This window comes from Hydractinia symbiolongicarpus, chromosome 7 (genome assembly GCF_029227915.1).
Source record: "Hydractinia symbiolongicarpus strain clone_291-10 chromosome 7, HSymV2.1, whole genome shotgun sequence".
NCBI classification, from domain to species: Eukaryota; Metazoa; Cnidaria; class Hydrozoa; order Anthoathecata; family Hydractiniidae; genus Hydractinia; species Hydractinia symbiolongicarpus.
The window spans coordinates 12,928,545-13,072,723 of NC_079881.1; the positions used below are offsets into that span (position 1 = coordinate 12,928,545).

Here is a 144,179-nt window from a genome sequence, read left to right on the forward strand (position 1 = left end):
GTCACCTTCACCGGCCTCACGATGCAAATCCTGATAGAATAAAGATGTCTGATATCAGCAAACTTTACCCGAATTTGCCTCCTAGTGCGCCTGCACAAAGCCCCGATATGCAGGAGAAGAGCCAGGTATACAGGCTCAAAAAAATTGATGATATTGAAAAATACCTGCGAAATGAAATAAAGGAGCGGGACAAGCTTGCAAAGAAATTTAATATGCATGGGATCTGTGTACGATTCTGTGACCATGGTTTGCTTGGTGTGAGCGTGATTATGTCCGTACTTGGTATCGGCGCTATAGCCTCCGGTCTAGGGGTTCCCTTGGCTATTACCATGGGGGGTCTCACTATTGCAACCGGGAAAGGTCAGGCTGGTCTTAGAAACGCCTCAAAAAGGCTTGGCGTTAAGGGAAAGAAGCATGAGGGTATAAGGCTGCTTGCGGAGGCCAAATTAAACTCTATCTCATTTCAAAGGCAATGGAGAATGGTGTGATTAGTGATTATGAATATAGCCTGATTAGCCGCGAAAGGCAGAAATATATGGTGTTAAAAGAACAGATGCGGCAGCAAGTTGACCGTGCCGTTAACAGCATCAACGAGCAAGAGCGTGCCCAGTTGGTTGCCAGGGGCAGGGATGATTGGAGTAAAGAGATGCACGATGAGATTTTAAAAAACGTTCGACCTGCACAGTATGTAAGCGGTACTTAGAGTCCCCGCCCGAGTATAAGCCTTAAATATATATTTTATAGACCCAAAAGGCCTATAAAATATATGGTTCTTCTAATCCTCGCTTAGCAACCATTCTTTTTTGAAATCCTTGTAACGACATTCCGTGATGTGTGTCTGTGGGTAGTGGTTTTTTCCTTGTACATATACAGATGAAAAGGCTAAAATAGCACTCGCTTGGCAGGGCTCATCGTACGGTACGGGTATACCACAGAACTTGGTGGTAATTTTGTCCTTGTAATATTGGAGCTTGAAATTAATATAATCCTTTTTTACGGGCTCTGTCGTTAATTTTTCAAAGATCAACTTTTCGACTTTTGACCATATTTGACGATATTTTGCAACGAAATCGGGGTACTCTTCAAAATCGAGACCCATTGCCGGTGACGCATTTGCGTTGGACTTAGTCACCCCATTTGGGGACCAGATTTTTGGTGTCTTTACCCTCAAGGCCACTATAAGGTCCCGTGTATGATACCCTATCACTTATCGTTTGTCCTTACCTCCATTGGCGGTCATGGCATCCGATACCGTCAGGGATTTTATATTGATATCTTCAATGCTTGTGAAGGTAGCGGCAAAATTGTAGAATATATTAGGTTTAACAAGCTCGTTCTCAAATTTCAGCATCTTGTTTATTGTATATTTTGAATGACTGCAGAGAATTACATGTCATCGTACATGCACAACCACCCCCGTTATATGTGATACATTCATGGCAGCAGTGCCAACATAGCATTTTACCGCTTACCACAAACCTCCGACCACATCTACATTTCACATATGCATCGAGTACCCTTTCACAGTCGTCACAATATTCATTCATTTACATCACATCTACAAGGACGATCTAGGATATTAAATTGATCCAAGAGGTCTTGAATACAATACTTCTTTTTCTCCTCCTCTTGTACACATGCCAGGGTTACAAGTGGTAGGGAGAGACCAATGGCGTTAAGGAAGGTCATGAAAATCATACTTTTCAAGCTATATTGACAGTTAATACACATCTTTATTAGTAGTAGTTATCTTGCAAAGTCCGAAGATTGCCGAGATGTTACATTGATGATCAGTGGATTTTTGCTGATGATCAACGTAATTTTGTGGAATGGAGCGTGTTAAAAAGTTGTGACATCAACACTTAACCTTGATATGCATGACTAAGCACCGAATGATGGGGATTTTACCTTGATGTGCGCAGCAAAATAGGGATTTGTATTTAATGATCGGCTGTGACGTCACAAGTAAAATTGTGTATGATATTTTTTATGAGAGTTTGACCGTGTTTTTTGAAAAAGTGTGTTTATATTCCATCCCTATTCTAGCTTACAGTTGCTTCATCTTTGTTTTAAAACAAAGATGAATATATACTTATACAACCATAAGGCAAAGTATGAAAGTAACAGGGGAGAATGGGCACTTAGTGTTACAAATCTTGAGCATCAGGGCCTGTACGTGAGTACAGACTCGCATGTTGAGATAGCCTTCCCCGAGTTTACCAAGTATGCTATCAAAATCCCCACCAATCTGCTGAATGACCCTGTTAGGGTGGGCTGGACAGGGCAGGCGTTGGACTACTGGAATATCCAGGTTAATTTCGCTATCCATTGCGCATCAACAGCCCTAGGCATTTCTGCTAAGCACATGACGGGTTCCGTACCCCTTGTCAACTCCATCTTCAAACTTCATGTCTATTACGACATGCGCCGCATCCTAGCAAGGATGAAGGTACCCATGCCCTACGATGACGGTTTTTCTCAGTACAAAAACCCCTACTCAACCTCCGGATAAGCGCAGGTATGTAGGGAATACGGTGCAGATCCTAATAGCCTGTACACATTCAAGGCTGTCATGTCGTCGTTGACGAATGGCCGTTGGTGGCCGCAAGTTAATGGGGATTCGGCAAAATTTATCATCCCCACATGTCAAGGCCTAACATCGGAGGGTCTAACCAAATTGAGCGAGAGCATTCGCGTCTACGTGGTCCTATTGCTAGGGTCTCAAGCAGGGGCCAAGGCATCCCTTCTAGGTTCCGGTGCTGACAACTACACAGCAAGGCAGATCTATTGCAAAAATTTGAGGCCATGGTACAGCGTCAGGAAAATATAGGGCATGACATCACGGAGTTCCAAGAAGTGTTGCAGTATGCCAGAACGCTGATAAATTTTGCCGTCATGCCCGGTGTGTACATGCTGCTTTTTGACATGAACCTGCGTTTGGGAAAAATTGTTGGATATAACAATAACATTTTGATCGCACCTGCCAATACAAACGTGAGGGTCCAAGTTGATGTAAACAAAAAGCCTGTTGCGAGGCATATCAAACCACCTCCAAAGCATACTATCAAACCACCCATACATACTACGCAAGCATGCCATAAAAACTCCTAAGTATACTGCACCTCCTACACCTCCTAAGCATGCCACACCTCCCATACATACTCCCGATCATACCATACAGGCTAGAGTTTGACAAAATCACTCATGAAGGTCTCGCGAGCGCTATGATGTCAAGGTATAGCCGTCTCGCTTTACCCTACGAACGGATACTCCGTAGCAAAGTAGTCATGATGAAAAAAGGTGATACCAGTTACAACCTCCAGATTGACACCCCTGCTAAGATCATTTGGAACAGATTGTCAACATTTTCGGTGCCCACGACAGCAATGTCATGATTGACCAATTCTTCAACGAGATATATGCCCTATTTGTGGATTTTCGGGCCACTTCCGATGATATTTTACATGGTAGCGGAAGACGCCTACAGCGGTTATCAGATGGCATCACCCCTCATATGACTAAAAAGGCTGATGGAACCGGGGACTTTACATGCTATGTGTACTTGCTTCAAGACGCCCAAACGAACATCTTAGATGGTAGGCTCGATGATGTGGTGTATTAAATAAAAGATGGCAATGATAGCTATAATCGTCGCCGGGGCGGCCATAAACGCCATAGCATTTTCGGGTACCAATTTTCTATTTTATAAACTTGCAGGGCATGGCGAGGCGGAGCACAGGCGTTATGAGGAGGCAGTGGAAAAGCTTAATGCAGTCCAGGCGGAGTGGATACGGAAAAGGCAAGATAAGCTCGATTGGTCTGCGAAGCAAAGGGAGATGCAGCTCAAGGCAGGCAAAAGCCTGATAGAATTGGACGATAGTATGTATGAATATTATATTGCTTCGGACAAAAAAGCACCACAGTTGAAAGATTTTTACACCCCTTCAAAAACTCAACAAGATGGTGAGTTAACGTTCGTCCTTAGCTCCTTATCCCTACTAGGCTTCGTTGCCTACAAGTATCTATAAGAATGCGTTTTTAACATGTATAAATAAAGACATGTCAAAAGCATCACATATCGTTACCAATGAGGAGGCGGAGAAATTAGGCTAAATTTACTATACCGCAGAACAGAAGAAGCTATGAAGTTGCTTGCATCAAGGGTCCGAAGCGTATAGACTACCCCCATGTTACCGTTACAAGACCCAATGAGATGCATCAGTTTGATCTGTTATACATGCCGCATGATCGGTTGTATGCACCTACAAGTATATCCTGACGGAATTGATGTAGCCTCGAAATACAAGGTAGCAAAACCTCTACGGACGAAGAAAGCCAGCGAGATCGCGGAGATGATCAAAGATATCTACAAGGAAAGACCTCTTCATTACCCCAAAACCTTCCAGTGTGACAACGGTAACGAGTTTAAATCTAATGTAACTAAGCTACTAGAAGGCAAAGGTGTGGAAATTAAACGGGCTACCACCAAATATTACCATACGTTCACAGCCTTTGTAGAGTCCTACAATAAGGTACTTGCCGAAAAGCTATACAAGCCGCAGGATGCACAGGAGCTGGCTTCTGATGAGACTAGTACCATTTGGGTCAAGAATCTGTATACCATCATGAAGGGTCTCATAAATACCAAGACTACCGTGATAAACATGAAACCTAACAAAGCAATTAAGATGGATGAGATACCGCTCGCAAAAAGCGAAGAATATCCCGAAGAGAGACCCCTACCTGAGGATGGTTTATACTTGTACCTCCTGCAACCCGGAGAGGAGCATGATGATCAAAAGAGACGCGCCACCGATGCTTTCTGGAGCAGGAAAATGTATAGGTTGGATAGGGTAGTAGCAGGTAATCGCGTTTTATAATATTTGAAGGACGTCCCTGAAAGAAGCTTTGTTTCGGAAGAACTCATGCTGATCCTGGAGTACCGCCGGAGGGTGTGAAGGATTGGTAAAGAGTATCTTCAAGAGTACCTCTAGAGGTTCATCCTCCAACTCTTTACTTGGATCTTTTATATACAGCAAAGGAGGCTCGGTATAGAATGGGTACCCATAAACGATACCTTTGATGACATCAGGCTCAATATCCAAATCATTATCAACCAATCATCTATCCGATATAGGAAAATTGAGGATATTGCTTATTGTTGTCAAGTCAGCCAAATCCGACAACTTCAACGCCTTATCCTTTATAACCTCGTAGCAGAGTGCATCATAGTTGTTTCTTTTAACCGCGACGATATGGAGCCCCAGGGTTTGAATATCATCCTCGAGATCCTCGTCGATCTCACTTTTTGCAAATGTACCCTCCGCTTTCCTGCCTGACCATACCCTGTTTAAAAGATCTTCATCTGTGGGGTATTCAATTCCTTCATAGTATTTCTTATTTCGATACCTGAAATTTTTCAGGCAGGTAGGGCAATAACCGGTCACCGATCCTGCCTTTATACAACATCGCAGTACAGGTACGCGGATATTGTAATCCCTTGCAAATTGCTGTTTTTGTACATAGGCTTCCATCTTTCTTGAAATTTCAATATCTTATATCTCGAAGCTAAAACGGTCAATAGAGGAGGGGTTGGGAACCCACCACTAAATAAGGCTTTTTTCCTTTTTCTGAGGGGTGCGGTAGCCTTCGCATACCTGATCGGGGCATCTCCCCCGGACCTGGAACAATGAAGGTATCATGCCAATTTTAGTCTTCATTTAGGGTTGGTTTGAAACCAATATATGATGCGAGGATATTCATACTACCCACAAGAGTAGTATAATTAGCGTCTGTCCACCCTTGGAAACCACCTATTCCGCGAGTTCCAAGAGACGTTCATGTGTATTGCGCTCACCAAGCCTAAAATGTCTGACCCTCTCCGGTTGACTTCAATACATCCACGTTCTTGAAGACAATTGTAATGGACGATGGCATTTGGAGTCTCTGCCAGTACCACAATCTCACCCTTGGGGTAGTCAACAAGCTCATTCCTTATTTTTTGTGCTACGTACCCCTGTTGACCGCAGATGGCAAGGTATTGGAAGGGATCGTCGTTATTTTTTTGTATAATCACCATACTGTTATCTTTTCCCAGATCCTCCAGGTGGGGCACGGTACGTTGCTGTAGTTCCTCAATTTCATCCCCCAACATCACGAGCTGACTATCCCTATCCTCAATTTTATCATTGAGAAAGGCCATAGCATTCTCCTTATCCTCGAGGGCTTGACGCTGCTCCTTGAGTTCATCCTGTAATTTCTCAACACCTTTTTGAGCCAACCATTTGATTAGTTTTACTGCCTTAGGTTTCCTAAAACGGTGCGTAATTTCAAGCGCCCCGTCCAACGTGGCAAATAAATCATGCCGTTTTTTCATTCCTCCTGACATACCTGAAGAACTGTATTCGCTACAAATAGTTCCCATCATACCCTCTATTTCTCCCCTTAATATCGTCATATGGCAATCAAGACCATACTGCCTAGCATTTTGAATACATAGGAATCTCTCAAGATCAGCACGTTTGAACAGGGGCTGACTTTGTTTATCAAATAACGTCTCGATGGCTTCTGCAGGTTTTCGTTGAATAAGGCGAGTTGTGAAGACATTTTCTATATACTAATGCTTGGCCGGAGGATTTCACTTTGGTCATTCGAGAACCTTAAAAGTCCTAGGGTGTTCCAATCTCACATACAAGCATGCATGCTTGGATTTTTTCAATTCAGCCTTAATATCATTCCAATCGGAGATCAAATTCGTCTCTTCATCAGCTTGTCTCATGTCACTCCTCTCCGAGGGGTACCAGAGGAAGAGCTGTTTCTTTTGCCTCCTCAAAGTTTCATCAGCTATAACACGTTTCTTTTGCCTCCTCAAATTTTCATCAGCTATAACATCGTCGATTTCGAAGAGACTCTCCTCTCCTGCCAATAACGACAACAATTTTTGAATCCATTTGAAAAGCTCATTTCCAGGGTTGATCAGAAACACGTAGGGGTCTTTCCAGAGTGATGCCCTCTCCAAATATGTGGTATTCCACCGCACGGTGGGACATAGGATGACAATATTGTGGAAGAGCTTTTTATACTCATTTTCCAGGAAGTTCAGTACATGCTGTGTCTTGCCACAACTTGTGGGTCCTGTGAAGATAGTCGTGCATGGATCTCTTACGACATCCAACATTTTATTTCAATAATTCGATCACTTTCGATCGTGAATTTTGGGGTATATTGCGGCACATGCAGAACAAATCCATACACCCCGTGATTGTTTACCAAAGACCCCCGAAAGACAGGGCAGAGCTTGTTATTTTGGGTCCGGTATTCGAGGGGTAGCGAAGTATACATTAATTTTCCCCGCAGGCATCGCAGTACCTTGCGGTACCTTTTGACGAGTAGTACCTTCTCCGGGCTCTCTCCGATGAGTTCGGCGTACTGGGGTATAATGCTGTATGTGAATAAGGTATAGAGAAGTAGGTAATACTCATCCTGTTGAAGCCCTCTAATTTGCCTGTCAATAGCAGGGGGGTCTACCTTGTGTTCAATAACATGGTCCTTGCATTTGACACCCCGCCTTGTCTTTGCTTTATCGAGGCAGCTTATACAAGTCTTTGTTCGGACATTACCCCTAATCTTGAACCTGTCTGGGGGAAGAAGTTTTTTGCATCCTCTACAACGTTCGCTCTCCATTTAATATTGAGGTGTACGCCCTATGTGCTTTAGCAACATCAGCAATCGTTGGAGACCGGTAGGTCTCCTGGTATCTGAAGGGTGTCTTGTGGTGCACGTGTAACTCGAAGTTTTCCCGTATAACCTTCGGAGAACTGGGCCTTTATATGGTCCTGAAGTATAATTATCACTCATCTTTGTTATCTTTAGTCTCCTCCGCATCCTCTTTCTTCTTGCTCATATGCCTCACAGTATGGCCCGCTACAAGTAGTGGGGCTAAGAACCTCCCAATGGTACAGTACACGAGTATTCCCAAATCCGTCATGGAGTCCCAGATTATGGGGTCCTCTTCGTAACTTAATTCGTAATACGATACGTATACGTAATTCATCTACATTGTCAATATCTACGATATTCCCAATCAAATTTGCATACAGGTTAATCACATGGGTAGTCAACGCTTTTGCTGTTTTCTCGCCTTTCTCATGAAGCTCCCGTTGTACATACTCGGTATGGACTTTATCGATCGCCTCGTCTGGAGCCTTGTCAACAGAGCCTTCTGTACACTTCTTCGGCAGGAGGTGCCCTTTGCCCTTACGTAGGGCCTCTTTCAAAGCCTGACGCTTATCGATGGGTTTCTCTATCTGCTCGTAGGTTTCCGCGGAGGTGGCTTCATCGAATACTCGTGCGATATCAGACATCTTTATTAGTAGTCGTTTATAACGAAAAAGTACGTAGGCGATCATGGCATAGGGTATAAGTATAGCGATTAGTAGGCATATGTCCATTTTATTCCCCTGTAGACGTTAGGCGGTAATGCCCACAGGCAAGCGTCGTAATTTGATTGTGTTGCACGATCCGTTTGTCATCTGCCCGTGAGTGCTAGCTTGTTCACCTCTTGCGTGTATACCTTTTGACCCTTGTTTTGAATTAATACCTGGCTATTGTATACGTCAACGCCCTCTTCCAGACACCGCTGATAGTCGTCGAAGGTGATGGATTTTTTCGTGACACACCTCTTCACGCCCTTTGCTTTGCGATCACCGCCCTCTTTCGTGAGACTCTCATAGGCATAGAGTTTTGCCCTGAGGGTGATGAACTTGGTCATGATTTTTCCCGCTAATTTATCCTTCATAAGGCCTACCACCTTCTTGTTTTTCCCTATAGGAAGAGGCCTTCCATCATCTGCATCATAGGCACTTGTGTCAAAGCGTGTTTCAACATCCTGCGCGATATCCCTATAAAAGTGCTCTGTTCGTATATGGTAAACGAAGCTGTCTGTGTCCATGTGACATAGCTGTATTTTAGAACCATATTTTAGCTGCATATAGTCGTAGTGGAACTCGTACATGACTAGCTTTGACATGTCCAGAATGGCCTGGCCAATGTATACCGGCTTATTCATACTTATCCTCGTTTGTGACCAGCTGTATGTTGCGGTGATTGCGTATATTTTCCATGGTCTTCACGAACACGCTTAACTTCATGAGTTTGTAGAAGTCCTTTTCAAACTCGTTTTTGGCAGCCGTTTTCAGCCTCGTGTTGTGATCGATGTACCCCTTCAACCACGCCTTCTGGTTAACCGATTTTTAATTCAAGCCCATGTTTTATAGCCTCAATTAATGCCTTGATATGCACCACATATCTACGCTTGTCCTCAAAATTTGGTACCAATTTCTCGACCTTATGGACTCGTATGCTTGTCGTCTAGTCCCTCCAGGTAATCGATATCAACCTCCAGGATATACCCATGCCTATTGTCCTCAACGAGCTTCCCGATCCGCCGTTCGGTAAAGGCCTCAACGTTTGACACCCATTTGAAGCCGTCCGTTGGCAGGTCTTGACGCATCGCCCATTCGTATAGGTTGTTGGCATCCAGATACTGCAGGTAGGATGATTCAACCTCTGGATCGTACTGGTCTCCCATGTACCTATTGTTTGCATTGGAATACTGGTGTACAGCTTGGGTTATACCTCCTCCGATACCTTTTTCATACATCAATAGCATGTCGAGGTCTGTAAGGAGCTGTAGCCTTATACCCGTAAATTTGAGTGCTGCCTTCCTGGCGAGACCGTGTGCGCTGTAAAAGTGTGCAGGATCAAGCTTGTAGTTCGTCAACCACACATCCCGAAATGTTTCGAAGACGTCGGCTAATAGCAGTACGTCCGTGCTGAGGTACACATTCTGGTAGTCTCCCATGGTGACGTTATCACCCTCTGGGGTAATGATATTCCCTACCTTTTTAGCATATTTCTTATCTTCATCGCTGATACCATTCATAATCAACTTGCTGTAGAACACTTCCTTGGGGGGGGGGGGAGCTCCGACTCTTCGAATCTCTGCCATCCATCCATATACTCATATGGGTACACGCCCTTACTTCGCATGAGTTGAAACGTGTCATCCTCATTGAAAAACCAACGGAGATTTTTACACTGTTTATCATCGAGGTTGCTTGCTAATTTGTCTAACGAGGATGCCATAAATCGACAGGAATCTATGAACCTCATTTCGATCTTCTTATACGTTTCACCATCACCATATCCCATACCTCCAGGGGGTACCTTGATTTTCACGTTGAAACTGATATATTTTTCAACATTTTCCGCTATACAGCCGATGTCTTGGGTGTCGTACTTCTCGCCTAATTCCTGTATGAAGAGATGAGCATCATACCCCGATAAGTTGTGGAAGATGACAAGGATGTGTCCGGGTATCTTGTATTTGAGGTTACAGCTGTTATGGGTCGCGCCTCGATACAGTCCCGTGTAGTGGCAATGGTCCAGAACTGTGCGGTTATTCTCACAGTCATCGAAAGGTTTTAGGCAGATATGGCATTCCGTGGCCTCGTTGTACTCCATTTCCAGTACCTCTGTTAGAGGCAGCCTGTCCTGCTGCGGGTAGGTATAGTAGAGACGTCTCACCTCATCCTCCAGGTTATTAACAAAGCGGGCTACACAGTTCTCACCCCTGTAGACTTTTAGGGGATGGTACATCGCCATAGGCAAAGGTACTATAGGTGCACCAGCCGGATGGTACATGCTTGCATAGCTTTTTAGTCGTTTTGCCTCTTGCATCCTCTCCCGGGATGAGTAGACTCTCGAAATCGGCATAGATGACAAAGGGTACCTTGAATTGCTGTTGTCCATCTCTATAATATAGCCATTTTTTAGCCTCTGCTGGCATCGTAACAGCCTCGTGATCCTCGCAATATATTTAGTGCTTGTCCCTCGATTCAACTGCGGGAAAGCCCTGTAGGCAGTTTAGACAAAAATATATTGCATTCCTATTTTTCGAGGTCTCCTTGCCCAGGAGCCTCGATAAACTTTTGACGGCCGTATAATGACTCTTTTTATCATCCTTGATAAGCAATAGAGTCACCACCTTAGTACGTCCGTTGTGCACTGATCGGCGTAGGATGTTGATCTTCTTTCCCGCTATATACAAGACGTTCACCGCAATGTCAGGGTTATTCGCCTCAAATTTATATATGCTCTTGGTGCTTGTACGGAACTCTATACCCTCCCAGTTATAAAGGTCTACGTAGGCATTCAGCTTGCCGATCATTTGTGGGTCTTTCAATCTCCTCATGATGTAACGATGCTATTATACTCCACTTGAAGCACTCCTCGTCCTCATTTTTTGGGTTAATAATGGCTTTCTTTGAGGCTATCCACTTGGGTAGTTCGATGTACGATGAACCTCTTGTTAGTCTCAATTTGTGGAGGTCTACGTCGAGGTGTAGGATTTGAGAGATTGTAAAGCCACTCTGGCGGTAGTGCTGGATTTTCCACATGTGTTTTAATCTGGGCGAACGTACCATCCAGCACGTCGTCTACGTTGCTACCCTGGAAGACTGAGATCATATTACTTTTTAAGACCTTCTCTACCTCAATATACCTATCGTTGCCCCCTCTATATTTGACGGCTTCTTCCACATAATACAGAGGGACAACTGTACCTTCGCCGACCCCATATCTTCTACCTGCAGCTCAACCAAGATTTTCACGTTGAGTCCCTTTCCTATATACCGGTCAACGTCTGCTCCTCCTATTCCGGGAATTCGGAAACTTCGAAACGTCCTGCGGATGGCATGTTTATGTTCCTGGGGTGTAAAATCTTGCCCCGGCTGTTCATATAGATAGTCTTCCTCGGCCTCCTGTTCGACTTCGTCGGCCTTGTGTTGGCTGCCCCATTATAGATACCCATAACCTTACGGTTGAGGGCCGCATAGGTTCTCTTGACTCCCTCTTTTATAGGCTTTGGAATAGCGTCCACAAGCCAATTATAAAAGCCTTCATACCATCCCTTACAACAGAACGATTTTTCGACATCTCCTGTTTCTCGAATAGGTCCATCTCAGATGGGGGCAATACCCAGTTATGCCATTCCCTGATTTTACCCCCGATAGTTGGACGGACCTTCGCCATCTCCTGTTTCTGAAATATATCCATATCCGCTGGTACCATAGGCTTAGCTTAGGTGGCCTCCAAGCATACTGCGGTACATCCCCCGATGTTGGTTTAACGGGAACCCTTTCGGGTGCTCTCCGGGTGTATTTTTGTACATCCAATAAAGAAATCAATTCAGCCTTGCGTAGCCTATAATACCCCGTAAGTCTACGGCTTTTAGCTTCATCACGTAATTGTTTCACAGTATATGTGTTCATTTCTTTGTTGTATGGATTTTTACTTTGTCGGAGGATTTCATTCTGCTCGACCTGGCGTGTCTTTACTGCGCATGCGTTGATTTTTGATGATGTCAGCACTCACTAGGGAATCCCCCCCGCGCTAGAATTTTAACTCACTTTTGTATGATTTATGACATCATAACTCATTAGGGAATTACCCCTATTCAGCACCGCCTTTACCCTTTGAATTCCATAGCTATACATAGTATGGTACCGCAGGGTACTGGATGATCGGGATTTGTTGTGACGTCACTGCGTACGCGCACGCGACTACGCCAGAAGGAACATTTCCCTATCTCTACATTTGTCTCATTGAAGTAAATTTATAGCTCATGATCTACAATTTTTGTAACCCTACCCCAGGTAGCTATAGCTATTTTAGCTAGCTACGTATAACTAGCTAACTACACAGAAATTTGATAAGCTGTTAGCATAAGTAGTAGTAGTAGTAGTATTTATTTGCTGCTATATGGATTGTACAGTATATAATATATAAATATATAAATGTATATAAAGTTGTATATTAATAATAATACAAAACAAGCTAAGCAGTCAGAAGACCGACCACTAGCAAAAGCAATTCTAAAGAGGCCACCTTTAGGTACAGTTTTAAAACTATTTTTGTTTATGTGCAATATGCAAAAAAATTAATCTTAAGTAAGGGTTGTGATTTTTTTGGAGAAATGCACGGGTAAATAATTTAAGTCTAGAAGGACTAAGTGAGGTAAGATCAATAAAATTGAAATGCTTTTGGAGAGAGTTCCAGCTTTTTATTGCTTGATAGTGATAGAATCGGTACCATATGTTAAAGTCCTAATAGATGGTATAGAAAGAAGTTTGTAGGAGCATCTTCTAGTTGCAGAAGTATTTGGCAGATAAGTCAGATTGAAAAAAATTGTATATACGTAGGAGATAAGTTGTTAAGAGTTTTATACACTAAAACATTTAATGTGAAAATTATATCATCAAGGGGAGGTATATTTAGAGTATCAAAGAGTGGCTGAGAGTGGGTATAGTAATCAGAAAAAGTTATGAGGCGAACTGCAAATTTTTGTAGTTTAAAAATACAAGAGTTGAGTGGAAGATTTTGACCCCAGACTTGAGTTGCATATGATAGATGAGAGTGAAAAAGGGCAAAATATACAGTGCGTAGGGTTTTCCGAGATAAGTAATAACGTAATTCTGAGAGAATATCATTGGCTCTACGAGGTTTAAGAGCAAGGGTATAACACCCTTGCTCTTAAACTTCGATGATAGAACCAGCTTAAATTTTCATTCAAGTAAACCTCCAGGTATTTGATTGATGATGAGAGTGAGAGACGTTTACGACCTAGTTTCAACTTGATGTCATAGTTAATTTTTTCCTGATATTTCTGAAAAGGATAACTTCTGTTTTCGTCACGTTAAGAGCTATCTTATTAGCCAGCCATTGTAGTAAGATTTTTAGATCAAGGTTAACCTTCTTTTTTATAATGCTGAGATCTTTATGAGAAAATAGGAGACAAGTGTCATCAGCAAATAGGAAAGTTTCCGATTTAACTACTGCATCAAAGATGTCATAAAAGCTAAATGTAGCTGAGAAATATTCAAACGCACACACTAGGATTTCGTCTTGACCCAATGTACTGTTGTCTGCAAAGAGCTTGCACTAAAGGGGCTACGAACCGACTTCACATTCCGTATATCCCGCGCACAAATTAAAAATCCGGCAATCGCGTTTTGCGCAATGAACAGACCAGCGTGCTTTGCTCGCTGGTTTAATATTGTAGTATATTACAAACAAATATTTCAGCAAGACTCATTCTGGATGAAAACATGACCTGTTTGAGTCTGTAAATTACATACATGCCGGAAAAATAACCATTTTTGTTTCTAGCCGCTCGACTTTCGTGTAAGTCACTAAAGTCGAAAACCAACAGCCGTTCCGTAGCCCCTTTAAGCTTGTCGCAGTTAGGGATGCCATCTTTTTATCACACGCTTCAGCCAATCATATTGTTTTATTACATGATCGGGACGCCGATGTGTATTTACTGTATGCTAAGGTTGCGCTATAAAATTCTTCATTACCCCTTGACCAATGGCTGATAAAAATCAAAAGACTGAAAAACCCTGCCGTGCTTGTAGTGATTTTAAAAGTTGGACCAAGAGAATGACGGGTGCGAAAAAATCAAATGTGAGAATATGTAGCTATTCTTCTTCTTTCTTTTTGTTTTTTAAGGAGTGTTTATTTTCCATGTTATTAAGGGTAGCTAGCTAGCTAAGCTAGCTATGTAATTCTGATCTGTTATACTCCACACTTCTATTCCACAGGTCAGTGTCTTTTTGTATATAGCTAACTGTTTTGAAAGATTTTTTCTAATTACCTTTGTTTAAAAGTTGTTGCCGATAAACCAATGTTAACCTTGCACCTTATCCCAAGTTTAGTAGACGTTTCCATGTGACCCACCTCAGATTATCTTCAAATTCCACTGACTGGTGGCCTTTTTGTAGACCGTCTAGACAGTGCAAAAGATCTTGGGCTCAAACTTCATTGAGTCATGCCAGAGACTATAAAAGTGTTAATCAATCCTTTCTGCTTAATGTTCAGCATGAGAATAGGATTGATATCATAGCCGGTTGTTCAGTTGAGTGGCTGTTGTGCTTGCATGCCTTCCGTAGCTCAAATGGGAGCTTTAAATGCACTAGGACCCCCTTGGCAGGACCCTCATTGATAATAGGAACTGAAGGGACTATCCTGGATAAATATAGTAATAATAATAATAATAAAGTACACTCACCCCATTCCGAAATGTAAAACAAACCTAAAAAGTTCAGGTAAACTGCTTAAGGTGATTCTAAAGTTACAGCACCTTAACAATTGACAAAATTAACCCATTTTGAATGGCAGAAGCACAAAGCACTAATTTTCAATAAGGCTGAAAATTGATACTCATGTAGTTTTCCACTCATTAGTTGTCTGAGTTTCTCAGTAATAACACATAATCATAAACAGATAAACACATCAAATGCTTGCCCAAGGCAAAGACAGTAACGCCCTTGAATGTTATGACACGCTCACAATGCCATGTACATTCATGGCCAATTATAGCGCCGTTGATTAGTGGTTATAACTTGCACTTTGTGCTTAAGACAAAGGTTTTATTTCCCTTGGTGGTAATTCAATATCGGTGAGTGAATGTTACCAGCCCTTGGTTAATCCTAGGCCATGTGAGGGAAATTAAAGAGATGGCACACTCACTGCTGTTTCAGGGGGCAATATTTCGGAAACTCAGACTGCGCTTGCCTAAACTTTTTTTTGAATTAAAACTGGGGTGAGATGCTTTAAATTGTACACATATTTTAGGCTAGCTAACCTTTATTTGGATACAGCTTTATACCCATTAAACACACTGAAACTTTAAAACTGAGATTTGATAACAAAAATTTTATTATTTATCAATAAAATTTTTAAAAATTTTTAAAAAAAAAAATTTAAAAAAAAGTGTTTTTTTAAATCATCATTTCTATGGAAAACCTTCTACAGATATACAGTTTTCAATATTGAAATGACTTCCACCTTGATCTGTTCCAAAAATCAATATATTGTTACTCTAGTCCCGCCAGGTAGTAATATTTTGTCCCATACATAACAGCTCTTACTTTGTAAGTTTATCATGCATAATAAATGTTTTCATTCCAAAACTTCATTGAAAACACTTTCAGGGATCCTAGGGCACATTTTGTAAAAGAAATTTTGTTTGCAAGAAAACCTAAGATAAAGAAACACACAGTTTTGTGTTACGTATAGGACAATTTTTACCACAAGATGCTCCTGCTGATGCACTTAAAATCCAAAACGGAAGCCCTACAGAACATATAAACTCTCTATTTGAATATCACACATCTGAGATACTTTATGACTGATAGACTTACATATTTGTCAAGTCAAGGTTTTGTTATCTCAGTTAAAAATAAGTTAATTTATTGAACCAAAATTGTCCCATACGTAACATTTTAAATATATTTTGCTTTCAAGTGCTTTTTTCAATCTAATATTGAGAGAAAATCTAACTAGTCATGATAAAAATAAATGGCTTAGAAAAGTGCCGAACAAAGTACTGTATGTTGAGGGCTAAATCAAATTAGTTTAATCTTTCAAAATTTGAAGAATTTTTAAGGTTATTTGTCAGACAAATAGCATTTTTTATTAGTTTAGATATAAGCAATTATAACAGTCACTGAAAAAGCATGAAAAAGAACTAACTTTTTGTCTTCTTTTAAAAAAAGCGTTACGTATGGGACATTTTGTAAGGTATGGGACATCAGTCTTTAGGAAAGGGTGACAAAATACAGGCAAAATAATTTTTGACAGTAATAGGTTCTCATTGTTTGATACCATGGGGCCAATAAATAACACATGCAATTTTACGCTTTCTGGCTTTCACCTTTAAAAAAAATACAAGTATAGGTGTTACGTATGGTGGTTAAATTCCAATTCCATAGCTTAATGCTCTGATATTTCTTACATAGTGTAAAAGAAAAATCTTGATATTAGTAGTTATAGACATGGGGGTACAAGGCCAGTTTTTGCATTGCTATAACTTGCCTCGCACACCCATGTCTATGACACTTGTACACCTTATGGATACAAATAATTTCTATTAATTTATGGTTTATGATGATGGTAAGGAGCCGAGCAGGCTCGGGAAGTCCTCATAGGGCATCAGAGCGCAACATGATTCCTCATCTGGTTTCTCATCTAATATAATTATTTAGGAACGCATGATGCAATGGTTCCATATGTTAGATCCACATGCTAGGACCATAGAAGCTGGTTCCATATGTTAGATCCACATCCTAGAACCAGCATTGGACCCACATAATGGATCCAAAGAATGTAAATGGGGATCCAAAGAATGGAAACAGGGTTGGCAAAATACGATTATTTAAACAATACCAATTCCCACATATGTTACCATTTACGTCAATCCCACAAATTCAACTATTGGAACACCTGCTGCCTCATCTTTCATTTTACTAATAATTTTCTTATTCGATGTATTATAGAATCGTGATGTTTCAGGGTAATCACTGTTGTCAAATTTTCAACCATGGGCTCTGATCAAATTCTAATACACGATGCACTTTTTAATTTTCAATCCTACATCCATATATAATTGTAAATTTCGATAGTGTAATACGCATTTCTCTTTTTTACCTAATGTTGGTATTAATTTATTTACATCATCATCATCATCATCATCATCATCATCATCATCATCATCATCATCATCATCATCATCATCATCATCATCATCATCATCATCATCATCATCATCATCATCATCATCATCATCATCATCATCATCATCATCATCATCATCATCATCATCATCATCATCATCATCATCATCATCATCATCATCATCATCATCATCATCATCATCATCATCATCATCATCATCATCATCATCATCATCATCATCATCATCATCATCATCATCATCATCATCATCATCATCATCATCATCATCATCATCATCATCATCATCATCATCATCATCATCATCATCATCATTCTCGGCTTAACGTCCGTTTTCCATGGTAGCATGGGTTGTACGGGGTATATTAATGACCCTCTTCCAATCTGATCCAGACTGTGTTAGATCTAAACTCAACTTCCTCTGTATCAAGTCTGTCCTTATAACCTCCTGCCAAGTCTTTCTCGGTCTGCCTCTGGGCTTTGCCCCATGAACTATCAAGTCTCTACACTTTCTTACCCAATTATCCCCTCCATTCTTTCCAAGTGCCCCAGCCAATTCAATCTTCTTATCTGGATAACATCTTTAATTCTACGGATACTTACCCTGCTTCTTAGCTCATCTGAACTTTTTCTGTCTCTCAGACTGGCGTTACACATCCACCTAACCATTCTCATATCATTCCTTTCTAAACGGTCAAGATCTTCCTGCTTCACTGCCCATGTCTCACTACCGTACAACATAACACTTCTTACACAGGCCTCATACAACCTACCTTTTAACTCAATTGACAAGACTCTGCTAGTCAACAAAGAAAGTAACTCTTTGAACTTTTTCCAAGCAGAACCTATTCTGCAAGTTACATCACCTACTGATATATTATATTGTTCTTGGATTTTTTTACAATAGTCTGATAACATATCTCTGGAGCTAATGGATAATCATTATGTAGATTATGTAGTTCCTTTTGATATTCTAAATCAACTTCTAATATTAGTCCTTTACCACTTTCTGGTTTATAATCAGCTAGATTACATTTTTTTATTTCCTTTTCTTTTTACCATCTAAATCCACCAGTTGGTAGATATTGTGACATTCCATAACAGTATAGATTGTTAGCATCTAAATACATTAGATACTTCGATAGCATATCCTTATCATAATTGTTAATGTACGTATATTATTGGCTTTCCCATATCTGTTGGCAATATATGATACACCACCTCTTAATCCCTTTTCAATAAATAAAAACATGTCAACATCTGTCATCAATTCAAGTTCTACTTTCGTCATTTTCAGCATTGAATTTTTATAGAAATGTTTTTTAATGATTTTACTAATCTGTTGCATAATAAAATGGCTATCATATCCTCTTAGATTTAGAAAACTACTGGTACTTTGTCTGTTAACCTATAACTTAAATTACATTCACTATGTGCTGATTCTCTATATCTACCTGTTACATGGCAATGATGTCTGACTATAGTATCTGTATCAATTTTTTTTTTATTACATATGCGGCAACTATTAGCTTTTTTAAAATTTTTGATATCATCTCTTGACATTATCATATCCTGTTTAAAATGTTTATTTTTAATGTATTTACAATATTTAGCATTTAGCTTCCTTTATCATTTCTTCCATAAATTTGTATACAGCATCTGGACCCCTATATATTTTTAATGGTCTGCTACAGTACAGTCTGAATGTAATCTATTGCGGACGCGAAACTCGCATGAATAGTTACACAGAACAATAACATTGGGATAGCTTTTGTTTTTTTTAAGAAAATAATTGCCTCACTCTCACTGATAAACAATGACTCCACACGATCGATTGTTTAATCACAATATGTTTCAAGATCAATTTTAGCAATCTATTTTGCGCGAACTCTTTTAAAAAATTTAATTGCAGTAATTAAGCGTTCTTTTTAGATCGCATTTTAAAAGTTTAAAAATGAAAAGCAGCGATAGAAATGTTTTTTTAGATCGCATTTTAAAAAAAATCGAAAAGCAGCATTTAATAGTTGTGAACAATGCTTCTCGTAGGTTTCTTAGATTAAATGCGCTGGAATCTTTTTAAGTAATTAAATCAACAATACATTCTCGCGCAATGTATTAGAAAACTTCGCGAAAGATTTTTATTAGTTAATTACTTCACGCTATTACTTAAGGGAATAGCTATCAATACATTTACACAATGCGTCTCGGTATTAGAAGAAATATAATTGCTCCGATATTTCTTCGCGAGCGCATTGTTTTTTAACGTGCAAATATAAACTCGCAAAATGCTCAAGGGATTCAATACTCCTTTTCATAAATTATTGCGCAATATCCAGCCTCATCTTGAAACTGAGGCACTTGTTGTGTATTTTCCTCACATTTTTTCTGCTTTGGGGCGGGGGATTTTATAATAACAACTCATCATCAGTATTATAGAGATAATCATTCTCAATAATAGGTTTCGCTAATTAATTATCAAGTTCCCATACAAAAAGAATTATCTCCATTATTTTTTGCTGCGTTTCAGTGATAAACATTAGAAATAATCATTCGTTGGCAAGAAGGTGTCTAAGAAGGTTTATCTGGTATTCACAAAACAAACTACAGCTATTTTTCAAACTAAAATCATCAAAAACTGCTATTTTAATAGCAACAATACATCACACAAGGCTCACGCTTCGAAGTACTTTATTATATATGTTTTATACAACAAAAATGGACAAGGAAGATCAACATGAAATTGAACTGGAGGTTGAAGATTTTCAAGAGCTCTTTAATGATATCTCAGTAGGTAAGTGATAGCAGATAGATACATGGACCTTAAAAAGTTAGACAGGGAAAACACAAAAATTATTATTCACTATACATTGGCTAAAAAATTGTTTATAATTGTATTAAGACAGACATATTTTCTTATATTTTCAGATCCAGCCAGCATTATTCTAACTGAGGATGATATATCTGACCCTCATGTCAAAATTGATATTGAAAAGCTGCCAAAGTACAAAGTCGAACACCTGAAAAGCTGGCTAATATTTCGTGGCGATACATTACATGGGATTGACACACTCAAGGATGCACAAGTACGAGTTTTGCACTATATTGAAAGTAAAACCAGCAGTAGGATTGTAGATCCAACTCCAGAAAAAGTTTGGCTTAGGATAAAAGCAGAAAAAATGGGGATATTACTGAAACCTTTGTGGAAAGAAGGAACTATGCCAGCTGTGCCTGTTGAACTGAAGGCAAATATATCAAATCTATTAGACTTAACAGGATGGTCAAAATCGTTGACAGAAATGCCCAGCTTCACTGTAGAAAATATAAACATTTACAATAAAAAAGTCAACCAGACATATTGTAAAAATTCTACTGCAATAAAAAAACATTTCATACGTGGTGATCAATTTATTGAAGAAAATTTTCTTGATTCGACCAACATGTATGCGAAACAAAGTGACTCATTATTTTTTTTGAAAGGTGTGGCAGCTGCTAGTTTAAAGAAAGCAAACAGATGGGTATTTTTAGCTTTAAACAAAATCACAAGTGAAATTCGATATGCCTATTGTCAATGCCCAGCTGGAAGTGTTGGAACATGCTCCCATGCTTAAGCTCTCATGAAAACTTTAGCTAAATGGGTGGTAGATAGACTATCAATGATTCCCGATGCAAAAGCTTGTACCTCGAAACCTTGTGTTTGGAATGTACCACAGTCTAGAGACAAAATTGAGAAAATACCTGTGATGGAATTGACAATAAAGTCACCTAATGCAAAAAAAATTAAAATAGAGAAAAATAATGATACTAACTGTACACCGAAAGAAAAAAAAAGGAATTGTTTCGTCCTTATACGAGTCACATGTTTCTTCACATACTGCTGATGAGGATTTGACGTTCCTATTATCGCACATGCAAAATACAAAAACCAACATTTGTGCCACAAAACTGATTAACCTAAATCCTGTTCACTTTAAACAAACTCAGTTTGGAAATGTACCATCAGGTTCATTGCTAAGCTACCAATGCCCTATTATGCCTCCTGATTTTAAAGTTTATTGTTCTATTCCTAATTCATCATCAGTATGTCAAGATGGTTTTAGTTTTCAACAATATCCACCGTTTCCATTTCAGCAAGTACAAAATAATATTGTAGAATATATACAAAAAATTCACATTGTTGAAATAAAAAAAATGCAAAATGTCGAAACTATGAAGGGTCATGCAAACAATATTGAAAAAATCGAATCAAGTACAAAAAACCAAGCTGCTGATCCAAACTGGTTTGCGTATCGTAAAAATAGATTCACCGCCTCGTTATGCAACAAACTTGGAAAAACTGCACCAAAAACAGAAAGAGGGTCAAAAACTTTAGCTCGTAATATTGTAGCTGGTGACCCAGCAAAGCTCAATAAGATTGTAAAAATGAAAATGGCGTATGGGCGGTTTTATGAACCAATAGCAATTCAACATTATGAAAGATACATGACACTTCAAAACTTCAATATAACCATTGAACAATGTGGCTTGGTCATTGACAGAGTTAATTACGTGTTAGGTGCTACACCTGATGGCAAAGTAACCTGTGATGGTTCATTTGGCATATTAGAAGTAAAGTGTAGCGAACAGTATAAGGATATTGATCCCAAGACAATTTGTCACATATCACCCAATCCCTGTGTTGTTCTTGATAAAGATAGTGGTTTAATCAATATTAACAAAAAGCATTCATACTAACGGCAGGTGCAAATGCAGTTAGCTATCACTTGTCGAACTTGGTGTGATTTTGTATTTTACACATCAAAAGGTTTAGTGATCGATAGAGTATTGTTTGATGAGAAATTTTGGGAACAATTGCAGAAAAATATTCTAGATTTCTATTTCAAGTACATGCTTCCAGAAATTGTTGAATGTGACAAAGATTGAGTTAGAATCAAGACACAATATGTCATGTATATACTATATGTGAACAATATATATTTTATATTACTTTTTTATTTAATATATATAGGTTTGTGAAAAGCATTTGAAAAGCTAAAGTTTCTTTTTTTAAAGTTATTCTCTCTTCAAGGTCTAACAGTCACATTGTTAATATATAAACATTAAAGTTTGTATCTTATTTTAAAATAGGCTGTTGAAAGTTAGTCAAGTTAGTTAGATATTATTTGATTCAGTGACCCTAGCATATTTACTGGAATCACTCTATCAAAATTATGAAAACACTTTAGTCTTTGGATCATAAGTTCGACATGAATTCTTTCTGCGGCTATTTGTTGACTACGAACAACTTCACTTTCTGTAAACTGATCACGCCCTTTTAGGAAAGATGGTATAATGAGTTCCACACCCAATGGATGGACATAATCGGCTATTAAGAATCCACGGTCTGCCATTATTGCATCTCCAGGTTCCCATAATTCTGGATACAAAAAAACCACTTTTGATAACAATGTTTTTGTCTGAAATACTTCCGGGATAAGCTGAAGATACAAATGTGAAGCCACCACCAGGTGCAATTCCAACTAAAACTTTAACAGTTGTGTGGCTTTTGTAATCAGAATACATGAGCTTATGTATCACTAGTGAGGATGGTACTGCTATTTTGATTTCGACACAGTTTATGATGCAGGGTACATTAGGGAATTTGTCCTTCATTGATACAGGCATGGCTGCTTTTACGTGTTCCCTTGTAGGCCATATGCAAACAGATCCAAATTTTATATACATAAAATTTATCCAAGTTAATATCGTATTAGTTATCGTACCTTTTGATGCTTGAAAAAGATATGATAGGTGAAAAATATCAAAGTTTCGTCTTAGTCTCACCAATGTCATTAAGAAACTTTCTGATGGTGATAAAGTACGAGGTCTACCTCTTGATGAATCCCCCTTGATTTGTTGGTTGTTATATAATACAATGTTCTCGCCATTCTCACCAGCATTTAAAAATATTAATATTCCCCGGAAAATATCAACCGATGGCAAACCAGTGTAGTGATTGCATCCTTGATCTGATAACAGCACTTATTCAACAAATTTACATTTAACTGTACTTGTATTTGCTTTCAAGGTCTTATTTTCTTCTATTAACATAGAAATTTGCTTTTGTAAATCTGCTGATTTTTCTGTTTGAGTAGAAGAATCTATGGTAAAAAAATTATCTTCAAATACATCCATTTCAGGTTCATGTTGTGCAATTTCTGACACCAAATTTCTGAATTTTTTTCGTGGAGATGGTCGGTCAACTGGTGGCTTTCTCCTACTCGAATCATCTTTTACCATTGTCTCCAAAAGTACAGGTCTTGCACCCTTCTTTAGACGTCTCAAAGTACCGCCGGGAGGTCGAATAATGTCCGTTTTAGAAAAGTGTTTTTCACACAGAACAGTGTGGTTAGTTACACGAAAATTGTCCTTTCCATCAACACGTTTAATTCTACTACACCACACTTTTCTCTCACCAACATCTTTTGAAAACGTGAAAAAACTTGTTGCTGTTGAAATACGTTCACCTTCAAACTCTACTAAACCAGTATTGTCACAACCCCAGGCTGCACATTGCTTTCCAAGACTTTTTGTTCTTTGTTTACGTTTTTTTTGACACACTATCCGCCATTACGATTTTTATTATGAAGAAAGTACACAACGGCTACCTCGTTTTCGTGTTAACGCGATTACGTCATCGCGAATTTATGAAAAGGAGTATTATAACAAAAGACAAACGACTGCCGTCCTCCACGCAAAGGTCTGATATTAGCGTGTGCGCAGTAGATTACATTCAGACTGTACTGTATATTTGTCATCATATCTACATACCACCTTATAACCATATCCAAAATCCACATGTTTCTGGTATGCTTCTGTGTATGATTTACTGTTTTTAGGTGCACATCCATGTACTTTCTCATTGATGGCTTTAAAATCTGCATATATTACAAATGGTGCCTCTAATTGTTTATGGTAGTTTTGGAATTTTTTTTCACCCTCGTTTGGCATATTTATGACTTGTTTACCATTTATCACCATACAAATTTCAATATGATTGTCCAATATTTTTTTAGTAGAGAAACATACAAAAGTGTTTTCTTTCCCTATGTTTTGTTTTATTGTACATGAAGCTGTTGAAATCATCAATTAGTACATAATGTTTGTGTTCATCCTCTGTTATTAATAGTAGTGACATACTATCATCATACTATCATCATATTTCTCTTTTGATACATATATTGGATATAGTTGCTTATCCTCATAGCTGAATACATTTTTTCTGATGTTGTTCTGTTTTTCAATTTTATTATACTGTTAGTGATTACAGGAAATTCAATACCATCACAGTTCAATTCATCTACATATCTTCTATCGGATTTTTTAATTCTTTCTGGATGTGATCCCTTATATTTGTTCAAATGCCTGATATGGCACTATTTAAAACATTCACTATCTGTATTTTGCATATTGATTAGTCCCTTTGAACTATTTCTTAATTCTTCTGGTAGTTCTATGTAACTTGATCTGTTTAGTGGATCATATAATGTTAAATTCAAAAAGTGTGAATCTACTTATTCAATAGTCCACCCAAATCCTTCAGAAATCAATTGGTTGATAAGATTTATTATTTGCTGAGATGATAGATTTATAGCATAATGGCAGGCTTCTCATTTTGTAAATATGTACTTACGTGATCAATGCCAGTTGACCGCGTTACGCGATTGCATGGCGTACGTAATTTGCCCTAGGTACGCAATTTTTAAAATGGCTATTTGTTTAACAACGCACGTGCAAAGGATGTTACGCGTGCGATACGGGCTCCAAGGTTAATCTTTGTTGTGCATTCATTTTGCAGTAGAAAAGTGGGGGACGTTTTGAATCGTGAACCCCAAACATGATGATTGAGCGTCTACTGGTATAGCGACTCTCTCAATCTTAACTTCCTTTTCTACATGTCCGAAATAGTATGCATGACTATGCTGTCATTTAATAAATGGTTTCCAATTGTTTTGTCAAATGAAGAAATTATCTACAATTAAATCCATTATAAAATGTCTGTTCCGCCTGTAAGTGCAGTTTTGCAGACTTGAATCATCCGTGCTCCGTCGATGTTCACGTCCGCATTAGTTAAGAACCGCATGGCTGGATTTCTTGTGTAAGACCTGGTTACCAAACGACGAAGAGTCCAGGCAAAAGAGATTTATGTCTATGTATTTCTTTTAACTAAGTCAGGAGTCGGTGAATTAGCTAGGATGGTCAGGTTGGCTATAAATAGGCTTGCTCGTGGATTAAAAGGAGCAGGATGGATATCATTTTCATTTGTGACAGTGTATACTCTATTTTTAAAGTATGCAGTTTTAAGCACCATATCATTTGCATCAAGTGGTTTTACAAATATCATTTTTAATGTTTCCACATATTTGAAACCTTTTAATTTCTCCAATTCTCTATTTAAAATGCCTGATATATTATTTCTTGTGGATTCCAATTGTTTTAATGGATCCATTTTGTTTTTAATTCTAACCACAAATGATTTAGTTGCCATCTGAAATGCACTATCAAGTTGTATTATTGAGGTTGAAACAGGTTTTCTTGGTGCTGGTACTGGTTTTATGGGTCTGGGTGCTGGTAAAGGTTTAGTGGGTCTGGGTGCTGGTACTGGATTTACGGGCTGGGTGCTTACATTGGCTTATAGGGTTCTATATTACCCTGCTTCAAAAGTTTTTTATACCTTGGACCATCTATCTTGATCCATTTCTTGGTCTCTGGATTTTTAATATATCCAGGTTTCTCATCAGTGGTTTTATTACCACGTATTAAATTAATTAGCTCAGCCTTGCTTAGTTTTTTGAGATCTCTTTCACTCACCATTATTAGGCTTGGAAATTGTTTTATTCATTTTATATTTCAAAGAAGTGGTATCTCTTTAAGTCAAAAACGTTAATAAACTATATATAAATGATAGTATAATCCATATTACCATTTTATGATAACAAATATTTTATGCATTCGTCTTTTTAATATTCTTTACTCTTTTGATGTTGATTTTAAACATTCCACAATAACAATCCATTATAATAATAAAGTGATATCTTTTTAAGTGGTTTGCGTCATTGTAAATAACTGAAATATGATACCAGTCTTTCATATAATGTACTATAGTTTTATTTACTTAAGTATTTTATTTATATGCTTTATGTTGTCCAATGTTATTTGTGATTTGAATGTTCTATGACAATATTTACATTTGATTCTAACTTCATAGAAATAATGGATGATTTCAGTTAGAATTTCATCATAATTATTGCTTACCAGTATCTTGTATCCATTAGCCTCATACTTCTGTAGCATTATTCTTTGATTATCAGATAATTGACCATTACCCTTTGGTGTCTTAAACTCAATTACAAATCCTGGATATACCAAATGAAAATTTTGTATTACCATATCTAGTGCACCATTTTGATAGCCCATATTGTATGATCTTATTCTCATGTTACTATTTATTTGGTTTTCACCCAATGATACAGCCATAATTGCCTCAGTGTAATGGTTTCTAATATAATTGATAACCTTAGAGTGTAGATCATATTCTGATTCAATAGTATAGCGGGCCAACATCTTGAATTTCTTTTTCTCATACTGTCCGGTTAATGGTTAACATCTTTTGTAACCCATGTTTTGAATTCTTTTGCTTTCCCCATCTTTGATCTAATAATAAGGCTATATATAATCCTGATTCATTTATGTCATATCTCCATTTTTTAGGGGTAGCACCACAGCCCTCCTAGATTTGAGGTCTTTTAGTGTGGTTTTATCTTCTGGTTCAACATGATCAAGAATAGCCTTACGAGTATTTGTATATTCCAATATATTGGCAATTGCTTTTGCTTTAAATCAAACAGTATCACCATCATTAACAATATCTAATTTCACATCTTCATAAATAAAGACTTCTATTATAATAACTACAGATAATGTTATTTTCCTAAATACCTTCCATTATATCCTATCAAAAATATCACACATCCGCACTTACTGCATGTTACTATATGTAATCACCATTAATTTGTTTATAATAAGGGTTTGCATCATTCAATAACCCATTACATTGTCTACAATAACTGTAAATACAATAGTCTTCCATATAACTATTATCTTTTCTTATCTCATACCAATAAATACCACCACCAACCATACTCATACTGGCAACAATAAATCCTAATTCCCTATATTTCTGTGATTCTGATGGTTTATAGAAGTCTAATAGTTTAGGCCCTGGTGATAGTTCTGGAAGTTTGGTACCAGTAAGAACATAATATCTCTTCATTGCAATATTTAAATCATTAAACCTTTTTTCTGATAAGTTTTCCAGTCTTATTTCATTATTTATGTAATCAATTCGTTAAGTCATGTCTTTTTCTTTCTTCATCACTTCCCCTTAATGTACTAAAAAGGAAATTACTACCTGAGAAAGCAAGAGCGTTCACAATAGCACAAATACCCAACATTGCTAAGCTTATATATATCTTGTATATTATCAGGAATTATTTTCTGCTTCACTAGTATTTTCCGGTATACGAGTTTCACCGTTGGTGCGGGTTATTATATTGTGGTGCGGGTTATGTGATAAGTTTTATATTTTCTGTCATTTATTGCGAAATTTAAAGTTTACATTCAATACTTCAACTACGTGATTTAATTTTTTTTACACAGTGAAATTGCTTTCTTTAACTTTCTATTGCTTGACATTGCTAATATTACGAGCTCTCTCTGAAACACAATTCTGGAGATCATTTTTCTTTGTGTTGAATGTAATTCTAATCTATTTATATCTTTGCAATCACATTGAGCACATTGAAATGATTTGCTTTTGGTAATAGAGCAATATAGCAGGTATCATTTTTAGGTTTAATTGACACGTATTTCACAACCTAGTGCCCAGGACTTAATTATTAATTCCTGTTAAAAATTTTGAAAAATGTTAAAATTAAAGTAATTTTCTTTTTTTTATCTAAAATATCAAATATAAATATAAAATATCAAAAATAAATATAAAATACAATAAGACACCTGCAACTATCTCCTCATTGCCTCCATTCATTTTATTATGCACACTGTGATTGCTGAGATATAAATAGATAACAAAATTCTATAAACATTAGAAAAGAACGTTTCGTACATTTTTATTTTTATGCCAAAAAAACTTAAATATACATAAAAAGCGGAGATTTTACTTTAGGTTTATAACCTGATGAAATGGTTTTTTATTTGTTTGTTTGTTTAATCGCAGGAAGCAAGAGTTATTATTTGCTGAAACTAATGTCTACAAATAAAAAGAAAACAGCATTGTCTGATTTAGTACTGTTGGCATAAGCAGAAGATCGACTTGTCAAATTAATTTTAATTCATTATTATTTCGGCAATCGGAGACAAGGAAGTTAAGACTAAAAGATTCGCTAGTTCAGACACTCGGTTCTCGTGTTTGGGATTCACGAGTTTTAACGTCCCCCACTTGTCTCCAGCATGAAAAAATCAGAACACACGCACATGTTTATAAAATGATTAGGGTAAGTAAAAATACGCTGAATTTTTTTCTTAACATGATGCAGGTTATGCAAAGGTGCAGGTTAGTAAAACACATTGATTGAAATTTTATGCGGGTTATACGAAGGTGCGGGCTATCTGATAGCATCTAGTTTATAACTCCCTAAAAAAGCTGAGCTGCGGTTTATACGATGTGCTGGTTATATACCGGAAAATACGGTAGTCCTTGGTCATATCAGCAGCAGCAACAACAACTACCAATTTAAAAGTATCCTCTATATCAAATTTACTAAGAGATGGTGGTGTCATTTTAAACAGTGATTTTCCTAGCATTGTGTATCCAACGGCTAGTCCAGAAACGACAGCTCCATGATAAAGGCTTTCTATTAAATCTTTAGTGTAATCTGTAGTACTCATTATATATTATGGCATAGAAAAAGTTATTCCATGGTAAAGATATCTTTACTAGGTTTTTTGATAACTACCTTTGGCTCTTCTGGTTCTTCAATTGACTGTGGTTTGTGTTGTAATACTGGTATTTTCTTTTTTATTTGGCTATACGCAATATATGATGCACCCAGTAACAATATGCCTGCACCAACAACCACATACTGGTAATTATTTCTTTTGTTTTGTTTTTTAAAGGGATCCCGAGGTGTCTACACAAGTTTGGTTTATATGAAAATGTACATGATTTTATTCATACCTTTGTTATTTATTTTGTTCAAACTCATCGATTCAACAAATAACGTTAATCAAAAGTTTGTGCTTCGCTCGCTTACTTCCTTCCCGCTCTGTCCGCCATTGCTTCTTGTCCAACTTCTTTTCGAAATAGTGAAGAACTTATTTTCATTACTCAAAACCACAAATTAGTTATTATGACGTCACAGTTGCGTAGCGTGAAAAAATTGCTGTTAGCCTATAAACAATCCCTCTGGCTTCACTGCATTCGTCTTCCTATTTTATAAGTTGATGCAACATTCTCTGTATAAAATGTCTTTTATGATCATGTGTACGACCACGAAACTCATTCTGAAAAATATGCTCATCTCAGATTTGTTTCGCGGTCTTTTTCACGTGGTGCGCATGCTGTGAGGACGTGTAAACATGCCGCACTGTTGTGCTTATAAATGTCACAATCAATCTAATTTAAATGATAATGTATCGTATCATAAATTTCCAAAGGATCCAGAATTAAATAAAACATGGATTGCCAAAGTCAAACGGACCTCACTGCCAAAATATCGGTACTTGTGTTCAACCCATTTCACCGAAGACTGTTTCGACAAATCTTTTGATATGCAACAAAAGTATACAGCAAATAAAAATAAAAAAATGATTCGGAAGCTGGTGCCAGGGGCAATACCCACCTTATTCCCTCATATTGAGCCAACACCTGAGAGAGCATCATCCACAAAAAGATTGAAAGTCAAAGAACAAGCTGAGGTATTGTGATTTGCAATAACAACTTGGTGACCAGTCTTCAGCTTATAATTACGAGATATCAAATATGAAACTTCTTGAGAAAAATGATAAATATAGATACGTAAATTTATTTATCTTCCTTCCAATCATATACATTTTGTGTTATAAAAAGGTGTGACATATATAATATAATATACCTTAGTACCCAGGCCTTATCATTTGATTTTCTTTTAATTTCAGATTGTCTCAGACTTATTAGAAAAACAAGACTCTTATACAATTCCAGTTGATGATTTTGACAGTCTTGGAAGCCTCTCGCCTGCTGATTCTGATGTTCAAGGTTCTAGAAATATGTCAACTCAAACAGACATCACTTACAACACAGTCAGTGTGCAAACAGAACCGACGTATTATCGAGATGCGTCTACCCTCACGAGGATGAGACACTTCAGAAGTATTAGGTGCCAAACAAAAACGTTCAAAAAGAACAATCCATCGAAAGGTGTACAATTTCCAATACCCAAGAAAGGTATTTTAGAAAGTGATGGCGTAAAAATTGTTTGTCAGAATCGTGAGAGTGTGTCGACTGACGTGTTAGAGACTGTGGTGGCTGACAATTTTTGTAACAATTTGGGTGTTCAGAGTAGTGGTTTAGATGAAGCGGAGGATGTCATTAGTGCTGCTGTTGAAATTGTAAATAATAAATTGAATGGTGTAAATAATAAATTGGATGGTGTAAATAATGAATTGGATGGTGTAAATAATGAATTGGAGGTTGTAAATAATGAATTGGAGGTTGTAAATAATGAATTGGAATTGGATGATAAATCAGAAAGTTCGAGTGACGAATGTGGTGAAGACGCTGCTGATAGTGATTATGTTCCTTCACAGAATGAGAATGCAACAGAATCTGATCTTTCGCAGAATGAGTGTGTCAGTTGGAAGGAGAAAATTAGAAATGAACGTGTATTTCTAGTTTACGAGAGTAAGTTATTTGAATTGCTCGGTCGGTGTCCAAGGTGTGGTGGGCCTGTTGATCAATCTGAAATCAGAGAAGTTATGAATACCGGTTCCCAATTGCATTTAAAAATTAATTGCTTCAATGAATGCAATATCGAATGGAAAAGTCAACCAATGGTCGGCTCACTAAACGGATTGGGAAATTTATTTATTTCAACATCAATCGCTTTTTCAGGGGTACCGTTTGCAAAAATTTCGAGGTTTGCATGGTTGATTAATTTGAAATTCATATCTGACAGTGTGTATTATCAGATTCGACGTGATTTCATCCTTCCCGTAGTTAGACAAAAGTGGAATGTCGAACGTAAACGTATGGTGGAATTGTTGAAATCGCGTGATGTCGTTGTTCTCGTTGGTGACGGAAGATGCGATAGCCCTGGTCATTCTGCAAAGTACTGCAATTATACGTTCATGGAAACACTTACCGGGAAAGTTATTAACACTGTTGTGGTACCTGTAACAGAAGTAAAGAATTCAAACGCCATGGAAAAAGAAGGGTTTGTTCGTATTTTACGACAGCTGCAAAATAATGATGTTCACGTGGATGTTGTGGCCACAGATAAACACACACAAATACGCAAACTAATGCGAGTGAACCCTGAGTTCAACACAATCAAACATCAATTTGATCCATGGCACGTTGCCAAAAATATAAATAAAAAAATCAATAAAATTGCAAAAAAGAAAAGTCATGAAAGTTTGTTAGAGTGGGTACCTTCAATAGTGAACCACTTCTGGTGGAGCGTTACAACTGCCAATGGCGATGCTGACCTTATCTATGAAAAATTTCAGTCAATCATCTATCACACTATCAACAAACATGAATGGCCGGGATGTAAAAAATTTAAAAGGTGTGAACATGAACCACTTACGAAAGAAGAACAAAAAAGTAAGAACTGGTTGTTAGAGGGTTCACCAGCTCATCAATATTTAGTTTCAATGGTCAGAGACAAGTCCTTCAAAAATGACTTGAAGTATTTAACGGATGTCGTGCACACAACGAATGTGGAAGTTTTTAACAACCTTTTGTTGAAGTATATTCCTAAGCAGTACCATTTTCAGCACGATCATATGGTCATGGGTGCTTATCTGGCTGCTTTGGATAATAACTTCAACTGCCAGCGAACTCAAGCAATTATTCAATCTGGTGAACAGCTTGGGAAACCACGCTTCAAAATTGCTTGGCGCAAACCAACGAAGAAGTTAATCGCTAGAACAGTATTTGAGAAAAAAAATTATGAATACTTGAAGGTCATAATGATAGGTGCATACAAACGAGCGGCGAAACGTGAAAAACACAGGTCGAGAAAGCGAATCATGGCACCAAAAGAAAGAGCAAGCCGAGATGAAATAATTGAGAAGAAAACGAAAATGGCGAGATTTAAAACATGATATATACATGTAATTTAGAAAAGGTTTTGGGGGAAGCGATTTAATTCTATCAAATTTGAAAAACGTCCTGGGTTCTAAGTTCACAAATTCAGTCGAATAGGCGTTTGTGTTAAGGGCTCTATCTGTTCTGTTCTTCGCTCGTCATGTACTCCCACGCCTGGATAATTTCAGACATCCCGTCTGCTCCCTCATCGTCGCCATCGAAATTCACATAAATTCCATTTTCTTCTGGAAATTTTTTTCTAATTTTTGAAACCACACAAGCGGGAATGATTCTACGAACATGTCTTCCAAGTTTTGTATAAACAAACCAAGAAAACTGTCGATACGCTGCGTAGCGATAAGTCCTAAAACGAGAAAAAGGCCTGGGGATGAGGTTCATTAAATGTATATTTTTGCATGTACATAAGTTGAGTATATTTTTTTGAGATATAAATAGAGTTATTTTGTTGTTTTGTGTTTTGTTGAGCGTGTTGAGAAACATTTTGTATGAGATCTATGTTTGAGAATAATATATGTTTTTACCGATTCGGTATATTGTCTATGCAAGGTAGCCATGCACCTTCCCTGTCATTCAAACTAACCATAGCGGTCCATAAAACATGTGGATTTAAACACACAGCATCGAAACTTTCATGCTGAGTTACGCATGTATAATCTAGAAAAAAAACAAATTGGGAAAATTTACAAACTAGATCTAGAGGCCTGTCTCATACAGGTCCTGGGATCGAGCATATAAAAATTTCTTAGTTATTCATTCAACAAAATATGCACACTAATCAATTATACAGAATCATACCACCAGAAATATATCTCAACTTTATTTCGTCGATTTCTGTGCAGCGTAAACATTCACGACTCACAGGCATCGTACAGCAAAACGAACATTTACACCATGAGGATGGTTCGACGTCTAGGCGATTGATACGAGGCTCTTGCTCTCTAACTTCTTCTGGACAGTCGGGAACATCTTCCCAACTATCATCGCTATCATTGTTGGAATTGTTAACAACCTTTTTTTGTGGTTCAAACTGGTAAGGATTTACAGACATTTTGCTGCATTAACGAAACGATTTTCTTGTGTATTATGTATTTCGCGCGCTTTTGATACTGAACTGGCGCGTCACAACTTTGACCCATGGAAAAAAGACTGGACGCTAGAGTTGAATTTTACTGAAATATAATCACAACAAAATGGAGGCGAGCGCTGCTGTTTTTACGAGGTAAACATGGATATATCTTCTACATAATATTGATTTGGCTAAAAAGACTTTCTCTACTATATTTCTTTGAATGTTTTGAGTTGCATAAGCATTACTTGTGTAGACACCTCGGGATCCCTTTAACATGGTGTTCTTTTTTAGTTATACTATCATTGAGTCTTTTCATTTCTTCTTTTTTACGACGATTATGTCCAACAAGCTTTTTACCCTGTTCAACTCTTAGGGGTTCTTCTGTTTTGTTACTTTCTGCTCCTCCAATACTGTTGCTACTGCTGTTGTTGGTTTCACTATTTGCTGCTCTTCCATTACTACTACTATTAACGCTAGAATTTTTTACATAATGTCTACCTGTAATCATGGCTACACTAACTAGCGCTAACATTGCATCAAATTAATAGTACATATCACATGTGAATCTCTGTAAAGCAGTATTAAGAAATGGATCATTCTCTAGATCATCATTTAGTTCCTTTTTATTTTCCATACATAAAGCTCCACATGCTATATTAGAATATAAACCAATTAATGATTTTCCTAATGATTTGGTCATCTGGCCGCTTAATTTGCTCTCATATCTTGTTGACATATTATTGATCTCATCGGCGTTCATCTCCATTATTTTTTGGTCAGTGTATTCTTTACCTAGATGTTGTTTAGAATTGCGTAATAGCACACAATTAATCAGGATCTACTTCTTCAATTAGTTCTTCAATTAATGACTGCTCTATCTTTTTCTTTCTTCTGCCATTGCTTTTAGGTTTTGATTCTTTGCTAACATTCTGCTCTAAATTAATTAGTTGATCAAGTACTTTGGAATCCATTACTATATTTATAAGAAAGAAAATCTTACGCAACTTATAACATGGATATATTTAAAAAAAAATTGTTAATAACAAAATTAAGCTAGCGTATTCAATCATTATATCATTAATTAACAAAATTTTAACAGTGTATCAACAAATTTTAGCAGGATTTTAAAAAATAATAACTAGTTGGTTGGTAACACTTCAGTATAAGTGTAGAGTATGGCAGATGTTGCAGGAGTGTTTTCAATCTATCTCGTTCATTCTTATCTGGCACAACATCATTCTTCCTTAAACAATCTTCAAAACTGTCCCTATCTTTGGTGAAGAACAAGCAAAGCCATTTAACTTGTTCTCTAACATCTTTTGAAACCGAATTATACTTTTGTTTTAATACCCATATGGAGTGATTTCTATGTCTACCAGAGAATACAAGCTCTGATAATGCATCACGTTTTTTATTTATTTCATCTTCAGCAGAAAAATCATCAATTATAAATAGTGTTTCGTGGCCCTTAAAAGTATTGGTAAATAGTCTAATCCATTCATTTAATTTACATTCTACATCAGAAACAATAAATACACTGTCATCATCCAGTAACTATTTTCTTGATAGGTACGTCTTATTATCTAAAACTGTTGGACATAGAATAATTATGTATTCAAAATGGTGTTTATAGTCAGTTTCAAGTAGCTTTAATAAGTATTCAGTTTTACCGCATGCGGTTGCACCAACAAACATTGCACTATGAGGAAATTTTGGAAAGTTATTTACATAAAATTAACAAATGCGCCATTTAAAATGTTTTTTGGGCATCCATAAATAGATAGATAAACACTGCAGATTACCATCGGCTCCAGCCGTCTTTGCAATAGCAAGAGTAATACCTTTTGAAGCATTACCTGTTCCATGTAGTGTGTTATCATCGAATAATCTGAAATCCAACCAATCCAAATTGTAATAATCTACCATTCTCATATCAAATACATTTAACTCATGTTGTGCTAAGCCATGTTGTTTCCATCTGCCAGCACCAAAGTGTTGCTTTATTTCATCCCATTGTTGATAGTTTTTCATCCCCTTTGCGAATAATTGATTAGATTTTCCTTCAACAGCTATCTCAACATTAGTAATTTTAGGGTTGTAGAATTGTCTCTTGCCCAATCAGACTCTTTTGTAAACAGCATTAGAATACCTTTTAGACTCTTGGCTGGTGTGTTAAAATTCATATTCCATACCGTATCACCATCTTTAAGAACAACATGTCTGTATCTTAAAATGAGGTCATACAAAATGCTCGTCTTCATAATATTCAGTTTTGTCATCAGATGCCAAACTTGAATTAGAAATTACATCAAACTCCAATGAGATGTTGCTAATTGTGTATGTAGCGTCTGTTTTATCACTCTTAATCACTTTATTGTATTCATTAAACGTTAGTTCATATGAAAGCCTACCCGCTAGTCCAGACTGATAGAAGGACATAGAACTTTCCAGCATTTCAAAGTCTAGTGGAATATAAAACTTTTTACCAAATGCAGTAGATATTGCTTCATCTCCAGTATTGGCCGCTTTGTCTCCTGCACCAATTCGATATTTAATGGCATTTTCAGTTTGTCAATTTCCTTTGGTAACGATACCTTGAAATATAGCATTACGTCTTTCAGCATATGCCATCCATAGGTCATAATATGTGTCAAGTGTGTCGCTATCATCAATACTAAGTATCTCATTGCCCTCATTTTTTATAACTTTATTCTTAATAATATAGCCCTTCCAACATTTTAAACCAATGTTCTGTTCACATCATCGGTTGAATTAAGAGTAATATCAAATGTCAACTTGGTTGTTCCTGGAACAATGGCATCTTTAGCTTCCAAATTTGGAAACCGTACATTTAACATCTTATTTACTCCAAAAGTAGTTGGATTATTAGTGACGACAATTTTTTGTCTATTCCCTTTAATTCCAAAAGCATTTCAAGTGATCTATTAGGTTTTAGTTTTTCTCCTGTGGTTGTCATTATATATTTATACGATAGAAAAAGTTAAACAATATGAAGAACAATTGATGTAGGTAAATTACTGTTCATAATATTTCTGTCATTATCTCGTAGCTCAACTTTAATATAATCTATTATACCATTTCAATATTATTGTATCACCAAATGAGACATCTTTTGGTGTGTATCCAGTATGAAGGGTATTGGATGGAATCCCATTATGGAGGTTATCTGTTGCAGAGAGAGCATCAGTAGAGAAAGTAAATGATTTTTTAGATAGCAGCAGATCAACGTAATTATTATTATTTACTCCTAATCTGTTGCCAAGATAGTGATCAAACTTTTTTATTCCACTTCCAGTTATAGATTTTCCAGTTAATGTACTATAATTTATTCTACTGCTGATATATCTTAAAATATCATTAATACTATAGAACCCTTTTTTAACAATAATGTGTGTATAATTTGTTAGATACATCTTCTCGTCTTCTTCAATGTTGTAAAACGTGTAAACCAAACGCGCTCTAACTAAACCAATTCTTTTACTATTATTTCTATTGTCGATAGGTTTTTGCAAATCAATACCTTTTGAAATGTCATCTATTACAATATACATTTTCTGAGTTATATAATACAATGAATAGAATTTATAAATACGATCCTAAAATATCCGGGTTTTATGAACTAAAAAGGTTGGAAATACCTACAACAAATCAAAGCAAAGGACCTATGCATACAGAATATAGTGGTTTCGGAGAATGTAGGTGATATTGAGAGTTTCCAGAGTAAGTTTCCAAACATATTTACCACCTATGAGGTAGGAGCAGTTAGAGCAGGAGATCCAACATTTAAATTAAACTCAATTAAGAACAACACGCCTGGCGATTAATATTATGATTCCAACAGTTTTGCTAGATGGATTATAAAACATTCGAGGGGTTAAGAACAATTGGCGTACAGAAGCTTAGTGAATCCGTTAGAACCTATTCATACCTACTACTAACGTCCCAAACTTCAACAAGATCTAGTATTCTGAGTAATTCAGGTCCAGCAGTAGAGTGCTAACAAGTGTTTCTGAATAACTTTGTAAACATAATTAATAGACATGTGGATATAGCAGAGGACATTAAAAGATTTCAGGATACACTACAATATGCTAGAAGTAAAGTTGATTATGTTGTTGGTGAAAACGTGTATATGTTACCAAGTGATATGAACCTTAGAATAGGTAAAGTTAATAATTATAATAATGAAATCCTAGTATCGAAATCAGACTTTGGCTTGGGTACTAATCTTAAAGTTAATACAGAAAAGAAACCGGATCCAAAACCTATACCAAAACAAAAGAAACCAGATCCAACTACACCAAAGAAAAAGAAACCAGATCCTATACCACCAAAGAAGACAGATCCTACAATTCCAAAGCGAAAGACTACTGATAATACAAAACCAGAAGTACCGACAGGTGAAATAACTCATGAGGACGAGAAAATAGCTCTAATTTTTAATATAACTACTGTGTTTTCAATATGGTAGTATCTTTTTTAGATAGATTATCCTCTTTTTCTTGACATAAAGTATGTATAGATTAACACACCTATACCTGTAATATGTGCCCATACATTTTGGGATAGTCATCCAATGGCATCCTTTGCTCTATTTAGTATCCATGCGACCACGGATCCTATTATACCTGGTAGTGCTGCTGCTGCTTTTCCTGCTACTTTACCAAATAGGCCAGTGAGTGCTTTCAACTTGTTCTTTATCCATTCCTTGGCACCTCCTTTACCACTAGGTTTATCACCTCCACCACTGGCTGCTGCTGCTGCTGATCCACTACCTGGTAATAATGGTTCAACTAGGACACCAATAGCCATACCAAGGGGTGTTAGAATTGATACTATTGTTACACCCTGTTCACGGAAGAGGTTTTTAATCCTTTCGCCTAGTGTACCGGTTTCCTTATCTAAAAATCGTGTAAGTGAATCTTTAATATTGTTTATTTGGTTTAAAATTTTGTTCTTTAATATGCTAATCTGTTTATTTCTTCCATCTAATTACATCTCTAAATCATCAATCCTTTTATTAATAATTATTCAATTCTATCTCTTCTTCATCCTCCGTATAGTCCTCACTATTTGAAATTTCCGATTTCTTTTCTTGTTCTAATTTATGTGATTTTCTGATTTAATCTGTTCAGCCATAGCTTTTCTAAAAGCCCCATTAAATGTTTACATTGCTTTATCATGACCCTTCAGCTCTCGCTCTGTGAATCCAATAATTAGTGGCGTATTTTCATCACCCCCGAATGATGTTTCTTCAAAATCTTCATTAAAAGTACTAAGTTCCTCTGAGGCTTGACTAGGCATTTCCATGACTTACTGGTTTGATGATAATGATTGTATACCACTAGCCGCATTGGTTAAGTTTTTATTTAGATTGGTTGTCTTTTTGCTTAATTCTTCTTTTGCTAATTTAGATGAATGTGGATTAAAAATTTTGCGCCTAATATTCTCTTATACTCTTTTGCAGTTGTAAATCTTCCCCCAATTAATAATTCTTTATATAAACCCTGTACACTATGGAATGAAATCCTTTTATCTTTTTTGATTCTGCATCTTTTATTTTAACATTTCCATTTTCTTTTATTTTAACATATTCTTTGTGCAGATTCGAAGCTATCGTTTTAGCCATCCTAACTTTTTGTTTTTCCACTCAGTTATGTTATTAATCTCTTCCGTCAATTCGTCTTTTTCAGCAATTTACTCTTCTAACATTTTACCTTCATCTATATTAGAAGCTCTGCAAGGGGGGGGGGGGTGAAATTTCTCTTTCATGTCTTCGTGGTTTTACGCCCACGCGTATCACCCCAGTAACTTCAGGCTGGTCCTGACCAAGGCTGGTCCTAAGCATCAATCACCTGTGTAAGGCTGAGTGTTGGGATCCCGTAACACGTGTAAAGCTACAGCCAGGTTCACAAGTCCTGGCGCATAGGTAGTTGTTTACCCCCTTTTTATAGTTTTATTTATTTGTATACACGCTTTATGTCAATATATGTTGTTGTTTTTTTGTTTTGTTGTTGCAATACTTGTATTGTCCAGAGGGTTGCTTTTTCAATTAACTTGGTTGTACAGACCATCCTTGTAAAAGGGAGATCTTGCTTTGCATAGAGATCTTTAGAGGGTTTAACCTCTACCACTTAAAATAAGAGTCATTAGACTAGTCGAATCACTACAGCTTGCTGTTTTGTTATCTCATAATTTTAACCTTGTTTGTAATTCATTTTGCTGACGATATTCTTCATCAAAATTTAATACACTATCACCATTATAATCTTTAGATTCATCGAAAGTTTTATTAAATTCATCGTTATCTAATGGTTCAAATCCATCTGCCATTGTATAATATATAACTAGAATAATTTATTTTGTATATAATATAATGAAACAAATCATATGCTTTGGATATAGTGGTGAAGATTGTTCAGACGCTGAATTAACTAAACTATTGAATTGGTATAAATATTACCATAAGTTGTACATATGCTAAAAATGGAAATAAAAACGTACTAAAAAACTAAAATTGGTTCTAAATATGGTTAGTACAACATTAATTGTTGTTGGTGGGATTGCTGGAACAATAACTGCAAATGCCATCATATTCGGCTCTATAAGCAGCGTTGGTGTCATTATACAGGGATACATCACAAAAACAAATATTGTTAACAAGGTTGAGATGTATAAATTTGCATACACATCATACAATAAGGTTCTTACCCAAATACAGTCATTTCTTAATTGAATAAAATATGAGGATACTACATTTCTATTAGATATGGTGATATTAGATGGTATTATTACTGACCTATGTCCACCAATTAATGGGAATGAGAAGATTTATGGTTCTGAACATAATTTGACCAGCCCTTTTCCATAGATATTATACTCCATATATTATAAGAATAGATAAGATTTGCTACTCTGATACTGGCTACTGGAGAGGTAGAAGTGAAATAAGTTGTCTAAAAAAGCCGGTACAACTAACGAAGAAGCAGAAAAATGGCTACTGAAACAACCACTGTATCAAATATATCTACCAGCACCAAAGTATGTTCCAAGACCCAATTCCTCATATTGTATTATGCTACACCCAATGATATTCACCAGGTAGATGTCTTGTATCTTCCAAATGATAAGTACAAAAAAACAACATAAGTATGCCTCTGTGTTGTTGATGTTGCTAGTAGGTATAAATCAGCATATCAACTAACTAGTAAAAGCGCAAAAGAAACTGCTGAAGCCTTTAATTGGTTATATGTTAATACTGAACTAAAATTCCCCAAAACATTGATTTGTGTTGCTGGCAAAGAATTTTATGGTGATGTTACAAAACTTATGAACAAACATAATGTCATAATACAACGTGGTAATCCAAGCCAACATAGAAGTCAAGGTATTGTTGAACGATTTAATAAAACATTAGCAGATAGACTATTTAGTTATCAATACCCTAAGGAGTTTGTGGTTCCATCAAAAAGTAACAGAGAATGGGTTGGTAGATTGCAAACGTTAGTTAGTGCCTTGAATAACGAAAAAAACCAGACTAATTGATATGAAACCAGTAGACGCCATAAAACATACTTTAATAAAACAGGGATTTTCACAGCCCATCAAAAGTGATGATAAAACATTGCTAGATGTTGGTACCAACGTTAGATATCTATATGAGCCATTTGGAACCCTTAGATATTAAACCCCATATTCTTTCAATTTCCTTTTGCCTAGATTGTGTTTTTAATTGTGGAATTTTTTTTGCATAATCATTCATACCCAGTGCTTGGAATATCTTTTTTAGTGTAAATTAGTAGTTTATAAAGCTCTTTTTCTTACTTAGTTTGTACTTACTGTGTAAGCGACTTATGACAGTAAATAGATGTTGTACTCGATTACATTCCTCTATTGTTAGATGTGGAAACGGTTGATTCATTAATGTGAAATAAATGTAGAGTATACTATTTTTATAGGACATCAGCTTGTTCTTCATTAATAGGGATTCTAGTATGGGGATACTGAGTGGTATAACATAATTGCATACTAAATTGTCTGTATTATTAATCTAGTCCCACAAAGTTTTTATCACATCATCAGATACCACTTTATCTTGCATACGTAGGAACTGTTTTGGGATCACAGTGAAATTCCCATCCCTCTTGTATATGCATTTCTTCCGAAATGTACAACGTACAAGGTATATAAACTGAAATATTACTAACTACACCACATTTTGGACAAATTAGTGTCGATGCTGTTGTACTCTTAATCTTATCCACACCACAAGCACAATCTATGACGTCATCACTATCTCATCATCATAGTACCTGATATAATCAAGTAGGCTATCATCATCTAATTTAGACATTTCTATATATGTAAGTCTATTCATTTATACTATACATACAGGTTATTTCTTTATATATATATACAATCAAACTATGACGTCATAACTACCATTATTCCATCAAATAGCTCCCCCAATGGTATAAACAGGCTGAAAAAATATACTCTTGCCGACCCTTTACAACACCATAAACATGCTCACACAGACCCTTCCAAACAACAAAAAACAGCACTTTTCACGTAAATGGTAACATGTGGGGATTTTTTTATTATCCAGGTATTGTTTATGTGATGTACTTTATAAACGCAGTTATTTATTACAATATTAATAATTTATATATAGTTTACATCGTATTTTGGCAAACCCGTTTCCATTATTTAGATCCATTATGTAGGTCCAATGCTGGTTCTAGGATGTGGATCTAACATATGGAACCAGCTTCTATGGTCCTAGGATGTGGATATAACATATGGAACCATCGCATCACGCGCTCCTAACTAATTATACCAGATGAGGAATGTTGTGGTGCTCTGATGCCCTACGAGACTTCGTCTCTACCCACAGCGCGCTGGAAGGAAGCCTCACTTGTCACTAAAGTGACGACTTCCCGAGCCTGCTCGGCTCCTTACCATCATCATAAACCATAAAATAATGGAAATTATTTGGATCCATAGGGTGTACAAGTAGTCATAGACATGTGAGGCAAGTTTTAGCAATGCTAAAACTGGCCTTGTACCCCCATGTCTATAACTACTATATTGTCAAATTAGCAGGGATGTAGAGGAAGATTTAAATGGCTAATTTGATATGAAATTCATGTTGTGACATTTTTTATTGACATTTTAAAAAAATGTTAGTATGGGACACGAAAGTCTGACCACGCAGTCTAGAAGCTATTATAGCTGACTAGTTAAAAAAATGTTTCTTAAAAAATTAAGAAATCTTTCTTAACAACTAATACAACTAGAAACACTGACTTTTCATTTATTCAAAATACTTGAAAAGAAAAAGTAAGAAATGTTTTAACTTTGACCGTAATATTCTGTACTCACCATCAATTTAGTTAGATGGGCAGTTTTTAGACATTTTATTTTAGAGGGCAATTTTATTATTATTACTTTGGAAGACAAAAAGGACCAAGTTTTGTGGTTTTACTTTTGCTAAAGAAAAATCACATTGTGAGGCATAAACTGTTATAAAAAATTCTCGGGCACCAACTTAGTTTGAAGAGATTGAAAACCGTGAATGCCTAATTAAACAACCAATCTATATTTATGCCTGTCTTCAATAAACACCCCCTTCCTCAACGTTGAGACTCTAATAAACAGTAATTTCTTCATTCAAAAAGATGCGTTTAAATTTATTTTATGTAAACTTATGATATAAATATAGGTTTGTGTCAAAAAGGATTTGTAACGCCTATATTTATATTAATGTAACGCCTGTCTCCAGCAAACGCTGCCTAAAAATTCTGAAAATTAAATAAACGCCCCATGCATTTATTAGAGAATTTTATAGTTATATATTATAACATTTGTCAAGAAACGCAAATGACCCTTGGACTTACATAGAAAAAACCCGCCTGTTGTTGAAATATTGTCATCTTAGCGAAATTTTGAATGTAAAATATATTACAAAACATTTAGAGAATGAGGATTTCTAAAAGCTTAAACCTGTGACAAACCAAGAGCAATTAAAATAGTTTACACCATATATTACATAACAGCCTCAAACTGCAATAATGTGTGGCAAATACATGTTTAAGTCTTGATTTGCAATGTCTCAAAAGCATCCTTTCATTCACAAAAATCTATGTTACAGCAATCATTTTTTTCTGCAACATATTATGGCTATAAAATCAAACTAATGGGAGGCATTTATTGCACTTTTTTGCTAAAATGGCTTGCTTTTTTGCAGCCGAGCCAGACCACCTTGCACATAATTTTTTGGGGCACTAAAATTTTAAATCAACAAAAGAATTTAATTGCCAGGCAAAAAATAGTTTTGTAAACGAGGTGCCAGCTTGCAAGAATTTCTGACATTATTGAGTACCCAGGAAACAATTGTTTTACATGAAAAATACATTTATATACTTATGAATATTTACTTGTAATATTTATAAATAAATATTCAAAACTGATGATCGCATAGCGTGAAACTTGAAGTTTTGTAAATATTTTATCCATGTATATATATATTTAAAAATATCTAATATGCTTTGCAAACACACGTATATAATCTTTAAATATACTACAAATACAATATAGGGGACTCTTCATTAAGGCATTTACGAGAACTGAAAAACAAAAGAAAACTGCTATTTGCTAAACATGCAAGTATTATGTAATAAAAGATAATTTATATTATATACATATTTTCACAAGAACTATCAAAAGTCCACAGCAACAGGGTGTTCCATCTTGTATGAAAATAATCTAACCTATTGGAAAAGCAAGTGAAATAAAAGGATAAAAATCTAACAAAAATGCCCAAACAAATTTAATAATGTAATGCAACACACAGTGTGACAGAAAGGCAAGAATTGATTACTTTAAATATTTTAATATAAACAATATCAATTGTATATATATTTTTTCTCGAAAAAAAATTTCACAAGACTTTTACACCTAGTTATACTACATTTTAAATTTATTCTGGGAACTTTCTTTAGCCAGACATGGTGGTCCCAATTTCAGCATCTAGTTAGCAAGCTAAAGAGCTAGTTAAAGGTTTGTACAAAATCGCAAAAAGAATAAAGAACCTATGATTGTGGCTCAAAATTTTTTTGAACTCTGCGTATGAATACTACCGAGTTTGGGAATGTTGGATCAATAGGTTGTCCTACTCACTAGGTATATATTAAGGTATCTATTCCATCCATGTTTGTCTATTTTTGCACTTTTGTGTATATTGCCCATTCAGCCCAGCAGCTACGCACATGATTATCTAAAAGAGGCATTGCGTACGGTATTACAAACAAATATTTTGCAGAAAAATGTAAGCTAAAAACGAGCAATTTTTTACATTAAAAATGAAGTTATATCATTATGGTGCCTTTAGGTTCAAATATCTAGCATATTTGACCCCACCGTAGTAAATAACAATACTAATAAATTAGGAATTAAGTACATTACATGCCAAAAAAGAAAACAATTTTTTACACTTTCAGCACATTTTTTACCAAGTACTGATACAAACTTGATTTTTTCTTTACCTGTCAGATTGTTTTTTTAGCTTTCTAAAAAGGTATGCTGCACTAGCTACATAACTCCACACTGCCCACAAATTCAAAATGATTTAGTGTAACTTTCATTTTCCCAATTTCGATCAAAAATGTGTAGCTAAATTAGACCAATTTTGCACAACCTTTCTTCAGCTCGTCCCTGTTGTGATGCACACCATCGCTTGCCAACGGCTTCAACGATTTTGAAAAACTAAAGCAAATCCGCTGAAATTGATTTAATGTGTGCAAAAACGATATGGAAAGTGTATCTACTTATTTATCTAAATTGTTAATTTTGCGCCCGCAACGTGCTTAAGCAGCCAGCGCATGAGCAGTCTTACCTTCCGCGCTGAAACAGCCGTGCACTGTGTGAGCTTTTGGATGTTGCAGGAAGTTGTCTGGTAGAGCGCAGACCCTAATTGGGTCTGTGTAGCTCAAAATGAGTATTAAATACTCTTGGATTCCTCGTCTAAGCCGTGGCCTGGAAATAATAGACAGTATATCTCTCAATGTTTGTGAGGCTGGCCATGTATATCTATGACAGGTAAATCTTGGCTGCACTCCAATGTGAGTGTCTTCCAAGGCATATCTATCTCATCATTCTCTTTATCATAATGCACTTGAATGGTATGACACACTCATAATGACATGTACATCTTGATTGCACTCCATTGTGAGTGTCTCCTATGAAGGTCACTAAACTTCCTGGAACTCATTATTCTTTTTCTATTCTTCAATATAAATAAAAATATCATAAACTAATAATAGCATGCAATAATAATATTGAGTAATGATATAATAAACAGGCCATATACATGTACCTGTCCAATATTTTTTGGCTGACTTAGGAAGCCCGACATCTCCATCAGTAAAACGCGCAAGTGGTAATTGAAGTTGACATTCCTCCTTTCACATGTAAATAATACCTAAATTCCATATATATAAGTGGGTGAAGGATTATGGCTTATACATGTTCTAAACCACTATAATCAATATTATTATACTATGTATTATTATACTATATTATGTTTTAAATTGTTACTGTTTTTATTATATTTGCTCATTCCATGTATAACTGGTAGTTACGCATATTTTTATTTTAACGCAAGTATAAGTCAGTGCTGTACATACTATATTTTGGGTGAAAATATTGGGTTTACAGCATGAAGCATACTGCCTTAGTCTATAAATTTTTATTATGTCTATATTAGTGGAAGTCAATCAATTTTTCTAATAAACTATCGCTTGCTTTTATTTGGTATCCTTAATAAACAAAATATAGATCCAGGTGAAAAAAATTAGTCTTATGGAGCTGGTGATACGTTTTACATAATAGTAAGCTTGTCTTGTGAAGCCAGATAGTTATTAAGTGAATTTCATGACCGTTTACCTGGAATTTTTACTTGTTATAAGATGCTTGTTTTTTGTTTTAAACTTGTTTATAGTTAACTCCCTGGATGTATGTTATCTGTGAAAATTTCTGGCTTACGCAACAGTATTTTCAGTTTTATTTTGTCGTAAGCCCGTTTTTTCACTTCATCGTATTGTTTATTACTCCACTAATAATATACACTGATCTTGACATTCTCTCAAATTTTTGAAATTGCTTCAAGTAAATACACAACTTTCCGGTTTCGGAAAATAAAAAAAAATCATAATGGTAGCTTCTTGGAAGGTAAACACGAAAAACGGTGAATTTTACATAACTATGAAAATCTCAAAAAAAGAGTTAAACTTGTCAACAACTATATAAAACCTATACAAATATCGACAAAGGAAAGATTGAACTTGGTATTTCAATAAAAAAACACTAAGAAACATTATTTTTGTGCGTTTTTGAAGGAAAAATCTTGATTGTAACCGCTAAAAATTATGTTTACATGTGATATTTATCCATTTTTTTATTTTCTCACTCATATAAATCTTGTTCTACTTAATTATAACGTGAAAGGAACTAATGGTGCTTTAATTTTTTTTTGTTAAAGACCAATGCAAGTATCAAAAATCTCTCTTACTTTACACTGGCGTATCAATGATTTTTAACCTTTGCGGCTGTCGCTTTTCAAAACAAAATAAGATTTCGATTGCGCATTTTACATAACCAAAATTATGCCGAAGAGCGAAATGAAAATTTTCAAAACAAACTTTACGTGTGACTCTTTTGAGAATTCACGTGTTAGCTATAAACACTTGCGACATGACTGATGATATAAATTTGGATATGTCCCTAGATAAATTTAAACTGTGGAGTACAAACGCCTTAAAATCTTTTCTACATGTAAGAAACAAAATCACTGATGGATCCTTTGAAGAACTAACTGCCAGGTAATTTTCTGCCAGGTATTTTTTCGTCTATTTACAAACTCAGTAAAAAATTTTCTTTCACTTTCTTATCAGCGTATTTTAAACGATTTCAGAGCTTATGCAGCTTGGTGTGATAACATTGATGTTGACCCTGAACTTGAACAGAGAGAGAGAGACGTTTTGGAGGAGTATCGTAGTAAACTGACGTTGAAAGATACCGTATTTGACGACCCCCTTGTTTTAAAAGACGGGTGGATTGGAGAGCACAGTAAAAGTGGCATTAACTCGTGGCCTTCGTTAAATTATCTTGACATAGCAAACTACATCGGCTTGAAACAGCCTGATTTTCTAAGGTGTATGCAAAGTGATTACAAGCAAGGGAAATCGTTCACATATTTCGCATGTCAGTTTGTTCGTGAGATATTTATAAATACAATAAGCGAAGACTCAAAATATTGTATGTTGAAATGTCGCGTAGTTCCTTCGCAAAGAGTCAACAACAAACCCTACTTTGTTTGGGCAATAATTGTAAAAGATACTCCAAGTCGACCTGGTGGACAAATCATAAGTGCTTATTGCTCGTGTACCGCTGGACTTTATGGTGCATGCAATCATATAACAGCTATGTGTTTCTGCATTGAATACGCAGTAAAAGCGGGCATGACTAATCCTAGCAGGACCAGTACATTATGTACATGGAACGTCCCTTCAGGAACGAAAGTAAATACAAAAGCTGAAGAGATTAGTGAAATACATTTCGATAAACCACACTACATGAAAGATCACGAGGCTAGTCAAAAAATTATCGAAACTAAAGCAAAGTTTAAGTTATTTTCACCATCTGATCCCAGTCGTCTAAAAAAGCTTCAAAATAAAGATAACATCAGAACAGAACTATTCGCAGTTATTAAAGACGACATCAAGGGCAGTACCTTGTGGGAATGTATGGAAGGCATTAGCATATCTAGAGAGGCAGAGAAAATGAACTCAAACAAAACAACTTTGTTAACTTTACCCGCCGAAGCAGAAACGTTTTTAGAAAATAGGAAAATAGACAGCGACCAAAATATTACTTCATTCAAAAAAAGCCTTGTTTATACTGATGAACATATTAGATATCTCAATGAGGCAACAAAAAATCAAAATCAAAGTTCAGAATGGCACAGTCATAGAAAGGGTCGAATCACTGCATCGAATTTCCACAGAGTATTTACAAAAACTACCACACTTCAATCAACAAAAAAAACAGTTTCCGCTGATGCTTTAATTTCGGACCTCATGGGGTATAAAGACAATCCTACAACACATGCATTAAAACATGGAACATCTTTAGAGCCACATGCAAAAAGAAAATATCAACTTTTAAATAAAAAAAAACATAAAAAATTTAAAACACAAGACTCTGGTCTTGTTGTATTGAAGCAATATCCTTATATAGGTGCATCTCCTGATTTGCTTGTAGAATGTGAATGCTGTGGAGCAGGGTTAGTAGAAATAAAATGCCCGTTTTCAATCAAAGATCAAATTCCCACTAGCAATAATCTCTCTTATTTACATGAAGTTACAGACGAATTAGGAGCTAGGGTGACATTAAAAAAGAACACCAGTTACTATTTTCAAATTGAAGGGCAAATGGGTATAACAGGCCGGAGCTACTGTGACTTTTTTGTTTATACCCACCATGGATATTTTCAAGAGAGAATTCCATTTGTTGAAGACTTTTGGACTGCTTTATTAGAAAAACTAGATTTTTTCTGGACGCACTACATAGCACCTGAATTATTACATAAAAATATTATCAATAAAGGTTCAACTATATGTTCTACTTCGAAAAATAGTGAAGATAACGAAAACCAAAAGAAAAATGAGTACACCACTTCCATAAATAATGTAAATATCATTCCTATAGCATCTTCAACATCTAACTTAATTATTGGAGAAACTCCAAAAAGAAAAATGAAAAAATCAGAGCCTACATTTCAAACGCATGTTAACAATAAAATAACAGTGGATTGCAATAAAATAAAAGTAGAACCTCCTAATTCAAAAGTAAAAACTAATACAATGTTAACATCACCAGTGGATTTTGTTATTGCAGCAAAAGAAACAATATCAACTAATACAAGTGTCATAAATGTAAACAACAAAAAAACGATTAAAAAGAATCTCACTAAACTATTACCAACAAAAATTGTAAATGTAACAGATGAGCAGTGCACAAAGAAAAGAAAGAACAAAGATAACTGTGACAACAAAATCACCAGCAAGGCACCTAAAGTGGAAAATAAATATTACTGTGGATTGTGCAAAAAAGAACTCCCATATGCACCTAAATCATTTGACGAAAACAGTATTGGTTGTGATAAATGTCCACTATGGTATCACTTTTTCTGTGTTCAAATAAAATCAGAGAATGTTCCACCTAAAGATGAAGAGTGGTTTTGTCCAAATTGTAAATAAATTCTAAAACAATGTGTATATATATACGTTATATAGCTAGGTTATTTATTATATATATTTACTTTCCATATATCGGCTTTTTGAGGTTACATAAGGCTGCACAAATTATAATGATGTCACATAAGTGACATAAAAGAGTTATAGGAACTTCTTTTGCAATGAGGTGAAACTTTTTCAAACGAGAAATAACTTGTTCAACCAGAATTCGCAACTTTGCAATTTTAGTGGTTTTTCTAACATCTGCTTGTGACATTTGGCTCTGACCTCTTTTACCTGGTGGAACAATTATATTGATACAGCGAGCTGCACATTCATCAGCAATATTGAATCCTTTATCAACCATTACATCTGTATATGGTTCAACAAAGTCTAAGTATCCAGATTGTATTGTTAATTCTTTGTCAGAAATGCAACCACTATATGCTTTGGATATAAATGCTATATGAGAATTAGGTAAAACTACAACCAATATTTTAGCAGTGTTATGGTGCTTGTAACTAGACCAGGTTTGCCGTTGTGCTATATGATTTTTGGGGGTCTGAATGAATATTTCAGTACCATCAGCTATTGAATGAAGATTTTGAACATCTCTGAATCTTGGAGGTCTTGTAGCAGCAATATGTTCATAATCAGGAAAGTAAACAAATGATTTCAATACACTTGCTGTTGCTTTTACCCAAGTTGCAAATATGCGACTAGATATAGTAGCAGAAATACCAAATCTTTGAGCTAAATCTTGCCCTAATAATCCAAGCCTAATTTTCATTAGCATTAACAGGAACTCATCTTTGACACATAACTTTGATTTAGGACCAGATTTATTTGGTGTCCTTTTATATTTTCTAACTAGGGTAATATTGGTTTCTTTAAGTCCTCTCCATTTACGTTTGACATATGGTGTAATATACGAACATAGTTTATCGAATAATATTCTGGAAGTAATTTCAGTATAAAACATAACATCTTCATCAGAATTTAATAGCAGCTCATTAACAGGTTTCTTGCATGTACAGTTTTTTACTTTCTCTTCCAGCTGTTTATTCATCCTGTTGAGAATGTTGACCTTGTTAAGAAGAGCTTTAATAGTCAGCTGCAACAGTAACTTTTCCTGTTTATGTTGTGACGGGGCATTTTCAACAGTGCGACATTTTGCAAAAATACAGAAAAATGGTAAATAACTACTCAAAAACAGGAACATTTTGAACAGGTAGAAATAACTATGTGAAATAATTGGAAGACTATAAACAGAATTTATTAAATGTGCTTCCTTCTTGGTGAATTCTATTAGTGATGCAATCTGTAACTCTGTAACATATTTCTCCTTTGCATTTTTTAATGTGGAAACAGCAACTTGTAAAGGGGATTCCATTTTATGTGAAGATTTTATCTGACGCATAACTGTCTCAGCTTTTTGCTTACAATTGTAACCCATATGCAATGATGGAAATGGGTGACTATCAGTAGGACTTTGTGAAACAAAGTGTTTGGAACATACTCTAGAAGACTTTCCTGGAGACCACAACTTGTTCCTTTTTACTGCATCCATACGATTTATCATCTGTAGCCAGATTTTCCTCATCATACAATCCTTCTTCTCAGTTGGAAATGGAAACAATCTATTAAAAATAAAAGTTTATATGCATTATGGCTATGCAGCTTTAGTAGCTCTAGCTAGCTGCTATACATTAGCTGTAGCTAGAATAGAAATAAAACACTCCTTTTCCTTCAACTTCAATCAGTTTCTTTCAATAAAATACTAAAAATGTATGTAAAAAATGCTTACGTAAAAGGTGGTTCGCAAGAACATTGACTTTCACTATGACATACTTTATGAACGTTGCATATTGATTTACGCCATTTTGTTAATAAATAATCGCCATTATTACATCCTGTTACGGCACAGTGTCGAGACATTACAGCTAATTTGATGAACTTTCGATTAGAGTATCAATTTTCCAATATTGCTAAATGTTTTTGACAGGGTTTTAAAGTTTGGTCTTCTGGTGAAATGCAGTGTTTACCTACCAAAATTCTACCATTATGAATTTCGTCATTTATGAAGATGCGCGCGCATGATTTTTTGAAACCGGAAAGTTGTGTATTAGATATATCTATATATTCAATATTATGTATAAAAAACTAAATCTATATGGAAATACAAGGCTATAAATTTCACTGTTAACAATACAAGAGCAACTTATAAAGATACAAATTTTAATTTTCATTAATTTTTTAAATTTAAACTTAGGCATGAAAGTGAGCCTAATTCATGCACTTTAATGTTAAAAAACTGTGAAAAAAAAATTAAAATGTCGCACAATTTTTAAACACGTTCAAAGAAAAGCTGCACGTTCCAGAAAGTAACCATTACAAACCAGATTTAAACTCCACATGAACTGTTCAGTTGGGCAAAAGAGAACATAAAAGGTCTCAAAGGTTATGTCATCTAGATATTTCAGTGTTGCTATGATCCTGGCTTTCGAAGTACAGGTTCGAAGTGACATCTTCAAGCCTATCAATAAGGGATGAGCGATCGCTCTGGTGCATTCTGAGAAAGGGGATAATAGCTGAGCTATTAACTGTTCCCTGGTTTACAAAATGTATGGCTAGCTAAGCGATCTTGATTTCCAAACTTAGCAGTCTAATTTTTTTTCTAATTCGTTTTTTCATTAAGATTAACATGGAACATACAGTTGACTCTCTCTATCTCGAACTCGCAAGGGACCAGAAAATTTGTTCGAGATAGAGAAAGTTCGAGATAGAGAAAAATTGACAAAAATTGGATTTTTTCGTAAATTTGTCCAGCCAACCATCGGAAGCCTTGAAACTTGAACAATCAAAGTTTTTAGCAAAACTGAGTGCCTTTTCTTTTATCAAATTGCCATCGATCGGAATGTTTTGGCTTCTTTGAACAGTAAACCATTTGAAAACAGCCTTGTCTATCTGCTCATAATCACAGCCTCGAACCTTTTTCGAACCAGACGCGGTTTTTTGTTCTTCCAAGCTTTGTAGGATCTTATGTTTTTTTTTCATCCAAGTTGAAATTGTATTTTTGGGGATCCCGTATTTTTCTGCTGCCTCCTTGTTTGACATTCCTTTCTCGATTTCCCGAATTATTTGACATTTTTGAATTAAAGAAACGTTATTGAGTTTTCTTTTTAAAGCCGACATCTTCACCTCAAGAAGGTTTCTGGTTCAAAACACTGTAAACAATGTTTTGTGAGTGACTTTAGAATTCGAACGTCAAACATTTTCGTTCGAAAATGGAACATTTTAATTCGATTTTTAGTGTAAATAGGTTCTTAAATCCGGAAAAGTTCGAGATAGAGAGAGAAACAGTCAGACGGGACCGAGATTTTGGTTCGAGATAGAGAGGTATTCGAGATAGAGAGGTTCGAGATAAAGAGAGGAAAATAGCTTAGAGCCTACACAAATGTCCAAGGGACCGAGACTTTGGTTCGAGATAGAGAGATGTTCGAGATAGAGGGTAGTCGAGATAGAGAGAGTCAACTGTACCTAAGTAAAGAAAAGTTTGCGCAAGAAAAGATTGCGGAAATAAAGATTGGGAATTCATGGTTGAAAAAATCGTAAATTGCGAAACTAAAGATTGCGAATTGGTGATACAAGCATCAAATGCGGAATTAAAGATTGCGAACTGGTATTGTGTCATTGCGAATTGAAGCAATGATCTATGAATCTTTCCACGAAATCGCTTAATAAATTTTTTCATCTTGGTCATTAAGATTTACTTTAAAAATTTCTTTTGATGCAACTAAATAACAGGAATTCCCCTGTAAACCTTCATATAGCAATACAGCAACAGAAGTAACTCGTCTTTTTCTTGGAAATGGACAAAATTAGATTGCAATTTTTTTTTCTTTTAATGGCGGAGGAAAAGATTGTGAATTGCTACATCTGGTTAGAAATTGCAGAAGAAAAGTTTGCTAATTTTAGCGAAATTTCCAATCTTTTTGTCCGCAATATTTTCTTGCGCAAAAATTTCTTCCCTCAAGGTATATTAGTTTCGAAATTAAAAAATAAATTTAAATGCAATAATGCCAACGATGTAAATAAATTGTTTCATCCCTGTCTTTCATCCCTGTCCGTGTTCATCTCCGCACCAGTAAAGGGTTGCATGGCTAGGTATCAGCTGCAATCCGCTGTTACATAAAACGAAAGGGCCGTGTTGATGATATATCTTGTCTACGTAATTCTTATGAGTCTAGAGTCGGTAGATTAGCTAGGATGTACAGGTTGGTTTTAAAAAGGCTTTTGTTTGTTAATTTATTCACAATAGAACAAAAATTATTGTTTTTTCCAGGGTGCGTGATCATTACGTTTCTTAGGAGAGTATAATCGTTGGGATTTTGATTGTTACTTACTTCAGGTTTGAAAACATTTGAAGCGCTGGTATGCGTTCGTGTTATGGAGAAAAATAAAATAACCCTGTCAATTCATGTCAGCATACAGATTGCTCCAGAATGTTTGTTTTCGCTGCCCTAATAGCAAGAGGCTTTAAAAACGGTCTACTGATTCTTCCTCTGGGAGTAGAGACTAAGACATGATCTTTGTATTTCCTGTTAGCTAAAAGCAACCCCCCCCCCCCACTTTTTTACTAAGTAATAATTTTTTGTTTTCTGCCATTAATCACTGCATGAAAATTGATGTTATCCAACCAGAGAATCTGCAAGCTATCTCGCTATTTATAGCCGTTTTACGTGTTTTTTGACTCTAAGTATGCGTTGGCTTCCGGGGCCTTCGCCCCTGGACCCCACCAGGGGGCTTACAGCGCCCCCTGGAACCCAGCTGTTTCGGCAACTCGCTTTGCTCGTTGATTGTCACTAAAATCTCAAAATCTACCACTATGCCTAAGCCCCCCCCCCCACTTTGGAAATTGTGGCGCCGCCCCTGATTATAATGATATTTTAATTTTAATCCCCAGATTAAAGAATATAACGTGCCGACCCCTGAAGTGCCTCTAAATTGGCTTCACCAACCTCATTTTCGTTGTAGATCGGAAAATTTTGCCAGCCTTCTATGGAAGCAGAAAGTCACATGATATACCAAGTTTATCCAATGATATTACTAAGTTTATCAAATGGTAAACCCGGTATATTAAATGATATACTAGCTATACCATACGATAAACCCAGATTATCATTAGAATCAGCTGGAAACTAGGCACATCACCACCATATTTTTCTCAGGTTTAAAGCAAATGCGATATCTTTGTTTATTGTCTTGCTGTCACAGTCACGTCAGACCATAGAGATATAATAAACATCTCTATTTATGGTCAGACCATACATTGCATAGCCGCAATGGCAAACGTTACGAAGAAGTATAATAAGCATTTTGCCGCAAAAATTATTCTTACGATAACTTTTCTCGTAACATTAAATGTCCAGCACGTGTTTACTTCACTTTCTAACATAGCTGTGCGTTCAAATAGTGGCAGTATTTCTAATAAAAAGAGGGGTGCAAAGAATTGCGAACATTTGCTAGGGAACTTCATTACTAGGGAATGTCATTTTTGTATACTTTGAACATTTGCAGTCTGTGGTTTATGCCACTGATTTTGAAAATGATCGCAAATCGCTAAAAGCTGCATCCAATACAATTCACCATACACGAAGCTGAACGACTCAGCCTTAATTAGATATAATTAGATATATTACAGAGTTAAATCGAGAATTTCCTAATTCTGGTGCTGGAGAGGTAGTTTCTCATTTATCCAATAATCCAAATGGACCGATAATTGTCCAAAGGGACTGATGTGCAAGGTTGCTTAGTCACATAGACCCAGTTGGAACAGCAAGGAAATGGACTCAAGCAATTCACAGAAGACAATTCAGTGTACCAACACCCAATTCATTATAGCATGTTGATTCCAATCATTGGTCAGGTAGAAATATATTATTAATAGCGTTTTGTCTATATATAAATATATATAGCATATAAACATACAATTACGCACACGTACAATTACGGACACTTGTGTAAAGTTTTCCATCAGAACCTCGTATTTCCAACATCATTTCGTCTCTCTTCTCGAACTTAAGGCCATATCAGAACATGATTTTCATTGGATTTGCCTTGCTGTTTCATTACACAACAATGGATTTAAAAAACTCACTTTTTTCGCTGATTTTTAATCGTGCTCAACAAACTCAATAACAAATCTTTTTATCTCTTTTTAATCGAAGTAATTATTTTAATTTTTATTGTTTGTTTATTGTATAATAGCTATACTAACATAATAAATGTACATGATAGACTTTTAGTGACCATGCGTATGTTTTTCAACCTCTGTGTTCGTAATTGAACGCATATGTCCATAATTGAACTCAACCAGTTCTCTGCAAAGAATGAGTTATTGTGACTGGTAAGGGTCTAGCAATGTTCGGAAAAATAATTTCAACGTATAGCCAATAGATAAATCTCCTATTTCCAGCCATTGGTTCATTATTTCGATGGATTTTGTGATTGTAAGACGTCAGCGACTATAAAAGTGTCCGCTAGCTAGCTTGAATAGTGAATATACAAACTTGCATGGGCACAAACATTTGCAATTTTGTGAAATTTTTAGTCTTTTTACAAATGTTTTTGCTTTTTGAAAATTTATTCATTATATATATAGTTTGACATTCTCTATAAATGAAAGTTTTATGCCCTAAATTCAGACTTCCAGACATCATTTTCACTATTTTCATACCATTTTCCAAATTTCAAATCATTCTAATTTGCTTGTGGCAATTCTATCCCATTTCTTGTTTTTACAGAAAGGGACAAAACAGAGAATTACCAGTTTTTTTTCATTGATTTTTTTTATCTGAATAATGTAACCATACTTTAGAATCTTTTTTACTTCCATTTATAATATCATTTTTTTATTTTCGTCTTATACCTGCTCTAACATGTTTCTATGCTTCAAGAGATTTACAATCATTTGTTACGGCAATTCTTGGATTTGGCTTCCACAGTCGTGTTAGAGCTGATGGTGGATCAAGATTCAACCATTTGTCGACATAGATGAATATGATAAATGGGGAAAATCGTGTCAGTTTAATGCATGGTAGATCAGTGCATAACTAGCGCATTGGACGTTTGTGGAGAGATGTATATTGTACATGCCTGGATCGGTATTACAAACTTATTCATCACATGGAACATCATAAAGTGCTCGATATCCAGAATAGTGTTCATATGTTTGCTTTACAAAATGTTTATGCACCATTTAAACAGCAAAGCCTTTAATCGTGGACAAAGACCCATAACTCACATGGTATACGAATAGAGCGTTACCAGACACCCTGTCAACTGTAGTATGCAGGGAGTGTCCAGCATCATGATCAAAACAATACTGCCATGAATAATATGTTTCGAAGAAATCTAGCTAGTGTTGATGTTGTAAATCAATTTATTGAGGAAAACGTTTCGGAAGAACCCGATATTAGCTATTAAAATATTGTTGCTGCGATATCCTACACCATTAAAATATGCAAGACTTAACAACAACCGTTAATGTTACCAGACAGTTATCCCAAGGAGGAATTGACATTTATGTTGGGGTTTAGTTGCAGTTGCAGTTTACTTAGAGTAGAGGTAGTGTCATGTGTAAATTTTGGCCAAATTACGAAAGTTAACGTTGCAAAATTTTCCAAGAGCATCGATTAGAAGAAAATAATGTTTGCAAAATTTTCCAAAAGCATCCAATAGCAAAAGTTTATGTTTTCGAATTCTTTTGATGTGGCTCATTTACAAAAGGTAATGTTTGCTAAAAGGCAGCCGTTGCTCCAGTTCTTCATAAATAAAAAAATCGCTATGGCGGACAGTGTATCAAAAAAAGGTAAACATAAAAAAACAAGTCTTGCAAAGCAATGTGCTGCCTGGGGATGTGATAGTAGAGGTTTAGTTGAATTCGAGGGTGAACGTATCACAAGTGCTTTAAGTTTCTTCCAGTTTCCGAAAGATCCTGGTCTTAGAAAAGTGTGGTGTAATCGTATAAAAAGAGTTGATGGAAAAGACAAATTTAAAGGTACTAATTATACTGTTTTATGCGAGAAACATTTTGAAAAATCTGATATAATTCGTCCACCTACCTGGTGGCACATTAAGAAAATTAAAAAAAAGGGAGAAAAACCTATGCTGTTTGAAGCCATGGTAAAACAGCAGGGATGTAAACGGAAACCTGTCAACAGACCCTCTCCCCGCAAGAAATTTAGAAACTCGCAAAGCAAAATCGAAGCATTGCAGAAGGAAAATGAATAACTTAAAAATGATTTGTTGCACAGAACTGTATCAACAAAATATGAATTTGTTGAACATGTGCTTTTGTCAGACGGAGCATGTAACCACTACACTGGTTTACCAAATGTTAAAGTTTTCAAAAGCATACTAATATTTTTGAACGCTGGTGGATGGAGAAAATGTAGTATTATACAACAACCAACAGGTCAAAGGTGATTCACAGAGAGGGAGACCCCGAATGCTATCCACTTTAGAAAGTTTTTTGTTGACCCTGGTACGCATTAGAAGCATTATTAGACCCTGGTACGCATTTTCATGTGCATTATAGACTGTGTCGAATTCAAAATTGCAGTGCCTGCTTCACTTGTTGCCCATAAATTGATGTAAAAAATTACAAAAGTCACACTACAGTAAAAGTTCTGGTTGGAATTGCAGTCGCTTCACTTTTATATCCTCAGCCTTTACTGGGAGCATCTATTCTATCTCTGGACTGCAAAACATTCCACACGCAGGGCTTTGGAGGGCAAGCGTTAATTGCCGGTACCATAGATAGGCCATCTACTACCCTCTTGGCTAAAAGTTTCATCATGGCATATGCATGAGAACATGTCCCACAACGTCCAGCTGGACACTGACAGTTCGCAAACTCAATATTGGAGGATTTTTTCTCTATGGCTGAAAAAACCCATCTATTTGCTTTTTTCAAACTAGCTACAGCTACACCCTTCAAACAAAACATTGTTTCATCTTCTTTAACATATATTGTATCAGTATCTAAAAATTCTCTTTGAGGAATTGTTCGCCACGTATAAAATGTTTCTTTATTTTTGTTGAATTTTTACAAAATGTTTAATTGACATATTCATGATAATTTTGAATATGTTCAACTGTAAAATTTGGCATTCCTTTCAAGGATTTCGACCAACCTGTTAAGTCAGTTGGGTTTGACATGTCAGCTTTGAGTTTCAAAGGGACTAATAGAAGCATTCCCTCTTTCCAGAGCGATTTCAAAATAACTCCCATTTTTTCTGCTTTTTTACGTAGCTAGATTTGGTGTAGGATCTACAATTTTGGTTTCAGTTTATTTTCAAAATAGCTCATAACACGAGCTTGAGCTTCTTTTAAAGTTGTAATACCTTCTAGTGTGTCTCATAGGAATATCATCTTTTTAAATGTTTGACTTTGTGAGTCAAAATCTATATGAATATGTGGGTGACTAATGTCATCTCCTGTTAATGTGATACTTTCATGACTTAAATAAAATCAAGAGAAAATTAAGTAGAAGAAACTATAATATTATGGTGTGCTGTGGCAGTTTTAAATTTTGTACAAAATTTGATGTATATTAATCAGCTGCTAAAAAAATATATAATATCAGTGTGCACTGTTTGGTGAATCTCCCCTTTCTTATACACCATTAAATTTTTAATATTAACATGTTTACCTACTGACTTTTCTTCAAATAGTTCGTTGAAGTCTTCCACAATTATTTCATATTCTCCGTCGTTGTTTTCCATTATAATAAACTGTGCTTGAGTTTTTACAAAAACTACTAAGTCTGTGTAGAGAGTTGTTGCTATTAAAATAGCAGTTTTATTAAAATTTTAAGTTTTAAAAGTAATAAAGTTTGATAGTAGCTACGTCTCCTCTCTTGAAAAAAGTTCGTAAAATGGTAATTAGCAGTGTTTCTCATAAAGTACGGTCATACAATTATGGAGGTAATGAAATTGTCATCACAAAATACGGAGAATTACGAGAAATTATTATTGAGATGATTAATTCTTCATTATTCGTTGCGCGTGATTTTTTAATGTCCCCGTATCGTTGGCGATAATAAAGTATAAAAGATTTGGAGCAACGGCTGCCTCTTTTTCTTGATGAGGCTGAATATTGTGCAATAATTTATGAAAAGGAGTATTCACACATTTAACGCAAAGTTTGACGGCTATATACCATCGCAATCAATTCAGCTCCACTCTCTCATTAAAATTACTGACATACGACACAGTGTAGTTTCAAAAAGGGTCTAACAATAGCTAAAGGAACGAAAGAAGCCGGACGTGTGCAAGCTGAAACACCTACTGGCCAAGGTGGTATGAGTCAGTGTGGCCTCGGGCCTGGTCTTATGTTAAAAATTACGCAAGCGCGCACTTATGCAGGGCCAAATGCTCAAACAGAAAGACCAGGTAGACTGAGATTCAAAATTGCCAAAGACTTTTTGCCAGTAAATACCAGGGGAATTCTAAATTCACTAGAGGTGAATTTGCATGATGTTTACAATAACATGATAGATGTCACTCAATACAATTATATAAAGTGAATTATTTCGTGCGGTATCTTTTAGTTTTCGATTAACTGTGCTTAGCTGCCCACCTCTGAGCTTTCATAATTCTTTCAGGGAGAGCGTGTTCTAGTATTTGATGAGTTTTTATCAGGTGTGTATCCAAGGGGTTGAGATAACTGCAATAAGAAAGAAAATTAATACCCCTTGACCAATCGAGACAAACTACATCGCGAAAACAAGCCACGGTAAACCGGTCTCTCCCGTAAGCAGCTTTTTCAAAGAAAATATTGATATGATATGATATTCTTAGTTGTTATACCTTAAACTGATTGAAATCTAAAAAAAAGTAGTTTTGTAAGTTTATTTATTTGATAAGCATAGTTTTTTTTTTTGATAAAATAAGTTTTGATTTGATATGCAGTAGTTCGATATTCTGAGTTTAATTACCTTAAACCGCGATTTCCATCCCTGGGAAAAAAGGTGATGATAGAAAAAAAATAAAATTTCTTTCAAATAGTTACACTTTTTTTAATCTATTACAAGCTTTGTTTCTCAATCTATTATAATTGTTGTATTTTTTCTGGAATTATTACGCAGGCTTCGAAATATGTTAGTATCTTTCTACATGACCACCACAAAGGGACAAGAAATTATTTCAAATGGATGGCAGAGATTATAGGCATTTTTGACACAATTACTCTAGGGTCAAGTAAACTTCCTTTTTCTGATATATACCGCTTATGGAAGTCTCAAAGGTGATAGAAACATTGAGTATCACTTCCTTATTTCCCTAAGAGCTCAATTCATACTGATAGAGGGAAGAGGGTGGAAGTTCAGACGAATCGTCTGAATGAATGGAAAATGGCGAATCAACAAATGGTGATAACGACGGAAACGCATTTGATGTATTTAGTGATTAGTTTGTATAATTTTAGTAGCCATTTTTAGTAAAAACAACTTAGGCCCCTTTCGTATCCTTTTTCTTTGATTCTGAAAACTTTGCAACATGTTTAAAAAAAGTAAATAATATTACCAATCCGTTAGAATTAATACCCGCGAAAATGTCTTTTAATGCATATCTGCAAAAATAATTACCCGCGAAATGCATTTTTTTTCCAAAAATTAAAAAAAGCGAAAATTAATACCCGCAAAAATTAGTACCATTAAGGTATATGATAAGCAAGGTTTCTTATTTAATAGTATAAGTTTTGATATGCTTAGTTTATCGTATGATATACATAGTATATTATTTGATATACCAAGTTTATTATTTGATATACTTAATATATCATGCATATGTGAATTTTGGCTTTCATAGCCTTCAGCCGACTTGGTAATTTGGATTCATGGGGCTGCAAAAAAAAGTATAAGATAAAAAAACGGACAATAATGTTAACAATTACAATTATTTTAAAGGGAAACAGTTTTAACAAATTTATTTAATTTTTTCGTTCAGAAAGAACAGCAGTAGTACTGTAAAGGAAGAATCTTTCGCTGGAAGAAAGTTTCGCGGTTTTCGGAGCCTTTCCGCGAAAGTTTCTTCCGCGATATTGTCTAAAACGTGTAGTCCGCGAAAGTTTCTTCCGCGATATTGTCTAAAACGTGTAGTCCGCGAAAGTTTTTCCCGCGAATTTTTCTAAAACGTGTTATTTGCGAAAGTTTTTTCCCGCGAAGTTTTTGTAAATTTAGTTCCCAGTGGAGGCTTTTTATGTTAATTGTATTTAACTACTCATTAAAAGCAAAAAACAAGTATCGCTGTCTTAATTGTTTTTTTTTTAATCAGCTGAGTTTATATTGTTTTTTTTTTAATCAGCTGAGTTTATAGAAATGACGTTGAGAAGAAAGGCCTAGAAACTATAACAAAGGTGATAAAGAAGTAGAACAATAATTTTTGTAATTTTTGTCAACGAAAAAATAATTTTCATTCAAAAGGCTGATAAAATTTCGGAATATTGCGAAGACATTATAATCATAGACTAAGAATATTATATAGTATTTTTTTTTTGTGATAAAATAATAACAACATTCATATCCTTTGTTTTGTATTGTTTTTTAATATTTTATTATCGGTCCGCGAAAGTTTTTTCCCGTAAAAAGCTTCCAAATTGCTCGTCCGCGAAAGTTTTTTCCCGCGAAATGCAAAATTTTCGCGGTTCTTCCGAACCGCGAAACTTTCTTCCACCGAAATTTTCTTCCTTTAAAGTATTCATATAAAAAGATTTTTCAAAAAGGTAATACATTTAAAAATTTCCATTTTTTGAGTACAAAGTTCGTTTTTTTGACTTAGTAGATTCGTAATGGTAATGTGGTTTTAATGAAATCACATATCATAAGGACGCTATTATTAATTTATTATTGTCAGCAGTGGAGATACAAAAGTAATTATGGCAAAATTTAGTTTATTCACTGCATGTAAAGAGTGGAGGTTAAGACGCTGATCAAAATAATGTATAGGATCATATTTCTTCAACGAACGCCTGATGATCTCCTGAGGTGTTCGTTGAAGAAATATGATAGAAATATGTAAGGGTTTAAAAATTTTGTTGACATCAGCAAAGAGTTGTAAAAACACAAAAATTTTTTTAGAAATTTGTATACCTGTTGGCTTCATCGTGTAGATCTTGAAACGCTGATCAAGAAAATGTATAGGATCTTGTACTATTGACAAACAATTGTAAAGATATTAGGGTCTGAAGGTTTCTGATGACTACATTAACCCGTCCATTCCGAAACGGACTTGGGGACCCAGGTTTGGGAAAATTACCTAAATTATTCCTAGTTGGTCCCTAGTTACCCACGCGGTGAAAAATCATTGACGTCGCCACCTCGTTTCCAAGTTATTTAGCCTAAAACTTTTGAGTGCACTGAAATGGCTATATTAATTTAGGGTAAGGTATTGACATTAAAAAAGTGTTATTGACATCGCGCCATAACGTCAGAAAATTTAACATATTAGACATGCACTTTTCGGCAACATCAAAGGGAAATGAACACATCCACTTTGTCTGTTACAGACAGATGGACAGACACACACTCTCCGTATTATTATAGAGACTAGACGGTAAGGCCCGTGGAAAAATCCACTTAGGCAGAAGGAAGGACAATGGGAAATATCTGTCATATAATTTTATTGATGTCAGCAAATTTAGTATATTACACACTGCCCTTTATCAAAAAAATAAATCTGAAAATGTCAAAAAATACGTGTGCAAGGTGTAATTCCTAATTTTGCAAAAAATGTTATTAAAATCTTAACAAAATGTCAAATCGCGTTAAATCCCACACACAAAACTTACACAAAATGTAAAAAAACAACAGCTTGCAAGTTGTAAAATCTAGTTGATAGAAATTTACAACAACGACACTTACAAAACTGACAGTAACAACACTTACAGTTACAATACCGACAGTCACAGCATCTTATGTGATTATGTTGAAAACCTTCAATATTTTAATCTGAAGTGTCAAAAAGAAAGGCTTGCAAGGAAAGGCACAAATCTATGAAAATAAGCTCTTTACACATTATAAACATTGTCTTTTCCCTAAATGCTTATACAACAATATCAAAAAGCCATAGTTGGGAAAACATCAAATTTAAATCTCGAAAAATCATTTATTCGGTTGCATACCATCCTAACCGGTTAATTTATGTCTGATGATCCGTACTGCCCTTTACAAAGCATTTTAAACTGAAGTGTTTAAAAAGCAATGAGCAAGGAGTAAATTTGAAATAAACAAAGATCATTTGGAAAACATTGCATACAGTCAATTCTCACAAAAGTTTACAAAAAATGTAAAATAAATCGGTTAAAGAAACAAAAAATCAACAAAAACCAGTTCATTCAGCATGTTGTATATTGCTATTACCCATAAATTTTCCACAATGTTATGAAACACATCAAATTATAGAAAAATCCGTCATTTCAGTGCATACAGTCCTTACAAAATATAAAAAACAGAAATAGTTTTAGTGGGAACATTTAGTATTTTTTTCATCATTACCAAACAATTATTACTACAAAATTTTGTAAAATTCTCAACAAAAACGAAAACGTGAAACCATGAAATTTTCTTCCAGCAAAAATGACATTACATACTTTTACCCAACAAAAGTTTATAATACGAAATAAAAGAAGCCATCAGCTTACACAACAGTTTACAATACAGTGTAATTCTACAAAATCGATTCTTTTAGTATATTGCATGTCTGGTCTATTTCTATAAAATTTAAGAAAAATTCAAATAACAGCACTTTGCAATACAAACAATATAAACGGAAAACCATACCATCCTCTCATAAATTTTTTTAACCCAAAGTCATAAACCTACGTAAATTTCCAATCTAATGGCAATAACCCCTGTAAAAATAACTTTTCACACGTAGGCTGACAAAAGTTTACGGGATGTCAGAAACAAAATAATAAAAAATAACTTTATACACACACTTTAAATTCTACAAAATTTGTTCTACTTGTCATATTGCATGTGATCTCCTTGTAAAAATTGTAGGTAATGTGAAAAAAGAGTCGCACTATCCTAAAAGTTCAAGAAAGATTTTGTAGCTAGCTTGTTACATCATAATTTGTGTTCAAAAAAGAAGAGCAGTTTGACTACTAAGGTAGCTATAAATACCTAAATAAAGAGGAATAGCAACATAACTCATAGGTTAGATCTAACTATGGGATGGAGCCTTGAAGCTAACATTAGCTAAATAACAGTGCTAGAGTACACCCAGATAAATATACTTAAGCTGGGGAGACTTAGCTTCGTCTATAGTTAGCTATTTATGCTTAGTAAAACACATATAAAGGAAAACAAAAGCAATGTAAAATTTATGACATTTGCAGTTAGTTCAACAAACCAAAATTTTCTATTTCGCTAGCTTATTTGTTTGGTAGCTAGCTAACAGCTTTATGTAGCATTTCGAGTTTAAGGACAAAACATTAGTTACGCGGTAAAATATATAGCTCTGATGGATTTTTTTTAAGAACACGATTCTCCTTGACAAATTTAAGTGTGCTACATAAAAACGGAACGTCTAAAAAAAATCAAAGTTCTTACTTTTCTGAATTCCAAGTCACTTGAACTTGAAACTCTAGCATTTATTTTCTACTTCTAGCTTTACTTTACTACTTCTCGCTCCACTCTTCACTTCCGAAGTAACTTATTGTGGTTTCCAACTTCACTTTTTTACTTCTACTTCTACTTTTTCACTTGGACTTTTCTTTCTTTTTCATATACTCTTTTTTTAACACTTTACCTTTTAACTTTTTGCACTTTTTTCAAGACAAAGGGACCGTTATTTTGTTGTTTATGTGTGTCGATGGTAACCCTGTTCCAAATTATATGTTTATTTAATCCACTCTACTTCTCCACTTTGACTTTTCTTGCTTCTAATATCTGCACTTTTTTACGACTAAAATATCGTCTTTGCAAAAGTGACAGACAGACACATGGAACTGGCGTATTATTATATGGATAAATATGCCTCAGGGTCAACATGTCAAAGTTTTTGATAACCTGCTACCTTAGTATAATATGGATAGTCTAACGCAACTATGACGTCGTCATGACCATTGGAATTTTAAATTGCTCTTATTAAACATTAAAGTAAAAATTGAAAAAACACGTTTCTGTTATCTCATAATTCTCGTGCTTTTCAACCGAAAAAAACAATAAAATTTTGACCTCTGTTCTGTCTGTTGATTTTGATGATCCATCATCAGTATTATCATTGTTGGTCGCCCTTCAACTTTCCGTAATTCCGTACATATTATAATTTCTTGTTCTACAAGTAGTCACAAAGTTTAATTAATGACTTGACTTGCAACTTTTGATATTACGTTAAATTTCCCGGCTGTGATCATTGTTAGAACTGGTGCTAAGTTTGTTCACCAGGCAAAAACAGCAACTCTGGTGCAGTGTACAGTAAAGTAACAACATTTCTTAGCCCTTAGAAGCCCTTAGAAGCTTGGGGCACGCGATTTATCGCGCGGATGTTTTTTCTTATTAATAAGCCTGCATCGTCTTGGACCATTTATACTTTGTTAATAGCACTTGAAGTCTTGTTATTATTGTTTAAAACAAACCTATATGGCTGAAAAAATATGTAAAGATTAACTTTAAAAACAGACTTGTTTGTCTGTAATCATTGTCCGAAAAGTCAGCATAACCCCCTAAAATAACACATTTTACAGTTTTCCTAGCTTTGTAGCTCCTTAACTGTTTAAAATGGAGAGAAACAGACAGCGAAAATGGTTAAAATGGGTGCAAAACTACATGGGTACCTACTTTGAGCATTCCTACATAATCAAAACTAAAATTGTAAGGCTGTGAACTTTAAAAAATAGTGCTTCATGCTATTTTTGTTTAATTTTGAAAGTGCTGTAACTTTAGAACCACTTGGGCAGTAAAGTTTAAAATTCAGGTTTGTTTTAGATCCATGAATAGAGCAAGTGTACCAAATTTGAAGAAAATTGTTGATTTAGAATGACCGGTTGTAGATATTAAAATGTATGGTTGCTTCATATAAAATTGATGATTTTTTATAAATATCAAACTGTTTTCAAAAACCTTGTGTTGTTGCGTCACCAAGTTGAAAAGCTGTTTGCAAATAAATCTTCTTTGCCTATTTAATGTAAAATTTTCTACTGGACAGGTCCAAAGCAATTTCTATCTATTACTTTGTTCTGGTTACATATTGATGACTTTCGTGTTGTTGTTGATATTTATACGCTTTCATGTTTTTGTGCAGCTGTAAGAACTTACCTTGTTTTAATTAAGAGCCATTAACTGACTGGTAGCCTTGTTGTAGAGCGTTCGCTTCCAGTGCGGAAGGTCTTGGGTTTAGACCCTCTCCAAGTCATGCCAGAAACTATAAAAGTGTGAATCTGTCCTTCCTGCTTGGCGCTCAGCATGAGAATAGGATTGATATCTTAGGCGGTTGTCCAGTTGAGCCATTGCTGTGCTTGCATGACTTTCAATTGGGAGCTTTAAATGTGTTAGGACCCCCTTTGCAGGACCCTCTTGGAAAGCAGTACCAATAGGAACTGAGGAGACTATACTGGGTAAATAATTTCAAAAATAATTAATTTGTAACAACACCTAGGACAAAAAAATTTCAAAATTTTGAAGTTTAAAATTTAATAATGGCAGGGTAATGGGTAATTGTCAAATCACCTAAAATTTTGTGAAAAATTGAAACCATTTTTCTAATTTTTTCAAATCTGGAATCGGGTGAAAATAACTAACTTCATCTCCTGCATGGGTAACTAGAAACTACCCAGCCGTTTCGATACAGGCAGGTTAATGACGTCATCAAAAAACCTTTAAATCCCCATATCCCTTCAATCGTTTGTCAAAAGCACACCATCCTATGCATTTTCTTAATCAAAATTTCCAGCTCCACAATGGAGGTAACAAATTTCTATAAAAAGCGTTTTGTACCTTGGTGAGACGTTGCTGACATCAGCAAAATTTTTAAACTCTTATACTCCTTAACCCCTGACCAAAACCGCGCTATCTTATACAATTATTTAATCAGCGTTTTAAGCTCCACAAAATACAGGCAATAGCTAAAAAAACATTGTGAAAAAAATGTTTGTGCGTCGACAGGTTATTGCTGACGTCATTAAAATTCAAATGACGTACTTATTCGGAGAAACTTTCGCGAGAGAAACTTTCGCGAGTCCAAAAACTCACGAAATTTTTTGGATAAATTTTCGCGAATCTACAAATTAAAAAATTTTCGCGAGATAAAATTTCGCGAAATCTGAAATTGGAAAGTTTTGGCAAGATAAACTTTCGCGATTTGTAATTTTTTATGTTCTTATAAAAAAACTGGCTTATATTTTTTATGATAGAAAAGTGTTTTTTATTTTCTTTCTAATGGTATGTAAAAACTTCTATTTACAAAATGGGTTCATCGTCAAAATCACAAAAAAGATCAAACAAATTTCTAGGCTCGTATTCTTTCGGCTCCCACGCATCTTTGTCATCGTCTTCTTCGCCAGTAACTCGGTTATAAGCCATACATACATTTATAACATCATCGCTTTTGTTTATTTCTAAGTTTATTCCATTCTCGTTCCCATCGCTAGTTGTCTCTTTTTTTATCGGGAGGGCGAGAAAAGTGGGGGCAAGTCAAGAAATAACTTTTAAAACCAGCAATTTTTTTTAAATATTAGTGGATAAACTTTCGCGAATCACAATTTAGAAAGTTTTTACTGAATAAACTTCGCGAATGGCCATTTTTGAAAGTTTCGCGAGACAAAGTTTCGCAAAAAAGGCCAAAAAAACGTGAAGTTCGCGAAAGTTTCTGTCGCGTAAGTTTCTCCGAATAAAGTATCTATTTCTTTTTTTTTTACGGGTCTTATTGACTACAGTTTTTACATATTCCGAATGTAATAAACTAATATTCTTTCCAGGATCAACAAGAAAATATAAACCTTGACGCAGAAAAAGAGGATAAAAAGATTGAATGTCCTGTGGATAAAGATGCTCTTGGACACTCAACATGGAATTTTCTTCATACTATGGCTGCGTATTATCCAAATGAGCCAACAAATAAACAACAGCACGAAATGAAGCAGTTTATCAAACTGTTTTCAAAATTTTACCCATGTGATCACTGTGCTATACACTTGCAACAGCGGTAAGCGTATTTCCAAGAAATCTTGTTGAAATAATTGTAAGTTTGTTTAATAAAACTTTGAAACAGCAATAGCTTCTGAGGGCAATGATCACTTTTCTATATATTATTATTATTTATTAGTTAATATTTACACAGGATGGCCTAACCAGTTACAAATTGGTACTGTTATCTAATAGGGTCCTCGGTTAAGGCGTAAACAATCTTTTTGGCAACACAAATTAGACTCATTCCAACCTAATGGGCTTAATGAGCGTGAGGTTACTTATAACATACACAACAAACCAATGCTACTCCTCAAGCCTCAAACCACCAAGGTACTACTAGACATATGTTCTAGTTGACAAACAGACAGCGAAGTATCTTCGCCACTGTCACTGCGGTTAGACAGTGTAGTAGTAATCCGCTAAGTGGGGTCAACGGATTTTCATCCAGTGTCCAAAGTACATCCAAAATCACTGCACAAAACAAAAAAACAAAAAATAATAACCTATATATATGTAATAACTTGAAAATCACCATTTTAAAGCTTGAAGGTTGAAAGTGTTTACTGATTAACGAAATACAAACAAACTAGAAGCAGCTGCAAAGGGGTTGCAATACGATTTATTCAGTGATGTGTCGGGCATCCTTTTGTGAAGTTTTATGCTTGAAGCTTTAAAATTTCGTCAGATATTAATAGTTTGGTAGCATGAAAAATTCAAACTTTTTTGCATAATTAATGAAAATGAAATTTAAAAGGAACATAGGGCGTGTAAAATCACTTCTTTTAACTACAAATGTTATGTGATATGGCCACAGAAGTTTGTTTTTGAAAGAAGCTAGCCATGTGAAATTCCAAAATGTCTTCGGATTTTCAAGATATTAGAATATTAACAACATTTGGGAATATTAACAACATAACTTGTTATGTTGTTAATATTCCCAAACATACAGGAACTAATGTTATGGTAGCTAGCTAGCAAGCCAGCCCAGCAAAGTGCAAAAGTTGATAAACAAAATGTAATTTATATAATTTGTCACATGTTGCTGTACTCAAAGATACTCTGTGGTCAGGGTGATTGAAAAGTGGTATAGCTAGCTACATTTAAAGTTTGTGAATAAAGTGACACAGAAATTTTCAAGAGTTGTTTAGTACAAAACAAGTCTAGAAGAGTTTTGTACTAAAATTTTATTTCTCTGGACCATGGAATACTCCATTAGACATTAATGTTTTGCAGAAAAACCCTGAAATCCGTGTTTTGTAAATTGTGGACGACAGAAAAGTGACAGTAGATGTGAGGAAAATTCAAATCGTCAGTACAAAAGCCAAGAACTTTAAAAAAATTGTCAGAAACTAGCTCTTCACGACAAACAAAGAGAAATCACAGTATAAAACACAAATACTCTCTCTTTTTATATTTAATGTTTATGCATTATATTAGTTCTCTGACATAACACTTCTTCATTCTTACATAATGTATGTTGTGTATTTTGCGTGAAATCAAATTTTCATCGCAAGATAACTAGCTAGAGTGTTTGCATTTTTTTAAAAGATATACTTCACAATGTCAAGCCTTCTCTTGACATTTTGATTCTTTGGGGTATATTTTTTTTTTTTTTTTCTATTACCGCGCATTTGTTCATTATATTAAGTCAAATTTATGACACTTGTCTCTTTCCTTACAATGTATAAACAAGCGAAATAAATATCAAATATTGAGAGAATATGCACAAAGTGTTATGTTAGCTTCCTTATTTTGTTAACAAAGAGAGAGGACCTCCTATGAAGAAGATGGTGCCAACAGACCAAACACTGATTGCAAATATAATGAAAAGCCCTTGCAGGCTAAAAGATTTTGAGATTCTTGTTCGTGTGTAATTTTGTTCCCTATACCTTTCGAGTTCGCCAGTAACCCGTTTTGTACAGAACTTCTACAATGTTGTTCCGTCATTTCAAATAAATAGGTGTACAATCAATGTTCCTGAGAATGTGCGTTTTGTTCTTCGAGGTTGGTGAAATAGTTTGCAAGTTGGGAGTCAATACTGTCCAGTTAGGCGGCAGCAAACTAATGTAGATTATTCAAGTTTTCTGTGTGACAAATGGCTGCAAAACAATCATTCGTAATACATTTTAATAGGCTCCACACTATACCGCTGTGTTATCGGTCTTGAGTAACGAGAAAGTGTTTTTATAATACGATGGTATTTAAATTATACCGGTCGAAGTTATATGCGGATTCAACAGTTGTAGAATACTAATGGTACGTAAAGCGAGCAGGGATATATGCTCCATGTTTTTCTTCTCCGACTGATAAACGGAATACAATATGGAAGAATTCTTCTTGTTTAGCATCGTGTTAAACTTTACAAGATGGCTAAATAATTTTGTCATGGTGCTTTTTGTTATCGTAAAGTTAGCGTCTTCTTGCTAATGGGATCTCCCCAAAAGTGCACGTGCACGAAAATACGAAGAAAATTGTTCAGTGAATGGTACTAATTTGATATTGTATTATGGAAATCAAACCGTAAAGATGAAATCATTTTATTGTTTATCACATCTTGTGGTATGCACATTTCTTTTAGCCATCATATTAATCACCATATCCAGTTAAGCAGGCAGTTCCGCGCAGTTTTCAACAGAAGTTTTTTCACCACCTAAGGCACATCTACAAATTTTACAACATTGCACTATGTTACAAAATACAAAAAATCGTAAAGAAATAAACATAAAATGTTCAATAAATTGGGAAAATGCATACATTTTCAAAGTATTTACAATAACTAACCATGCAGTCCTAGTCGAAAACCTTGCCGCATCAATTTCATAAAAAGGCGCACATATTAAATGCAAAGTGCATGATTCAATTTTAAGATACACTGGGTAGTTTTGAAAATGTGTGCACGTTAAATGAGGTAAAAATTATTCTAACATAAAAATGCAGTAGAGTTGAGGAAAAAAACAAATATTCTCCACAATAGCTGGTCCAGGTTTCCTTTGATATAACGCTTTGATTTCACAGAGAATATTTGTTGTTGAGAGGAGAAAATTAAATATCCGGAACTATTAGTTTATGTATCCAATAGTGTATGTACACGGTTCATTCATCATTAATAACATTGCACTTGCGCTACACAGCAGCATAGGGTTTGAAGGAAATACCATATCACAAAATCAATTTCTCAGTTGATTCTTCATTCTGTTACATGGTATAACCTGCAGCTCAACTCTACTTTCAATCCATAATTTTTAACGACTGCTCTTAAAATAGACTTAAAATAAATAAAATAACAAACAAAAAGTGCATTAAATTAATTTAGAAGGAAAGGAATAAGTCGCAATAAAACTGTCTCGAGTTAAAAGTTTTAGAACTATACAAAAAATGGAAGGTCATAAAATGCAAGATGTATTTGTATATGCAATAACTTTAAAAAAAAATGTGAAATCATTTTAATGAAAAAATATTTTTCTATTATGTAAATATATACAAAAATAAAAAAAATACAGATAGGATACAAAATAATAAATAATTCAAAATATTGAACAAGTACATGTTTTGCATAAGAAATTCAAACTCTCTTTTGCTCTTTTGTAAACAATTAATATTATTTTGTTTTATTACTGTAAACAACACACTCTAAATGTTCCCATGAAAACATGCACATGCAAACAAAAAAAGAACCCCCTCCCCCCTCCCGCTGCTGTCATTGGGACTATCTACATACATATATATTGCAGTTACTTTTAAATTATACCATTTTCTTCGCTAATTGCTAATTTCATTTCTTGCTGATAGATACACATGGTCATTTCATAATTTGCTTCTCTTTGTTATATTTATTTACAGGTCAGCCTGATCTTCACAGCATCAAGATCTGGAAAGCAAACATATTTTACTACAGTTTCAATTTTTGCATGGTTAAATACATTATTATTAATATAAACATGATCAAGAAGAGAACCGTCAATATGAGTTGGCCAAAACCAAGTCGATGTGAGCCTGGATTGAAATAATCAACATTAAAATCTAACAAAATATGAAAATCCTGTGAATTCAAAGGCTCACATAGGTGATCACAAAAAGATAATAAAGATGAAGAATTTGACCGGTACAAAACTCCTATAGAAATAAGTTCCTCTGAAACCAGGAGTATCATTCTGGTAAATAAAAGGAAAACAATCTCTATAACACACTGCAATACATTAGAATTAGGATTAACATCAAACATAGGAAGTTGACCTGTTATTTCTGTCATGTCGTGGCCAGGTTAACAATTGGGTTTCAGTTAGACATAATATATCCGATTCTTTCAATTCTTCATCATGCTGAATGTCAATAGCATGTCTCGATAAAGATCTGACATTCAACAAAGTGATCACCAAGGAGCTTTTCTCTAAAGGCCAAAATACTAACGGTGGTAATTACTTTTCAACCTGAACGTTTCATATTCATCAGATGCATATTTATCTGCCTTGATTGCCTTTTGCTTAAATTCACCTGTTAAATACAATCCAGCTAAAGATGTGACACGACTCATAGCAACATACATTTGGCCTGGATTGAATTGAGTTTGTCTGAATAAATCAAAAATAATAACAGCCTTGGGTAAACTTAAACATTGAACTTTATGGACAGTGCAAGCCCAAGAAAGCATCAGTGGAAATTGAGTTCTTTTGATAACCGATGATGAGAGGTTTCTTTTTACCACATGAATATCAGTATTAGTCCTTCCAATTGGTACAACTTGGTGCAACCTTGCATAGTGTGCCTTTGATTCTCAAAACACCAGTTTGAGCATTGTCAAATTTTACATATATTTTTTGAACATAATTATCATGATACAGTATGTGAAAAACAGTCCCTATACACCCGTTGATTAATCCATCATCAATATCTAGATTTGTAGTTAGCATGACCCGGGCACCAATTTTAAGAACCAAATGTCTCACAAGACCACAAGTATCAGTTTCTTTTCTATTCAAAGCTTTATCAATAATATAAGATGGTACATCATTTGGTATTTCATCAATAGCATTTATTTTACACAAAGTACCATTTACACGTTGTAACATATACTGATACTGATAAACCTTGATTTCAAAAGGTTCTTATATTTTTTAACAAATCAATAAAAACATCATCACCTTTCTGTAGCATGAATTTCGTAAGTTCAGCTAATTTGAAGTTATAACTTTAATATGCTTATATGCTTGTGCTTGCCATATGTTGCCATATGCTATGCTTGCCATAACTTTAATATGCTTACAAGAAATCCATTATTTGAGTAAACAGGCTTTCCCATGACAGGGGGAAGTTGATAAAGATCACCGCATACTATCATGATTTTTCCAGCAAAAGGAATCCAACTTGGTCCTCCAAATATTTCTATTAGTTTTTGGTGGATATTGACACGAAGAGTATTTGAAACCATTGAGATTTCATCAATTATGATAATACACACCTTTGCTAACTTGTTTCCTAAAGGAGTTCGCATTTTAATACTAAGGGGGACATAATTATTCCCATGAATTCCAAAACATAAATGTACTGTTGCACCTCCAATGTTTACAGCAGCTACACCTGTTGCAGCTACAAAGACACACTCTTTGCTTTTCTGCATTTTCAGCTTTGTAAATTAATAATTTTGTGACAGATTTGTAAATAGTTTTGATCAAATATGACTTTCCACGTCCGACGCCACCAGTTAAAAATATAGACAGAGGTTTAACATCAGTAGGTGAAATCCAGTTATGATTTTCTATAAATTTTCTTGGCCAAGTGAACACTGTTTCAAATACTTCACGTTGCTTAGCATTAAGGGATCTGATATCTCTATTAATCTCCTGGTCTGAGGTCACAACAGTACTGTTTCTAGGTAGAGACGAAAAGTTGGAACAAGTTGATTCAGTTTCATTTTCTGTGTCATCTTGCTCCCTTGATGCTAAGAAGTCAACTTCTTCATTTCCCCGTTGTGCAAATGGATCTTGATTAGTGTCCATGTCAGCTCTAAAGGTTGCAAAAGCTTCATCAACAATTTCACTATATGCTTCCAGCTTTTGTTTGTTTGCATTAACAATATTTAAAACTCCTGTGTGGTTAAGCTTCTCCGTGTAAATACCATCAAGTAAATCAGATTCAAAACGAAAAGGATAATATAAAAACAAAAGTGATGACCATAATTTTCTGGATGCGTATGTCGGTTGGGTGTAAATGATCGAACACAAGCACGAATCTTACGACACCTAAGTTTTTGTTTAGAATTCATGAGGTATCGGTGATGGATACGTAGGAATGTGATTAATTTTGTGGTGTCTAAATAATAAAATACTAAAAATTTTGCACAGCACATTTTATCCAAAGCAGCATATTTACCACTTTTGAAAGTAGTATCAGGTCTGATTAAATAACGATTAAGCATGTTTGTTTTAATTATATCAACACTGTCATCAGGTAGCTCTTCAAGTTCTGTTTTACTTTTGCACATTCTAAACCGGTTTTCTGGTAAATTACTATTTGCAAAGATTACTTTAGGAAATGTTTTTCGAAGTCACAATTTAGGCATTAAATGATATACTGCTTCTTGAACAGAGCATTCCCTATGATTTGAAAATGCATTCACAGTTTTAATCATTTGTTCATATTTGTTGTCGCATTTTCACGTGCCTCTGACAATGCTTGCTCCATTGCACGCGAACATTCATCTTCTGATTTGGAAAGATACTTACACATGTATGTTATTGTTTTATAGTGATTAAAAACCGGCTGCAAGTCAATGTTTGCTTGCCATGCAAGAATTCCCTTTTGAAAAATAGTTATATACAAAACACAATTTGGGAGGGCGCCGTAAATGAACTTGGAAATCTCAGTCTGATGATATAGAAAGGGCGTTATTATTCACTCTCTGAAGTATCTAAACTTTTCAATATAAAAGGTATCCTTTGTGAAGATTCAAAATTCTCACTTTGAGGAAAAAGGTTGCAATTTATATAATCCTTGACTTTGCTCAATATTTCTTCTCTCTTTGATAATATATCTTCCCTGTACGCAGAAGGCATTTTATAACTAAGAGGTTCAGCTACTATTGTTCGATCTGTGAAAAAATGTCCAAAATTAAACATTGTTCGATCTGTGAAAAAATGTCCAAAATTTAACACTATTCTTATACACTATTCTTGTACTTTCGACAAGTTTTAGAATGGGAATGAATCTAGAACATTTTTACAGCACTAAATAATTCTCGTTCTGTCTCAGGGTCTGGAAGATCTGCTCTTATAATGTTATCAAAAGAACTTATATACTCTTCTTTATTCTCTCTTATCAACACTGGTGCACCAATTGTCCATAAAAGTACATGGACATGGGGACTAACCCTAACCTGAAATTCAAGGCGAATCACATGATATTTAACCTTTCCAAAGGGACAATCTAGAACAATTTCTTTGAAAAACACTTCTATTCTGTATTGAAAATTGCGTGCTAACAACACAGGGTTCATGTTCAAAATTCTACAGCATTCCATGTAATCCATTTCCTTCAAATCCTTTTCAGTAAGATTAAAGCCATTCATTTTTAATATTATTGAAACTGCTTCATTCCAACGAAGGTCAGCGCAGGACAATGTTAAAAAAAATGTAGGCGTTCCAAATTGTTTTATCATAGCTAATACCTCGTGCAGAAATGTCATCCAATATGCTGGAATACCTTTGATGGTATTCATGAAATTAGAAGCCTCGTCGTTAGCAACAAAAGATTTAACAGTTTCCTTAAAATTGTTACTGAACATACCAGCTGTTATATTGTTACGACAAAATTTTTTCATTGCAATATTTATTATACTTTTCAAATTGATTTGTTGAATAACATGATGGGCATAAAATATGTAATCTGCATCTGATGCAAATTTTTGTGAATAATTGAGTAAACGAAATATTTAATTGGACTTAGCTTTATACTGCGTTCAACATTGTACCCAATTGATCAGTTGGAAATAGATGAGGATGGGCCGGGTCTTCACAATTCTCGTCACTAATAATGGATAAAGGTTTTTTTTCCTTCCCCAGGAGCAACAAGTAGTGTGTCGTTATCTATTGCATGTGGGATTTTAGAGGTCATCACAGTTTCATTTGCAGCTATTCTGAACAAATCTAATGGGTGTTCTTCTTCCTCTTCATTAGAATCTATAACATTTTCTGACCCTTTATTAACAATTACTTCCAGTTGTGTATATTATTCATATCAATGACAGTATTTTGATAAAAAGGGTTATTCATTTCCAAATATTCTAAAATTTGTGGTCGTACAGGTTTAAAGTACACATGGTCTTATGCATTAGTTTACGTTTCAATTTTATTAACACTAACCCACTGCAGTCAGCCTATCTTGGAAGAACATCATATATATCCGTATTTTCTACAGGTACATTGCATATTGGCCCCTTTAGTTTTGGAGATTGTCCTTTTGGCATTATTGCAACTTTTTTAAACAATAACAAAACTCGTTCAAGTTTTCTTAATAGTGGATACACAGGGGGAAAGTCAAAAATCTCTAACTTATTTGAAACAGCCTGACATGGTATTCGGGGGTTCTTAGACTTTTTTATGGTAAGTTTGACAGACATAACAGTTACCATTTTAGCTTGAAACTAGGAAAAATTGGAAACTTTTCAGATCTGTGATACTAAACTTTGCTTCATTAAACTTCGAAACAGATCGTTTGTACAAGCACCTATAGCATACCACAAAAATATAATATGGTCCTTCCTTAATCACATTGTGAAATTTAGTATTCGTCTTTCCTGAATCTCACTTTTCTTATGATAAAATGCTTTACTGGATCGTTCTTTGAATTTCTCACTAATAATTGCATAAATTTTTTTTCGACAACACATTGTCACGCTCACTCTCGTAATACTCTTTTTGTTTTAATTTTATGTTTTCAGAGTTTAGAATGTAGTGCTTTTTTCTGCTCATTTTAATTATTTCACATTCATCTGCATAGTGCTCTTTCCTTTTTAATTTTATTTGCTCCTGTCCCACTGAATAATATTCTTTCCTTTTTAGTTTTATTTGCTCCTGTTCCGCAGCATAGTATTCCTTACTCTGTTTTCGTTTTCTAAATTTAATGCTTTCGTTAGTAGCATATTGCTCTCTTAACCTTGTGTAACTCGCTCCTTTGAATTTTGGTATTTTTCTCTCCTCTTTTTTCTTTTAATAGAAGCGGAAATCTGAGTCAATTGTTTTTCACTTATATGAACCTTAACAGGCTGTAACTCATATTAAAGAGAAAACTTATTTTGCTTCATCAAATAAGAGTCCTTGATGTAGCTTTTCACATCAGTAATATTTTTAAACTTTATCAACACAGAATAACCATCTGCAGTAAATGAACCATCATTTCCCCGACTATGGGAGTCAAATAAAAAAAAGCAGGACTTGTTATATAAACTCGATGTTGTAAAACCACTTATCATAAACATCATCCCACTACATTCTGCCAATTTCAAAAAATTATTGTGGAACGAAGTTAGTTCACCATGTAAATTATCTAAAACGGTTATAGATAATTGAGTGCCCTCTATAGAAATTGAGTTTGGGAGTTGATCAAAAAAATAGCGCCAGTTGTAAGAAGTGACTTATATAAACAATCACCGTTATCCAAAATATGGTCTAAATCCCAATCAGTCCAGAGTGAAGCTTTGCGAATAGTTGACCAAATGATAGCATGCATGGCATTTGCTACACATTGAGTACCAGCACTTTTCTGCAAAGTTTTCATCGCCTTGATAAAAAGTTGAACAGATTTGACAAGACAATACTGTAAGCAACGCCTGGGTTACTCTTTGCACGAGACTTTGGGAGTGTTCATAACCAAATTGTGACAATATAAAACGAGAGGGTAGCTAGCTAACTAATAATGTAGCCTATGCTGATGTACTAAAAAATATATGCAGCTATATATACTGTAGCCTATGCTGACAGAAACCTGCTGAAATAACACAATGGTATAAGCTACGTAAGCTTATGCTAATTAAGTGTTTAAATAATTCTTTATCAAGTTTCGGTTATATAGTTTCAATATGTATTTTCATTCAATATGTATTTTCATTCAATATGTTTTTCATTCAATATGTTATTTGAAAAGACCTTGTGCCCCACCTGAAACACAACGAAATTCGATAGACTCCTGGCAAAAGAAGGGTGTTCAAGAAAGCCGCTTGGCAAAACTAGACACAATGAAGAGAATATCTTTAATGTTGACAGAACTGAAATTTAAGCAGTCGAATACACGTTTTTGTTTTTATAAGCAACTGGTTGCTACAAAACTGAGGCTGAAATATGGTCAAAAATTAAGCAACTGCTAAGCAACTGCTAAGCAACTGCCTAGGCTGAGTTTTGGCAGAGTGGTAAGCAACTTAGGCTGAATTCTACTAAACACTTAGCAACCACTTAGATCAGTCTTCCACAAGAAGGGGACAGAAAGAATATTTTCAACAAAAAACATCTTTTCCTACAAATATATAACAAAATAATAAAGCCCTAAAATACAAAGTTAGTCATCTAGTCCTTCAAAGATATTGAACACCCAACCGTCTTCAACAAGTTCGCCTTCCTTCAAGCAACCCGTTAGCAACTAAGGCTGAAATATGAAACACAATAAGCAACTCGTAAGCAACTAAGGCTGAAATTTGTACAGATGAAGCAACCATTAAGCAACTTTGCGGCTGAAATTGCAAAAAGACCTTAGCAACCCCAGGCTGAACCCAAAAATGCAGTTGCTTATAAAAAAAACGTGTAATACTAACCCAACCGAATATTTTTCTTCACTTCAAAAAAATAACTTTGCTTGGCAGCGTGGTGAATAAGCTGGAGTATAATCAATATGGTGCGCTTGAACACGGTCACTTGAAAACAACGACTGACCCCTGGAGCTCGGTTAAGTTGAGTATATTTTGTCTCGTTACAAAACATAACTTAAAATAAAAAATTTGAAGGAGTATCTAGCATAGCTCATCAAATAATATTAAATATCACATTTGTAACGCAGTTTTCATTCTTTCCCAATTTTACGAATATTTAGATATGCACACAACGGCGTAGAGCTAGCACGCGGAGTCAGGCCGGACTTGAAAAGTCGTGACGTTACGGCAATCGGTTAAATAATCGGTCGAAGAAGAAGAGGAAGAAGAAGAAGAACGCCCGTTTTAATAAGATCTCGGATTTAATCCGAAATCTTAAAAATAAACATTAACAAATAATTCCGAATAAATACAAACAAATACATACACATAAACAAATAACTACAATCCCGGACTTAATTTATTGGAAAAGAGGGCCGAATTTCATAGTTCGTCCCACAAGCAGTTATAAACACTGTTTCTACAAAAGACAAAGGCATTACGAACTTGTCAATGATCGCAAACGGGCTTAGGACTTCAGGTTATTTGGTTAGTTTCAAATTGTTAACCCATACTAATTTTTGCTGGCGTCAGCACACCCCGTTTCCCCGAATTTTAGCACCTTAGCGGGCCGTCGTGTGCATTGTTCCGAAATGCAGACATGGCAGAAACTGCCAGTACCGCATTTTCAACGCTATTTACCTGGCCTACACATCTGCCAAAGCCAAGCTTTTGCAGCCTGCCGGCTGCAGAGTTTTGACAACGCGATTCCATTTGGCCAGTTCAAGAAATAGCCAAAAATCGGCCTTTTCCAATAATATTATGTCCAGGATTGTAACTACAGTACACTCCCTATAACTCGAACCTCCAAGGGACCAAAAAAATAGTTCGAGTTATCGAATGTCCGACTTACCGGGGCATTCAATAACTCGAACTTTGGTCGATAAGTGAAAATAGTTTGAGTTATTAAAAGTTCTTTTTCTTTGAATTTCCGGGCCCGAAGGCGTAGGAAATTCTTTAAAACCGTCGTTTTTTTCTTTTGGAGCATTTTTTGAGAAAAAATCGACCCTGGGATTACACGTTCCTCCGTCACAGATGTAAACTTCGTACCCAAGCTCCCTAACTAATGGGAACTCATCTAAATGAAGTTTCAGGATAAAATTAGTATTTGTTTTCGACAAAATTTGGCACAGTTAACAAAAAAAGTATGCTGAACATAATGGTGACATAATAATTTTGATTTTTTGCCACCTTAAATGTCATTTTAAGACAAAATTGGTCCAAAAATTAAAACTACTTTATTTTCAACGAAAACTGGCAAAGTTAACAAAAAAAGTATGCTGAACATAATGGTGACATCGAAATATTGATTTTTGTCACCTAAATGCCATTTTAGGTCAAAATTGATCCCAAAATTAAAACCACTTCATTTTCGGCTAAATCTGGCACAGTTAACAAATAAAGTATGCTGAAAATGATGATGGTACAAAAGTTTGAATTTTTGTCACCTAAATGTCATTTTAGGCCAAAATTTAACCAAAAATTAAAACTGCTTTATTTTTGACAAAAATTGGCACAGTTAATAAAAAAAGTATGCTGAAAATGATGGTCACAGCAAAATTTTGATTTTTTGTCAACTAAATGCCGTTTAAGACCATAAACGTTTCAATCGCAAGACTTTCAACCATGAATGATAGGCTGTATTTTTTGTTAGCAATTTATTTTTAAAATGTGAGTTTATTATGACACGTTTCGTTTTCATATAGGTGAATATTTATCATACCACATCCGTATTTCATTCTCAACAGAGAATGCTTCACCCCGATCAGACCTCTGGTCATGACGGGCGAGTATAATGCGTGTAAGTCATATTGAAGAAGAAATGAAAATGAAATACGGATGTGGTATGATAAATATTCACCTATATGTATACACACCATCCGGATAAACTATCTGAGTTCATCACTAACATAATGCCGCACGTAGTGTAGTGGGTTCGTCTGCGGCTCCCAGTTCTGGGGACCGCGGATCGAATCCCGCTCACTGCTTGGCAGTATGTTAGTGATGAACAAAGTAGTTCTTCTTCAATACGTTTCGTTTTGTTTGCGTTTGTTGTAAGATATAATGTCACTTGTGTGTTTTACCTTCAGAGCTTCATGCACCAAACCTCTTCGAATGTTTGGCACAACAGCACAACGAATTAGTAGGTTTTCATCAAATATTTTAGTACCGAGTGGAAATTCTTAGAGCCCCCAGGGCTTCTTGTTTTTATTATAACAAGAAAGTTTCTGTCAACTTTGGGAGAACAATTTATATTATTGAAAGAAAAGTAGTCACTTGTTACTGAGATTGTTTTCATTTTTCCTCTGAAGTTCGAGTTATCGGGAGTTATCGGGGGAATTTCTGTCCAGGGGACAGGAAAATGGTTCGACTTTTAACGAATGTTCAAGTTATCGGGGGTTCGAGTTATCGAGTGATTTTTGTGAGAAAGTATTAGTAAAGGTTCAACGGGAATTCAAAAACAGTTCGAGTTACTGGGGGTTCGACTTATCGGGAGTGTACTGTAGCTACTAGTGCTTCAGTAACTTCAAATATTGGCAGTTATTTGAATTAAACCTTCGTTCACAAATCGAATTGTTAGCCTTCGCTAACACTACTTTGCGTTTTTTTAGATGTCTAAGGTTATCTGTGCACAAAACACTAAAAAACTACTATATATAACAAATATATATATTACACATGGAACATACAATGGCACGTTACAACGCGTAAATCGTCACAGTTACGCACATTATAAATTAACTATTCTAATAATAATACATTATACTTTAAAAAAATATATATATTAAAAAATTTCCTAATGTTACAGCTCGACGTCAATATCACTATTTTAACGTTAATACTTTGCCCTAATTTCTCAAAAAATATTTGGGGGTTTTGACGGGCCATTGCTGACGTCAGCAAAATTTTTAAATTCTTATATCTCATTAACCGCTCATCAAAAGCACATGATCATATACATTTTCTTGATCAGCAGTTTAAGCTCTACACAATAGAGGTAACGTGAAAATAAGGCTCTATTTTTTTGTGGATGGGTTGCTGACGTCATCAAAATTCAAATAACGCCTTTTTTTCATTTTTATCCTGGCTCAGTTGATTTTTCCACGGGCTTTATCGACTAGTCTCAAATAATAATGCGCGGGAACTGACAAACTTTAAAATTATAATAACAAAAAAGGTCACATAAGAAGAGCCTAGTGCAATCTCCCCTATTTCTATCCTCGTAGCTGTGGTCAAAGTTGGAACATGTTGAAGATTCATATACTTGCTATGTACATATTGAACTAGCTATGGGAGAAGAATTGAGATAGTAATTTTTCTTCGAGTAAAAGTAATTGCAGGTAAATTTAGGCAAATATTTTTCCTATGCGAATAATATTTTCTTTTCGAAATCCGCCATTCCTTAAATCATTTCTTAGTTGGACTTGTGGCTTTGTGATGTACATGTTTTTTTTTAAGCAAGTAAAAATATAAAATTAGGCTGACATATGCTTGTTCGAAAAACACAATCAGGCTTAGATTATGCTTACGTTATGCTTATTGGGGAAAAAAACTTAAACCTTATACGTTGCCTTATAAGAAAGGATGACATAGGGGACCATTTTACCTTTAAAAAACAGGAACAAAACTGAAGTTATAATTATACATGGCAAGTGCAGACAATATGTTTGTGTTAATTAAGTTATTGTGTATAAAGAATTATAAAATTTCTGTCTAGTCAAAAGACCCATCACAGAAAAAAAACATGCATGAGAAGAATTCACCGAGGCTGGGCAATATGCTTAAAAAATTAAACATTGTATGCAACTCATTCAAGTTAGGGACCATCTCAAAATGTTTGTTCACTTTTTTCGTATCATACACGAACGCTACTATACTTCGTTTCGTTAAACAAAACCATGCAAAGTGCATCGTTTTAAATAAATATTTTAAAAGAAGTTCGTACGAACTTCTTAAAAAAATGATGCAAACTTGAACGAAGTTTTCCATAATAGAAAAAAATTATTGATATGAAAAAATAAGCGAAGTAAATTACTATACAATGTTCCTAAATATGAAACCAACTTCAGAAGCACCAGCGTACTTATACATAATTAATTAATTATTGTTAAAGTTCCATACGATAGCTTTTTGGTGATTTGAGAACAAAATACAACGCTGTTTAAAATTCATACGATCGCTTTTTGATGGTTTTAGAACAAAATACGACCTTTATTTAAGGTCCATACGATCGCCTTTTGATGCTATTAGAACAAAATACGGCGTTGTTTAAACTTCATACGATCAGGTTTCGATGCTTGTAGAACAGTATGCCGCGTTGTTTAAAACTTTATACGATCGCGTTTCGGTGGTTTTAGAAGAATCTACGGCGTTGTTTAAACGGCATAAGATCGGGTTTTGATGCTTGTAGAAAAAAATACTGCGTTGTTTAAACTTCCTACTATCGGGTTTTAATGGATTTAGAATAAAACAAGGCATTGTTAAGTTCAATACGATCGCTTCTTGATGATTTTAGAACTAAATAAGACGTTTAAAATTCATACGATCGCGTTTTGATGCTATTAGAACAAACTACGGCGTTCTTTAAACGTCATACGATCAGGTTTCGATGCTTGTAAAACAAAATGCAGTGTTGTTTAAACAGCATACGATCGCGTTTCGGTGGTTTTAGATCAAAATACGGTATTGTTTAAGTTTTATACGGATCGCTTCTTGATGATTTCAGAACAAAATACGACGTTAAAATTCATACGATCGCTTTTTGATCGTTTTAGAACAAAATACGACCTTTATTTATCCATGCGGTAGTGTTTTCTAGATTTCAATGAAATACCACGATAAGTTCCATACGATCACACTATATATAATGTAGCGAAACAAACTTTGTTATTCTTATTTTAGAGTAAAGGTATGATAATCGTTGCATTTCGTTCTAAAATGACAAAACAATCCTATGAAGCTTAAAACTTGCTATAGTGTGCTTCAAAATAATGACAAAACGAACCTAGAAAGCTTACATACTTTTAAAATGACGAGAACACGTCCTTTCAAAGCTTAAATATGGCCGCACGTTTTCTAAAATGACGAGTAAACGTTCTTTTAAAGCTTTAAATTGGCCTTGCTTCTTTTAAAATGAAGTGAAAACGCCCCCACAAACATAAAAAACGCCGTGTTTTGTTATAAAAATAGAGCAATCAAAACGGATTAAAAAATTATCAAAAGTAATTGGTGTAAAATTAGGATTGTCCCTTCATTTAAAAATATATATCAAATTTCAATGGCTTTTGCGATCGTTAGCGCTTTGAAACAATAGCATGCACGTTACATGTGACAACAAAATGTTCAATTATAGCGTCGTTACACGACATAGTAAAACTCTCGTACATGTAAAAATTGTTGTATATTTTGCAATATTAAGTAAAATTTATGCGCAGTATATATCTTTGAAGTATTAAGTTTCGATCTGCAAATTTTATGCACAGTAGGTAAATTTAATATCGAAGAAAAGGAAATGACCTACGAATCGCTATTCGCGAATTGTTATTTAAACGCTGGAACCAACTGTGTATATCTCCGTATCCGTGAGGGGTTATGACCTAAAATTTGCTACTAATAATCTTATAGGACCTAAAATTTGTTACTAATGATTGTACAATATAAAATAGCCTCTGTACTAACTTTCACCAAATTCAGGGGCGGATCCAGCATTTGTAACATGTCAGTCACTTTTTTTGCGAAGCAAAAAACAGCGCAGCAATTTGCTGCGCCCAGAACAGCTGGGGGGCGCTGTAAGCCCCCCATGGGGGGTCCGGCGCGCAGCCCCGGAAACTCTCGCTATTTTGAGCCTCTCCGCACTATAAACGGCCTAATTAATGTCCAAATTATTAGCTCTGTTAGAGACGTTTTTTGTTTCGAATGGACAGCAAAATAACAAACAATCTTGTAAAGGGTTGCAAAAAAGTGTAGGAAAAATAAAAACAACGGTTTAAATTCATATATTTTAAGACTGTTTCGCCCAATATCAGGGCTCGTCAGCATGCCTAGGAAACAGCTAATAACGTAATATTAGCTATTCCAGACATGGACAGTCTGCTCCAATCAACCGAGTGCTATCAGCTGGAGCAAGCCGAACTCGGAAAAGGGGGGCGGGTTAAAGAAAAGGAATTGATATAAAAATAGAAAGTTATTAAAGCCCCTGACAGGGGGCTCCTAGAACAGGTACTATCAGCCGGAGCAAGCTGAACCTGCAGAAAGATAACGACACAACGTAAACAAGAGGAAAGGGAATTTATTTTATATAAATGGTTACTATTTTTTTCAATTAGGAGTGGGTAAGATTTAATTATTTATTTATTTATTCATTAATTTGTTCTAGATTGTATAGTGGAAAAATTTATATTAATTCAAGTCTTCTTTTATCTTTAGCAAATTTATTTAAAACTTTATCAACATCTGGCACTATTTCTTTGTGAATATACATAAGCGCTAGCCCGTTGAGGCGTTCAGATACCATAGTAGTGCGAGTATAATTTTTAAGTTTTCTCATAGCAGAGAAAGAGCGTTCACATTCACATGTGGTGACAGGAATAGTGGCTAAAATTCTTAGGGCCACATGCAAATTAACAAAGACATTTAGATTAATAGACTTTAACGTTTGAGCAATAGTTTGGGGTCTATTTCCTTTAAAATCAATCCAATACTTCTCCCAAATTTCTAATTCAGCATTAAGCCCAAGTATATTTGGAAGGTCATCTTCATAGAAAGAGACAAAAGACTTGAATTTCTCCTTCCAGTTTGTTTTACCTCCAGAAATCAAAGAAACCATTTTTGCTGGAACAATGCATAGGCCATTATAAGCATTTAGAGAAAACGGTTAAAAACGATTCTTCATTTCACTATTTAAATGGTCTAAAAGAGGATTAGTAACTGATTTTTTATAGTAATCAGAAGTTGAAAAAGAAGGATGATTATCTCTTGTGGTTTGCCTTCCAACAGTCCTCTTCTTCTCCTCCACAATTCCTACTTTTTCACAAAGAGAAAGAGCCTCCTCATACCACCTATCATGAAAATGTTCCACATTATTTCTGGTTTGAAGGAGAACATTTTTTAATGTTTGAATAAGCTCTATGCTGTCCATAACATCAATTGTTCTATTTTGTAGCAATTGAGTAACTGGAAGTGTTATGTCAAATACGTTCCTTGTGATCACCAGAGTGACAAGAAATTCAAAATTAGCTATTTGGTGAAAAAAACCAACAGCTTGTTTTGATGTGTCATAATTGAACTGTCGATTTAAGTTTAGTTTCATCTCTTCCAAAGTAATATAAATAGGCACATATAACTCTTGAAAGAGATCTAAACCAGTAATTCGTTCAACCCACCGAGTACGGCAAACATCCTTTAATTTAGTTTTTTTAGAAGTCGGACTATATTTATCTATGTTAATCATAAGGGATTGCTGTCTTTTTTGAGAATAGTTAAAGAAATAGGAAATGTGTTTTATTTTAGCCATCACATGGGCAACTAAGCTGATTGTACAAGATTTTCCAACTGCTAAATTTAAACGATGACTGTTGCAATGAACATATATAGCCTTTTTATTTAAATTAAGAATATGGGCAGAAAGTCCATTCTTATACCCAGCAACAGCACCTGCACCATCATATGCTTGACCCCGACAGTCCTTAATATTTAAAGTCAGGTTATGAAGTGACTTTAAGAGAACAGACTTCAAGTCTTTACCTGCCAGCCCCTCATCACAATGAATATATTGAACAAACTCCTCACGTATATTCAAATTACTGTCAACAAAACGTAAAACTAAGGACATTTGCTCTTTATTAGATAAATCAGCAGCTTCATCTGCCAGAATAGAAAAGAAAGTGTTTGATTTTACTTCTTGGATTATTTCATCCAAAATTACAGATCCACAACAGTTGATTAATTCATTCTGGGTAGTTTTAGAAATGTATGTAGCATTTTTGGGACAAGTTTTAAGATGGTCAGCAAGAGCTGTATCTCCACCTTGTACTCTAAAATTCAAAAGTTCAACAAAATTTCCTACCCGACCACCAGAAAATTCTCCTAATTCACCATGATATTGTGAGTCATCACGGTGACCTCTTAAAGCATGCCCTTGTCTACCAGAGTAAATAATGGCCTGAACAATTGGTATCAATTTCTTTCTGTTCTCAGTAATTTTCTTCTGATGGTTAGTATCAAGAAGCACATCAATCGGCTGAGAATTACCAAAATAGTTAGCCATAAAACTAGTAAACGTAGCAGATGTGTAAGCATGAAGGCCAGTACTTGACTCATGTTTCACAAAGTTGGCACAAGCATCAGGCCAGTACTTAAAAGGTTCAGAAAACAGTTTTTTAATTTTACTTAATTTGGAAGAAAACTTGTGTCCAAACAAAACACATGGCAGACAATAAGCTCCATCAACCTTAGGTGAATAACATAACCAGGAAAACTTTGTTAACCACTCAAAACGAAAAGACCTATTTGTTTTCGGAAATTTATAAGAATGATCAGGTTTATAAACATTTTGGATAAGTTCATGAACTTTTAATGGATCATCCTTTATTTGAAAAACTTTATCTGTGTAATCTGAGACATCAAAATAAGTTTGAGGATAGTTTAAAGATGAACACAGAGGATGACTAGTAGTTGTGTCTGGTGCATTGGACAATGCACTATCACAAACAACAGTATCTGAATTAACTTTACTACTACCAGCAAAAGGAGGCATGGAAGAAACATCAACAACAGTTTTTTGCTCCTCTTTTATTTGGGGTAAGTCTTTTTTCTTACAAGTAGGCAAAATAAGTTTGTCGCTGCACTGGTCTGTCCAAAACGACAACTTTGATTGTACCTTCCCATCTTTTGGGAACAAACAGGGTTTTTTAGACTGCGGCAAGATTTTTTTGGAATGTTGAATTAGTTTCCTTTTGGTACCATTAGGAAGAAATAATACTGGCACAAAATGGTTGGCTTTAAAAGTCTGACCACATTCTGCATGAACACCTTGCAGACAAAACAAAATATGAGCATCAGTAACTTTATCGTTTAATGATGTAAACATGGGTTCAATTTTGCAGTTAAATAAAAGTTTATCTCTCTCATCACCACAGTCAGGGAAATAGGAAAAGATGTTTTTTGATGTTACCGTAGACAAAGCAAACATGCACAGCAAACTACACCAAGTCTGGTTAGTACAGTTCAAAACAGCTTCATTTCTCACAAAGTCTATTGGTGTTACACCAGTTTCAGTTGCAGAAAAAGACATGCTCATATGTAAAATACAATTAAAAGATTTAAGTGACTTACCTTGATGTTTTTCATAGCAAGAAACTAAAACAGGATGCTTACTATATACCTCAGGGTGAAGAAAAAGTTCTAACGAAGTTAAATGTCGCAGCTCGTCAACCAGTGTGTTGTCGCCAACAAGAAGCAGGGACATGGAGCTGTACAAACAATTCCCAGTGGCTTCAGAACTAAAACAAGATAGTAAACTACATGCATGATTAACCAGTATGTTACAACCATTTACAAACTTATTTTATTCAACGAAAAAGTAAATTGTCAAAACTAACTTGACATTCATGCAAATATTAATTTAAAAGCTAATCTAGATAAAGAATACATAGCCACACTTCAAAATGACACTCTAAATGTTCTTAAAAGCCTGTGGTTTATTTACTATATATATATATATTTACTTCATTGGTTCAACTTTTTTACAGTTTAGCTACCTAGCTAGGCTATAGTTATTAAATCAAATTTAAAAATATATTTAAATATTATATGTTATTATTGCAATATTATAACAAAAAATCTTGTACATAACAGCATGAACATGATCCTTTTAATCTCTAGCTAGCTACTTTGTTTTGCCGAAATTCTTTTGAATCAAAGCTATTAAAACAATTATGCAAAAGATCATTTGGCAGATGGCCAAAGAAAACAACTTTGAATGGCCTATTAAATAATTTATTCAATATATAAGTGTTTAAGATAACAAAAGAATATTATTTATCTCACCACAAAGCAATTGCAAAACTCCCTGGGTCTTTCCTCCACAATAACTTTGGAAAATAAACCTCTGCATTAAAATTTCGAGATATTGTTCCATCGTTTAAGCTTTGGTAAAGATCTTTGTGACACAAAGATTTGATTTTTTTTAATGATTTCTCATAGATTTTTTGCATATACAAAAAATTATTACTTCTCATTTCAGCACGTATTCGGTCAAACATGTCGTAAGTCGCCATGCTTTCTCGAAAAGAGAAACAATACGCCCTGATCACCCATTATAAAGTCCTGCATGCTTTCATTTGGTCCGAAAAGCCTTTGATTGCTTTCATTTGGTCCGAAAAGCCTTTGATTGCTTTCATTTGGTCCGAAAAAGCTCACCTAATTGCTTTCGTTTGGTCCGAAATTTTAATTACACGGTATCGGTTTATGAAAGCTTTAATTATTATAAGAAAATACAGGCTGAATCACACTTCGAATACCGTAAATATGGGTCAAAGTCGTCAGTTTTTTGTAAACCAATCAGAATACGTTATTTCGGCCGGCAAGCCAATCAATTTGCATGAAAATTCTTCGGATGTCAGTCGCTTTTTGCCGTATCCATCAACTCAGTCACGGAAGAGGAAGGTCCGTAAAATAAAGCTCAACGGACGCAGGGCCTGCGGGATCACAGTACCCTATTATTTTTTACGATTCTTAGTAAAAATTATGTCAGTCGCGTGACGGCGCTGACGTACACTGGATCCGCCCCTGAAATTTAGAAAAGTTGGGTCCCTAAAAATGGTTTAGCCGTACGTAACACTTATATTCATCTCCTAGGAAGCCTTGTATATATATATAACCCATCAATGAAAGTTTCTATTTTGTTTATATGTGTATACCACCACCAATTATTTTTCAAAGCACTGATTTAATACATTGGACAAAAAATAGTCAGTGTCGCATGTTTTTTTAAACAAAAGCACATGGTCAAATTGTTCTTATTTAGATCTCTATCACTTATTCAAATGTTGTAGTATTAAAAAATTACTATTCGATAAGCCCAAGGAAAAACCCACTCAGGCGGAATAACATTTGAATTTTGACGTCCTCAGCATTGACTATAAGGAGGGATTGGAAAAATTTAGCCAGTTGAGTGGAAAATTTTTATGCCTCTTAAACATTAAGATTCACAAAGTGAGTAAGTAGGTGACGGATAGTGGAGAGCTGCGGCCGGGAAATCAAAGTTTAATAGCTGTGGTGGGTTAGAATTAGAATGTCCAAGGTAGAAAAAATTGAACATTTCGCAGGGACGTGTCTTACCACAGGGTAAACTGCTAGTATGATAGAATTAACTATTTTTACAGTTGCTCAGTGAGATTTACATGACTGAAAAAAACAACCTACTGTGCTTATGTGAGTAAATCTTGTATTTAGACATCATTCAGAATAGCGCATATACCAAAAAGTTTAAAAAAAATCTCCGAAATTAACATACAGGGATAGTATAGGGGCGAATTTAGGATTTTTTGTGATTGGTGTAAAATAGCATCGAAGAGGCTTAGGGAGTTTGGGGGCATTGTGAGGCCCCTAACATGTCTAGGACAGCGCCCTGGAAGCCACCGCCCTTAAAACCCTCTAATGGCCAAAACAACCCCTGAATTCGCCGTTAATAGGCTGCGTAACTTGTTATTTTTACTTCAAGTAACAAAGTAAACAAAGAGGTTAATTGTTATTAATATGCCTGGAGATAAGTGTTCAATATTTGGCTGCCTAAAGGAATAACTACTTTTGAAGTTCCAACTGGTGATAGTACTTTCGATTCCTAGTGGAGAAAAAAAAATGATAGCCATTGCCACCAAAGATTGTGTGGTTAATGAAGCACTTCGTGAAAGAATAGCAATTAAAAAGAAGAAAGAATAACAAATAAAAAGATCTTCATTTGTCAACGGCACTTGTCGTCATGACAGCAGAGTTTCGTAGAATCCTGGTAAATTACCTTACCTTAATTTACCCATCAAAGGTATCCCTTCTTCTTGGACACTACTGGATATTTTGAATGTTATCAATCATTTTCTAAATTTCAGTAGTAACTGGCAATATAATTTTTCAGAGAAGAGTGTCCAATTTTATTGCAATGATGATGTTCATATGGTACCAAAGTATGAGATTTATGTTGATGCAAGTCTGCAGTTTAATTTTCGTGTGCTATTATGGAGTCATCCTAAGCACCATGAAATTTATAATATCTATGACCAATCGGTTAAAAACATTTCCAATTTGACCAGATACATTTCAGAATTTGTTTTTCCTGGTTTGTCAAGCTCATTTTATGGTAGTTGCATTGAACATATTGCATTGAAAAATTTAACCCAACAATAGACTTATTACCAAATCCTCCTTTACAAACTAAATATCATCCACGAGGAATAATTTGTCAGATTGAAATTTAGCTTAGCTCCGATTTGTGAGTCGTTCTTAGGTATATCTTATTCGTACTGAATATTTATGTAGCGAGAAAATCTATTTCGCGCATATTAATTGTTGCGCAGTAGCAACACGAATCTATTTTGCGCGTATTATTTTTCGCTCTATTTTATATTCTCCCACAAATAACAAGGAAGAAAAAAATAAAAATTTATGCTTTCCTTTGTAAACTATAGAATATACTGTTCAGCTGTTTTTGTTCTAAATTATGGAAAAAGAATAAAATAAAAAAGATATTTTGATGCTTAAAAGCTTTTTGCACTCTATTCTGGATCTTGAAAAGAAAATTATATTTTAATTTCTGTAATAAGACAGAAATGTACTTTTTTGTGCGAATGCATGAAAATTGATACGCTCAAAAATTAGTAAGAATAATTTAATACTGATGTTGGATATCTATTTTATATAATTATAATTATAGTTGGACATCTATTTTTATCTCTATCTCTATATTAATAATACCCGTATTGTCTGTCTCTACGCAAAATAGTACCACAGTAGCGAATTTATAGCTGCGCTACGGCCGCACGAAATGCGATATATTAAGGCCGAGCAAGCCCTAATTATATGAACACTGAACAGAGAAATCCAACAAATATCTTCAATATGAAAAATGATTGTTCCTGACAAGAGGGCTGTTTTTGAGTGGTTTTTACGTCCTGTAGGGATCTTCTGAACAATTTTAGTTTTTTACTAATTTTGTCTGTGTAAGGTTTTTTCTGTTTAACGACTGAACTAGATATAAATTTTCATTTCGATTTTTAGACTTAAAACTGAGAGTCCAAACACATCCAATAACACAGCGCTGTCGAAATGGTTTTGTGATGTGCACAATGAAGTTAACTTGAGGCTTGGAAAAAATACATTTGATTGCAGTAAAGTGATGGACCGTTGGAAAGATGGATGGCCTGATGGTTCGTGTGATTAATATTATATTCCTGGTACGTGTACAACAAGGAACACCAGAAGATATGCATGTGGAGGAAACCAAATTTAAACAGTACCATCGACTAAATTATCGGATTACGATATAAATCAACAGGAGAAGAAAGATACTTTTGTTGTTTATTGGCTCACTAACCATGAAACGATAAGAATGAGTTATTTAAATATATTTTTTTATAAATCAAAAAATGAAATGCATGATTAAATTTACATTTGAATTTTTATACAAGACAGCTTATACCGTTATGCGTCTTGCACAAAACAAAATTAGTTATAATTTATCGTTCGAGAATCGGCAAGTTAACAATCTCACACTGATGAGTCATGCAATTCATTGTTATCACTAAATATTGTGTTTCTTCGTTTGATTGCGTCCGTGATTTTCTTGCGAGGGCCTAATGGCAGTCCAATTTCTCGTAAGTCATTTTCATCACATAACAAACAAGCTCTTAGGTCGATTTTTTCTTTTGAAAACGTTTCTCTATATTCGTCCAGTTTCAACGCGTGTAAAAATGTGTATAAGGGTGCCATGCGTATTTCTTTTTTACTTACTGACATGTCAGTTATTGTTACATTGGCATTCTGACCATGCCTATTCGTATTCGAATAAAGTAATTGTCCTTTAGTAAGGATTCCTTTCGAAGTAGGGGTAATATTTACTATTTGTCCATTTCTTAATGTAACCATGGGCCCAAGATGGCCCTGGACGTCAATTCTATTTTGAGTAAAACTATTACTAAAGTGCAGTGATCGCAGAGACGAAGCCAGTATTTTTGATGTCGACCTGGAGTTTTGGGAAAGCGATGTCAACTCCGTTCGGTCAGTTGTATCTGAGAGTTTATCATTACCCATACTACCATTTTGGCATTCAATTAGATCATCCGCAATTAACGACCTTATCTTTAAAAATTCGTCGATACGGCGAGACGACTCTGTACTGTTTGAATCGTCATCGATGTTACTAATTGGACTTTCGTCGCTAAAGCTTTCTCCTTTAAAACGAGGCAATTCAGAAAGTTGCGAATATGTTAACTTGTTATACAAGTTATCTGACTTATCAAAATCATACCTCTGCGCGTGAACATTGACTTGTTGGCCATTATAATGAGTAACACTTGCGCCAATTTTTCTATGCTTTGACCTCTTTTTTTCATAATCACGGTCCAGTTTTTGTAAGAGTTTTGCTTTTTCTTTTATACGCCTCTCTGCATCATGTTTGGCTTTTTGTTGCATTTTATCAACTTTGTATCTGTCTTGTTCCACTTGGTGTGTAATTAACGCTTCAAGGTGGCGGACACATTCAAAAAAACCCTTGCCTGATGCCTCCTGGATTGGTGTTGTTCCGTTATCGCTAACTGCGTATACATTTCCACCAAAATTGGTCAAGAAAACGAGACAGTGCAATTGACCAGAAGCAGCAGCTAGATGTAACGAAGTATAACCTTCGTTGTTTGGTTTATCAGGATTGCCTCTAAAGAAACAAGACAAAGAAAGTTTATGCATCAAACGTTACACAAAAATTATTTCGAAAGAAAATGCACGCCATATTGATAGATTAAATCTTTTCACTAAGTTAGCTAAGTTGAAGTGTGAACCAAAGAGTCGCGCATAAAGAAAATACAAAACGAAGATTGTAAAGTTTGACGATTATAACTTTAAGTCCTTAATAAAACGTTGTTTTAGGTGACAAAGAACCAGCATACCCAAATATAAAGGGGCATGCGGGACACTGAACATTAAAAATAAAGAGAGGCTGTTGTTTAATTCCAGGTTTAACCCTGGTCTTCGCAACTTTCGCGCATTCTAGTTTTATTTTGTGGGGGTTTTTTTTCGCAAATAAAACTTTCGCAGTTGAAAAACTTAGCGTTTTTGACGAAAAAAATGTTACCAGGAAAATAGTTGAAGAAAAGTCACCAAGACATTGTTCACCTGGGTAAGGTCATATAGGGAACTATTTACTTTATTTATATTTTTGACCCTAGTATAATGATTTATCAATTTTTAAGGCGATTGTACTAATTTGGCAACCTCGTCCCCAAGGCTCTTTTTGACATCTCAGGTGGTGAGGAAAAATAGCACTGGCAACAGCCGCTGACAATCCTAGGTAACTTTCCTCAGTTAATCGCAATATTACTAAAGTCATTACTAGGACACCGAAGCCATATAAACCCTTGCGCTAATAAGAAGTGTTTTGTGTTTTTTTGTCTGTATTGTTTAAATTTTGACGGGAGTTCAAGCGAAGTTGCGTATAGCTATTATGCAAATCATGGTGAAACGGATATGTAAGACTAGTTAGCTAAATTACTGTAGCTAAATTAAAATGTCTTTTGCTATCTAGCAAGGTGTTGAATAACAGGTAATTATTATTTTATGTCTTGCTCACTGCGAAGGTTTATATTAGCTAGATTTTGATGACTTAGGCAGTGCATACACAAGTATGTTTTTTTGAGAAATTTGTTTACGCGTTCCCCCCAAAAAAATGGTTGAGATAAAAATTGTGCTGACGTCAGCACGACCTGCCAAACTTTTGTTAACCCGTTGCCTATGGTGTGTAGAGCTTCATATGCTGATTAAGAAATTGTATAGGATCATGTGCTTTTAACGAACGGATGTTGAGATATTGGGATTTAAATGTTTTTTTGATGTGATAAGACCGTTGGTTCCGAAACGGGTGGATTGACCAAGCTCAGGATTTCTTTTCAGGTGATCCCTAATTACCTTCGCAGTAGATAATATGAGTTGTTTCCTTTTGTGTACAAGTTATTTAGCGGTAATTTAACCGCGAAAAAACCTGCAATCTTCCTCTTACCAGCCTATGATTAAGCCTGGTAAGAACAATATCTTTCAATACCAAGAAAGATGCTAAAATGAACTTCCAGAAAATTTTGAAAATAATTAGAACTTCAATAAATTTATATGTTTATACTTTTTAATATGCTTTATGCTACTAATTGTAAGTATGTTAGGGTAATTTTTGCCATCCACCATACTTTAGTGTTTCTTATTTTATTTAGTCGTCCTATTTAGCATATGGACTTGTTTATGTATTTCTTTTTCATCTTTACTGATTTTGACGGTTTTTTATATATATATATATATATTATGTTTTAAGTTTTATATTTTAAAATATCTGCATATTAATACCCTTCAGCAGTGGAGCAATAGAAAAGATCCGTCATTTGCATTTTGATGATGTCAGCGACTGATAGCTTTGTGGTAGAGCGTTCTCTTCCAGTGCGGGAGATCTTGGGTTCAAACCCCGGCCGAGTCATGCCAGAGACTATAAAAGTGTGAATCTATCCTTTCTGCTTAGCGTTCAATATGAGAATAGGATTGATATCTTAGGCGGTTGTCTAGTTGAGCGATTGCTGTGCTTGCACGACTTTCGTAGCTCAAATGGGAGCTTTAAATGCGCTAGGACCCCCTTCGCAGGACTCTCGTTGATAGCAGCACCAATAGAAACTGAAGAGGCTGTCCTGGGTATATAATTTCAATAATAATAATAATAATGACCCGTCGATGAACAAATGTTTTTATTAGAAAATTTCTAATCCGTTTCATTTATTGTGAAGGACTTGGAAGTCTGATCAAAAAACATATGGAGTCGTTTGTTATCAACAAACGATTAAGAAGGCATAAGGGTTTAAAAATTGATGACTTTAGAGCCGTTAATGTTCAAAAAAGGTTTTTTAGAAATTTGTTTATCTGTAGCCTCTATTGTGTCATAGTCACAAGAAAAAAAGATAGTCTAGCAACAAACAATAGGCCATTGTTCTATGTTTTTACGGCTGAACTATAGTGGCTCCCAAACCTCCGATCCTGCACAGAAGTTCAAAATGGCGCATTTTTTGGGTGTTGTGTGTACTTAGTTTGGTGTTTTTATTTCGACTTTGGGTGTTTTTCGTACAAGATTTTACTATGCCTGGTGAAAATTGTGCTATATATGGATGCTCTGTATCGTTTGGTCCACCTGAAGCAGCTGGTACTGCACAATTTTGTCTAATGATGGATAGTTTTTTTGACTGCTTGAATGTGAAAAACACTGTCGAACATGAGTTGAAGAGAAAACCATTTGTAAAACATTATCAGTCAGTTGATGATGAACGCTTTGCATGGTTGGACGGTTTTCTCTCCTATTTCACCTTATGGAAAGAGTCAATTGAAGAGCGTGGTGATAATTTTACAAAAAATGCCAAATCAAATATGTTTATTTCCTGGCAAACACATAAAGGGCTTAAGATTACAGTTAACTCTCTCAAAAAAGTACTGAAATTCCTTTTACAACATGGTGTACCGTACATTCTTTCTGAACGGTTTTGTCAAGACGATCTGGAAAATTATTTTGGTAGGCAGCGTGCCATTGGATCGCGACGTGACAACCCATCGGTGAGAGACGTTGGATATAATGATAATACCATAAAAGCACAATTTTCTGTAAGACCAATTGCTGGGAATGTACAAGGATGTGGTAGCAAATTCAACATGATAGATGACACCCCATTACCAAAAAGAAAAAAGTCTACACTTTGAATGAAGCACACAACAAAACGGCTATTTTTATAGCCACACATTTGAAAAAATGTTATTAATTGGCAATTTTATCTAGTTCTCTTTATATTGTGGGACTGGAGATGCTTTGTTCTATCATTGGATCACTTTAGGAGATGGTTATTGGATGAGTATGTATGTTTATTTTTTCTATGTCCCATCTATCTATTATTTTGTGAAAGCTATTAGCTATGGAAAAATTGCAATGTTGTCACTTTTTCAAAACGCGTCAGAATTACTCACGCATATATTTACAGGAAAATCAGAGGAATCCTGATATCTTAAATTGACCGTAAATGAAGTAACAGGATTTCTCACACGGCACCTCTAAATCGTACTGTGAGGGATCCTGATTTTTGTCTGAAGTTCAACCAGAAAAAATAAAAAAGGAATGAATTTTTATTGTGATTTTTAGCCATGTGTAATGTTTTTTTATCACATGTGTGGCTATAAAAATAGCCATTGTGGCAGATTTTATAGTTCATGCCCGGAACTAGATGAATCAGTGACCCATGTCTTTGCTGCTACTGGCTTTTTTAATTTCAGTTCTCAATGATCTTTTCTTTGCAAGTTTTTTAGCAGCCTTATGTTTTTCACGTATGTCTCTAGCATAGGAAAAGCTGCGAACTCTTGTAAACATAGTAAGCATGTGTTCCAGAAGATTCATACTGACTTCTTTACTGACTTGTGGATCAATGGTATAACAGACACTTTTGAAATTGGAAAGTACAGAACAGTTTTTGAGCATATTTTTAACAAGGTCTTGACAATTTAGTGTTGTGCTGAAATTTGAAGTTTTCAACCGAAACATTTTTTCACATTCTCGAAAAAGTTCTTGTATTTGTTTGTTCACTCTCCACAAGCCACCACGGTCGCGTATATTGATCAATGTCTGTGAATCATCACAGTCAACTTTGCATGCTTGTAGGATTGATACAGCCTGTTTGTTGAATTCACTTTGTTGAGACTTTTTCGAAAAACGGAGTTTTGTATAAAGCTTGTGAACGATAAATCCAGCCACATATTGCAGGCTTTTTTGTTCATTCTCCGAGATAGGTGTTACAGCTTCAGTTACAGAATCGACAACTTTATCATTACCCGAAAGATGAATTGAAACATGATTTGCAAGTTCTGTTAGAATAATATTGCTCAAAGTAGTGTCCTCAAATTTTGATGGAAGCAAGTTATCTTTCAATAGACCAAAAAAGTTTGCATAAAAATCTTCTGCATCACCGTTATACTTTCCAATGATTGGCTTCAGTTTTTCCCAAAGTTTGACCGCATCATCATTAGAAACTTTGAAATCACGAAACACTTCCCTGGTTGATTTGGGTAAACATTGATCACCAATGCATATCTCAGCACTCTTCGTGATAAGTACTTTCAACTTCAAAGGGTGTAGCTTTTTCAAAATTTGTTCTTCTTTAGTAAGTTTTGGTAATGAAGGACCAGCATTCGTCGATATTTCAGGAGTAACTTCAGTAGTGTGTTTGACATTGCGATGTCTAGTCAGGCCACGTTGTGATTTACAAATTTTATCACAATCCTGACAAGGATACCCAACTTCTTCGTAAGCTTCCACTTCCGTTATCACAGCATCTAATTCCACATTAAAATCCACATCTTCATCAAGAAAACCGCCTTCAAGTAACTCAAATAAATCATCAAGATCTTCGCCTGCAAGGTAGTCTCCTCCTGCATGCGCCGCCATTTTGAACTTCTGTGCAGGATGAGCGGGCCGTCACAGGCTGATTGAGGATAGTTCGCGTAAGCAATGCCGACGGTCCACGCAACTAGACTATCTTTTTTTCTTGTGACTATGATTGTATAGAGCTTGAAACGGTGATCAATAAAATAAATAAAATTCGAAACAGGTTCGTTGACCCAGGTCTGGCGAACTCACCCAATTTGGTGGGTCATTAGTTACCCTCGCATTTATGCCCTAATGGAACTTTAATAAGTTTCACAAATAACTTCTTCGGAGACTTTAAGCGAAAATGAATACATCTACATTTCCTGTTACAGACAGACAAACAAACGGAAGTAGCCCATTAATATTAGCGATCTTTATAGCTATGTCCCGACTTCCTCTTTCTTGTGAAGTTTTTTTATTAAAGTTGCCGATAAAATTATATTAAAACTCACCCCTTTCCCATTAATATTCGAAGAGCTTCAATATTTCCATACGAAGCAGCCCATTGTACAGGCGTCATACCATCGCTATCACGCCTGTTTACTTCTTTTCTTGGACAGCTCTTTAAAACTTTTAAGTTTCCTTCTCGTGCGGCTTCTGAGAGGGTGACGAAAGAAAGTTCTTCCATTGTCATCTTTTGTCTAAAAATATTTAGAGGTCAGCATTGATTACGATAGAAAATTATCCAACGGTTTATTAAAGTTCGTTGTACTTAATTTTTGCACGTATTAGTTTCGCAACAGACCTGAAGTATAACAAGAAACCGCGATTGGTATACAAAAAGAACATTTCAGCGCACGCGTACCGACTAAGAATGGAAGAATATTGTCCATGAGAATAATTAGAATATGTCAAGGGAGGAAGAAAAACTAGTCAAGAATAAAGCTAACCTCTGACATACATTTTGATTAAGATTTTAAAAAGTATCTTTTCAAGCCATCCTAAAATCGTTGATTTTAAAAAAAATATTTGCTTCGCTTCATCTCTACTTAAAAAATTAGGAAGACTCATAGCACAGCAACAACAGCTTTTTTCTTCATCTTAACCATTATTATATCTTAATGTCTTAACTTAGTGCCATGCTCAAACAAAAACAGCTGAAAGGGAAGCCATTCTTCCTGAACTTTCTATCAGAAGATCACAACAACATCAAGTGTTTGTTAATGCGAGGAAATAGTAGACAATTTTGATTACACAATGATTAGAATCCAATGTGATAAAAATATCCTAAAGACTATCGCTGTCGCCATGACGAAAGGTTAAACCCAAATAACACACTACTCTGTATGTATGATTTAATTACTTTTATATTTTTTTCCATAAGAAACCACTTATAGAAACTGACTAGTCGCCTTCCAACAAATCAAAGAAAATTTTCCTGGTTGCACAAACGTAAAAATTTATGTCAGAATTTCCACCGGTTACCATAAGCATTCTATTATTACCAAAAAATTAAACCTCTCAGAATATATTAAAGCATAAAAACGAAGATAGACAAGCTTTTAAATTTATTACTATCATCAGGTACAAGTTTCAAACGATTCTGAGTATTTATGTTATAACGTACAGTTAAAAACTCCTGTGTGCATATTTACAAGACGACATGAAATACTCGAAAAAAAAAATCTCAATAGATAATTAAAAATGTATATAATCTTAGTCTCCAAAAGTAATTATCTTTAACCCTGAGAAGAACATTGTGCAACAAACATTCACTGAACTTTTAAATGCAAGCTAGACCATGGACCTTCGTCGCATTGTTTAAAAGCTAATGCCTGGACGCCTAATATAATATACTAGTCGTTGCCCGTGAAAAGATCCACGGGGTCGTCCGTCTTTAAATTACAAGCTATTTCCTGTGCCCGTTGCAGACAGACAATGACGGTTATTTGCGACATTTGCGGCCATCTTGTGTATAAATAGTGTTCACAAGATATTAAATACCAGTCCAAAATGAAATAATAGTGTCTAATAAATGATCTGCGAGAAGTAGATTATTTTCCTGTTTTTAATATAAGAACATATCAACATTTTTTACACACAATAAATTGCCATAAGATTGTCAGAAATTCGCTCGAAGTCATAGCTGGCCTGATATTGTTTGCATTTTTATACAAAAGGGAAGCACAGGAGAAACTCTTACGCTTTGTCCGAAGTTTAATTCTTTATTATATATATATACTATTTATTTAAACCAGTGAAATGTTCCACTAATTGTCATTTTAAAATTTAGTGTGCTTCTTATCACAAAAATGTTTGTTAGCAATTTCATTAAGACGTACAATAAGTTATAACAAAGCACTCGTCACGGTAAATTTAATTTAGCATGCAATAAAATTCCCAACTAATGAAATTACTTTACACATTATTTTTTCTTATCTTAAACAAAACGTTTATAAGATACAGAATATTTTTATAGAGGAAGTATTATAGACGCTAAGAAAAACTGTAAAAAATATAATCTACTTTGCCTGTTACAGACAGACACTCTGTATTATTATAAAGATAAAATAAAATAAAATAAAATTACTCTATGCTAAATTACAGTTTAAATTACACTAGTAATAGTTATCAAAAACGCTATAATAGCTATCAAAATATTTTGTAATTTTGAAATGAGAAAATAAACTTTCCTACCAACTTTTCATGTTTTTGTTTTACTCCTTTAAATATCCAATTTTCAAAGGTCCTTCAAACTATCCTTCGCTGCATTTTAAACTGCTTTGAAAAAGGTTTGTGGAGAAAAATAGCGTTTTCAATTAAAACAGATTAAATAGAGAATTGTTTCTTTTCCAATCTCCATGGCGATAATACATTGAGCCGGTTTCTGTATGTAATCAGTAGCTACGATAATAATTCAAACCACTTGGCTTATTCTTTGAGTATTTATACACGAAGAATATTCCCTTAGCCCAAAATAACCTTTACAAAGGTTGATTAGATGACACGAAAGACAAAAACTAAAAGTTTTCATAACAGCCTTTTATTAAGTTTCTAAAGCTTTATATACCATGATGTCACCCGGATAAAATTTCGTATCTATAATGAATAAAGTTACTCAGCCGAAAAGAAATTATTTATGAGTGTAATATTTAACTATTTAACTCAATCAAAACAACTATATGTAAAGATCAGGAACATGAAAAATTCTTGCAATATATTTGAACAAAGACTTGACGATTTCCGTCATTATCAATATACATAGGCAACCTAGGGTTTCAAATAACCTTGAAAACCCCAACCCTATCCTCCGGAAATATAAAAAGCATAACAAGTACTGGGAGACGAGGTTGTGAAAACTCTATATGTATATGCCCCAGAGTTCCTGCAATGTTTAATCATAGTCATTCATAAAAAAATAGTCTGAAGGCAACGACCACCGACATTGTTTACGCACTCTATCCTTAAGTTGTTTTGGACGACCCTTTCATGCTGCACGGAAGTTAAAAATGGTGGTACAAAAAGGAGAGGATTACTTAGCTTGAGATGATGGTTTTTTGGAAGATAATGTGGATTTGAACAAAGAATTGGATACTGTTGTAACAGAAGTTGGAAGCTGCAAGAAAGATGAGGTTAACCGTTGCCAAAATTGCGATAAAGTTTGTAAATTACAACGTGATCCAATCAATGTTAAGCATGCTATGTTAGAATTGCCAGATGCTAGCCCTTCTCTGGCCGCGCCAAAATTGTTAAAAGAAGAAAAAATTCTAAAGAGGCTACATCCATTAACGTTAAAATTAATGGTAAAAAAAGTGCTGAGATATGTTATATTGAAATGTCATGATCTTGTCTAAGATAATGCTCAAAAACTTTTCTTATTAAACTTCAAAAGTGTTCCTTATACTGTGGATCCAAAAGTCAGCAAAGAAGTTTTGAAACATAAGCTCACACTTTGTATACAAGAGTTCTACGTTTTTCATATGCAAGAGATACACGTAAAAAACACAAAGTCGCTAAAAAGAGATTACTAAGAACCGACATAAAGAAATCAAGTAGCAGCACAGACATGGGACACTGATTGACACATTTAATAAAAAACATTCACTCACCAAATAAAAAAAATGCTGCTATATAGTAAGTTTTTGCAGCTTCAAATAGTAAATATTATTAGGATGTAAAATAAATAAATACTGGGTACTCATGGGTACTCATGTTATTTAGTGAAAGAAATTTTGGGACACTTTTTTTTGCGGATTTAGCAAAAATTTTAAAAATCAGTCATTCGCAAAAATAGACTCTGGCAAATAATTTGTTCCCTTATAATGCCAGGAATAAACTTTCGCGAAAAAAAACTATGCGATTTTTGGCCCAAATCGTGAACATTACCTTAAGGGATCCTGAGGTACTTTTACAAGTTGGACTCACCTGAAAGATTCGCATGAGAAGTGCTAAACGACATATTCACTTTCTGTTAAATCTTCATGTAATTCCAGATATAGCTTTTCAAATATTTATTTTTCTTCTCGCTCGAGCGCCATCTTGGCTATCTTAGTAGTTAGGGATATGGGGGTACGAGACCACTTTTACAAGTAAAAGTGGTCTCTATTACCCCCACATCCCTGACTACTTGCGACGTCATTATTTGTAAAAGTGGTCTCGCAACCCCCAAAGCACTTATTGTAAGGGTTATCATTTGATGGCAGTATTTGCTATTTTTCTGTAAAAAGTGCATTTTTTGGTGTTTGAGAGGCCGCGGTACTATCAGTTATACCATTTGAGGACCCCAGCAATGGCATTTTGTTTCAACCTGTGGAATACTATAGGATTTTAGTTTTTATCAAATAATGGCCATATGATGTCATCAATTGACAGTCAAGTTAAAACTTAAGGGAATAACTTGTTTGTATAGTATAGATGAATAAACGTACAGATAGAGAAATTTTGGAATTGGGTGATGTGGATTTATTTGATTATATAGGGTATCGTATGGATGATTATTTTGGAGATACTGATGATAAGGATGATAAAGATCATATAGATTGTGCTTGTGATGTGAAAAAGATAAAGAGAATAACATCATCTACACTAGTTTGTCCAAAATGTGGTGTAGTTAATGATATTCAACCATCTAAATAATATGACGTTGGTTGATTACTTTTAATGTGTCTATCTTTTATTTTTTACTAGTCGATAAGGCACGTGGAGAAATCCACTTAGTCAGAAGGACAATGGAAAATAGGTTGTTTAGATGTTTTGATGACGTCAGCAACCCATCCACAAAAAAATTGGAACCTTCTTTTAACGTTGCCTCTATTGTGTAGAGCTTAAAACGCTGATCAAGAAAATGTATATGATCATGTGCTCTTGATGAACGGTTAATGAGATATAAGGCTTGGAAAATTGTGCTGACGTCAGCAAAGTCTCCTGAAAGTGTTAAAAAATTTTTAAGAAATTTTTATACCCGTTGTCTTCATTGTACAGATCTTGAAACGCTGATCAAGAAAATGTATAAGATCGCGTACTTTTGAAAAACGGTTACGGAAATATTGAGGTTAAATTTGATGACGGTCCCAGGTGGTCCTTCGTTACACAAGCGGTGAAAAATCATTGATGTCACCACCTCATTTCCAAGTTAGTTGGCCTCAAAGTTTTAGGTGCACTTTAATGGCTTCATTAATTTAATATAGGGTATTGACGTTAATATTATTAAAACGTTAAAGTTTGGTAAATTACAGAACAATTTTATAGGCGATGTTTTACAGACTATATCAAAGAAAATAGTGAAGAACATAATCCACTTTGCAAAAGTCACAGACAGACAGACGGAACTGGCGTATTATTATATAGACTAGTCGATAAGGCCCGTGGAGAAATCCACTGAGGCAGGATAAAAATGAGAAAAAAGCGCCGTTTAAATTTTGATGACGTCAACAACCCATCTACAAAAAAAAATTAGTACCTTGTTTTCATGTTTCCTCCATTGTGTAGGGCTTACACTGCTGATCGAGAAAATGTATATGATCGTGTGGTGAGGCGAGTAATGAAATATAAGGGTTTAAAATTTTGCTGACGTCAGAATTGGCCCGTCAAAACCCCCAATTTTTTTTTAGAAAATTTGTATACCTGTTGCCTACATCGTATAGATCTTAAAACGCTGATCAAGAAAATGTATAGGATCATGTACTTTTGACAAACGGTTGCAGAGATATCAAGGTTTAAAGGTTCTTTGATGACGTCATCAACCCGTCAATTCCGAAACGGATTCGGTGACCCAGGTTTGGGAAACTTACCCAAATTGGTCCCAGGTAGTCCATAGTTACCCACGCAGAGGAGATGACGTCAGTCATTTCCATCCGTTTCCAAGTTTTTTAGCCTTAAATTTAAAAATGCAATGCAATGGCTTCACTAATCCTAATATACTTTCCTTTGACGTCAATATTGCTCTAACGTCAAAGTTTGCTAATTTACAGAACAAATTTATAGGCGATGTTTTATAGACTTTATCAAAGAAAATTTATCCACTTTGCAAAAGTGACAGACAGACAGAACTGGCGTATTATTATATAGACTAGTCGATAAGGCCTGTGGAAAAATCCACTTAGGCAGGATAACAGAGAAAAACAACCGTCATTTAAATTTTGATGACGTCAACAGAGACATGTCAGAACACAAAATGTTTTTTTTTAGAAATGTGTATGCCTGTTGCCTTCATCGTATAGATCTTGAAACGCTGAGCAAGAAAATGTATAGGATCATGTACTTTTGACAAACGGTTGCAGAGATATTAGGGTTTAAAGGTTTTTTAATGACGTCATCAACCCGTCCATTCCGAAACGGATTCGGGGACCCAGGTTTGGGAAAATTACCCAAATTGGTCCTAGGTAGTCCCTAGTTACCCACGCGGTGAAAAATCATTGACGTCACCACCTCGTTTCCAAGTTATTTGGCCTCAAAGTTTTAGGTGCACTGTAATGGCTTCATTAATTTAATATAGGACATTGACGTTAAAGTAGTGTTATTTTCGTCGCGTCGTAACGTCAGAAAATTTAACATATTAGACATGCATTTTTCGGCAACATCAAAGGAAAATGAAGACATCCACTTTGCCTGTTACAGACACACAAACAGACACACTCTCCGTATTATTATAAGAGACTAGTCGATAAGGCCCGTGGAAAAATCCACTTAAGGCAGGATAACAGAGAAAAACAACCATCATTTAGATTTTGCAGACATCAGCAGAGACCTGTGAAAACCCCAAAAAAATTTTCAGAAATATGTATACCTGTTGCCTTCATCGTATATATCTTGAAATGCTGATCAAGAAAATGTATATGATCATGTATCTTTGACAAACGGTTGCAGAGATATCAAGGTTTAAAGGTTTTTTGATGACGTCATCAAACCGTCCATTCCGAAACGGATTCGGGGACCCAGGTTTGAAAAACTTACCCAAATTGGTCCCAGGTTGTCCCTAGTTACCCACGCAGTGAAAAAACATTGACGTCACCACCTCGTTTCCAAGTTATTTGGCCTCAAAGTTTTAAGTGCATTGTAATGGCTTCACTAATCTTAATTAACTTTCCTTTGACGTCAATACTATTTTATCGGTAAAGTTTGGTAAATTACAGAACAATTTTATAGGCGATGTTTTATAGAATTTGTTAAAGAAAATTTTGAAGAATGTAATCCCCTTTGCAAAAGTGACAGACAGACACACGGAATTAGCGTATTATTATAGAGACTAGTCGATAAAGCCCGAGGAAAAATCCACTTAGGCAGGAGGACAATGTAAAAATTGATTATTTTAGATTTTTGCTGACGTCAGCAGTGCAGATACAAAAAAGAATTAGCGAAGTTTAGTTTATTGGTTGCCTGTAATGTGTAGAGGCTAAAACACTCATGAGAAAAATGTATAGGATCATGGGTTTTCGACGAACGTATAAGAAAATATAAGGGTTTGAAAATTTGCCTGATGTCAGCAAAGACCCGCAATCACACATAAAATTTTTTTCCAGAATTTTATATATCTAATGTCTTCATTGTATAGATCTTGAAAAGCTGATCAAGAAAATGTATAGGATTATGTACTTTTGACAAACAGTTTCAGAGACATTAAGGTTTGAAGATTTTTTGATGACGTCATCAACCCGTCCATTCCGAAACGGATTCGGTGACCCAGGTTTGGGAAAATAACCCAAATTGGTCCTAGGTGGTCTCTAGTTACCCACGCGGTGAAAAATCATTGACGTCACCACCTCGTTTCCTAGTTATTTGGCCTCAAAGTTTTAGGTGCACTGTGATGGCTTCATTAATTTAATATAGGATATTGACGTTAAAGTAGTGTTATTTTCGTCGCGCCGTAACGTCAGAAAATTTGACATATTAGAGTTGCATTTTTCGGCAACATCAAAGGAAAATGAAGACATCCACTTTGCCTGTCACAGACACACAGACACACTTAGCGTATTATTATACAGACTAGTCAATAAGGCCCGTGGAAAAATCCACTTAGGCAGGATAACAGAGAAAAACAACCGTCATTTAAATTTTGCTGACGTCAGCAGAGACCTGTCAGAACACCAAAAAAATTTTTTCAGAAATTTGTATGCCTGTTGCCTTCATCGTATAGATCTTGAAACGCTGATCAAGAAAATGTATAGGATCGTGTACTTTTGACAAACAGGTGCAGAGATATTAGGGTTTAAAGGTTTTTTGATGACGTCATTAACCTGTCCATTCCGAAACGGATTCCCTGACCTAGGTTTGGGAAACCTACCCAAATTGGTCCCAGTTAGTCCCTAGTTACCCACACAGGAGATGACGTCAGTTATTTCCACCCGTTTCCAAGTTATTAAGCCTTAAATTTAAAAGTGCAATGCAATGGCTTCACTAATCTTAATATACTTTCCTTTGACGTCAATATTGCTTTAACGGCAAAGTTTGCTAATTTACAGAACAAATAGGCGATGTTTTATAGATTTTATCAAAGAAATTTTATCCACTTTGCAAAAGTGACAGACAGACACACTTAGCGTATTATTATAAGAGATGCATCCACTGACCATATTGGATCAGTAGATCGTTTTCATTATTTATCTTTTTGTCCTACATCTAAAACACAGAGAGCATTCTTATATGTTTTTCCTTTGTACTTATCATGTGGAAGATACAAGATATCTACCTGATGTATATCATTGGGTGTAGCATAAACAGAATATCAGGAATTAAGTCTCGGAACATACTTTGGTACTGGTAGATATATTTGATACAGTGGCCATTTTTCCGCTTCCTCATTAGTTGCACCAGCTTTTTTAGCTAACTTACTTATTGCACTTCTACCTCTCCAGTAGTCATTATCGGAGTAGTAAATCTGATTAAATTTATCATCCATTCTTATAATATAAGTAGTTAATAAACATACATCAATTCATGGCAAACACTACTTTTTTTATCGCATTTTTTAAATTATGTATTTCATCCATAATTGTTTTTTTGCTAAATTTCTTCGATAGCTAATTTCATTTTATAGTCACGGTTTCTAATTCCATTAATTACTTCAAGGTACAGACTCTGGAGTTTGCTAAATTCATTTGAATCCATAACAAAACCATCAGTTAATGATTTACTGATAAGTAGTTAAAATTTGCCAATAGAAGTGATCAATCTGTCTAGTAGCTCAACAGTTTTAGCAATCTTTTTGTTATGCCTTTAGGAATAAAATGTTAATACAGATGATACGGCAACTGCTATCTGTCAGGGCAGCCCCAAGAGGTATGTCAACAGCAGTAAAACAACCACCAACACCAGATACTCCTGTTAGTATAGAAACTACAGATGCTGAAGTAGATGCATTGCTTAATCTTTCACGTTTTTATTTAATATTTGGCTTGCTTGCCCTCATACTTGTTTCTTAAGTTAATTAAGTCTTCAAGATACTTTCTCACATTGTCAATGTGAAATTGATCAGGTGAATTCATTGTCGAAGCAGTAGGTAATGTAAGGTATATTTTCTCGGTCATATATGTATAGATTATAAAAAATGGCAGAATTACCTGAAATTCCAGATATTAAGGATGGGTATGACAAAGATGCAACGTTTGATAATAATGAACCAATGGCACCGATTGATTTTGGTGGCGTGACCGAACTTTTACAAGGTGAGACAATGGCATTCACAAAGTGGAAGTAGGACGAAACAAATGCTCAATGAAATAAATGATTTGTATGCTAAACATGGGGAGGAGTAAAATAACAAATACGGTAGTACGAATAATAGGGTAAAAATATAAATGGCTACCCAATATTAGGGATAGACGAGGTGGAAATAGTACTCCTAGTGATGAACAGATTGCCAACAGATCTACGATAGTATAACAATTGATGGTGATAAGATTTATGTTAAGAATATGAACACAAATAAACTGGTGTCAGTATTAAAAAAAAACATTGAATGGCGTTCTGCGAGAGGATATCAAAATATATTTGGCACAAATTTTTTAAATGATATTGGTTTTGGCGGCCTTGATCGAAATAAACAAATACATCACGATTTAATGAAAAAGGAAAATACGCTGAAAGAGATCAGTATTAACATGGATGATGCCAATAATAATGAATTTATTAAATTAGTTGATTGTACCATGAACATTATCAATGATACTAAAGAAATATTTGAACATGAAACGTCGTTCATTAATTATACATTTGATACAATTAAGCAGTGCAAACCATCCAAGGAGCCCATAAATTAGCTGTAGCTAGAAGTGTTAAAATACAAGATCACATACAAAAAGATCAACAGAAATAAAAAAATCGCAACTAATCCGACCCCTCGAAAGAAATTCAAATTTGAGAATTTAAATCAAAAAAGGTAATAAACAATCAAATTTGTTGAATTCAATAAATCGATTTTAACAAAAAAAATCCTGCATTGTCCACAGGTTTCAAAATCATGTGTGATACATGATTTTGAAACCTGCTTAATATGTTACTTGTTTAACAAAGATCAAAAGCCAGCTTGATTAAATTTATATACATATATTTGTATATATAATATAGCTTGTGTATCACATGACATTGATTTGTATCTTTTTAATAATTTCCCTTTTCAAATCAAAGAGGCGAAGAAAGGTTAAAAAGACAACAATTAAACAAACTGATTTTAATGCATTTTGTGGTAAAATTGTATTCTTGTTTCTCATTTTTAAAATGTACTTTCTTTTTCAGATCAGCTGTTCAAACCATGCACCATCAGCATTTAAGCAAATCTTCAACAGGAGAGTAAATTCTGAAGGCCTAAATACTGAAATATTTATATGCTAATATGTATTTATTGCAGAACTAGTCGTTAGCCCGTGGAAAATCCACGGGTTCGCCCGTCCTTTTTATACCGCATTGCGTGCATCTCGCTATTGCGCAGCTAAGCTACCATTTTGCGTGACAGACAGACGGACGGACGGACAGACAGACGTATACGGGCATTATAATATAGATTAATTAACAATGAACTACCTTAAGGGAAGAAATTATTTGCGGAAGAAATTTGTGTGGAATTTATTTTTGCGGATGAGAAACCCAAAAATGGCATATTTTGCGGAATAAATTTTTGCGGATAGCGACCTCAAAAGAGACAAATTTGGTAAATCAAAGATCAGGAAAAACCTAACTTAGTACCTTAGTGTATGAAAAACATCCGATTTATGGAATATCATCTGTGTATTTTTTTATCAAAATATCAAAAAGTACTACTAAGCTGTAACAATAAGTTATTTTCCGGATGAAAAATTTCAAAAGTTTTGCGGAATTTCTTTTTGCGGATGACCAAAATTTCTTCACTTCTGCGGAATTAACATTTGCGGATTTGGCCAAAATCCGCAAAAATTAATTCCGCAAAAAATAGCTCCGCACAAATTTCTTCCGCAAGTAATTTCTTCCCTTAAGGTACTTCATCAATCACATTGAGTTCGTTCAGAAGTTTTTATATTGAATTCGCCAAGTTTATACGCAACAACATTTGTATCCTAGAATTTCCAGAATTTTCCTGATCAGTTTAAAAATATCCAATTAAAGTTTAACTGTTATTTTAGAATTTTTCATATAGCTATGAATTTTTTTTTCATTTATTTATTGAGTTGAGTTGTATTTTAACATTGCAGGTTAGTTACAATAATAGTTAAGAACACTCAATAATTTTGTTTACGCCATAATTCTCTGTTTTCAAGGTCTAGGTCTACTTCAAATTTTAAAATGTCTAGGCTAATGGCGGAAATCTTTAAGCCCCCGGGCTTCCTGTTACTTATTGCCCTAAACCCAAGAAAAAAATTTGATAATCAACTTTATTTCTAGCATATTGTAGTGTATCATGGAATTTTCTAATGTCTTCATATATCCACATATCTATTAAAAATGTTTTCAAATTTATTTAGAAATACTTGTTGACACTCCAATGCTGGACTAGAATTACTAAGAACACTAGATCTTGTAGACTCCATATTAGGCCGTCAAAAGCAATATTACAGGCCTTAAAGGCACACGTAGTTAGCAGCGTTTTAAGGGCCAGGTCTTATGGAAAACGACTTAATACATCGTAGTCCATTGAGATTGAAAGGATTAGACCAATGGCCACACGTCTGGGCACGTGGAACTACGTGATTTACGTGTAGACTCATTATTAGGACGTAAAAGGCCATATTGCAGCCTTGAAAGGGACGTACACGTAATTGATTCACGCCCTAATAAGGAATCTACACGTGAATGACGCGGTTCTACAGGCCTAGACATGTGAGCATTGGTCTATTCTTTTCAATCACAACGAACTAAAATGTATTAAATCGTTTTTCTGAGCGCTAGGCCCTGAGAAAGCTGCTAACTACTTTCACAGGCCATCCAATGCTATAAAATTGCGTTTTTTGGCGTAATACATGAATCACCTGGTTCCACGGACCCAAACAGGTTGCCATCGGTCTAGTCCTTTGGATCTCAATGGACTACAATATATTAAGTTGTTTTCTCTTGCGCCAGGCCCTCAGAACTCTGCTAATTACCTGTACAGTCTTTTAAAGCCTGTGAGATGGCCTTTTAGGGCCTAATACAGACCCTACACGGAAATCACGTGGTTTTACGGCTTAGATATGTGGCCATCGGTCTAGTTCTATCAATTCGAATGGACTACCATATATTAAGTGGTTTTTCTGAGCACTAGGCTCTAAGAACGCTGCTAACTACGTGCACAGGGCTTCCAAGGCTGTAATATGCCTTTTACAGATTAATAGAGAGCCTACACTTAAGTCACGTGGTTACACAGGCCCAAATAGTTTGTCATCGGTGTAGTCCTTTCAACCCCACTTTAGTACGATCTATTCAGTCGTTCTCGTGAGCGCCAGGAATTTAGAACGCTGGTAACTGTGGGGACAGGCCTTCAAAGTCTTTAATATGGCCTTTTACTGCCTAATAGTGAGTCTTCACGCAAATCACGTGGTTCTACATGGCCAGACATATGGCGATCAGTTTAGTTCAATCAATCTCCATGGACTACTATGTGTCAAGTTGTTTTTCTCCACACCTGGGCATTCGAACGCCGCTAACTGCATTGACAGGCCTTTAAACCCTGTAATACGACATTTTAAGGCTTAATAAGGAACCTACACGTAAATCACATGGTTTCGCGAGCCCAGACAAGTGGCCATCGTTCAAGTCCTTTCAATCGCAATGGACTACGATGTACTAAGTCGTTTTCCTGAGGGCCAGGCCCTAAGAGCGCTGCTAAATACGTGGACAGGCCTTTAAAGCGTGTAATGTGGCCTTTTACGGCCTAATAAGGAGTCTGCGCTTAAATCACAAGGTTCCACGTGTGCAGACAGGTGACCATCATTCTAGTCGTTTTAGAATCAACGGATTGCAATGTATTAACTTGTTTTCCTTAGCGCCAGACCGTTAGAACGCTGCTAACTAAGTGCACAGGCCTTCCAATGCTGTAACATGGTGTTTTTTGGCGTAATAAGAAGTCTATACATATTTGACCTGGTTTCACAGGCCCAAACAGGTTGCCATCGGTCTAGTCCTTTCAATCTCAATGAGCTACAATATATTAAGTCGTTTTCCTAGGCGCCAGGACTTTACAATGCCGCTAACCGCGGGGACAGGCCCTCCAATGCTGTAATATGGCTTGTTACGGCCTAATAAGGACCCCACACATAAATCACGTAATTCCACGTGCCCAGACATATTGGTCTAGTCCTTTTAATCATAATGGACTCCTATGTGTTAAGTTGTTTTCCTTAGGGCAAGGCCATTAGAACGCCGCTAACTACGTGTACATTCCTTCCTAGGCTGTACTATGACATTTTACGGCATAATAAGAAATCTGCACGTAAATCACCTGGTTCCAATGGCCCAGACACGCGGCCGCTGTTCTAATCATTTTAATCTGAATGCACTACGATGCATTAAGTCGTTTTCCTGAGCATTAGGCCCTAAGAGCGCTGCTAAGTACATGCACAGCTCTTTCAAGGCTGTATTATGGCCTTTTACGGCTGATACGGAGCCGACACGAAAATCACGTGGTTCCACGGTCCCAGACGGGCGGCCATCTGTGTAGTCTTTTCAATCTTAAAGGTTAGCGATGTATCAATTCGTTATACTCAGCTCCAGGCCCTAAGAACGCTGCTAACTACGTGCACAGTCTTTTGCAGCTTGTAAGATAGCCTCTTACGGCTTAATAAGGACACTGACGTATATCGCGTGGTTCCAGGGGGCCAATCATGTGTTCATCGGTGTTTTTCTCTCCATCTCTTTAAACTACGGTGTATTAGGGGACACATTACAGCCATGGAAGGACTGTGCACATAGTTAGCAGCGTTCTTAGGATCTTGTGCGGGCCTTTAAATCGTGTAATATCGCCTTTTACGGCCTAATTAGGGGACTACACGTAAATCACGTGGTTCCACGGTCTCAGACATGCGGCCATCGGTTTAGTCCTTTCAATCTCAATGAAATACGGTATATTAAGTCGATTTCTTGAGCGCCAGACTCTAAGAACGCTGCTAACTAAGTGCACAGGCCTTTAAAGCGTGTAATAGGGCCATTTACGGCCTAACACGGAGCCTACACACAAATCACGTGGTTCCACGATCCCAGACAGGCGGCCATCGGTCTAGTCCTTTCAATCTCATTGGAATACGATGTATTAAGTCGTTTTCTTGAGCGCCAGACTCTAAGAACGTTGCTAACGACGTGCACAGGCTTTTAAAGCGTGTATTATGGCCATATGTGGCCTAATACGGAGGCTACACGTTAATCACGTGATTCCACGAGTCTGAACAAACGGTCTTCGGTCTATTCGTTTCAATCTCAATAGACTTCGAAGCATTAAGTCGTTATCCTGAACGGCAGAGCCCAAGAACGCTGCTAAAAACGGGCGCAGGACTTTTAAGCGTGCCATATGTGTTTTTACAGATTATTAAGGATACTACACGTAAATCATGTGATTGCACGGTCCCAGACAGGCGGCCAATGGTCTAGTCCTTTCAATCTCAATGGACTACGATGTATTAAGTGGTTTCTTGAGCACCAGACTCTTAGAATGCTGCTAACTACGGGGACTTGCCGTTAAAACGTTTAATATGGCCTTTTACGACCTAATAAGGAGATTACCATGAAACCATGTGGCTTCACGACTCCAGACAGGCGGCCATTGTCTAGTCCTTTCAATCGCAATGGAATACGATGTGTTAAGTCGTTTTGCTGAGCGCCAGGCTCTAAAAACGCTGCGAAATACGTGGACAGGCCTTTTAAGCGTGTAATATGGCCTTTTACGGCTTAATTGGGAGACTAGACGTAAACCATGTTGTTCCACGAACCGAGATAAGTGGGCATCGGTCTATTCCTTTCAATCTCATTGTACTACGAAGCATTCATTGTTTTCCTGAGCTCCAGGCTCTAAGAACGCTGCTAACTACGTGCACAGGCTTTTATAATGTGTAATATGGCGTCTTAGGGCCTAATAAGGAGACTACACGCGAACTATGTTGTTCCACGAGCCCAGACAAGTGGCGATCTGTCTATTCCTTTCAATCTTAATGGACTATGTAGTAAGTCGTTCTCCTCAGCGCCATGCCCTAAGAACGCTGTTAACTGAGTGGACTGGCCTTTAAATCGTGTAATATAGCCTTTTACGGCCTAGTAAGGGGACGACACGTAAATCCGTGGTTCCACGATCCCAGACAGGCCGCCATCGGTCACTTTCTTTCAATTTCAATGGAATACGATGTATTAAGTCGTTTTCTTGAGCGCCAGACTCTAAGAACGCTGCTAACTACGTGCACAGTCTTTTAAAATGTGAAATATGGCCTTTTAAGGCCTAATAAGGAGACTACATGCGAACCATGTTGTTCCAAGAACCTAGACAAGTGGCCATCGGCCTATTCCTTTCAATCTAAATGAACTACGATGTAGTGACTTGATTTCCTGAGCAACGGCCCTAGGAAAGTTGCAAGCTACGTGGACAGGTCTTTAAAGCGTGTATTATAGCCTTTTACGGACTAATAAGGAGATTACACGTGAACCATGTGGTTTAACGAGTCCAGACAAGTGGTGATTGGACTAGTCCTTTCAATCTCAATGGTATACGATGTTTTAAGTCGTTTTCTTGAGCGCCAGACTCTAGAAGGCTGCTAACTACGTGCACAGGCTCTTAAAATGTGTAGTATGTCCATTTACGGCCTAATACGGAGGCTGCACGTTAATCATGTGATTCCACGAACCGAGACATGTTGGCATTTTTCTATTCCTTTCAATCTCAATGGACTACGAAGCAATAATTCGTTTTCCTGAGCTTCAGGCTCTAAGAACGCTGCTAACTACATGCAGAGGCTTTTAAAATGTGTAATATTCTAAGGCCTAATAAGGAGACTACACGCGAACCAACCTGTTCCACGAGCCCAGACAAATGGCGATCGACGCCAACCTCGTTCCCAGGGCTTTTTGTCTCTCATCGGCGCTGCGCTTATTGATAGGTCTGACGAAAAAGGCGTTTTCAAAATGAAGTTGATACTTGCCATACTTTTAGTGCAGGCTATGTGAGAACTACCACAGCACTTATCAAGTGCAGCGAAAAAAATAGTCTAAAATCTGCCTGGCATGGTGGTGTTCCACCGATGGAAGAACTTCTAGGTCTTATCGACACCCTAGTTTCGTAATAACAATTAAAAAATATTTAAGCACTTGCGCCACTGTTCTATATAATTGCCCCCTATGTCTCATACCAGGACCCACTATGTTTAAAAATATGCCGTTCAAAAAGTGTACCTGAAAAAACTTTGTACAAATCAATAAAATTGGAAATAGAAGTCATTCGTTCTTCGCATTGAAATTAGTTAAAAAATGGTTCTCCAACTGTTTGATGATGGCTAGTTTTTTCAAATTTAAATTATATTTTTGTTGTTCTTCATTTTTTTCATTCACAATATTAATGCCTTTCTGTGAATTAAGAAGGTGTAGTTCAGTTTCCCGCAGCTTTTGTTTCAAGTTTTCTTTTTCTATAGACAGTTTTACTTCGATTTGTGCTGACAACTTACGTAATTCGTTTCGGTATGTGTTAGGATGCTGCTTAAAGTTTTTTCTTGTGCTGTCATATTTTGTAACCAGGTCACATTGACCTAGTAATTTTTCCAGCATACGCCCAGTTTCACTAATTTCTTCTGTCTTTTTTTTTTACAGCAATGGTGCATTTCTTCGCTGCGTATGTTGAAACTGTTGAAGTAGTCTCCTCAGACTGTCGAGTTGAAATTTTGCTGATATCAGTCACAGATTTTTGAATTGGTGTGCTGGTTACAGGAGCAATTTCAGGCATTTCTTCATTTGGAACAATAATGGATGATCCTGTTAGATGGAAAACTGATCCTTTAGCAAGATCAGTGATATCAATTTCCTCACCTTTGGAAACATCCATGAAAGATTCTAAACTCACTGACTCAAGAATTTGATTTGAATCTTTTTCATTGGTAAGTATTTTATCTTCTTGCCTCATAGTTTGGGCAAAGCTGATAGTATCTAGCTGTTGTATAAATATTTCGTCATTGACGCAGATTTTTACTTTAAATGCGGGTATTCTGCCTGGGTTTTCTAAGCACTTTTTCCAACAGGTAGCCAAATATTCTTTTTCTGTTTTGATCGTATATTCTCTGAAGTGGTGAATACTTTTCAGGGTGTCAAAAATTTTTTCAGTGTCCAGGAATTCTATACCACTGTCGCTTTCCTTCCAAAATTCTGGAATCAACAAATAATCTGCGATTCTTTCTAAGTGTGATTGGTGTAACCATGGTTTCTTTTCAATGAATTGATATGGTATCAAAGTGTTGGTTGGTTCCTTAAAGTTTTTACTGTGCTTTCCAATTTTCTTTGACACACCAGCCTCAATAATGGTACTTGATGTGCTTTCCTTGACTTGCAATCTCAAAAAAGCATTCAAAATAACATTAGCTGGGTGGTGGTTCGATGTTAATGTGGATACTGTTTTCAAAAAATTGAAAATTCTTTCTTCATTTTCAGTGTTTGTTGTTGGACCGGAAAACAGCCGGTATTGCTCTGGTGCATGAGCTATCAATGAATGGAAATACTGCCCATATAACTTTCGTTTTGTCAATGACTTTGGACAGGTAATAATTTTTCTCAATTTTATTCCATGGAGGAATGTCACATTGTGTAAACGCAGAATGGATGTTGGTGCACGACAATGATCGGGTCTGTACAGAATATCTTGTATCTCACAAGCAGTTGACAAAAGATCAATTACATTTTGATCGATCTTTCCATACAAATATTGTGTACAGTCAATTAAACATAATCTGTAGTCTGCACCACGTTTGGCTTCTTTTCCACTAAATGACGCGTTTATCGTTTGCTCTAACAGCTTCCGTTCACTTTTGTTTAGATGATACGGGAGTTCATGCAAAAGATTTTTAATGTGTCCACTAATATCATGCAGTGGTTCGCATGGAAGAACTTCATAATTGGCTAAGTTTAGCTCTTTCAAAGAAGAACTTGTTGTTTGGTACATCAAAGCTGGAGCACGTTGTGCACCCTGCAATGTACGATCAAGCAATTTCAAATAATCTACTTTTTTGGATTCAAATCGCAGTTTGACGTCACGTTCGTGTAAATCAGTAACAATATCTTCTTTCGACATGTTTTCAGTGTAATGAAGGATTTTGTTCATGATCTAAGTCATTTGACCTTTCTGCAAATAGTCCACAAGCCCAGCAAAAATAATGACCACCTTTTTTATGACCAGCTTCAAACTGGCATGCAGGAGAATCACCTATAATGGCAAAGATTTGTTCATTATTATATATAATTATATTATTTTGTATATGATAGTTCAATTTGTGTTTTCCTGTAGTGAAATATATGAAAAGATTTGTATCATTTTCCTCACCTTTGAATATTCGCATAATGTCATTAAGTTCTACGTCATTGACAACTGTGACATTTTTCAAACAGTTTATTTCTTCCAAACGGTCCTCGCTATACATGATTTGTTGGTCGCTAGATAGACATCTCGCTAGCATATGGACTTCGGGAATTCGGGAAAAAAAAGTCGGCAAAAAATTTAGTCACTTAGCAAAAATTAGTCACTTTTTACCGGTTAATTTTTTTAATATTGGTCACTTATTGCCGACTTTTTTGACACCGCTGAATTAAAAGAGAACAAAGATTTTACAACAATCTAATCTATTTCAATAACATCTTTATTAATGATTTTATCAATAATATTTTGGACATCTCCCGGCTCCTTCGCATTATCTTCTTCATTTTCATCATTTTTCTCTTCTTCAACACTCCCTTCTGCCTTATCATTGTTAATAACAATATCAATTTCGTCGTCGTCACTCTCGCCGTCGTCATCACTTCCGTCGTTTTTTTTGTCTTCCTTCTCGCCAGTGTAATCATAGTCGTATAGGTTGTTGATAAAGTCTTTCATTAGAAAAAAAATTCTGTCTTCTTTCACTGTAAAAGTAAGTAGAAGCGGTACTTCAAGTCCTCCTGCAGGGATCGGGGACACTTTGTAGTTGGTGGAGAGCAATTGACCAGAAATACTTCCACCTTCTTTGATGAAATAAAAACAGTGGCGTGAAATTTCCCTTGGAATGTGCCCAACAGTCATCCAGTTGTCAAAGAAATTATTCTTTATTTTAATGTCACATGCATAAGGATCACATTCTTTGGACGATTTGTTAGTCTCAATTTGTACTTGGACTTTTTGACCTGCTTCAGCATTTTTCCACGTTGTGTTCTTGTAAACATGATAACCTCTGGCTGCAATCTTTCTGTCGAATGAAGGCATATTTCTACGAACATGAATCAACGAACTTGCCTTGTGAAAAAAATCAGTGCAAAAAAACACGTTCGAACATTCGAATGCTTTCGAAATCTATCGTGACATAATAAGTTGCTCTCCACCTTTGTTGTTACGTTATAAAAACAAAAGATCGATTTCAATCAAGGAGCGAAGGAGGGACTTAAATCAAATTATGTAACTTTTCTGTTTCATCACTTTATCAATCAAAACATTGATAAAAAAGAATAGCAACAATGGCTAAAGTACGAGATTTGAGAGATTTTTATAAATCTTCATCGAGAAGCTGTAATGGGAAATCTCCTGAGAAAGTACCAACGTTTTTAACTTCTGCATCTGGCACTGTTAATGGAGCAGAAATCAACGCGATTAATAAAGAGATGAAAGCGTTTGTTCAACCAAAAACCAAAAAGAAATACTCATCAGTTCCAAGCAACATAAAGAATGAAGTTGGAGAATACGCTCTTTTGAATGGCACCAAATCAGCACTGGAGAAATTCAAGAAAAAGTATCCAAAATATACTTTCTTCCGAACGTCAGTGAATAATTGGAAAAAAAAGATTCAGAAGAACAAAAATCACTCTGTTTCATCTACTGTACACGAGAAGAAAGGTAGGCCAAACCTCTTACCAGACGAACTTATGCTTAAAGTGAGAGATGTGATAACTGGAGTACGTCTGGCTGGAGGTACTATTTCAAGAAAAATGGTCATAGCAATTGGTAATGGAGTCGTCAAGGTAAACTGTCCATCAAAACTTAAAGAATTCGGTCATATTGTACTTACAGAAGGCTGGGCTAGAAATGTATTGAAATCAATGGCATGGTCTAAACGAAAAGGAACGACCGGCAAAATCGAGCCAAGTGAACAATTTTTACTTGAAGAAAAGCTCACATTTCAACGACAAATTTCCGCTGTTGTCAGCGACGATGATATTCCTAAGGATCTTATATTAAATTTGGACCAAACTCCTTTATCTTATGTGTCTCCTGGAAAATACACTTTCAATCCAAAAGGAGCAAAAACTGTTCCAATTAAAGGCATCGATGATAAGAGACAAATAACAGCTACTTTTGTTATCAGCATGACTGGTAAGTTTCTCCCGATTCAACTTATCTATGAAGGCAAAACAGAAAGATGCCTCACAAAGTTTGATTTTCCAACTGGCTTTAATGTTACATTTTCCAGCAATCATTGGTCAAATACTAAAAAATCAATGGAGCTATTTGAAGATATTATTTTTCCGTACCTGGATAAAGTCAAAGTAAATCTGAATTATCCAAAGGAGCAACTATCGTTAATAATCATGGATACATTCAAGGGGCAGGATAACGAAGCTGTTCTTCAACTTTGCCGAAAGAATTCTTGCAGAGTTATAATAGTGCCCTACAACCTAACAAATAAGTTTCAACCACTGGATATAACCTTGAACAAGCCAGCAAAATCGTTCATTTCCAATTGTTACAATGAATGGTTTTCTCATCAAGTTTCCCAGCAGTTGGAGAAAGGCATAAGACCTGCAGATATTAAAGTGTCGCTTAATCTAACCGAATTAAAGGTGATGCATGCTAAATGGATTTCAAAACTTTATGAATTCTTATGTGCTCAAGATAAAATGATATTAAATGGCTTCAAAGCTGCTGGTATAACAGAAGCAGTGGAATCTGCTAATGCTGTCTTGGAAAGAATTGAAAACCCTTTTCGTTGTTAAATATTTACTTATTTTTCTCTGCTATTTGTATGAACAGTTTGTTGTTGTTGATTATGTTGTTTTTGATGTTTATATTACAAAGATACCATTGTTAGCATTAAATTAAACAGTAGGAATTCAAAAGAACTTCTTTAATTTTCTTTCTCCTTTACCAGGTTTGGTTTTACAGGATCATTATACACTAACTCTGTGAAAAAGCTCTCCACCAAATATGGTCATAAATAATTGAACCAATCATTAACCGAGAAATTATTTGCTTTTATCATCTCACGTGGGTTTAAGAGAAAGCTATTGGTTCAATTGGTTCAAACTTAGTGTATACAAAGACATAATATAGCGGAGCTCCGCTATTTGGTGTATACTCCGTATAATATTGCGGATGAGGCTTCATAAAACGACAAAGTCTAAATTTGATTAGAATCCCTGGAATCACTTTGGAAAGTCAAAAAACTAAAAAATTGGAGGTTAAAAAGCAATTCAAAAAATAAGCAAATATTACTAGTCGGTAAAAAAAAAGTCGGTAAAAATTTTCGGTCGGCAAAAAAAAATGTCGGTAAAAAAATTGGTCGGTAAAAAATTTAGTCACCTAGCCAAAATTTGGTCACTTTTTGCCGACTTTTTTTTTACCGATAAGGTATAACGATTATAAAGTTTTTCATCATAATTGCCAGCGAAAAGCGCTGGATGAAAGCCGTTCTCCACCTTACGCAATGCCTTAAACAATCAAATTGCGTTTTTCGTTTAAATAGACCTTTCCTGAATTTCCTAATTATGTCAAACACAATTAATTAATTAAAGTCGATACTAAAAATGATCCTTATCCCTAAGTTCCTTAACAAAAGGTAGAACAAAAAACCTAATTTCGTAAATATTTCTGTTCTGAAGTGCCTCAATTGCGAACTGAATATAGCCGAGATTTCTAAGAATAGCCTCGTTTTCAAAATAATTGAATTTCCGCGCCCGAAGGCGTAGGAAATTCTTTAAAACCGTCGTTTTTTTCTTTCGGAGCATTTTTTGAGAAAAAATCGACCCTGGGATTTCACGTTCCTCTGAGAGGAGGATAGTATTGGTATAACCTTGGGACTAACTTACTAACCCTGACCCAAATGGTCAAGCTCCCTAAGTACTGGGAAGTCATCTAAATGACGTTTCAGGCCAAAATTCGTATTTGTTTTCGACAAAATTTGGTACAGTTAACAAAAAAAGTATGCTGAACATAATGGTGACACCAAATTTTTGATTTCTTGTTACCTAAATGTCATTTTAGGCCAAAATTGGTCCAAAAATTAAAACTACTTTATTTTTGACAAAATTTGGTACAGTTAACAAATAAAGTATGCTGAACATGATGAGGACACCAAAATTTTGATTTCTTGTTACCTAAATGTCATTTTAGGCCAAAATTGGTCCAAAAATTAAAACTACTTTATTTTTGACAAAATTTGGTACAGTTAACAAATAAAGTATGCTGAACATGATGAGGACACCAAAATTTTGATTTCTTGTTACCTAAATGTCATTTTAGGCCAAAATTGGTCCAAAAATTAAAACTACTTTATTTTTGACAAAATTTGGTACAGTTAACAAAAAAAGTATGCTGAACATGATGGTGACATTAAAATTTTGGTTTTTTGCCACCTTAAATGTCATTTTAGGCCAAAATTGGTCCAAGAATTAAACAACAAAATTTAGCAAAGTTAATAAAAAAAGTATGTTGAACATAATGGTCACATCAAAATATTGATTTTTTGTCAACTAAATGCCGTTTAAGACCATAAACGTTTCAATCGCAAGACTTTCAACCATGAATGATAGGCTGTATTTTTTGTTAGCAATTTCTTTTAAAATGTGAGTTTATTATGACACGTTTCTTTTTTTTTTGCGTTTGTTGTAAGATATAATGTCACTTGCGTGCTTTATCTTCAGAGCTTTATGCACTAAACCCCTTCGAATGTTTGGCACGATAACAACAACGAATTAGCAGGTTGTCATCAAATATTTTGGTAGCGAGCAGAAATTCTTAGAGCCCCCAGGGCTTCTTGTTATTTTCTTCAAATCTAAATAAAATCCAACCAGAAAATTATATTGCTCTAAAAACTTCAATTTTGTCATGATAATTTGATATTCTATCTGACTATCCTTATTTGAAGAGCATAGAACCATTATAAAATTCTGAATGACGTCATAATTATTATAATTTATGAGATTCGGGAAAGGTGTATTGCGAATTTTCGGGTCAATTAGATGAAAGAACCAGGAACCCCGGGAACTAACTTTGTGAAATATCATGAATTTTTATACTGCGAGGTAGCCATGTTAGATTTTATCGCTCGCCAAGTTAGTTGAAACTATCAGGAAAAAAAACCCGTGAATTATCAACCTCGACCGCTGGGAACTATACGGATACGGAAATTCCTCTCTGGGACATAACCTAATTGGCACTATATCGATATAACTCAATAATCTGATTAGCGGGTCATATTTCTTGTCTCCTCTGAGTTGGTAATTTCCGAGATCTTTAAAACTCAGCGAGCCTTGCCGGAGGTGACGCAACCTCGTCCCCAGAGCCTTTTCTTACGTATGCTGTGTCAAGACACTAAAACGCGCAGCGCGGTTGCCTTTCAGCAGAATGTCAGCTAAGTTGTTAGGCCAAGGTTGATTCGGGAAGGTATTCTTGCTCGAAGTGTTTTTGTACATATTCTTGAAAATTATTTACCCGATGGGGTCTGCGATCCCATACGGCATTTCCGTGCGCGATATAAACTACCGAATTGCCTACCCGCTATTTTGCGAAAGATTGTGCTAGTACATGAGTAGAAAAAGGAACTGGTGAGCTAGATCATCATCTCTGATTTGGCAATAAATATTTTGCAATATCAAGGGAGTGGGCAGAAGAAGAAGTCACGTTTTGAATTCGATATTTTATTTTTAAGACAACAAACGTACATTATTAATATTATATTCTCAATCTTACCTGTTTTATCGAAGTATTCTTCGTTCGAATAAAATATCGCTTTGTCGTATAAACAAAAGACGATAACCAGAAGATGGGAATGGTTCGAAATCGATGATGTATCGTGCCCATTACCAATATGTCGTTGTCGTTGTAAAATTTTAAGGTTTTCCACGGACATTGATGAATCGTTTTCATCATAAACAATACCTAAAAAAATAATCATAGAATGTCAGCCCACGTAATAAGATTATCATAGAATGTTAGCCTACGTCAACTTTGGCCTAAAATATATACACAAGGCTTGCTGTTCTTTTGGTTTAAAGGATGCGTTTGCTACAGGCAACAGAAAATACAATACTAACCTAATCTTTTATATTCTAATTCCAATGTTCTGTTGTCCATGTTTTCATAAAACGAATCTGGATGTAGTCGAAGATATGGCGCATGCTTTTTTGTCAATGCTTGTCGTACGACATCCATGTTTTTCTTTCGTCCTACAAAAAATAGAAGCATAGATAAAGTTACTCGCAAGTAAAATGTTGATAATACAATCAAGTATACAACTGCATCTGAACCATATCAACAATGGGATTTTGTGTAAATAAGGTAAATACAAAAAAATAAATCACCTAAGTGGATAAATTTTGGCAAGTATTTAATTTGGCGAATGACCAAAATGGAATATTTGGCGAGGATTTAATTTGGCAAATACAAAAATATGTTTATTTTGGCAGGGATTTATTTTGGCGAATGACACCAAGAAATAAATTTTTACGTCTTGAAATCTTTTATAAAAAATAAGAATAAACGTATATATAAACACAAGATTTGTTGTAAAAAAATACTTGTATTTATAAAACTTGTTGTGAATATAATTTCTTTTCTTATATAATTTAAAAAACAAAACAATTTTTTTTCAAATTTGGCGAACGGTAAATTATGTTAAATTTGGCGAGTATTTAATTTAGCGAATAGTCAGTTATCAAAATTTTGGCGGGTAGTTCACCAAAATTCGCCAAAATTTATCCACTAAAGGTATATAATCAAATACCTTCAACTACAATCTTTTCATTTCTAATTTCATTATTAACAAGTGACAGACTGTCAAATTCTTGCGGTACCAATGCCTCTCCAATCGAATATACACCCTATACCATAATAAAATAAATAAAAGTAGAATACATTCACTGATGTTTTATGTACGTTTAAGCGAGTTATTAACTATTATTAACAGCATTACCTTAGCAACCTGCTCTTTCAATTGAGCTTCAACCTCCGTACTTCTTTCTTCTGTTGGTATTGAGATATTTGTACCAATCAGCCTAAAATGAATGAAAACAAGAATTTGAGTTTTTATTCATATGAATTATCTCATAATATAAATGCAAAAGGTTGGAAAAACCCATAACTTCTTTACTTATTCTACAGACTATATGGACTGTCTTATAAGGTTCAATACTATGAAGACTACACTGCACCACAACTTATACCTCCTCTTGATCTTTCTAATTCTAATTTTCATACTAAATGGTGTGAAGCGATCCAAGTCACAACCACTTTCATGCAGCAATGTTTTAACTACCTGTCCAGAGTTTTTGGTTTTTCTCCTTGTGCATTCAATAAGTTGAATTCATTTGCAAGCTGGGTATAATTGATTGGATGACCATCAGGTAAACTGCTAACTTTTTTGAGACAGCCAGCTGAATCCCAACTATAGTTAATACGTCTACCCAAGTGGTCATGTGGTCGCTTTAACCCAGCAGCAATTTCATTCAAAGTATTGTTTGATCTTTCTAATGCACTGTGATAGCTCTCAAATGACCTAGCTATTCTTAATCTATCATGTTGTTTCTTTGAAGTTGTCGTGCCATATAATCTAAATGAATTCAATTATCAAATTCATTGAAAAAACGAAAATGATTCTTCAAAAAACATTTTTGCAGATGCGATGGAAGTAATGGTTTTATCTGAAAAATATTGAGCTATTTCAAAAGTTTTTCTCAAGCAAATTGAATAAAAAAATGCTAAAAATTACATAAAAATATAAAAAAATAAAATATGCTGTTGAATATACCTTGCAACAGAAGTTTCCTTCCACTGATTCTCTATATCCAACTTGATATTTTTGCAAATTTCAGCCTTTCTTGCCTTCTCTTTGACCTTTTTTGAGAGTGTAAAGGCTTTTTTAAAAGTGATGGAGTGATCTTTTTTGAAATTCTGATCCAAAGAAGCAACAGTGTCATCAGTTATCTCTAACAAAATTTTCTTTTTTGGTTTGAATAACCCAGCATCTGTCGCTTTTCTTCTCAATGGTCTAGATTTAATTGGAAATAAGGCAAGTGGTATGCGGTATTTTTCATAGCAAAAACATCCCTTACAATTTATAAAAGAATGTTTTCTCTTTTCTTTGATACACAGTTTCTCCCATGCTTCAAATGAGAATGTTTTTAAAAACAAAATTTTGTTTTCTGTGGATGTTTTTCCAATGTTGAAAATAGCTTCTTTCAGTTTGATAGCATTTTTTTTGTAATGTTCATAGCTGTAATCAACAAAGCCAACAGCATCTTTGAACTTCTCAATGAAACCACTCAAGTGTTCATGATAAACTGTTGATGTATCAGACTGTGAGACGTTTTTTCCAAGTTTATGTTGGTCCTTCAAAATAACTTCAAAAAAATATCCTTTTGAAAAACCACATGTCAAAGGATCCAACAACATAACTGTTAAGACATTTAACTATAAAACAAACAAAAAACATATTCTCATTTCCTTCCCAGGTTTGACCACCACACCCCACAAGCTTGTTTATGCATCATAATGAGGATGCCGATAAGCCGCAGAACAGTTGCTGGCAAAAAAGTGACGCTTGCAGTGAATAATAATGGTTTATGTATATACTGTCTGCGTGCGAGACTCTAGCTAGCTATATAGATTCCGGCAAAACTTTCGGCAACACTCCAACAGGCGAACTTCAGTAAGAACTATTGCTTATCAGCACCCTCGTGCATCATTAATCATAATTCGAAAATATAATGACTCCCCAAGGCTTTAAAAACTTATCTGCAAAATTCAAAACAAACAAAAAATATATTGTCTAGTAATAATAAAAACATGTCTTAGCTATAACTGGCTATATTTTTTCTCATGATGAAAACACTTTTAAGTAATCTTTTGAGCATCTAATCTTTCAACCCTAGACCACTATCTGTTTATTTGACTTTTCAGTGATGACCTGACTGCAAAGCTTTTTTATAGCTAAACTTAAAACGAAGACTTTTCATTATCCTTCTAGTCGTTATCCTTTTAGCAAACTGGAAAAAGGCTACCAAGCTGATTCCAATGTTTGGGGTATAATAATAGCTTAAAATATACAATAAACCCAAATCCGCAAAAGAAAACCCTGCGTTTACGTCTCATCAACTCATATTTATATGTTTTAAGCATATCAAATAATCAGTTTTGTAACTATATTTATGTGCACAACCAGAAAGCCATATATAATGGTTGTTTTTGGGTGTATAGTTTTTACACCACCTGTACATTATATTAAAGAAAAGATATTACTTACCTACACTTACTTACTGCCTAACAACAAACCAGAGAGATTCACCAAGATCCCGCCATTTTCCGTCGAGTCCAATGACGTGGCATTTTTTGATTGGTTCTCAAGCGAGCGTCTGTTCTGGTCTTTCTTTTGCACGTTGAGCTTTCCTCTCCTATTTTTGTTTTGATTTTGGCTACATAGCCTGAACTAGCTTATGCAGTGGCCTTTTCCAACGTTTCGCATGCTTATTTGCATATAAAGATGTGGAAATATTAACATAATGGGGAAGTGCGATAATCCCTGCGTCCATTTCAAAAGAGTCTATGAATTTTACTGCTATGGTTATCAAATTTGAGTGCTTTTTAAACCACTGGTGAAGGAAATAGATGATCTTTTTGTAAGATATCTCGTTATATAAACATTGGAAATCTATAGACTCGTTTCATTCTATTAACTAGCCATACAAGACATCTTATTTCATAAAAATCGCATCATTGCATTATAATATAAGCGTGCGATCTACCAAAAACAGGTAAAAAGTATACCTTCTTCAACAAGCTATATAAAAAGCAACAAACGGTTTTCGGTGAAAACCAGGCCTTAATTTGGAAGTCGAAAGATGCCAGACCAGTTATAATATCACTTCCAAGGCCCAGGACACACTAAAAGTGAATTTCTGCGACTTTCAAAGATGCACTTTTCAATATCGCAAAAACCGTGTATTTTGCGGATCCCTTCCTTAATTACGTCGATGGTCTATTCCTTTCAATCTTAATGGACTTCGCAGCATTAAGTTGTTTTCCTAAGTGCCAGGTTCTAAAAACGCTGCTAACTACATGCACAGGCTTGTGTAATATGGCGTTTTAAAGCCTAATAGGATGACTACACGTAAGTCATGTGATTCCACGGACCCAGACAGGCGGCCATCGGTCTATTCCTTTTAATCTTTATGGACTACGATGTAGTAAGTCGTTTTCTTGCGCACCAGACTGTAAGAACGCTGCTAACTGAATGGACCGGTCTTTAAATCGTGTAATATGGACTTTTACGGCCTAGTAAGGAGACTACACGTAAATAACGTGGTTCCACGGTCCCAGACAGGCGGCCATCGGTCTAGTCCTTTTAATCTCAATAGAGTACGATGCATTAAGTCGTTTTCTTGAGCGCAAAACTCTAAGAATGCTGCTAACTACGTGCACAGGCCTTTAAAGCGTGGAATATGGCCATTTATGGCCCAATACGGAGCCTACACGTAAGTCACGTGGTTCTACGGTCCCAGACAGGCGGCCATCGTTCTAGTCCATTCAATGTCAATGGAATACGATGTATTAAGTCGTTTTCTTGAGCGCCAGACTTTAAGAACGCTGCTAACTACGTGCACAGGGCTTTAAAGAATGTAATTTGATCTTTTACGGCCTAATAAGGAGAGTACACGTAAATCACGCTAGCGCTCAGAAAATCGACTTAATGTTTCGTAGTTCATTGCTGTTGTACGGAATAGACAGATCGCCACTTGTCTGGGCTCGCGGAACAGCATGGTTCGCGTGTAGTCTCCTTATTAAGCATTAAAAGGCCATATTGCACATTTTAAGAGCCTGTGCACGTAGTTAGCAGCCTTCTAGAGTCTGGCGCACAAGAAAACGATATAGTACATCGTATTTCATTAAGATTGAAAGGACTAGATCGATGGCTGCCTGTCTTGGACCATGAAACCACGTGATCTACGTGTAGTCACCTTACTAATCCTTAAAAAGCCATATTACACATTTTAAAAACCTGTGCACGTAGTTAGCAGCGTTCTTAGAGCATGGAACTCAGGAAAACGAATTAATGCTTCGAAGACCATTAAGATTAAAAGGCATAGACAGATCGCCACTTGTCTGGGCTCGTGGAACAGCATGGTTCGCGTGTAGTCTCCTTACTAATCCTTAAAAAGCCATATTACACATTTTAAGAGCCTGTGCACGTAGTTAGCAGCGTTCTTAGAGCATGGAACTCAGGAAAACGAACTAATGCTTTGAAGTCTATTATGTTTGAAAGAAATAGACCAAATGCGGCTTGTCTGGGCTTGTGGAACAGCATTGTTCGCGTATAGTGTCCTTATTAGGCCTTCAAATGCGATATTACACATTTTCACAGCCTGTGCAGGTAGTTTGCAACTTTCTTCAGGCCGGCGCTCAGGATATCTACTTACTACATCGTAGTTCATTGAGATTGAAAGAACTAGATCGATGGCTGCCTGTCTGGGACCATGAAACCACTTGATTTACGTGTAGTCCCCTTACTAGGCCGTAAAAGGCCATATTACACGATTTAAAGGCCGGTCCACTCAGTTAGCAACGTTCTTAGGGCCTGGCGCTCAGGAAAACGACTTACTACATCGTAGTTCATTAAGATTGAAAGGAAGAGACAGATCGCCACTTGTCTGGACTCGTGGAACAGCATGGTTCGCGTGTAGTCTCCTTATTAATCTTTACAAAGCCATATTACACATTTTAAAAGCCTGTGCACGTAGTTAGCAGCGTTCTTAGAGCCTGGAGATCAGGAAAACGAATTAATGCTTCCTAGTCCATTGAGATTGAAAGGAATAGACCAATGCCCACTTGTCTCGGTTCGTGGAACCACGTGGTTCATGTGTAGTCTCCTTATTAGGCCGAAAAAGGCCATATTACACGCTTTAAAGACCTGTCCACGTAGTTAGCAGCGTTCTTAGAGCATGGAGCTCAGGAAAACGAATTAATGCTTCGAAGTCAATTAAGATTGAAAGGAATAGACCGAAGGCTGCTTCCCTGGGCTCGTGGAAACACGTGGTTTACGTGTAGTCTCCTTATTACGCCGTAAAGCGCCATATTAGACGTTTCAATGGCCTGTCAACATAATTAGCAGCGTTCTTAGTTTCTGGGGCTCAGGAAAACGACTGAATACATCGTAGTCCATTGAGATTGAAAGGAATAGACCGATGACCCCTTTTCTGGACTCGTGAAACCATATGGTTCACGTGTAGATACTTTATTAAACCGTAAAAGGCCATATTACACGCTTTAAAGGCATGTCCACGTAGTTAGTAGCGTTCTTAGAGTCTGGTGCTCAAGAAAACGACTTAAAACATCGTATTCCATTGAGATTGAAAGGACTAGTGCAATGGTCGCCTGTGTGGGACCGTGGAACCACGTGATTTACGTGTAGGCTCCTTATTGAACCGTAAATGGCAATATTACACGCTTTAAAGGACTGTGCACGTAGTTAGCAGCGTTCTTAGAGTTTGGCGCCCAAGAAAACGACTTAATACATCCTTTCAATCTTAATGGACTTCGAAGCATTAATTCGTTTTCCTGAGCTCCATGCTCTAAGAACGCTGCTAACTACGTGCACAGGCTTTTAAAATGTGTAATATGGCTTTTTAAGGATTAATAAGGAGACTACACGCGAACCATGCTGTTCCACGAGCCCAGACAAGTGGCGATCTGTCTCTTCCTTTCAATCTTAATGGAATACGATGTAGTAAGTCGTTTTCCTGAGCGCCAGGCACTAAGAACGCAGCTAACTACGTGCACAGTCTCTTAAAATGTGTAAAATGGCGTTATAAGGCCTAATAGGATGACTACACGTTAATCATGTGGTTGCACGATCACAGACACGCAGCCATCGGTCTAGTCCTTTCAATCTCAATGGAATACGATGTTTTAAGTCGTTCTCTTGATCACCAGACTCTAAGAACGCTGCTAACTACGTGGACATGCCTTTAAAGCGCGTAATGTGGCTTTTTGCGGACTAATAAAGATTCTACACGTCAACCATGTGGTTTCACGAGTCAAGACAAGGGGTGATCGGTCTCTTTCTTTCAATCTCAATAGACTACGATGTATTAAGTCGTTCTCCTTAGCGCCAGAAACTAAGAACGCTGCTAATTATGTGGACAGGCCTTTGAAACGTCCAGTATGGCGTTTTACGGCGTAATAAGGAGACTACACGTGAACGACGTGGTTGCACGAGCCCAGACAAGCAGCCATCGGTCTAGTCCTTTCAATCTTAATGGACTACGATGTAATAAGTTGTTTTCCTGAGCGCCAGGCACTAAGAAAGTTGCTAACTGAGCGGACCGGCCTTTAAATCGTGTAATATGGCCTTTTACGGCCTAGTAAGAGGACTACACGTAAATCACGTGGTTTCATGGTACCAGACAGGCAGCCATCGATCTAGTCCTTTCAATCTCTATGAAGTACGATGTATTAAGTCGTTTTCTTGGGCGCCAAATTCTAAGAACGCTGCTAACTACGTGCACAGTCCTTTAAAGCGTGTAATATGGCCATTTACGGTTCAATAAGGAGCCTACACGTAAATCACGTGGTTCCACGGTCCCACACAGGCGACCATTGCACTAGTCCTTTCAATCTCAATGGAATACGATGTTTTAAGTCGTTTTCTTGAGCACCAGACTCTAAGAACGCTACTAACTACGTTGACAGTCTTTTAAAATGTGTAATATGACCTTTTAAGGTTTAATAAGGAGACTACACGCGAACCAGGTTTTTCCACGAGCCCAGACAAGTCGCTAAATGTCTATTCCTTACAACCGGAATGCACTACGAAGCATTAAGTTGTTCTTCTGAGCGCCAGAAACTAAAAACGCTGCTAACTACGTGCACAGGCTTTTATAATGTGTAATATGGACTTTTAAGGCCTAATAAGGAGACTACACGCGAACCATGCTGTTCCAGGAGCCCAGAGAAGTGGCGATCGGTCTATTCCATTCAATCTTAATGGACTTTGTAGCATTAAGTTGTTTTCCTAAGTGCCAGGCTCTAAGAACGCAGCTAACTACGTGCACAGTCTCTTAAAATGTGTAAAATGGCGTTATAAGGCCTAATAGGATGACTACACGTTAATCATGTGGTTGCACGATCACAGACACGCAGCCATCGGTCTAGTCCTTTCAATCTCAATGGAATACGATGTTTTAAGTCGTTCTCTTGATCACCAGACTCTAAGAACGCTGCTAACTACGTGGACATGCCTTTAAAGCGCGTAATGTGGCCTTTTGCGGACTAATAAAGATTCTACACGTCAACCATGTGGTTTCACGAGTCAAGACAAGGGGTGATCGGTCTCTTTCTTTCAATCTCAATAGACTACGATGTATTAAGTCGTTCTCCTTAGCGCCAGAAACTAAGAACGCTGCTAATTATGTGGACAGGCCTTTGAAACGTCCAGTATGGCGTTTTACGGCGTAATAAGGAGACTACACGTGAACGACGTGGTTGCACGAGCCCAGACAAGCAGCCATCGGTCTAGTCCTTTCAATCTTAATGGACTACGATGTAATAAGTTGTTTTCCTGAGCGCCAGGCACTAAGAAAGTTGCTAACTGAGCGGACCGGCCTTTAAATCGTGTAATATGGCCTTTTACGGCCTAGTAAGAGGACTACACGTAAATCACGTGGTTTCATGGTACCAGACAGGCAGCCATCGATCTAGTCCTTTCAATCTCTATGAAGTACGATGTATTAAGTCGTTTTCTTGGGCGCCAAATTCTAAGAACGCTGCTAACTACGTGCACAGTCCTTTAAAGCGTGTAATATGGCCATTTACGGTTCAATAAGGAGCCTACACGTAAATCACGTGGTTCCACGGTCCCACACAGGCGACCATTGCACTAGTCCTTTCAATCTCAATGGAATACGATGTTTTAAGTCGTTTTCTTGAGCACCAGACTCTAAGAACGCTACTAACTACGTTGACAGTCTTTTAAAATGTGTAATATGACCTTTTAAGGTTTAATAAGGAGACTACACGCGAACCAGGTTTTTCCACGAGCCCAGACAAGTCGCTAAATGTCTATTCCTTACAACCGGAATGCACTACGAAGCATTAAGTTGTTCTTCTGAGCGCCAGAAACTAAAAACGCTGCTAACTACGTGCACAGGCTTTTATAATGTGTAATATGGACTTTTAAGGCCTAATAAGGAGACTACACGCGAACCATGCTGTTCCAGGAGCCCAGAGAAGTGGCGATCGGTCTATTCCATTCAATCTTAATGGACTTTGTAGCATTAAGTTGTTTTCCTAAGTGCCAGGCTCTAAGAACGCAGCTAACTACGTGCACAGTCTCTTAAAATGTGTAAAATGGCGTTATAAGGCCTAATAGGATGACTACACGTTAATCATGTGGTTGCACGATCACAGACACGCAGCCATCGGTCTAGTCCTTTCAATCTCAATGGAATACGATGTTTTAAGTCGTTCTCTTGATCACCAGACTCTAAGAACGCTGCTAACTACGTGGACATGCCTTTAAAGCGCGTAATGTGGCCTTTTGCGGACTAATAAAGATTCTACACGTCAACCATGTGGTTTCACGAGTCAAGACAAGGGGTGATCGGTCTCTTTCTTTCAATCTCAATAGACTACGATGTATTAAGTCGTTCTCTTTAGCGCCAGAAACTAAGAACGCTGCTAATTATGTGGACAGGCCTTTGAAACGTCCAGTATGGCGTTTTACGGCGTAATAAGGAGACTACACGTGAACGACGTGGTTGCACGAGCCCAGACAAGCAGCCTTCGGTCTATTCCTTTCAATCTTAGTAGAAAACGATATAGTAAGGCGATATCCTGAGCGCCGGGCTGAAGAACGTTGCAAACTACCTGCACAGGTTTTGAAAATGTGTAATATCGCATTTTAAAGCCTAATAAGGAGACTACACGCAAACCATGCTGTTCCACAAACCCAGACAAGTGGCGTTTGGTCTATTCCTTTCAATCATAATGGACTTCAAAGCATTAATTCGTTTTCCTGAGTTCCATGCTCTAAGAACGCTGCTAACTACGTGCACAGGCTTTTAAAATGTGTAATATGGCTTTTTAAGGATTTGTAAGGAGACTACACGCGAACCATGCTGCTCCACGGGGCCAGACAAGTGGCGATCTTTTCAATCTTAATGGATTACGATGTAGTAAGTCGTTTTCCTGAGCGCCAGGCCCTCAGAACGTTGCTAACTGAGTGGACCGGCCTTTAAATCGTGTAATATGGCCTTTTACGTCCTAGTAAGGGGACTACACGTGAGTCACGTGGTTTCATGGTCCCAGACAGGCAGCCATCGATCTAGTCCTTTCAAATTCAATGGAATACGATGTTTTAAGTCGTTTTCTTGACCACCGGACTCTAAGAACGCTTGTAACTGCGTGGACAGGCCTTTAAAGCGTGTAATTTGGCCTACGGCCTAATAAGGAGAGTGCAGGTAAATCGCATGATTCCACGAGCCCAGACAAGTGCCCATCGGCCAAGTCCTTTCAATTGCAATGGACTACGATTTAGTAAGTCGATATCCTGAGCGCCGACCTGAAGAATGTTGTAAGCTACCTGCACAGGCTTTGAAAATGTGTAATATCGCATTTAAAAGGCCTAATAAGGAGACTACACGCGAACAATGCTGTTCCACGAGCCCAGAGAAGTGGCGATCGGTCTATTCCTTTCAATCTTAATGGACTTCGAAGCATTAAGTTGTTTTCCTAAGTGCCAGGCTCTAAGAACGAAGCTAACTACGTGCACAGTCTTTTAAAATGTGTAAAATGGCGTTATAAGGCCTAATAGGATGACTACACGTTAATCATGTGGTTGCACGATCACAGACAGGCAGCCATCGGTCTAGTCCTTTCAATCTCAATGGAATACGATGTTTTAAGTCGTTCTCTTGACCACCAGACTCTAAGAACGCTGCTAACTACGTGCACAGTCTTTTAAAATGTGTAATATGACCTTTTAAGGTTTAATAAGGAGACTACACGCGAACCAGGTTTTTCCACGAGCCTAGACAAGTCGCTAAATGTCTATTCCTTACAACCGGAATGCACTACGAAGCATTAAGTTGTTCTTCTGAGCGCCAGAAACTAAAAACGCTGCTAACTACGTTCACAGGATTTTATAATGTGTAATATGGACTTTTAAGGCCTAATAAGGAGACTACACGCGAACCATGCTGTTCCAGGAGCCCAGAGAAGTGGCGATCGGTCTATTCCATTCAATCTTAATGGACTACGATGTAATAAGTTGTTTTCCTGAGCGCCAGGCACTAAGAAAGTTGCTAACTGAGCGGACCGGCCTTTAAATCGTGTAATATGGACTTTTACGGCCTAGTAAGAGGACTACACGTAAATCACGTGGTTTCATGGTACCAGACAGGCAGCCATCGATCTAGTCCTTTCAATCTCTATGAAGTACGATGTATTAAGTCGTTTTCTTGGGCGCCAGGCTCTAAGAACACTGCTAACTACCAGCACAGGTCTTTAAAGCGTGTACTAAGGCCCATTGCAGCCTGATATGGAGACTATACGTAAATCACGTGATTCCACGAGGCCATACAAGTTCTAATCGGTCTATTCCTTTTAATCTTAAAAGACTGCCGTGTATTAAGTCGTTTTCCTATGTGTCAGGCTCTAAGAACGCTGCTAACTATGTGGACAGTCCTTTAAAACGTGTAATATGGCTTTTTACGGCGTAATAAGAAGACTACACGTGAACCACGTGGTTCCACGAGTCCAGACAAGTGACCATCGGTCTATTTCTTTCAATCTCAATGAACTTCAATGTATTAAGTGGTTCTTCTTAGCACCAGGCTCTAGAACGCTGCTAACTATGTGGACAGGTTTTATAACGTTTAATATGGCCTTATACGGCCTAATAAGGGGACTACACGAGAATCACGTGGTTCCACGAGTCCAGACAAGTGGCCATCCGTCTATTCCTTTCAATCTCAATGGACTAGGATGTATTAAGTTGTTTTCCTGGCCGTCAGGCCTTAAGAACGCTTCTAACTATGTGGACAGGCCTTTATAACGTGTAATGTGGCCTTTTACGGCCTAATAAGGAGACTACACGTAACCTACGTGTTTCCACGTGCCCACACAAGTGGCCATTGCTCTTTTCCTTTCAATCTTAATAGACTGACGTGTATTAAGTCGTTCTCCAGTGTGTCAGGCTCTAAGAACGCTACTAACTACGCAGACTTGCCTTTAAAGCGCTTAATATGGCCTTTTACAGCCTAATAAAGAGATTACACGTGAACCACGTGGTTCCACGAGTCCAGACAAGTGATTATCGGTCTATTTCTTTCAATCTTTATAGACTGGCGTGTATTAAGTTGTTTTCGTGAAGACCAGGCTTTTAGAACACTGTTAACTATGTGGACATGTCTTTAAAACATTTAATATGGCCTTTTACAGCCTAATAAGGAGATTACACGTAAACTACGTGGTTCCACGAGCCCAGACAAGTGATTATCGGTCTATTCCTTTCAATGTCAATGAACTTCGATGTATTAAGTCGTTCTTCTTAGCGCCAGGCTCTAGAACGCTGCTAACTATGTGGACAGGTCTTTATAACGTGTAATATGGCCTTTTACGACCTAATAAGGAGATTACACGTAAACTACGTGTTTCCACGTGCCCAGAGAAGTGGCCATTGCTCTATTCCTTTCAATCTTAATAAACTGCCGTGTATTAAGTTGTTTTCCTGTGTGTCAGGCTCTAAGAACGCTACTAACTACGTGGACTTGCCTTTGAAGCGCTTAATATGGCCTTTTACGGCCTAATAAGGAGACTACACGTGAACCACGTGGTTCTGCGAGTCCAGACAAGTGGTCATCGGTCTATTCCTTCCAGTCTCAACGGACTTCAAACCATTGAGTCGTTTTCTTGACCGCGAATCTCTCAGAATGCTGCTAACTACGTGCACAGGTCTTTCAAGTCTTTAATATGACCACTTACGGCCTAATACTGATTGCACACGTAAATCACGTGAATCCACGAGGCCACACAAGTTTTCATCGGTCTATTCCATTTAATCTAAAAAGACTACCGTGTATTAAGTCATTTTCCTGTGTGTCAGGCTCTAAGAACGCTGCTAACTATGTGGACAGTCCTTTAAAACGTGTAATATGTCCTTTTACAGCCTAATAAAGAGATTACACGTGAACCACGTGGTTCCACGAGTCCAGACAAGTGATCATCGGTCTATTCCTTTCAATCTCAATGAAATTCAATGTATTAAGTCGTTCTTCTCAGCGCCAGGCTCTAAGAACGCTGCTAACTACGTAGACTTGCCTTTAAAGCGCTTAATTTGCCCTTTTACAGCCTGATAAGGAGACTGCACCTAAACCACGAGGTTCCACGAGTCGAGACAAGTGACCATCGTCTATTCCTTTCAATCTCAATGGACTAGGATGTATTAAGTTGTTTTCCTGGCCGTCAGGCCTTAAGAACGCTGTAACTATGTGGACATGCCTTTAAAGCGTTTAATATGGCCTTATACGGCCTAATAAGGAGACTACACGTGAATCACGTGGTTCCACGAGTCCAGACAAGTGGCAATTGCTCTATTCCTTTCAATCTTAATAAACTGCCGTGTATTAAGTTGTTTTCCTGTTTGTCAGGCTCTAAGAACGCTACTAACTACGTGGACTTGCCTTTGAAGCGCTTAATATGGCCTTTTACGGCCTAATAAGGAGACTACACGTGAACCACGTGGTTCTGCGAGTCCAGACAAGTGGTCATCGGTCTATTCCTTCCAGTCTCAACGGACTTCAAACCATTGAGTCGTTTTCTTGACCGCGAATCTCTTAGAATGCTGCTAACTACGTGCACAGGCCTTCCAAGTCTCTAATATGACCACTTACGGCCTAATACTGATAGCACACGTAAATCGTGTGGTTCCACGAGCCCAGACAAGTGGTCATCGGTCTATTCCTTTCAATCTCAATGGACTAGGATGTATTAAGTTGTTTTCCTGGCCGTCTGGCCTTAAGAACGCTGCTAACTATGTGGACAGGCCTTTATAACGTGTAATATGGCCTTTTACGGCGTAATAAGAAGACTACATGTGAACCACGTGGTTCCACGAGTCCAGACAAGTGGCCATTGCTCTATTCCTTCCGATCTCAATGGACTGCGAAGCATTCAGTTGCTTTCCTGAGCGCCAGGCTTTAAGAACGCTGCTAACTTCGTGCACCGGTTTTTAAAGTGCCTGACATGGCCTTTTCCGTCTAATATAGAGACTACACGTAAATCACGTGAATCCACGAGGCCACACAAGTTTTCATCGGTCTATTCCATTTAATCCAAAAAGACTACCGTGTATTAAGTCATTTTCCTGTGTGTCAGGCTCTAAGAACGCTGCTAACTATGTGGACAGTCCTTTAAAACGTGTAATATGTCCTTTTACAGCCTAATAAAGAGATTACACGTGAACCACGTGGTTCCACGAGTCCAGACAAGTGATCATCGGTCTATTCCTTTCAATCTCAATGAAATTCAATGTATTAAGTCGTTCTTCTCAGCGCCAGGCTCTAAGAACGCTGCTAACTACGTAGACTTGCCTTTAAAGCGCTTAATTTGCCCTTTTACAGCCTGATAAGGAGACTGCACCTAAACCACGAGGTTCCACGAGTCCAGACAAGTGACCATCGTCTATTCCTTTCAATCTCAATGGACTAGGATGTATTAAGTTGTTTTCCTGGCCGTCAGGCCTTAAGAACGCTGTAACTACGTGGACATGCCTTTAAAGCGTTTATTATGGCCTTATACGGCCTAATAAGGAGACTACACGTGAATCACGTGGTTCCACGAGTCCAGACAAGTGGCAATTGCTCTATTCCTTTCAATCTTAATAAACTGCCGTGTATTAAGTTGTTTTCCTGTGTGTCAGGCTCTAAGAACGCTACTAACTACGTGGACTTGCCTTTGAAGCGCTTAATATGGCCTTTTACGGCCTAAGAAGGAGACTACACGTGAACCACGTGGTTCTGCGAGTCCAGACAAGTGGTCATCGGTCTATTCCTTTCAATCTCAATGGACTAGGATGTATTAAGTTGTTTTCCTGGCCGTCAGGCCTTAAAAACGCTGCTAACTATGTGGACAGGCCTTTATAACGTGTAATATGGACTTTTACGGCCTAGTAATGAGACTACACGTGATGCACGTGGTTCCACGAGCCCAGACAAGTGATTATCGGTCTATTCCTTTCAATGTCAATGAACTTCGATGTATTAAGTCGTTCTTCTTAGCGCCAGGCTCTAGAACGCTGCTAACTATGTGGACAGGTCTTTATAACGTGTAATATGGCCTTTTACGGCCTAATAAGGAGACTACACGTAAACTACGTGTTTCCACGTGCCCAGAGAAGTGGCCATTGCTCTATTCCTTTCTATCTTAATAGACTGCCGTGTATTAAGTCGTTTTCCTGTGTGTCAGGCTCTAAGAACGCTACTAACTACGTAGACTTGCCTTTAAAGCGCTTAAGATGGCCTTTTACGTCCTAATAAGGAGACTACACGTGAACCACGTGGTTCTGCGAGTCCAGACAAGTGGTCATCGGTCTATTCCTTCCAGTCTCAACGGACTTCAAACCATTGAGTCGTTTTCTTGACCGCGAGTCTCTCAGAATGCTGCTAACTACGTGCACAGGCCTTCCAAGTCTCTAATATGACCACTTACGGCCTAATACTGATAGCACACGTAAATCGTGTGGTTCCACGAGCCCAGACAAGTGGTCATCGGTCTATTCCTTTCAATCTCAATGGACTAGGATGTATTAAGTTGTTTTCCTGGCCGTCAGGCCTTAAGAACGCTGCTAACTATGTGGACAGGCCTTTATAACGTTAAATATGGCCTTTTACGGCCTAATAAGGAGACTAAACGTAAACTACGTGTTTCCAGGTGCCCAGACAAGTGGCCATTGCTCTATTCCTTTCAATCTTAATAGACTGCCGTGTATTAAGTTGTTTTCCTGTTTGTCAGGCTCTAAGAACGCTACTAACTACGTGGACTTGCCTTTGAAGCGCTTAATATGGCCTTTTACGGCCTAATAAGGAGACTACACGTGAACCACGTGGTTCTGCGAGTCCAGACAAGTGGTCATCGGTCTATTCCTTCCAGTCTCAACGGACTTCAAACCATTGAGTCGTTTTCTTGACCGCGAATCTCTTAGAATGCTGCTAACTACGTGCACAGGCCTTCCAAGTCTCTAATATGACCACTTACGGCCTAATACTGATAGCACACGTAAATCGTGTGGTTCCACGAGCCCAGACAAGTGGTCATCGGTCTATTCCTTTCAATCTCAATGGACTAGGATGTATTAAGTTGTTTTCCTGGCCGTCTGGCCTTAAGAACGCTGCTAACTATGTGGACAGGCCTTTATAACGTGTAATATGGCCTTTTACGGCGTAATAAGAAGACTACATGTGAACCACGTGGTTCCACGAGTCCAGACAAGTGGCCATTGCTCTATTCCTTCCGATCTCAATGGACTGCGAAGCATTCAGTTGCTTTCCTGAGCGCCAGGCTTTAAGAACGCTGCTAACTTCGTGCACCGGTTTTTAAAGTGCCTGACATGGCCTTTTCCGTCTAATATAGAGACTACACGTAAATCACGTGAATCCACGAGGCCACACAAGTTTTCATCGGTCTATTCCATTTAATCCAAAAAGACTACCGTGTATTAAGTCATTTTCCTGTGTGTCAGGCTCTAAGAACGCTGCTAACTATGTGGACAGTCCTTTAAAACGTGTAATATGTCCTTTTACAGCCTAATAAAGAGATTACACGTGAACCACGTGGTTCCACGAGTCCAGACAAGTGATCATCGGTCTATTCCTTTCAATCTCAATGAAATTCAATGTATTAAGTCGTTCTTCTCAGCGCCAGGCTCTAAGAACGCTGCTAACTACGTAGACTTGCCTTTAAAGCGCTTAATTTGCCCTTTTACAGCCTGATAAGGAGACTGCACCTAAACCACGAGGTTCCACGAGTCCAGACAAGTGACCATCGTCTATTCCTTTCAATCTCAATGGACTAGGATGTATTAAGTTGTTTTCCTGGCCGTCAGGCCTTAAGAACGCTGTAACTACGTGGACATGCCTTTAAAGCGTTTATTATGGCCTTATACGGCCTAATAAGGAGACTACACGTGAATCACGTGGTTCCACGAGTCCAGACAAGTGGCAATTGCTCTATTCCTTTCAATCTTAATAAACTGCCGTGTATTAAGTTGTTTTCCTGTGTGTCAGGCTCTAAGAACGCTACTAACTACGTGGACTTGCCTTTGAAGCGCTTAATATGGCCTTTTACGGCCTAATAAGGAGACTACACGTGAACCACGTGGTTCTGCGAGTCCAGACAAGTGGTCATCGGTCTATTCCTTTCAATCTCAATGGACTAGGATGTATTAAGTTGTTTTCCTGGCCGTCAGGCCTTAAAAACGCTGCTAACTATGTGGACAGGCCTTTATAACGTGTAATATGGACTTTTACGGCCTAGTAATGAGACTACACGTGATGCACGTGGTTCCACGAGCCCAGACAAGTGATTATCGGTCTATTCCTTTCAATGTCAATGAACTTCGATGTATTAAGTCGTTCTTCTTAGCGCCAGGCTCTAGAACGCTGCTAACTATGTGGACAGGTCTTTATAACGTGTAATATGGCCTTTTACGGCCTAATAAGGAGACTACACGTAAACTACGTGTTTCCACGTGCCCAGAGAAGTGGCCATTGCTCTATTCCTTTCTATCTTAATAGACTGCCGTGTATTAAGTCGTTTTCCTGTGTGTCAGGCTCTAAGAACGCTACTAACTACGTAGACTTGCCTTTAAAGCGCTTAAGATGGCCTTTTACGTCCTAATAAGGAGACTACACGTGAACCACGTGGTTCTGCGAGTCCAGACAAGTGGTCATCGGTCTATTCCTTCCAGTCTCAACGGACTTCAAACCATTGAGTCGTTTTCTTGACCGCGAGTCTCTCAGAATGCTGCTAACTACGTGCACAGGCCTTCCAAGTCTCTAATATGACCACTTACGGCCTAATACTGATAGCACACGTAAATCGTGTGGTTCCACGAGCCCAGACAAGTGGTCATCGGTCTATTCCTTTCAATCTCAATGGACTAGGATGTATTAAGTTGTTTTCCTGGCCGTCAGGCCTTAAGAACGCTGCTAACTATGTGGACAGGCCTTTATAACGTTAAATATGGCCTTTTACGGCCTAATAAGGAGACTAAACGTAAACTACGTGTTTCCAGGTGCCCAGACAAGTGGCCATTGCTCTATTCCTTTCAATCTTAATAGACTGCCGTGTATTAAGTCGTTTTCCTGTGTGTCAGGCTCTAAGAACGCTACTAACTACGTAGACTTGCCTTTAAAGCGCTTAATATGGCCTTTTACAGCCTAATAAAGAGACACTCGACGTGAACCACGTGTTTGCACGAGTCCAGACAAGTGATTATCGGTCTATTCCTTTCAATGTCAATGAACTTCAATGTATTAAGTCGTTCTTCTTAGCGCCAGGCTCTAGAACGCTGATAACTATGTGGACAGGGCTTTATAACGTGTAATATGGCCTTTCACGGCCTAATAAGGAGACTACACGTAAACTACGTGTTTCCACGTGCCCAGACAAGTGGCCATCGGCCAATTCCTTTCAATCTTAATACACTGCCTTGTATTAAGT

The 144,179-nt window shown here is 36.2% G+C and overlaps 7 protein-coding genes across 8 annotated transcripts; 3 read left to right on the forward strand and 4 right to left on the reverse strand.

Moving 5' to 3' along the window:
- The first annotated feature begins 14,343 nt into the window (after nucleotides 1–14,343).
- On the forward strand, nucleotides 14,344–94,582 carry LOC130648794 (FAD-linked sulfhydryl oxidase ALR-like). 2 transcript variants are annotated; one of them, XM_057454889.1, is made up of 3 exons: nucleotides 14,344–14,526; nucleotides 69,332–69,558; nucleotides 82,581–82,773. In XM_057454889.1, exons 1-3 carry the CDS (start codon nucleotides 14,431–14,433, stop codon nucleotides 82,675–82,677), a joined length of 420 nt encoding a protein of 139 aa, XP_057310872.1. In that variant the 5' UTR covers nucleotides 14,344–14,430; the 3' UTR covers nucleotides 82,678–82,773. The 2 variants fall into 2 exon arrangements, with proteins under 2 accessions (XP_057310872.1, XP_057310871.1); XM_057454888.1 differs by lacking the exon at nucleotides 82,581–82,773 and adding an exon at nucleotides 93,760–94,582 and having other exon boundaries at nucleotides 14,349–14,526.
- Nucleotides 17,769–21,390, forward strand: LOC130648792 (uncharacterized). The gene is made up of 2 exons (XM_057454887.1): nucleotides 17,769–20,386; nucleotides 20,521–21,390. Exons 1-2 carry the CDS (start codon nucleotides 20,293–20,295, stop codon nucleotides 21,201–21,203), a joined length of 777 nt encoding a protein of 258 aa, XP_057310870.1. The 5' UTR covers nucleotides 17,769–20,292; the 3' UTR covers nucleotides 21,204–21,390.
- LOC130648788 (uncharacterized) lies at nucleotides 47,552–53,726 on the forward strand. The gene is made up of 2 exons (XM_057454883.1): nucleotides 47,552–47,932; nucleotides 48,025–53,726. The coding sequence occupies exons 1-2, from the start codon at nucleotides 47,805–47,807 to the stop codon at nucleotides 50,369–50,371; spliced, it is 2,475 nt and encodes an 824-aa protein (XP_057310866.1). The 5' UTR covers nucleotides 47,552–47,804; the 3' UTR covers nucleotides 50,372–53,726.
- Nucleotides 50,430–52,285, reverse strand: LOC130648789 (uncharacterized). The gene is made up of 2 exons (XM_057454884.1): nucleotides 52,155–52,285; nucleotides 50,430–51,987 (listed from the first exon to the last, which is right to left on the reverse strand). The coding sequence occupies exons 1-2, from the start codon at nucleotides 52,283–52,285 to the stop codon at nucleotides 50,430–50,432; spliced, it is 1,689 nt and encodes a 562-aa protein (XP_057310867.1).
- On the reverse strand, nucleotides 94,249–103,395 carry LOC130648790 (pre-mRNA splicing regulator USH1G-like). The gene is made up of 3 exons (XM_057454885.1): nucleotides 102,818–103,395; nucleotides 100,633–100,821; nucleotides 94,249–95,410 (listed from the first exon to the last, which is right to left on the reverse strand). The coding sequence occupies exons 2-3, from the start codon at nucleotides 100,812–100,814 to the stop codon at nucleotides 94,249–94,251; spliced, it is 1,344 nt and encodes a 447-aa protein (XP_057310868.1). The 5' UTR covers nucleotides 100,815–100,821; nucleotides 102,818–103,395.
- Nucleotides 98,880–100,627, reverse strand: LOC130648791 (uncharacterized). Its single transcript, XM_057454886.1, has one exon. It carries the CDS (start codon nucleotides 100,196–100,198, stop codon nucleotides 98,990–98,992), a length of 1,209 nt encoding a protein of 402 aa, XP_057310869.1. The 5' UTR covers nucleotides 100,199–100,627; the 3' UTR covers nucleotides 98,880–98,989.
- Nucleotides 103,396–124,396: 21,001 nt separating the features above from the next.
- Nucleotides 124,397–128,799, reverse strand: LOC130649186 (uncharacterized). The gene is made up of 6 exons (XM_057455428.1): nucleotides 128,710–128,799; nucleotides 127,216–127,877; nucleotides 126,382–126,463; nucleotides 126,193–126,289; nucleotides 125,504–125,635; nucleotides 124,397–125,348 (listed from the first exon to the last, which is right to left on the reverse strand). Exons 2-6 carry the CDS (start codon nucleotides 127,857–127,859, stop codon nucleotides 125,062–125,064), a joined length of 1,242 nt encoding a protein of 413 aa, XP_057311411.1. The 5' UTR covers nucleotides 127,860–127,877; nucleotides 128,710–128,799; the 3' UTR covers nucleotides 124,397–125,061.
- Nucleotides 128,800–144,179: the final 15,380 nt, after the last annotated feature.

Coding starts and splice junctions, on each gene's coding strand:
- LOC130648794 (XM_057454888.1), top strand. CDS start 14,431: ATGGCTGATAAAAATCAAAAGACTGAAAAACCCTGCCGTGCTTGTAGT. Junction 14,527..69,331: donor CGGGTGCGAAAAAATCAAAT/GTGAGAATATGT, acceptor TATTCTTTCCAG/GATCAACAAGAAAATATAAA. Junction 69,559..93,759: donor GCTATACACTTGCAACAGCG/GTAAGCGTATTT, acceptor TTCGATTTTTAG/ACTTAAAACTGAGAGTCCAA.
- LOC130648792 (XM_057454887.1), top strand. CDS start 20,293: ATGTTTTATACAACAAAAATGGACAAGGAAGATCAACATGAAATTGAA. Junction 20,387..20,520: donor CTTTAATGATATCTCAGTAG/GTAAGTGATAGC, acceptor TTATATTTTCAG/ATCCAGCCAGCATTATTCTA.
- LOC130648788 (XM_057454883.1), top strand. CDS start 47,805: ATGACTGATGATATAAATTTGGATATGTCCCTAGATAAATTTAAACTG. Junction 47,933..48,024: donor TTTGAAGAACTAACTGCCAG/GTAATTTTCTGC, acceptor AAACGATTTCAG/AGCTTATGCAGCTTGGTGTG.
- LOC130648789 (XM_057454884.1), bottom strand. CDS start 52,285: ATGTCTCGACACTGTGCCGTAACAGGATGTAATAATGGCGATTATTTA. Junction 51,988..52,154: donor TCTTGCGAACCACCTTTTAC/GTAAGCATTTTT, acceptor TATTTTTAATAG/ATTGTTTCCATTTCCAACTG.
- LOC130648791 (XM_057454886.1), bottom strand. CDS start 100,198: ATGGCGGCGCATGCAGGAGGAGACTACCTTGCAGGCGAAGATCTTGAT.
- LOC130648790 (XM_057454885.1), bottom strand. CDS start 100,814: ATGACAATGGAAGAACTTTCTTTCGTCACCCTCTCAGAAGCCGCACGA. Junction 95,411..100,632: donor CGAATATTAATGGGAAAGGG/GTGAGTTTTAAT, acceptor TTGTTTCTTTAG/AGGCAATCCTGATAAACCAA.
- LOC130649186 (XM_057455428.1), bottom strand. CDS start 127,859: ATGTTGTTGGATCCTTTGACATGTGGTTTTTCAAAAGGATATTTTTTT. Junction 126,290..126,381: donor TGAAAGAGCAGGTTGCTAAG/GTAATGCTGTTA, acceptor ATTATGGTATAG/GGTGTATATTCGATTGGAGA. Junction 125,636..126,192: donor TGAAAAGATTGTAGTTGAAG/GTATTTGATTAT, acceptor TATTTTTTGTAG/GACGAAAGAAAAACATGGAT.